The sequence below is a fragment of the Sciurus vulgaris genome (assembly GCF_902686455.1).
Source record: "Sciurus vulgaris genome assembly, chromosome: 9".
NCBI lineage: Eukaryota > Metazoa > Chordata > Mammalia > Rodentia > Sciuridae > Sciurus > Sciurus vulgaris.
This window is the reverse complement of record NC_136469.1, coordinates 105,090,199-105,217,122: the sequence shown is the minus strand read 5'-3', so window position 1 is coordinate 105,217,122 and position 126,924 is coordinate 105,090,199. Positions and strand designations below refer to the sequence as shown.

The window sequence follows — 126,924 nt, the reverse complement described above, 5'->3', positions numbered from 1 at the left end:
AATTTTGTTGAGAATTTTTGCGTCGATGTTCAGTAAGGATATTGGTCGGAAATTTTCTTTCCTTGATGAGTCTCTGTCTGGTTTAGGTATCAGTGTGATATTGGCTTCATAGAATGAGTTTGGGAGGGTTCCCTCCTCTTCTATTTTATGGAATACTTTGAGAAGTATTGGAATGAGCTCTTCTTTAAAGGTTTTGTAAAACTCGGCTGAGAACCCATCTGGTCCCGGACTTTTCTTTGTTGGTAGGCTTTTGATGACTTCTTCTATTTCAGTACTTGAAATTGGTCTATTTAAATTGTGTATGTCCTCCTCGTTCAGTTTAGGCAATTCATATGTCTCTAGAAACCTGTTGATGTCTTCGAAATTTTCTATTTTGTTGGAGTATAGACTTTCAAAATAGCTTCTAATTATGTTTTATATTTCAGTCCTGTCTGTTGTGATATTTCCTTGTTCATTCTGAATTTTAGTGATTCGAGTTTTCTCTCGTCTTCTCTTTGTTAGTGTGGCTAAAGGTTTATCAATTCTGTTTATTTTTTCAAAGAACCAACTATTTATTTTGTCAATTTTTTGTATTGTTTCTTTTGTTTCAATTTCATTGATTTCAGCTCTGAGTTTAACTATTTCCTGTCTTCTACTACTTTTGGTGCTGGTCTGTTCTTCTTTTTCTAGGGCTTTGAGCTGTAGTGTTAGGTCGTTTATTTGTTGAGTTTTACTTCTTTTATTAAATGCGCTCCATGAAATAAATTTCCCTCTTAGTACTGCTTTCATAGTGTCCCAGAGATTTTGATATGATGTTTCTTTGTTCTCATTGACCTCTAAGAATTTTTTAATTTCCTTCCTAATATCTTCTGTTATCCATTCATCATTAAATAGCATATTGTTTAATCTCCAGATGTTGGAATAGTTTCTGTGTTTTACTCTTTCATTTATTTCTAATCAAACAATTATGATCTGATAGAATACATGGTAGTGTCTCTATCTTCTTGTATTTGCTAACATTAGCTTTGTGGCATAATATATGGTTTATTTTAGAGAAGGATCCATGTGCTGCTGAGAAGAAAGTGTATTCGCTCTTGGTTGGATGGTATATTCTATAAATGTCTGTTAAGTCTAAATTGTTGATTGTGTTATTGAGATCAATGGTTTCTTTGTTCAATTTTTGTCTGGAAGATCTGTCCAGCGGTGAGAGAGGCGTGTTAAAATCGCCTAGTATTACTGTGTTATGGTCTATTTGGTTTCTGAAATTGAGAAGGATTTGTTTGACGTACATGGATGAGCCACTGTTTGGGGCATAGATGTTTATGATTGTTATATCTTGCTATTTTATGCTTCCCTTAAGCAGTATGAAATGACCTTCTTTATCCCTTCTGACTAACTTTGGCTTGAAGTCCACATTATCGGAAATGAGGATGGATACTCCAGCTTTTTTGCTGAGTCCATGTGCATGGTATGTTTTTCCCCATCCTTTCACCTTTAGTCTATGGGTATCTTTTTCTATGAGGTGAGTCTCTTGCAGGCAACATATTGTTGGATCTTTCTTTTTAATCCAATCTGCCAGTCTATGTCTTTTGATTGATGAATTCAGGCCATTAACATTCAGGGTTATTATTGAGATATGATTTGGTTTCTTGGTCATTTGGTTCATTTTTTAAATTTTATTTATTTATTTGTTTGACACAACTTGTTTCCTCCTTTATTTGACAATTCCTTTAGGATAATTCCTCCCTTTGCTGATTTGCTTCTTTGTTTTTCATCTCTTCCTCATGGAATATTTTGCTGAGAATGTTCTGTAATGCTGGCTTTCTTTTTGTAAATTCTTTTAGCTTTTGTTTATCATGGAAGGATTTTATTTCATCATCAAATTTGAAGGTAAGTTTTGCTGGGTATAAGATTCTTGGTTGGCATCCATTTTCTTTCAGGGCTTGAAAAATGTTGTTCTGGGCCCTTCTAGCTTTTAGGGTCTGGATTGAAAAATCTGCTGACATCCGTATTGGTTTCCCCCTGAATGTAATTTGGTTCTTTTCTCTCACAGCCTTTAAAATTCTGTCTTTATTTTGTATGTTAGATATTTTCATTATAATGTGCCTTGGTGTGGGTCTGTTGTAATTTTGTGTATTTGGAGTCCTATAAGCCTCTTGAACTTGATTTTCCATTTCATTCTTCAGATTTGGGAAATTTTCTGATATTATTTCATTGAATAAACTGTTCATTCCTTTGGCTTGTTTCTCTAGGCCTTCCTCAATCCCAATAATTCTTAAATTTGGCCTTTTCATGATATCCCATAGTTCTTGTAGATTCTGTTCATGATTTCTTACCATCTTCTCTGTTTGTTCAACTTTGTTTTCAAGGTTAAATATTTTGTCTTCAATGTCTGAGGTTCTGTCTTCCAGGTGTTCTATCCTACTGGATATGCTTTCTATGGAGTTCTTAATTTGGTTTATTGTTTCCTTCATGTTAAGAATTTCTGTTTGGTTTTTTTTCAATATCTCTAACTCTTTATTGAAATGATTTTTTGCTTCCTGTATTTGCTCTTTTAACTGTCGATTGGTGTGATCATTCAATGCCTGCATTTGCTCTTTCATCTCATCGTTTGCTTCTCTGATCATTTTAATTATGTACATTCTGAACTCCTTTTCTGTCATTTCTTCTGCCATGCTGTCATTGGGTTTTATTGATGTAATATCTAGATTTGTTTGCAGCATTTTCTTTCCTTGTTTTCTCATATTGTTCAGGTATCAGTGGACCGCTGAGATATTGCAGATTTCCTCTATTGACTTACAATGTCCTTGGATATTTCTATATATATCCCCTCTTAGCCTTCAGTAGGCTGAAGTCTTGGAGGAAGTTGATAATGCGGTGCTCCACAAGGAAGCTGCCTCTCTAGGAGTGGTGGCGTTCAGGTGGGGTATATTCCCTGCTAGTGGGCAGAGGTGCCTCCACTTGTTGACCAATGGTCATCCAAAGGGGAACTAGGCTGAGGGCTGAGGCAAGGCCTGTTTGGGCCTGTGTCTCTGGTTTTACCGTCCTTGTGGGGAAACCTCACCCGGCAGGGAAGACTCACCTGGTGGGGAGGTCTCGCTGGTCAGTTCCCCTCCTAGAGGTTCCCCTCAATTTACAGCTACTGCCTGGGCTGGGCTGCCTTCCTCTGCAAAGTTCCCAGGAGCCTGGCCCTACCTCCTGGGTCTGGGAGCCTCACCCCTTCGCAGATGAATCTCCTTAGGCTGCCCCTCCTCAGAGAATCTGCCTGCAGCCCTGGAACCTTCGCTCTGCCCCTAAGCATGTCTCTGTGGGGCTGTTCCACCAAGAAGCCTCCTAGATCCTGGGACCCTGCTCTGCACCTAATCGCCTGGCTATGTGGCCCCTCCTCTGAGCAGCCACCTGGGGCCCCGTACAATCGCTCTGAGTCCCAGAGACCCACCACACGCCTCTTCCTCCAGACAGCCGCCCAGTATTCCGGTGCGGTCACTAGGAGTCCCAAAACTCACTGCGTGCCTCCTCCTCCCACCAACCACCCATAGCCCTGGGCAATCACTCCGAGTCGAAGTGACCCGCCCCGTTCCTCCTCCTCCTCCAGGTAACCCCCTGGGTGTTCAGGAGCGGTTGCTCTGAGTGGCTCTGAATCCACGTGACCCGCTGCACGGGTCCTCTGGGCAACCGCCCAGAGCTCTGGTGCGGCCACTTGAGACCAAGTGACCCACCGCGCTCCTCCTCCAGGCAGCCCCCCTGTGTTCAGGAGCGGTTGCTTTAAGTCCAAACAACTCATCACTCGCATCCTCCTCTGAGCAGCCGCCTGGAGCTCTAAAGTAGTCACTGCGAGTCCAAACGACCCACCGTGCTCCTCCTCTTCCTACTCCTCCTCCTCCTCCTCCTCCGGGCAGGCCCCGGTGTTCAGAAGTGGTCTGAGTCCAAATAGCTTGCCACGCGGCTTCTCCTCTGGCAACCGCCTGTAGCTCTGGTGCACTCACTCCGAATCCAAGCGGCCACGCTCCTCCTCCTCCTCCTCAGGGCAGGCCCCGGTGTCCTGAGTCCACACAGCTCTCCTCGCCTCTCCTCCCCTGGGCAGCCACCAGAGCCCCAGTGGTTGCTCCGAGTCCCAGCGCTGTGCTGAGTGGCCTCCTCTACAACGCTCCCAGTTCGCAATTTACTTTTTAAAGTGTACAATTCGATGGGTTTCTAATATAATCAAAGATTTGTCCACCATCATCATCATCATCAATTTTAGAGCCTTTTTTACCCCTTTCCTCCATAAACCCCATTCACTTCTCCTTCTTGCCTTCCCCATAGGCAACAGATAGTCTGTCTCTGTAGATTTCCTTATTCTGAACATTTCAAAAGTCAGAATTAAACAACGCACAGCCTTTTGTGGCTGATTGTCTTCACTTAGCATCATCTTTTCAAGGTTCATGTGGCAACATATATCAGTACTTCATTTCTCTAAGTAAATAATATTCCATTGTATGTACATATTATGTTTTATTTATCCATTTATCAATTAATGGATATGGATAATATTGCTACGAAAATTTATAGAAGTTTCTATGTGGACCTGTGTCTTCAGGTGTCTTGGGTACATACCAAGTAGCAGAATTTCTGGGTCATATGGCAACCCTATTCTGACCTTTGAAAAACTATCAAGCACCTTCCAAAGCTGCTGTTCTATCCTGCATTCTACTAATAATGCATGAGAGTTCTGATTTCTCCAACACTGGCTCTCCAACACCCTTACCAACACTCGTTATATCTCCCTTTCAGATGACAGCCAGCCTTGTAGGTGCACAATGGTATCTCATTATGGTTGGGAATTGCATTTCCCTAATAAGTAGGATGCGGAGTACCTCTTTGTGGACATATTGGACATTTGCCTATCTTATTTGGTGAAATGTTTATTAAGACCCTCTGCCTATTTTAAAATTTGTGTTGTCTTTATTTTTTAAATTTTTATTCATTGTACACACAAATGGAGTATAACTATCATTTCTCTGGTTGTATACAACGTAGAGTCATACCATTTGTGTCTTCATACATGTACATAGGGTAATGATGTTTGTCTCATTCTATTATCTTTCCGTCCCCCGCCCCTTGCCCACCCCTCATTTCTGTCTACACAACATCCTTCTTCCATTGTTCCCAAACCCCATTATGTATCATCAACCACTTATTAGAGAAATCATTTGGCCTTTGGTTTTTTTGGGATTGGATTATTTCACTTAGCATGATATTCTCCAATTCCATCCATTTACCTGCAAATGCCATAATTTTATTCTTCTTTTTGGCTGAATAATATTCATTGTGTATATGTGCCACAGTTTCTTTATCCATTCATTTATTGAAGGGCATCTAGGTTGGTTCCACAATCTAGCTATTGTGAATTGACCTGCTATAAACATTGATGTGGCTGTATCTGTAGTATGCTGATTTTAAGTCCTTTGGGTATAGTCAAAGAGTGGGATAACTGGGTCAAATGGTGGTTCCATTCTAAGTTTCTTAAGGAATCTCCACACTGCTTTCCAGAGTGGCTGCACTGATTAGCAACCCCACCAGCAATGTATGAGTGTACCTTTTTCCCCACATCCTCGCCAACACCTGTTGTTGCTTGTATTCTTGATAATTGCCATTCTAATTGGGGTGAGATGCAATTTTAGGGTAGTTTTGATTTGCATTTCTCTTATTACTTGAGATGTTGAACATTTTTTCATATATCTGTTGATTGCTTGTAGATCTTCTGTGAAGTGTCTGCTCATTTCCTTAGCCCATTTGTTGATTGGGTTATTTGTATTCTTGGTGTACAGTTTTTTGAGTTCTTTGTAGATTCTGGAGATTAGTGCTCTATCTGAAGTGTGTGTGGCAAAGATTTTCTCCCACTCTGTAGGCTCTCTCTTCACACCGTTGATGGTTTCCTTTGCTGAGAAAAAGCTTTTTAGTTTGAATCTCTCCCACTTATTGATTCCAGCTTTTATTTCTTGTGCTATGGGAGTCATTTTGCTCCCGAGGCATGAAATTTCTTTACGGAGTCAAGATACAAATCTCTTACTAGCTCCATGGGAGGAGAATATTTCCCCTGTTCTGAAGATGGTCTTCTTACTTTCTGGATGATTTTTGGAAGCACAGAAGTCTTTAATTCTGGTGAAGTTTTACATTTTTCTTTGGTTGCTTGTGCCTTCTGTGTCATTCTAAGAAGCCACTGCCTAGTCCACCTTCATAAAGATTCATGCCTGTTTTTAAAATGACCTTTACAGTTATAGCTCTTACATGTAGGTCTCTGATTTTTCTCTAAGGTGTGAGGCAGCAGCTCCACTTTTTCCTGGTGCTCATGTCTCAGAATCATCTATTGCAAAGCCTATCCTTCTCCATTGAGCACTCGGGTCATTTTTGTTGGAAATCACTTGTCTATTAATGCTCACAATTTTATTTCTGTGCTCTCAATTCTATTCCATTGATCTGTAATTATGCTAGTACCACATTGTCTTGTAACTTTATAGTTTAGGTTTTAAAGTCTGGAAGTATGAGTCTTCCCATTTCATTCTTATTTTTCAAGATTGATTTGGCATTTCAGAGTCCTTTCATTTTTCCTTACTTTTTTTTATTTTTAAATTTTTCTAAATTTTATTTTTTACAGACTGCATTTTGATTCATTGTACACAAATGTGTGCAACTTTTCATTTCTGTGTTACACACGATGTACACACGATGTAGATTCATGCCATTTGTGTAATCATACATGTACCATAGGAATGTAAATTTTTATGTTTTGCTAATTGCTATGCCCCTAGAATATAGCACAGTGCTTTGTGCATAGTAAGGGATGAAAGAATATTATTTGAACCAGTGAGTATATTCTCACAAAATGACAACAATAATTATGAAGCAGATATCTTTAAAAATTTTTTCTGCTTAGTTTTCTTTCTCTAGTTCCTTTCTCTTAGTTTTCTGGAAACTCTCACCTTCTCTGGGGAACTGCTCCTTCCTTAGTAACTTCATGTTGTTCTTTGGGGGCTCCCAAGCATAATATCCAATACACCTGACCCCAGAAGAAAGCATGTGATTCAGGCCTGGCCATCCCATCCCCTGCCATACTGCTAGTCTCAGGTGTAAGCTTGTGATTTAAGCCCTGCCAATCAGGGTTCTGGGATCAAAGATTATAAAGAATGAACCCAAACTGTAGGAGAATATATCCCCACTAGACTGAGAAGAATGTGAGACACACAAGACCACCACCACAAGTCAAAACAGGAGGAAGTAGAAACAAGATAAGGAGTCCTTCTGAGTTCTAGTTTCTGGATCCTTTGGACACTAAAGTTGGATTATCTTTCTGAACTTGGCGGAATTCTTTGTTGCACATGACAAACGTGACTCTAGTTAACTTATGCAGAAGAGGAATTCAGCGGAAGAACGTTGGGGTGCTCGCAGATGTGAGGAAGATTGAAACCCCTAACTCAAGCAAGAACCCAGCAGTTCAGGACAAGATCAAATCCTGCCATAGAAATGGTCTGCTTCAGATGCTGCCATTGGCACCGTGATGCCCAGACAATTCCTGCACCATGCTGGACCCTGCTCTTCCTGAGTTCCCTGCTTCACTATTGGACTTCCAACTTTGCTGCAGGCGAGTGCCCATCTCTAATCCCCCTCACACCTTCAGTCACTCTTGTAAGACACAAATTCCTGGGCAGGAGCATCATCTTTTCTAATGTGGCCTCAAGTCAACTGCCAAGACCCCTCTTCATGCCAGGGCTAGTGCTCAATAAATAACAGTTGGAAATGAATTACATCTGCTTTGATTTGTTTCAAATTATGTGAGGGAAAAACAACAACAACAACAACAACAAAAACCATCTCCTTACCTTTTAACCTAAGGTATAGAGGTTGAACTTCAGCCATTTATAACAAGAGATCCATTATGGTCAGATACTAGGTATCCCCCCAAAGCTAACGTGAGAGACAGTGCAAGAAGGTTTAGAGGTGAAATGATTGGGTTATGAGAGCTTTCACCCAATCAGCAAATTAATCCCCTATAAGGATTAACTGAGGAGTAACTGAAGACGGGTGTGGTGTGGCTGGAGGAGGTGGGCCCCTGGGGTGTATGTTCCTCTGGGGTTTATATTTTGTGCTTTTTCTTGGAGCTCTCTCTCTCTGCTTCTCAGTGTGATGTCTTGAGCTGCTTCCCTCTGACACACTTTGCCACCATGATGTTCAGTCTCATCTCAGAGCCCTGAGGAACGGGGCTGTCCATGGACTGAGACTTCTGAAACTGTAAGCCCCCAAATAAACTTTTCCTCCTCTAAAATTGTTCTTGTCAGGCCTTTAAGTCACAGCAGTGAAAAAGCTGACTAACACAAGATCTGACTAAAGGAAACAAAAATAATAGTAACAGCCTCCACAATGTATGGAAATTGGCCAGGGCTGGAACGAGTGCATCATGTGCTCCTTGTGCTTTATGTCACTGTAACAAATTGCCACAAATTTAGTGGCTTTAAATAGCATGTGTTTATTGTCTCATAGTTCTTGAATCAGAAGTCACAAGTGGTGGAATGGAACCACTATGAGATATCCCACTCCTTGGCATAGACCCAAAGGAATTAAAATCAGCATACTACAGTGACGTAGCCACATCAATGTTTATAGCAGCTCGATTCACAGTAGCTAAATATGGAGCCAACAGAGGTGTCCTTCAATAGAATCTGGATAAAGAATTTGTTGTATGTATACACAATGGAATATTACTCAGCCATAAGAAAGAATGACTTTATGACTTTCGCCAGTAAATGGATGGACCTGAAGACTATTATGCCAAGTGAAATAAGCCAATTCCCCAAAACCAAAGGTTGAATGTTCTCTGATAGGTGGATGCTAACACACAACCAGTGGGAGGGGAGGAGAGAATAGAAGTTCAGTGGATTAGACAAAGGGGAATGAAGGGAAAGGAGGGGGAATGGGAATAGGAAAGACAGCAGAATGAATCGGACATAACTTTCCTATGCTCAAGTACGAATACACCACCAGTGAAACTCTCCATCATGTAGAACCACAAGAACAGGAAGTTATACTCCATGTATATATACAGTGTGTCCAAGTATACTCTACTGTCATATATATCTAAAAAGAAGGAGGAGAAAGAGGACAAGGAGGAGGAAGAGGAGAAGAAGTTCCAAGTGGGTCTCATGGACTAAAATCAAAGTGTTGTCAGCACTACTCTTCCTGGAGCTAGGGGGAGCTTTGCCTTCCTGTGGCGCTTTCCTTGGTTTATGGTTCCTCCAGCGATCACCTCCCTCTGACCTCATCATATCTCTGACGCTGACTCTCTTGCTTCCCTCTTTCACTTTTAAGGACCTTTGTGATTACATGGGACCCAACTGGAGAATCCACGATAATCTCCCTATCTCAGGATCTTTAATTTAACCAAATGTGCAAAGTTGTCATGTAAGGAAATATGTTTACATGTTTGGGGCATTAGAATGTAGATATCCTTGGGGACCCTCGTTCTTCTCTTCCACAGTATATTGTCTGCTATGTCTTCACAAGGATCTTGGTAGGTCAATGGTGCTATTGTGCCAGCCATGGTTGAATGTAGGTGTCCCCACCAAATTCAAACAATGAAATCCTCCCCGACCCCATCTGGTAATATTAAGAGGTAAGGTCATTTTTTAAAATATATTTTAGTTGTCAATGGATATTTATTTATTTTTATGTGGTGCTGAGAATTGAACTTAGTGACTCACACATGCTAGGCAATGCTCTACCACTGAGCCACAAACCCAGCCCAAGAGGCGAGGCCTTTAAGAGGTGATTATATCATCATAAGGGTGGAGCCCTTATAAATGGGAGCAGTGCCTTATAAAAAGACTTTAGGAAACTTGCAAGGTTCTTTCTGTCTTCTACCTTTAGGGGACACAGAATTTGTTTTTTATGCTTTTTCACCCTTTCTACTGTGTGAGGATGAGGCGAGAAGGCCCTCACCAAACACTGAACACTGGTGCTTTGATTGTGGACTTCGCAGTCTCCAGAATGGCCATGAGTGCATTTCTGCTCTTTATAAATTGCCTAATCTATGGGCTTTTGTTACAGCAGCAGAAATGGACTAAGACAATGCCAATTTTAAAGATAAGGAAATCTTGATCAGAGAGGTCTAATAAGGTGTCCCAAGGTGAGTGGAAGAACCAGTGTTCAATCTTTGGTGGCTTTGTTCCAAAATCTGGGCATGAAAGCTTTTGGCAGCCTCTTCACCTGGTTTCTAGAGTATTGGTGAGTAACCTGCAGATAGAATCTGGTGGATGGGTCATCTTTGTTTCTCCTCTTATCTGATCAACTACAGAAAGAATGGCAGAATTTCTTGAGACCCTCCTAACCCAAGATTCAGCAAAGAAAAGCAACATATCTCTGATTTTTATTCCCAAATCCCGATTTATTCTGCAGACCCATAGGGTAGTCTAGGTCTGGCTTATTAAAAAGGGATACGAGTCCCCAAAGCTTCAAACACAAGTTTCTCTTACAAAACTAATGGTAGCTGCAGGAGATATAGCATGAAGCTAAGAGCTTCAGGCCTGGAGTCAGAGAGGAAGGATATGCCCAGAAGAGGCTGCCCTTAATGTGGTAGCAACACAAAGACCAGGGGAAAGCAGACTTCTCCCGGCTGACGGAATCACACAGGATTTCAAGTTGCTTGACTTCCCCATGCAGCACCCTCATAAATATTAAGCACAGAGTGAAAACCAGTTTGAACATTCAGCTTTAGACTTGCAGATCTGGAAAGTGCCTCATCTCAAAGGCGGCCCACTGGCTCTCAACATGCTGAGGCAGAATAAAAGCTGCTGACTCTTTTCCTTATAGAATCAATCCCTCTAGCTATCCATAGCCAAATTGAAGACAAATAAGAACCAACTAATCACGTAAGCATCAGCTTGAGATTGCATGTGTCCAGGGCCAGTAGAAACATATGCATGAACTCGGTGAGTGACAGAAGTACAGAAAAGAAGTACAGAAGAGACACCCTGTCCCTCAGTACTTCATTACCTTGTCCAGTCATGGTGGGCAAATGACCACTAGTAAAGAGTTGGTCAACTTTAGGTCCACAAAATGTTAATTGAGTTTCTACTATCTGCTGGAGACAGTGCTAATTCATCAAGGATAGAGCCCTTGTGTTGAAGGTGAGAGTAGAAGTTTCTAAGGAAACTTCTAAAGAGGATGGGGCCTGGCAGAGATAATGAAGGCTGGCTGGAACAGGGAGAAAGGACAGCCAGATAAGCTTTGCTCTGTGAGCTAGGACTCTCCTAATTGCAAGTGACAGAAACTAATTTGAATGAGAGAGGAGGATGTTTTGCTATGAGACCAATCCCCTGAAAGGTCAGGGCATCAGCAATTGGAACCAGGGACTAGAGAGCCATGGAGACAAGGCCATTGCATGGGCTGCTCCCTGTGTCTGGAAAGCTCTTCCTTTCCACTTGGCTTATCTACTGCTCACAGTTCATGTGATTCCAGTCACCTCCCCAGGGAAGACTCCCCCTCCCACCCACTCATCTCTCCGATTGGATCACACCCCAGAGTCTTGGCTGGTTTAGTCAGTGTTCAAGGAAAATTAGAAAAAGGGGACAGTGCCAGGGTGTCAACAGGGTGGCCCCTCCTCTGGGAAAACAGTTTCACACCAGGGTTCATGGCATGATGAGCAGAGTCAAAGTGGGATTTGGGCCCAACTGCCCCCTTAGCTTTGGCTCTTTGTGCCATGTACAAAATACATAGTGCCTGAGTCAGAATTTCTATTACATGCTCTCTGAAAAACTGTAGCTGTTCTTCTCACTGCTTGCTGGAGTGGTGACTTTACTTTGTTTGCATGATTATTTAAGGAATGTTTCCTCTGCAAGTTCCTAAGCCCCGTGAGGACAGCAACCAAGACTGTGTTGGCTCAGTGGGTTATTCCTAGAGGAGAGTGCAGTGTCTGTCACATCAAAAGCCCTTGTTCCGTGGATGAATGAATGAATGAATGAATGAATGAATGAATGAACGAACAAATGAGTGTTTCTGCTATTTATTTCTCTAGGACTGGCTTCTTCTATGAGGTGGGGGCCATGATTGCTGGCAGCTATGAGCCCACAGACTAAAAAGGCTGCTTTCATTCTAACTTTAAAAATTTCAGAGAAGGATGCTAATCAGCTCCACTGAGATCAGATGTGCACTGGGAGTGACTGGCACTCCCCATCACAGCTTTGTTGGATAAAAGTCAGCTGAGCAGTTCCCCAAAAGAAGAGGGGGGTCCTTCCCAGTGGAAAATGGGAAAGATAAACAGAAACATCTCCTGATGTCCCCCAATCACTCCTCAGCATGATGTGGGATGGTCACTTCTGCTTCTTTGTTTCCTCATCTGTGAACTGGAGGAATGTGCCAAGCTCACCTCTGAGATGGCCTAGCCCCAACATTCCATTCCCTTTTGTTCTGGTTCTGGTTCTGTTGCCAAATTCTGTTCTAGTGCTATAGGCAACAAGTGGAAAGAGACATGACTGTGGGGAGCCTCAGTCAAGGAAGGCTTAATGGAGGTGAGTTTTAGGAGTTGTACACTGAGAGGGCCAGGGTGACTTCTAGGGATGGAGAGGCTGGCTTGGGGAAGAGTGTTGGGGCCTGGTGTTGAGTCACTTGTTTGTTAAAAGTCTTTTTCTTTTCTTTCTTTCTGGTAGATATCTTTGTAAAGGGTAATATCTTAACTCATCTATGTTGTCCCCTGAATTAGCTTATGCAAGAACACCAAGTTGGTCATCCACGAGGATCTGAGGGGATGCAACGTTGGACAGGCAAGTTTCGATAAGGGCCAGTTGGTCTGAATAGATCTCGAATAGAAGCTTCTCTAGGGTGAATGACTCACAGACTGCTCACCTTGGGGTCTATACACTTCTGGGGGTGTTTTGTGCTCTAGTAGCATAAACCAAGTGTTTGTGTTAGTCAGTTTTCTGTTACTATAATGAAATGCCTGAGATAAAAATGAAAAAGGTTTCCTTTAGCTCATGGTTTTGGAGGTTTCATAGCATGCTCAGTTGGCCCCATTGCTTTGGGTCTGTGGTGAGGCAGCGCATCATGGTGGCAGCAACTGGTAGAGTTAAACCACTCACATCATAGGTCAGGTAGAAAAAGGGAGAGAGGAAGAGACTAGGGTCCCAAAATTCCCTTCAAGGCACATCCCCAGTGACCTGAGGACCTCCCACTAGGCTTTACCACCCCAAGGTTCTAGCACTTTCCAATAGCACCACCTTGGAGACCAAGCCTTTAACACATGGGCCTTGGGCCTTGGAAGACATTCAAGACCAAAACTATAGCAAGATAACTAAGGGAGGCAGGGAAGGAGAAAGTGTCTCCATTTTGTGAGACTAAAAAGACATGAGGCTTTTCTTACACACACATCTGGTCCTAAATCCTTGCCAGCATCATTAAGTCTTGGCAGCTGTCTGTCCCCCTCTAGGTCTTCAGGCTACCCTCTGTGGCTTTCCTCAAGGATGCTGCTCAACTCATATTTCAGTCTTCTTTAGCTTATTAACATGGTTAGGGAACAGATAGTGAGGTCGGCCTCACTCACTATGGAACCACGGTAAGGGGCTCTGGGCACCAGCAGTGAGGAGCTAGAAAGGGAGAAGTGACAAAGGGGATGTGGGAGAATGGGAGCCAGGGGCTGGTGCAGTTCTGGCCCATGGATGGTGCAACCCTTTAAGCCCGCAGCATCTGTAACAACACTGCTACTTTGTGCTCCACTCTTGCTCCAATGTGTGGTCCTGCTTCTGGATCCTCTACTCCACTTAACAAGGAAGTAAAAGCCCATACCCAGGAACTGGGGAACCTGATTCATGCTGCCACTAATGATGGGCAGATCATCTCACCTTGGCTCCAAGGACTATGCTAGGTGTGACCACCTACTGGGGGTAGAAAAATTGACACAGCTCCACATCAAAAGACTTGGAGTGTGTGGGGGAAGGGAGTCAGAGGTGGGCAAGCAGCACTCTGGAAAATGCTACACCAAGTAGCTTTGCACAAGTGATTAAAAATACAGATCTGAAGCCAGAAGGTTGGGTTTAATTCCCCCAGTTCCACCACTCACTGGCTGTGTGATTTTGAACAACATACTTCACCTATCTGTGCTTCAGTCTCTGCACCTGGAAAATCAGTTTTACAAAAGTATGTATCTCTGAGGATGGTTGGAAGGATTAAATCAGTCAACATGGGTACACTCAGAATGGTACCTGATTCAAAGTCAGTGCTACTCTGATGTTTGCGGATATGTCTTTCCCCAGCCTACTATCTGTGGATTTGATCATTTTAAAATGTGAATGTTAGTTTTGAACAAACTTAGGTTGTGGCGATAGAGCTTTGAAGCCAGAAAGGTGATGTTGAGATGGAAGGATGAAGAATACGCTGGACTTTCAGGGTGACTGACTAACAGTACTCTGGGTTGCAGAAGTTACAGTTGGGAGGCCAAGAGTGTGGTGGCAATGGGGGTGTTTTGGGCTCAAATAGCTCATCAGGCCTGGGCTCAGGGGGTGAGGGATGGAACCATTGAATGGGAGTGAAGGCAAAGGGAGACTAACCTGGGAACCTATAGCCTGGGGGAGTGTTTTAGGCAGCCTTTTCACTGCTGTCATCAAAAGACCTGACAAGAGCAATTTTTGAGGAGAGAGTTTCTTTGGCACTCATGGTTTCAGAGGTCTCAGTCCACAGATGGCCATCTCTGTTGCTCTGGGCGGAGGTGAGGTAGAACGTCATGGCGGAAGGGTGTGGAGGAGGAAACAGGTCAGGACGTGGCAATCAGGAAGCAGAGAGAAACTGCTTTGCTCACCATGGACAAAATATAACCCCCAAGGGCAGCCCCCAGTGACCAGTATCCTCCAGCCACATCCTACCTGCCTACAGTTACCACCCAGTTAATCCCTAACCGGGCATTAATGCACAGACTAAGACTCTCATAACCTAATCATCTTACCTTTAAACTTCCTTGCATTTCTCTTACAGGAGCTTTTTTTGGGGGGATTCTTTTTAACTAAACTAGAAAAAGAAGTTTTCACTAGGACCCAGTTTGGAACTGGAGGTGAGAAAAATTGAGGAAGAGATGTAGTTGGCATCTCCTCTTCAAAGAGCTTTTCTCCTCTCGTGCTCCATGTCCAAGACTTCACACTGCCCTGAAGATGTTGTCCCTGAGCTGTGCCTTCCTCCCCTGTCACCACTTCCCTCATACGCTGATTCCCAACAAAATTCCCATTATTCGAGTGCAGGTTTAGATGTATGCTGAACTCGGGAGAAAAGCTACCAGAGTGGAACTAATCTCCCACTAACAGAATTACTGAGAGTCACTGACTATTGCTGAAAGCTCCTGAATTGTAAAAAGGAAATACTTGTAAACTCCAAAGAATGCCTAATTTAGCAGTTCCTAGTGCAAGGGGCTCGTGGGGTGGACATGGTGGGGTTGCAGGCCTTTCGTAGAAGATCATCATTTCAATGATCTTACCAGGGTCTGTGATTCCATAATGTCAAGTGCATTCACTTTAACCCATCTTGGCTAAGGCAGGGTAACAGAGCAAAAGGTAAGCATTTAGGTTAGTTGGAAGAAAATACTTTTCAATGAGGTACGCCAGTGATTGGGTGTGTGTGCACGTGTGTGCATACATGTGCATGACTGCATACTCACAAACGTGTGTCTCCAAATTCTTTTCTTTTTCAACGTAGAAGCCATCGATTTTTCTCAACTGCTTAAATTCATTGTTCTCCTCCCACCAACATGGCTCCGGTGGTAGCTTCAACAGGGGGTTCAAGGGTGAGTGTTGGGAGGCGTGGTGGCTAAAGCAGCTATAACCAGGTTGTAGGACCTGGAATCTGCTTATTCATGACATCCCACATACTCTTCCTCTCTAGAATAGGAAGTTCTGACTTCCATAACCTGTTACCTTCACCATGGAAGTGATCTTGTATTTTCCACAGTTCCTGTCCTTCTCTTCCCTCCCCCTTTTCCTACTGCTGTCTGCCTTCTCCATCCACTCTCCCAGAATGCTTCACTTTGCCATAATGAGATGCTCAGCTGCAGAGCAGCCACTGACGTCTGGAGATGGATGGGGTTTCTTGCACTGCCCTGAGAGGGATGTTGAAAAGACATTGTATTCATGGAAGCAGGCTAGAGGAGGCGAGGAGAAATGAAGAGCCCGACAACACACTGAAGCCATTGTCCAAGTGAAATGGTTATTCTTTCTGTCCATTCCCTGCTAGCCGGAGTAATTGAAGCAATGCTATATTTATGGATGTCACCATAAAGGTCATGCATTGTTTAGATTCAATTGGAAAATTATACCTTCTGAAATGGAATTAAATGCAGTATCATTAGGATTTGATTAGCTCAACGATGAGTAAGGTGAAAACACCCAATTCAGAGAAGAACATGTGGTAACGAATGAATATATTTTAATTCAAATACTCTTTTAATTCCCAAGGCAGGTGTGATTTCCATAAAGTAAAAGGCCCTGGGTAAAAAGGAAGAGAGTTTAAGCATCCTATAGCTGTGCCAGAGGAAATGATTAACAAAAAAGCTTATTAATGCTATCCTGATAATTATGTACCAAGAAATCTTGAAAGTTAGAGATAGTTTCAAAAATAAATGAAAATTTCTCCAGAGTTAGCTAGGAGAGGTAAAAAAAAAAAAAATCATTATTAAATGAAATTAAAATCGAAACACTGATATCAAATCTAAGTATAATTAGAAAATCCTTAGCTTTTCAAAGGGATCCTTTAGATGGCCTCTTGATAAAGAAAGAAAACAGAATTATCTAGAAAATTCAAAAGTACTGGCTTATTTTTATTTGGAGTTTTCCCTAAGTGGGAAAATGAGTTAGCTGTACCTCATAGGCTTGCATTACGTTCACAAGGGAACCTGGGAAGGTGTCACGTAATTGGAGCTCACGCATTCATTCCTGCTCCCTCTTCTACTTTTATAAATGCTTTTACATATTTTATCTTATTTAGCCCTTACTCATCCCTTGAGGATATTATTCCTATTTTTATAGATGAAGGAATTGTGGCCCAGACAAGTTTAATGCCTCATTCAATGGTTATAAGTGTAGGGTCTGCATCTTAATCCTGCTCAAAGGCAATACTTAAAGACATTTGCCTTCATCTTGTGCATAGCAGATTAAAAATGCTTTATGCTCTCAGAGAAGGGTAGTATTACTTCAAAGTACAGGGAAAAGAAATTATTCCTTATGGGAACACAATGTGTCTCTATTCACTTAGTGGCCCCTGTAATTTACTACAATCTGTTTACTTTAGGATGCCATCTTTCTATACTCATAGGAATTTTCCATATCTGGAACTCCCAGTATCAATCAGTTCTTGTTAAGCTATTTTTCAGAGAGTTTGAATTGAAGCGATTATTAATATGGGTACACAGTTTTTTTCCACATGGTGTAAAGTCTCATATTTTAGCTTTGAACAAGGCAGATTTCACATTAGTGGCATGTCCTGGTGAAGGGTGCTTTTGTATCCTAACTCAGTTCATTGTAAACTCTAGAATCCAGACAAGAAGGAAGCCAAGTAATCAAACATAGTGACCATGCAATCATGGGCCAGTTTAGAGGAAAAGGAAAGTTTTGAGTGACAACCTGAATGTGATGGGGAAGGGTTTATCTGAGAATGTGATGGAACTGTAGTGTCACAATAGCATTGCTTATGGAGCATGCAATGGGCATTACTATGTGCCTTACTTATAGTCATTTATCTAATGTGCACAATGTCCTGATGAGGGAGAGCCTATCTTTTTCACCATTTTGTGATAAGGACACTGAGGCACAGAGATGTGAAGTAATTTCTTCTTATGTGGCGGAGCAAGTAGGATCTTAACCCAGGCCACCTTGTTCCAGAAGGACTATGTTTTGCTTCTTAAAAAAATGGCAAAAGTGCTCCAAGTTCAAATGCCCAGCAAAAAGTTGGCTCCAGAAGATTCTTCTCCATTCCATCTGTTAAGGATTTTATTTTGGGGATACAGTATAGTTCCCAAGGAAGGCTGATGAAAAAAAAAAAATGGAAGTCCCATTAATGGGCACTGTAAATCCACATTACAGGAAAATGTAAATTGTAGAATTTTAGTACTGATTGTAAATAGGTCACTCTTGTGCTAAATTTCAGTTTTCTGCCCATTAGGGTAAGATAAGCATAAGAAAGAAAAAGTATGGTAAAGGAAGACAGCAAATGATACCACCTTTTCTGTGCCAGTGTGAGGCAAGGATGTTCTTGTTAGCACAATGGAAAAAAGTGACAACCTCTATCTCCATTAGCCTGATAATTAGGACATGTCCATATGCAGGTATTTAAAAGCAAAACCACTGTGCATATAGTAATATGTAACAACAAATTCTATCATCATGTACAACTGCAATTCCAAAAAAAAATGTGGAAAGAAAAAAATCCAATTCATTGAGAACCCAACTTACAATAAATAAATATATAATAGCTAAAAATAAAAAGTGAAACCAACAGTTTTATTATCCTTGTAGCATCTGGTAAGTGGCTGTGTGCAAGACTGTTTTGTGATCTATGTGAAAAGCAACATGCTACAGTGGCATTCTTTGTTATTAAAAGCTTAAGAGATGAAACTCGTTCCCAAAAACACAGGCCTCATTGGTTAAAAGGTTAATTCCAGTAAGGCTGAAGAGGCTGTCCCTTCTCAGAGAAAATACCAAAGTACAGAATTTATTATGTTCTGCAGAGCCTCATTAGGTACTCTGGATAAATAATCTCATTAAGAATATGCTATAGAGTAGAGAGTTGCTGTTGAAATAATGTCAAAAGAGCAAAATGAAGAAGGATTTAGTAACCTGGAAGTAATCTTTCTAACTCACACTTTCCATAATATATAGTTAGTTATCCACAAAGGCACCCAAGAGGCTAAATGTTCAACCCTGGTTTCATTAACTTTTAAAAGCACCTTCACGTCCATGTTATTGTATTTTATAAACAAATTTCTGAGTTCTGTAGGGCATATACTAGCCTGATTAGAAAGAGGAGAAATCAAAGCCCAGCAATGGAAATATCACATGCAGGAGTGGCTACTTAGGGGCGCTTTTACTTAATAGTTGGGTAGTGAGTTACTGGAGCTCTAAGCCTCAGTTAACTTACCTGTAAATTGGGGATAACATTAGTACCCTATTGAGTTGTCATGAGGTTAGGTAGAATAGTTAACAAGTAAAGCAAATGAGGTTATTGAGTTCTACAGTTAGTGAGTTCCACACAGTGTGTCTGTCTCTGTCTCTCTTTGTACTAGGGGCATTTAACCACAGAGCTACATCCCCAGCCTTTGTTATTTTTTATTTTGAGACAGGGACTCTCTGAATTGCTCAGACTGGCCATGAACTTGGGATCCTCCTGCTTCAGCCTCCCAAGTCACTGGCATTACAGGTGTGTGCCAGTGTACTGGATTCCACACAGTCTCTTATTGTTATCATAGGCTGCTGCATTATTTCCTCCCTACTGTGTGTTTTTCTTATTCTCTACAAATCTTCCCAAGACATATTTATCTATTTGTCTGAGCAGACCCAACTTCATTTCAGCCTTGATGGCTATGCTTTCTCCATTTTGTACTTCAAACCCAAAAGCATGCTATAGTGAGATTTGTGGAATTTGGGGAAAGTTTAAAATTTGATTGATGAGCTTTACTGTTCTTTCTCTTACCACACTTTTCCATATAGAATTCTAATCTAAGCTTGGGATACTTTAAACTATATCTGATTAAAATTAATATTGTATAACTAAAATAGAAAATGTCCTATTAAATCAGATATCAAGTAACATGAGTTAACTTTCTTTAATATGGCATTATGTTAAAGCAGTAACCAAGTGAAATGAAATGACATAGCTGCATCCCGATATCTCTACCCATCATGCCCTATGATACTCAACTATTAATTCCCCCCTGAATTTGAATATAAATGCACAGAAGTATAGTATTATTATCTTAGTAAGTCTCCCCCCAGGGCTCATGTTATTTAGAAATATTAACAATGATAAAATTGAAATAATGTATTATATATAGAAAAAATTCCTTCCTTCATTTTAAAAGGTGATACTCCAAATTTGAAGCATAGAATATACTGACAAAAACTTTCAAATAGGAAGAAAGAGTAGATTGCCTATCTTTGGAATTCGAAGCTTTGATATTGGACTAGCAGTTGGGAAACTTCAGTTTTTAAGTACTGCTTTATTATTAACTAGACAAGTGACTTGGATTAGACATTCAATTCCTTTGAACCTCAAGTTTCATTTCTTTTTTTTTTTTTTTTTTTTTTTTTGCGGCGCTGGGGATCAAACCCAGGGCCTTGTGCTTGCAAGGCAAGCACTCTACCAACTGAGCTATCTCCCCAGTCCCTCAAGTCTCATTTCTTAAAATGAGAAGTTGGATCTGATAGTCTTCAAGTTTCCTTCCACATATTTGTCAACATTCAGTTCACTTTTAGGAATAATTACCAGTGCTTGCTCTTTGAAAGCACCATACTAGCTACTAGGGAAATGAAAAGACAAATACAACAATTCCTAACTCAAAAGTTTATAATCTTGTGGATTATTAAAATGACCAGGTAATATTTGCAGGGCATTTGATAGACATTTTTATTATACTGCTTCATTATTCATAAAACATGTATAGCAGTGAGACTTAGTGGACTAGGAATGAGCTTTGCCTCTCAATCTTCAGGCTATAGCTGATACATACAAAGATCTAGCCAAATTACTCTAAGTCTGTATTTTACTTGAAAATAATTATACTGACCCACCTAAAATGTTGAAAAATAGCAAAGGTTGTACATTCTGTACATTTTAATGGATACCATATGTGTACCAAGGGAGTGCTAAGAGCTAGGAAAATATCAGCTGGCAGTTTCTTCATATAGCTTAACGAGTATGCAATGATAAAGTGTGCTGCAAATAAGTCAAATACAGCAAATGTTAAAACAAATTATGGGTTTGTTTTAATTTGGAAGAGTCAAGAAGCAAGCCCTTTTCTTTGCAAAATATTGTCTCAGCCTTGAAACACCATGATAAACAGTAAAACAAAAAATCCAAACACATACAAATATTACATGTACAAAAGATTAGGATACACACACACACACACACACACACACACATATATATATTATATATAAACATGTTTTATTCCCTGTGTGTAGATTAGGCTAAAACAAACAGGAAAAATAATGCAGGAGCAGCATGCCTACTCAGATTAAGGACAGGCTTTGTTGCCCAACAAGAAACAGACTGTCTCAGAATCCAGAGACACTCACCTATCTCTGCAGGGCCTAGTTTAGGTTCTGTCATGTGATAAGGATGCTCCATTTAAGATTCTTGTCTTAAGAAGGAACATTAAGGAATAACTTCAGGTAAAATTGTGATTAGGCAAAATGAATGATACTGATAACAGACAAAATCATAAGGATACCATTTGATTAAAGAGAAATTAAGGATTAAGAGGGATGAAGCATATGATAAGGAGAGTGATGTGGGACACAGGGACTGGTTTGTCTGAGCCCTACTATCAAACATCTTTTTTTTTGGCCTGACATTTATGTCCTGACTTGAAACCTATATTTCAGAACGCTGCAACAAAAGTCTATGGAAATCTGAACTCAAAACGACTGCCCTTTTTGTACCTGTCATTCGTAGTGTCATCCATGCTATGTGGCGGGATCTGCAAGATGCTTGGACTATCTTTGAGTGGGTTTAGGAATCTGGGGAAATGGTGTGCATTACTGGGAAGGGGGTTGTCCGTGAATGCCTCGAAATATTTTTCAGTTACCAAAATGTGGTGAGTGTGGTGAACTGGTTTCAAGGATTGAAAAAAACGTCGACATTCAAAAACGGTGCAAATTTTTGACTTAGGAAACAAGGATCAGAATTCATCGCAATTAACTCCTCCCTCTGCCAAACAGCCAGTTTCGTTTTCTGGGTTGGTCTCTCCGCGTCAATGACTTAGGTTTTCTTAGATGAGTTACTTGTCTTTTGTGGGTTGGCGATCTGCCCCTAGACTTGCCCATGTGCCAACCTGACTTCGGAGCATAGAGTGGCCCTGGATTTCGTGCACGTTGTCTGTGACACGCAGACGTGTCTGACGGACAATGCCTGTAGCATTCGAAGCCTTTTATACAGTTCATTTGTGACGAAGGGGAAAAAGGTGCGTAGACTTTGGAAAACAAGTGCATTCTGCGAAAGTGGAAATAGGATAGCTGGTTGTGGGAGAAACGGGTGTTTCCAGCAAAGGATTTGCTAGAAATGAAGACGCGGCAATTCTTTTTCCAGTTTCCTGTGGTAGGAAACAGCTGGCAAGAGAAGTCCCAGTGCAAGTTGGGCGCGGACTGGGCTCCTGCAGAGCTGCTATACGGCGTGCGGGACAAGTGGTGGGAGACTAGAACGAGACGCGCTGGGCTCTAGGGACGTAGGGACCTCGCTACTCTAAGCAGCGGGACTCAAGCTCCCGCAGCTGCGCTTCGCCTTCTCAGTTCTTTGGGGAACACTTCGCGTGCTTTGTTTCAGACGCCGACCCATCTTTCTCGGTTGGTCTCCAGCTCCACCAATCCCGCCCGCCTCAGGGCGGGGCTTCAGGGTCAAGGTGGACCAATTCCCCAGCCTCGCCCCTACACGCGCTTTCGGACCCCCGGGGATGACTGACAGCGGCCAGGCCCAACCTGCTACTCCATAGCGGGGCCTCCGCCAGGGGCGTTACGGAGACTAGGGGCCTGGACCAATCGTATTGGACATCGAGGGGCGGGGCCTCGTGCCTGCTCCAGACCGCCACTATCGGCACACCCTTTGTCAAATGAGAGACCAAGAGGGGCGGCCCCTCGGTCCCGGTTCAGCCAATGAAGAGGGCGAGATGGGCGGGCCCGGAGTGCCTGGCGGCGGGTCCTCAGCTCTGAGCCGAGGTGCGGTGAGCCGGTGGGGGGACCGCGAGGCGAGCGCGGGAGCCTGGGCGGCGAGCGGGGTGTGAGCTGCCCGAAAATGCACTCGGATGCTGCAGCTGTCAGTGAGTAGTGGAGAGCCACCCGGCCGGTCCGAGCTATTGCCAGCACTCTCCACTAGGCTCCCACTGTTCCCGCCCCACGCCTCCTGTCCCGAAAAGCGCCGGGAGTCCCTGACGGGGAGCCACCCCTTCCCCTCCCGGGCCCGGGCAGGCGGTGACGCCGCGGGCGGCGTGGGGCGGGGGCGGGCGTGGGGGGGAAGGGGACGGCCTGCCCGGGGCGGGAGGAGGTGAGGGGGGTGGGGACTGGCTCCATTTCAATGTTGGGGGGAGGGGGGTGGGACGTGCGATGAAGGGCCCGGACCCGAGTGTCCGGGGTGAATGGAGGTGGAGGCGGCGGCGGCGGGCGCTATCGGCAGGGCCGGGGGTGGCACCGGCGGGGGAGAGGGAGCGAGCGAGCGAGCGGGGCGCAGGGGTGAGGATTTCCAAGGGGCTGAGCGGTGCGGGCGGCTCCGTGAGAAAGGCGGGTGAGTGCGAGGGGAGCGCGGGGGCGGGGACAATGGGAAGAAGGGCTGGATGGCGAGGGTGGGGGGAACAATGGGGTGGGGGAACGGGGGCCGAGCGGGGCAGGAGGGCGGGCAAGGGACGAGGGCTGATGTAACGGGAGAGCGAGAGAGTGGGAAGCATTGGGGTGTGATGGAATAGTTGGGGAGTCCGGCGGGCGGGAGGGGCACTGGAAGGGTGGTAGGGTGACCGAGAGTGGTGAGGGTTGGGGGGGTGGTGTTGGGACGGTAGGGTTATCGGGAGGAAGAGGAGCGTGGGGAGGATGTGGGATGGGAGGATGGGGGCAGGGGTGGGGGAGGCGAGGTGGGGGTGAAGAGCTAGTTAGGAAGGGGAGGTGGCAGGAGTACTGTCATGTCCAGATCGGTTCGCGCCGGGCCGGGGGGCGTCGGACTGTGTGTTTGGGAGGGGAGCTTCTTCCCCGGTCGAGGCCCGGTCCCTTTGAGGGGGGAGCCCAGAGCCTCAGGGCGAGCGGAGAGGAGGGGGCGGGGCTGGGGTGGAGGGGACGGGGGAGGTGTCCCGAGGTTGGCTCTGGCCACGGTTCTCCCGGAGCGGCGGGAAGCGAGGTCAGCGCTGGCGCGGGCTCGGGCTGCAGGACTGGGAGGCGGGGCAGGGGCGCGGGCTGCGGGTTTTCCGCGGCGGGAGCCGGAGGGGTCGGGCCCTGGAGGCCCGGCGGGGGTTTTGCGCAGGGGAGGTGTCGGGGTCCCTGGCGGTCCGTGGGTTTGGCAGTCTGTGACGCAGTTGTCTAATTTCTGGTCATCAGGTGTGGAAGCTGATGCCTTGGGACCCACTTCCCTGGCGAGAGGGCCAAGCTGGAGGCCCGGCGCAGCTTCTAGGGAGCGCGACCTCACCCCTGGCGCGGGGCGGGCGCTTTAGGGGTTTCCTTTAGGGTCTGGCTCCAGTCGCCGGGTGTGAAGGGGAAAGGCAGTCTTGCGGAATTCTGGGACTTGTAGTCCGGGCCGCGCCGGGCCGCGGTTGGGTTGGGTGCACGTGGGTAACTGTGGAAACGAGTCCCAGAATGCAGTGCGCCCCTCAGAGGCTCCCTGCCCTGCTAACTCGTGCTTTATTCCCCCGGCGACCTGGGCGCGCTCTCGGGAGGCTTTCCAGTCCCCTGGGACTGTATCAGCTTGGGAGGGAGAGCCCAAGCCAAGCCCAGTCCTTTTATACTTGGACTCTTGATCTCCGAGTTTTTTTTCCCCTGCATTTCCCCTTGTAGAATAAATGCTTAGTCTAGAACCATCTAGCACATAGGTTCAAGAAGCAAAACTAAAGCAGCGTTTAGGAAGGTGTGCATCGTACATGTAAGCTTGCCTAGGTTGAAAGGTGAAGTCATATGAATATGGGAACGCAGTAGAGACAGATGTGTCCCTTATGAAGATGATATAAACTATTTGTTGTTATTTCTTGGGCTATTTGGATTGCCAAAGGATAAGGGGAATTTTTGAAGTGAATTGAGTGATGGAGGTGGCTTAATGGAATTTGGGGTGGAATTGCCCTATTCATAAAGCTAGCATGAAAATATGAAGGTGAGTACAGGGAATATGTGATGTCTTCAGCTTTCAGTAAGTGTGGGAAGCAAATGAGACTATTGTTTGTTTGCTTTTTAACTATGGGCTGAATTCCTTCTGTCTTTAATATTAAAGACCTTCCTCTCAGCTTGTAGATACCCAACCATTACATTTTCCCCAGTTCCCTTTACAGTGATCACTCCCAAATCTAATGTAAAGGTTCGTAAGATTAGATAGAAATTATGATTATTTTTGTGATATATCAGCTAATAGGAAAGTATTGGTTACATGGTCATTAGAAGGTATTTTAATGACCATAATGATAAAAGTCTTACCAAAAAGTCCTCTAAGATTAGCAGTTGGGTATAGTTATAAATATATTGAAATTGCATGTTTATTGCATAATGATTTTTTTTTTTTTTTTTTTTGCAGTACTGGGGATTGAACTCAGGGCCTTGTGCTTGCAAGGCAAGCACTCTACCAGCTGAGCTATCTCCCCAGCCCCATAATGATTCTTTTTCTAATGTCTGAAAAAAATTGGTGTATGAAATAATGTATATCTTTCATATTTGCCTTAAGCCTGTGGTTAAAATGTCCAAGAAAAACCTTTGTAATATGTAAATGTGTAATACAGACATATTTCAAAAACAGGCATTTAATTCTGGGATTTGCTTTTGCAAAGAGTAAAGCAAAGAGATTGAAAATATATAAGAGCTGTCTATAATTGTCTTCAAGAGTTAAAGAAAATATTACACTAGTCATATCTACCTTTTTCTGTGGTTCTAGTACATTCCAAAGGACAAGTGCCCATTGCACAAGCTTAACTCCTGTCCCCTTCCAGTTCCCAAAGGCCTGAGCTCCTGCACTATATCAGCTTATTCTTTTTGCTCTGTTTTTTAGGATCCTCTTTGATGTTGCTTGCTTGGGAAGGTCTTTTATTTTCTTGTGAATTTGCCTTGCATCTAAACAGGTGTTCCTTATACTTAGTGGTTTCGACTGTTTTATATTGGAAAGAACTTTTAGGTATACTTATTCTTTATTCTCTGTTGCTGGCTCCAAGATGTGCTCCTGCTGGCACTTGATCACATTTTTTTTTTCAAACTTTTATCATTGTCTCCTTTTGTTTTTATCTTTATCTACTTATAGTAGCTCTTACTAATCTATTTCCTTCTTCCTGTTTATGATGTATGTTTGCATTTTTCTCATCTTAATAATAATCACCTGATAATTTTAGCTAAAAATTAATATTTAATAATCCTGTTAACTCAGCAGTATAAAAATAAAGTTTGTCAGAAACTGACCTGATGATTTATATTGTCAGGGTGCTTTTGGCAAGCAGCAATACTTAACTAAAAATGACCTAAATAATAGGCTTATTGTTGTCTAGTAGCAGGAAGTATAGAAATAGGTGTTTTAGAGACCTATGCAGTGACTTAATGATGTCATTAAGAACAAGGCTGTTTGTGTTACAAGTCTTCCCAGCTCTTAGTATCACTAACTCAGCCCTGGGTTCTTTTCCTCAACTCCAGATAGAGATCATGAAGAGGCAAGCAAGCAAAACCATCTGAATGAGCTTTATTGTGGCTTATTCTCGAACATAAGGGAGATGGCAAACAGCGTTGGGTCTGTGGCCTGCTCTGCAAGGACTTAAGGGGTAAAGCCTATATAGACAAAGAGTGGGCTCGTGCAGGCACACAGCTCTTGCACATGATCCCAGTATTTCTGCATTCGTCTTGTCAGGATTTTACACTTAGCATGGGTTTGCATTTGACATGGTGATCTGCTCATGTGTATTTGGCCTGTCTGCATTAAGCTCACAAAAGACCACTCACTGCCCTATAAAGGTTGTATATATTGACAGACTTTCTATGCCAGGGTGTTGCAGAAAGCTTGGGGGAAGAGTGAGCAGCTCCCAGTCCTGGTCATTTGTGGAAACATCTTTTGAAGACAGCTTACTGATGGGGAGGGAGAATCGTAGAGGTATCTGTTGAGGGCCTTTTCTATTCTATCTCATTTGCATCTTTTCTTCCTTTTAAGTAATTTGACTTTTGATCCAAGCTCTTTGCCTCACATTTGCAATGTGGTTGCTGCAGCACCAGACATCATGCTTATGTAAGAAATCAGGGAAGGAAGGCATGTATTTCCTTAAAATTCCCTCTTAGGGCCTTTTTTCTAGAAGCTCACCTTGAAGACTTTTGTTTCAGTGTCATTGGTAGAACTGATTTCATGCTACTGCTAGTTGTGAGGGAGGCTAAGCAAGTAAAAGACTGACATTTTTTGGCTTCTGTTGTAGGATATGGTCTTTGTTAGGGTGGAGTAAGGGTGCTGAAAAGGCTCTGGATTGGCAGCTTACAGGTTATATGCCTGAACCAGCTACTTTACAAGGTTCTCTCTGGTTTGGTCTCATTTTTTTTTTTTTTTTTTTATCTTGCTAATTTATTTTCTGCTTTATCCTAAAAGAATTAAGGATGACTTACTAAATATAAAATCCTATCAAATGAAGGAAAATAAATTGCATATGGACTTAGAAGGTTGCACTGAAATTCTTGCTGTCTGTTGAAAATAGACTGACTCTGAGCCTCTGAGTAGTCAAAGAAGAAACCAAAACCAATTAATTTTGTTCATTTGGTTAATGAAACTGCAGTAACTTTTAATAACCCACACTGGAACCTTAGGCATTTCTTACCCTCTTTTTCCCTGGTCAGTAGTGAGAGGGAGAGAATGCATCTCTTCCTCACACATCCCCTCTTCCTGCATCTGTGGCTATCATCTTGGGTCTGACCCATCTTTCTCTCGGGATAACCAGTAGTGCTTTTGCCAGGCTCAACCTCTGTTTTGTCTTCTCAGTCACCATTTGAATGATCTTTGCGCTTAGGATTCCCCTGCCTACTGCTGGCCGAATAGCTCCTCACGTAGAGTGCCTGACTCTCATGCTGGAGACCCAGGTTCGAGTCCCCCGCCCTCTCTGATTGTGCAAATACCAAACAAACAAATGCACCGCATCTCCAGGATTCCCCTGCCTACTTGAAAAACTTGAAGTCTCCCAGCTGCTCAGTTAAATGTGGACTCTTCAGAATGAGAACTCAGGTGTGGATGAACAGCCTATGTGAACTGCCCTCAGCTGCTGCTGTGGAGCTGCTTTACTCTGCCCCCCACTCTCATGAACTTTCTCCCGCCATTGGATCTCCAAAGTTCTGCCAACTTGTGTTGCTCAGCTTCATGTTATTTGACAATTACTGCTTGCTTACTAATTTATTTCCAATTAGATTATTACCTCCTGAGATTGGGGACTATATCTGTCTACTTAGTGATAGCACGATGCTTTGCTTAGTGCTTATATATTGCATTGAACTTAAAGAGTCAGCTATTGAGTAGTTTGTAAATTAGCTAGAAAATTTTGTTCTTCCTATTGCTATCCAGCATGCTTCTGAGTCCTTTTTCATTATCTTACATTTTTTCCTCCCAGGGATGCAGACTCACTTTTTTATTCTTTGCCTTTAAATTTTTTTCCTTTTACAAAGTCAGACATATGCAAATTAATTTAAGGAGTATTTTTAAAAAAAAATACAGTTATCAATCTTGAAGGTGTGGAGAGATTGAAATGCTGGTGATGTGGGAGGCAACAGAAGGCGTCTAAATGTGTCTGTCCATTTCTAATCTCATGTCACAGAAGGTTAGGGTGGGGATGGCAGGTCTTTTGTTTAGGAAGCCTAGAGTATTTCAACTTTTCTTATTTTTTGTCTTATCACCATATCCTATTCCTAAGGATTTCTTAAGTTAACACTGAGAGACTTTCTTCATTTAGAAAGTAAAATGTGTGAGTTGGAGGTAAAATTTTTAAAGTAAAATTATCTGTAGTGAGTTCTACATCAGTACTGCCAACACTACAGTTGGTCAGCATGAATTGGTGTTAATAGCTTTTCATACCTTGTTCTTTTTCTTATTTTGAAATTCAGGTTAGGAGAGGAACCTCTTGAGAATTATTCTTTTAAGCAGAACATGCATTTAAAATTGTGTTTTAAGAAGAAAGACACTGAAATACATTTTAGATAGAATTATGTGTTTTAGTAATCATTGTATGACAGCTTCAGATCTAAGGTTTTTTTTTTTTTTCCTAAAGTACCTTCTAGTTCACTTTTGAATTTTCTTTAGAAAACATTGTTCATGGGTTATTTTCAGCATAGGAAGGTAGGCTTGTGGGTTTTGGAATTAATATACTGAATAAAACACTTGGTATTATGAAAAGACCCTGCTTGCCATTACCTCTAGTTATGACTTTTTTCTTAGTTCCATCTTTGAGGATTCCTCCCGCTCTTTGCTTTGAAACAAGGGTCTCACTAAGTTGCTGAGTCTTGCTAAGTTTCGAGACTGGCCTTGAACTTGAGATCCTCCTGCCTCAGCCTTCTGAGTTGCTGGAATTACCAGGAGTGTGCCACCATGCCTGGCTTAAGTACCCCCCCCCCCCCCCCCAATGAATGTGTTTGAAAGCCTTTCCTTACTTGCTTGTCTGTATCAGTAAGATTTGCAGAGCAGGGATTTGTGTGTATAATGGTCATTGTCAGTCTTCTGGGGCCCTGGCTCTTCCTCTGGGAATTCCTGCCGTTAGCAGGTGAAGTTAGATACACACTTCCCCAAATGTGAACCTGAAGGTGAAGGCAGATAATGGGAAGAAGGTAGGAGCTGATGGTGGCCACTCTGGAGGGTGTTCAGTGGTGGCACCTTTACTATTTTTAGAAGCCCAGTCTCGTTGTTGTCCTGTCTGTGGGGTACTTTGCTGTGTGCCCACAGTGTTCTTTTGGTTGTTTAACTGATAGGCTTAGTTCTCAGTGTTTCTTAGAGATTCTGTGAGCTCTTCAATATATAAAAATCACTTTTCTGTTTTAACTAGCCAGGGTTAGTTTCTGATACTGGCAACTAAGAATTCAGACACTTCCATGTTCAGACCTGTCAGTGGTAAATACATAGTAGAAGCCCTTGTGGAGAAGTGTATTGGTTTCCCTTTTCACCTTGGCTGCCTGTGGGTTCTGTTCAGAGGTGACCCAAAGGACTGAAGGGGAACACAGGTAATGTCACTTGTAGGTGGGTCCTTTGCCTTTGTTCAGGCAGGATTGAGCCACATATTCACCAGTTCACTGGATCTCATTAGATGGATCTGTTTTTTCTGATTATTGATCGATGCTCAAGAGCTGGTGCATCGTTTGGGATCTGGCTTGGGAATATGAGCTGTGGAGATATTTGTGGGTTTGTGTGTGTGTGCATGTAAGTGTAATATTAATTTCATGTAACCCAAAATCATATTTGATAGTTGTTAGATTTTCTAGTCAACCATATTGATGTATAATGTACTTGTTATAAAATTGTACCAATTTTGGTTGAGTGGATTTTGACAAATATATACTGGTGTGACTATTAAGATACAGAACATGTTCATTACTACAGAAAGGTCACTCACGTCCTCTTGAGACCCAAACCACCACCAGATTTTTGGCTTCCCATGGCTTCCTCTATGTTAGTTGATGATTTGTCATTTTGCTGTTCTTAGTTATAGTACTAAAAGGAACAATAAGTCTCTTTCTTTTCACACACTGAACTGTTAAATCTAAAGGAAAACTACCAGTGCTGTGTAAATGATAAATCTGATAATTAGTATTTTACTGTGCGAGATTGTCTTGAGTTAGATCACTTGCTCTATTGGAAGATTTTCCAGTGAAAGGTTTTTCTTGCTTTTCTGTGACCCAAAGACATGCACTGTTAGTACCTGCTCCTTTGTAATGATGTAATTGCCGTGTGGGTCAGATTGTAGGCAGGAAAGCCTAGTTGTTAGGTGTGGGCACTAGAGTCAAAATATCAATTCACATCCCTGCTCTGCATCTATTAGCTATGTGACTGTAGGTGAGTTATTCAAGTACTCTGTGCGCTGAGTCCTCATGTATAAAACTACCTATTGTTTGTGGTGGGACATGGAATTCTGTAGGCACCAAGTGTTAATATTGAGCATCTGCTGTGTACCAGGTCCTGTTCTTCATCTTTCAAGACTTTTTCATTCTTGTGGCAGGCAGGAGGCAGGTAGTAAATACATCATGGTACATTTTGTATAGAGAGGTAAGGGGGGAAGTGGTAAGCACAGGCACCTGGCTGAGTGTGATAGAGAGAGGCTAGTAGTTTTAAATAGTGTGGTTAGGGAAGGCCTCACTAACAATGTGATAAGATTTGATGGGGGCAGGGGCCATTCAGGCAAAGAGAGCATCACTGTGGATGCTCTGACAGGAGACGCCTGGATGTGAGGAACAAGGAGTTGGTGTTCTGGGAGTAGAGTTGGGGTGAGTGCAGGAGAAGGCAAGGTCAGAAGTGGTCCTGAGGAGCAAACGAGCCAAAACACATGCAGTGTTTCTGTTGCTAATGATTACTGTGTGAAGGCCTTAGAAGGAACCCGGTGAGAGGAAAAGAGGTTGCAGGAGAGAAAAGACTCAAGTGAGATATTCCCCTACTCAAGCCGTTTAGCAAACATCTGAGGGTTCTTGTTGCCAGACAATGCTGTAACAAACAAGGCGGAGTAGGGGTGTGGGGGTGCAGTGTTTAAGGAGCCTTCTTTTCAGGCAGTTCAGTTTAGGGGAGAGAAGTAACGGGCAGTGATGGATGACAGCTGCTGAGTCAGGCGGGGCCAGGTGGATAGGAGGGTGGGCTCCCAAGCTGAGGGAGCAGCAAGGGTGGGAAGGAGAACCGTGGCAGCAGGAAGAGTATGTGGTGAGCTAGCGCGCAGGGGTGCAGGGCAGGGGTTAGGCCTGACTAGAGAGGAGGCACAGAGGAAGGGAAGCTGAGGAGGAAGGGCAGTCAGAGGTGAGGCAGAGGGAGAAAGGAGGTGCAAGGCCTGGGGGACAAACACAGGCACAGAATCCTCCCAACAGCCCCCTGCAGACAGAGTGGGGCCTGTTAGCCCCAGTTCACAGATGAGGACGCCCAGGTATAGAAAGGTGGACTGTTCTCGATCACACAGCTTGGAAGTGTTGAACTGAGTTTCTGAGGCGTTGTGGCTCCAGGATCTGGGTGTCTCTCCACCGCCAATGATGTTATTCTTAAGATTTGTGCTTTTCATTTGATCCTTTGTGTAACTCCATGAGCATTTCGAAATTCCATTTTTTTTTTTTCCTTTTCCTGGATTTGTGAATGATAGCAGAGCAGGTTGGTACGGTTAGCTCCATTTTGCCTTTGGTTCTTTTCTTGGAGTGGTCCCAGCAGAATCAGGATTTAGGATTTCAAAATGGCCTTTCCTACTCCTCTTCATCCCTTCTGTTGGTTTGCAGGCAGTTAAAAACCAGATCTCACTGGGCAACTGAATCATGGCAAGGAAAAGTATTTCTATATTTTATTGATTTGCTAGTGAAGTAGTCATTTTTGTCTTAGATTTTATTTTAAATGTATTGAAATACTCTTGAAAGTTTTAAACTCAGGAGATATTCTACTTGCAGAAAAGCTAGAAAATATAAGACTTCTTGGTAGAGCTATTGATAGCTTTTGTGTTACATTTTGAAATTATTTCCTTCCATTTATTTCTTGTAGTTTAGGGTAAGTTTAATATTTTTCCCTCTTAATATCTCCTGTCTACAGATACCATTCCCAAAATTTGATTACGGGTTACTCATTCTTAGTTAAACAGGAAATTGAGGATAATTGTCAAGTCCAGTGGTTATTGAATTAATAGTTTTAAAGATGCATCACCTTGTTGTTCCTCTGGCCTGTCTTTACTTTTTGCTGTTTTAGGTTTTGTTCGTCTTAGTCTCTTCTGCCTTGTGGGAACTCAGCCTCAATTGGTGTGTGGTAGGGGCCTGCGCAGTGCTAAGTGTTTGTCATGCATCATCTCATTTCATCCTCTCAGTAGCCTCGTGGAGAGGATCCCGTAAGTTACTCCAGCTGTGTATCGGGAACACTGAGGCAGGCTGAATTCGGTTGGGTAATGTGCAGGGAACTCGGCCAGGACACAGTACAACTGGGGCTGTAACCCAGGCTCTCTGATGACCTTCTCTCCCCTAAGTGTGGGACCTGGTAACATTAGCAGGATTTAAGGGGTTTTTCCTTTGAATGACTCCTGGATCTGTGTTTCAGTAGGTAGGTGGGGTGGAAGGAATCTAGAGCCCCTTTCCCTTGTTACATTGGGAATGTAGCCAAATTGTGCCACCTGAAGTGACTGCCTCCTTGGAGATCGCATAGCAGGGCAGTGTGCTGGGTGGCACCCCCCTCTCCTGGGTGGTTGGTTTCCTCTTCTGTCCTCTTCTGTGGGCTCTGAGAGAGACTTGGGAGGAAAAGGCCAGGTGCGGTTTGCTTGGATGGCTTTCACTTTGGATCTTGTGCTGCTTGATGAAAATGCTGAGTCACCTGCAATGACCTGGTTTCCTTATCAATTTTCCATTTCCCTGGCACACCTTTTCAACTTTTGTGCCTTGTAAGTAGCAAATATTTATAGATGAGGTGAACAAAGCTAACACCTCCCACCCCTGCTACCTTTGTTTCCTTTTGCTGTCACCTGGAGGTTTCAGCCCTGAGCCTTTTCCCTGGATCTTGACCTTTATTCCATATAGATGGGATGCCCTTGAGTGAGTTAGAGTCCTATGGGGCCTCCCCTGAGGTTGTTCCAGTACGGCTTGACTGCTGTCAGGGTAGAATTGAGTTGAGGGCGCTGCCCCTTAGAATCATCTGGGGCTGCTTGAGAAAAGATTGACCACTCACTTCCATTTTTATTTAATTGTTCTGGGTTGGGGCCTTGGCATCAGTGTTTTGTGAGTCTCCTGTGTGGCCAATTGATTCCTGTAAGAAGATGACTGAGATGGGTTTGGTTTGGCCCCGAGGGAGAGGGCTCAAAAGGTGTAGCAGCTCTTCCAGTGTCCCCACCCTGGGAAGTAGACAGACCATTCCTGCTCACCTTCTGACATAATAGCCAACACCAGGGCAGTACCTGTTCTGTGTTAGGCTCTGTTCTAAGCACATGGCAGCAGTAACTCATTTAATCCTTGCAGTATCCGTATGGGACAGGCACTGTCATGCATTTTATAGAAAAAGAAATTGCTAAATCTAGCAATGAAGGCCATGTAGTATGAAACTGATCCATAAACCTAGCTTCTGGATTTTCCTGGTCTTGCAGTGTGGAAAAGTCATTTCAAGTCTTTGTTTTAATCACTTAGCCTCAAATGCGAATGTTTATTTTACAAATGAAGCTAAGACCTGTGCCATCTCATACAGCTAATGACTATCAGTTGGTATGCAAAGTTGTAAATTGGTATTGTAGATCATTTAAAACACTCCTTTTTATAATTTCAGCTAACAGTATGCTTCACTTTATGATAGTAGATTTTATATTCCAAGTCATTTTGAGGTAGAATGCATTTTAATGTAATTTTTTTTCTTAAACTTTCATTTCATACTTTTAAAATACATATGTTTTGTATCGTTGAGCTCAGATACAGGTCTGCACTGACTCGTGGTCTGACCTGCCCCTTTCTGTGCTCTGGCCATGGTAACCTTCCAGAATATTAAGCAAATCTAAGATTAGCATTTTAAACATGCTCAAGTTCCGCCATATAAAACCTGTACTCCACACATTCTCAAGTCCATGTGCATATCTACTCTCCCCTTCAAAGCTAAGCTTCTTGAACAGGTTGTCCATTCTTGGCATGTTCTGTTTCCTCATCTCCTCTTCTCTCCTCAGCCCTTTCACTTTATTATGTCCTCAGTTCTGTCGTTGCAATTTTTGCTGGGGTTATAGGGGTAACTACCATTTTGCTAAATCTAGTGACTTTTTAAAGCATTAATTCCCCTATTTAGTCATACTTGCCATGTACAAGGCCCTTGCTAGTCTAAGTAGTGGAAATAGGATGGAGAATTAAGGAAAAATGTCCTTGTCCTCCTAAACTTCAGCTCTGGGAGAGTGACAAAGATGTAAATGTACATAACACAGTGTTGGGATCATGAAAGACCTCATATTGTATGAGTCCACAACAGGCAAATCTATAGATTTGGAAAAGTAGATTAATGGTTGCCTAGTGCTGAAAGAGTGAGGGGGGAATTGAGGAGTAACTGCTAATGCAGTGATAAGTATTTTGTAATTAGATTTTGGTGATGAACGTGTAACTTCTTGAATATACTAAAACCCTTTGGATTGTACACTTTAAACGGGTGAGCTATATGGTATGTGAATTAAATCTCTAGAAAGCTCTTAAAAATACATCAGGAAGTGATAAATGCCATGAAGTCTGAATCCAGTGGTGGTGAAGGTACTGCTTTGGATAGAGAAGTTAAAGGAGACCTCAGATGAGGTGACATTTGAGTAGATATTTCAGTGAAGACAAAGACAACTGTTATGCCTTGTCAATGTCAGGTGTCATTGAGGGAAAGGACATAGTAAATGCCATTCCTGAGTATATGAGGAAGAGTGTGACTGGAGTAACAGTGAACAGGGACAATGGAGTGAGGTTCTATAAGACGTCATGTGGGGTCTCATAAGGACTTGATTTCTTTTATAAGAATAAAATATTTTTATAATAAGACATACAAAATCTCAGTGATTGAAATCAGAGGTTATGACATATTCTTTGTGAGTTGGTGGGGGTCCCTACTCCACACCGGTGACATCCTTATCCTTAGTCTATCTGAAATGCAAGGAAAGAGGGCTGTGTTTCTAGAGGTTTTAAAGAAGCAAGGCAAGCCTAAACAGTGGCTCTCAACAATAGTACACATTTGGTTTTAACAAGAAATTTTTTTCTTTTTCCACATTACACAGTAAAATTGACTTTTCAGGAGGGTGGCTATGTACCCGTGGCTTGGAGCACCCTTTAAGGCTTCCATGTTGATTCCCAGTTAGAGAGGCAGAGCCCTGTACTGCTAGATTGTTTTGTTCTGTTCCAGAGACATTTAGAATGAATGCTGATTTTGATAACCTTTAATTTTGTTCAATTTTGTTTCACTTTTTTGGCAACAACATGGTCATTATTCTGCCTTCACCTTGTCCCCCAAAACTTTACAGGTTTGTTTCATCATTTTCATTGTCATCAAAAAAGCATTTATTAAGTGCATAGTGCTGTATTTAAAATGTTTATATCTGAGAACATTGCTCACTGATTGGCAGGGTGGAGTTTAGCTAATAATAAAATACTTTTATGAAAGTTTGGTGACCATAAAGTGTCCATAACACTGGTATTATATATCTTTTCTGCACTGTTTTTTCTTTTTAAAAAATGATCAGTAGCTTTTATTAGACAGTTTTACTAGTTTGGTAGAGAAATAAATGGACAACATTTTTAATCAGAAAAACAACATACATTATTTTTGAATATCAGATACAAGCTTTTTTAAAGAATATATTTTTTTAATTGATACATAGTAATGGAACATTTATGGGATATAGCATGACATTTCAGTACATGTATACCATGTGTAATAATCAGATCAGGGTCATTGATGTATTTGTTACCTTACACATGTATTATTTATTTGCACTGGGAACATTTGCAATCTTCTGTACTAGTTATTGTTGTCAACCGTATTTATCCTACTGTGATATAGAACAGTAAAATTATTTCTTCTATACCTCAGCTGCACCCCTGTACCTTTTAACTATCCTCTCTCCATCCATTCCTCCCTTTCCATATCCTTCGCAAGCTCTGATAACCACTGTTCTATTCTACACTTTCTTGAGATCAACTTTTTAGCTTCCACATGTAAGTAAGAACTTGAAGTATTTGTCTTTTCTTTGCTTGACTTATTTACTGAACATAAAAGTCCTCCAGTTACACTCATGTTGGTTGGAGGTGACAGAATTACATTCGTTTTTATGACTGAATAATATTCCATTATGTATGTATATGTGTATGTGTATCTACACATATACCACATTTTTAATTCATCTTTTGATGATGACTGATTGCATATCTTGGCTATTGTGAATAGATATTCACAATATCTGTATCATGCTGATACAGATGTCTTTGACATTTTGATTTAACTTACTTTGGATATATCTACCTGGTAGTGAGATAGCTGGATCAGATGTTAGCTCCATTTAAATTTTTTTATTATCACATCATAATTATACATAGTAATTGGCTTCATTTTGACAAAGTCATACATGTAAGGAATTTGATTTCAATCCCCAATTCCCCTCCGCTCCTCCCTCTTCCTGTTATCCCTCTTCTACTAACCTTCCTTTCTTCTACATATCATTTCTAGATTTTTGAGGAACTGTGTTCTATATGACTCTACCAATTTACATTCCCACCAGTAGTTATCAAAGTTCCCCCTTTTTCATATTCTCAGAATTAATTTTTTTTGTCTTTTTCATAATAGCCATTCTACCTGGAGTGAGATATCTCATTGTGATTTTGATTCTCATTTCCCTGAATGATCAATGATGTTGAGTATTTTTTCACATGCTTTTTAATGATTTGTGTAATTGTTTGAGATGAGTCTGTTCAGGTTATTTGCCCAATTTTTTATTAAATTTTTTTCTTTTTCTTGTACCCATTTTAAAGTTGTATTATTTGGGTTTTTCTTTCTTTTTGCTTCTGACTGAAGTTTCTTATATATTTTGAAAATTAATCCCTTGTCAAATGAACAGTTTGCATTTGAGTATTCTGTGAGTTGTCTTTTCACTCTGTTGATTGTTCTCCATTGCTCTACAAAAGCTTTTTAAATTTGATGTAATCCCATTTGCCAGTTTGTGCTTTGGTGATCATCCAAAGAATCTTCAGACTAGTATTCTGAAGCATTTCCCCTATATTTTCCTTTAACAATTTCATAGTTTTGGAATCTTAAATTTAAGCCTTTGACCCATTTTGAGTTAATTTTTGTATATGGTGAGAGGGGTCTACTTTTTTCCTTCTGAGTATGGCTCAGCATCATATATTGAAGGAACTTGCTCCAGTGTTCTGGTTGTCTTTGTTGAAGATATGTTGCTGTTCATGTGTAGGTTTCTTTTTGTATTTTCTGTTCTCTTCTGTTGGTCTCTGTTTGTTTTTTATGCCAGTATTGTGCTGTTTTGGTTATTATTGCTTTGTAGTATGTTTTAAAGTCAAGTATTGTAATCTCTAGCTTTGTTCTTTTTGTTCAAGATTGCTTTGGTTATTCAGCATCTTCTGTAGTTCCACACAAATTGTATGATTGTTTTCTCTATTTCTGTAAAGAATGTTATTAATATTTTGATAGCAATTGTATCGAATCTCTAGACCACTTTGGGTATGGACATTTTAACAATATTCTTTCAGTTCATGAACAAGGACATCTTTCCATGTTTTTGTGTCTGCTTTAATTTCTTTTATCAGGATTTTGTAATTTTCATTGTAAAGATCATTCTTTTTGTTAAATTTATTTCTAGGTTTTTGCTATTTTTTGTAGTGCTATAAGTGGGATTGCTTTCTTAGTAATTTTGTTATTGTAGTATAAAAAAAGCTATTGCTTTTATGTTTTTCTATCCTCCAATCTTACTGAATTCATGCCAGTTCTAATTATTATTATTATTTTTTTAAATTTTTTTATTTTTTTGGTGGAATCCTTAGGTTTTTCTATATATATTACTTGCAAACAGGGATAATTTAATCTCCTCCTTTCCTATTTGGATGCTCTTTCTTTCTTTTATCTTATTACTCTGGCCCATGTTTTTTTTTTCTCTTAAATAAAAGTTGGTAGATTGTTTTAGCATTTTTCTTTTATATTTAATTACTTTAAGTTTGTGAACTTGATGATTAACAACCTTGGGTAGGAAATGCTGCTGCCTTTTTCCCTTTATAGAGTGTGAAGACAGCTGAACTTTTTTGTTCTGATTAGAAATAAACTAGAATGCTTACAAATAAACTAGAGTGAAAGAAGCAGTTTTGGAGTAGCAGTTGGAAGATGTTGATTTATTCCCAGTCTGGCCACAGCCAGCTAGCTGTCTGATCCTGCTTGAGCTAGTAGAATGAAGAGAATCAGACACAAGGGCATGGTGTCTCTCATCACCTGTATGCAATCCACTTGGTCTCATTCTTGCAGTACAATCACATTTTATATGGAAATTGTTTCTGATGTTCCCATTTAAGGTGCACATCACTTGTATTAAAAATACCACTGGAAATAATTGCAGACGGCACCCCATTGGACAACATCTCAGATGAATCCAGCACAGCCAGTTCCTTCCTCCAGCATTGTTAACAGATCACTGGCTCCTAAGTTGAGCACCAGTTGGAGCAGCTGGCAGGCATTTAGGGACCATGTTTTATGAAAAATGCATTTCTTTAAATACTAGACTTATCCAGTGTTGTGATGCACTATGATTGGCATGTAAAAACTGAAACTGAGTGACTAGTCATGTGTCATATCTTGTGTTAAGTAGGAGAGAGGACAGTTAATGGGACGACTGAAATATCCTTTTTTTTTTTTCCCCACTTGTCAAGTGAATAAAATTGAATTTTCTGAGTTATGTGGCTGTTTTCTGCAAATCCAGTGTATGGAAGATCTCTCCTCTCCACTTTTACTGCCATTGTCTAACTTGAGGCCCTACTTATTTATTTCCCACCTCAGTCACTTCCAGTTCTCTCCATCAGTGGCCACTCTAAATCCAGGTCTCCTGTCATCCATGTTACACTCTTGTCCTAGAGTGGTCTTTCTAGCAGATTCCTGATTAGAACACTCCCACAGCACCCAGACTTCCGCAAGAGTGCTTCTCAGACTTCTCCAGCAACGTTCTGCAGTGCACAGGTTAGTGAGATAGGCACTCCCAGGGTTCTGGAATCACGTATGCACCCAGCATGTTGAAATTTCTTTAGTCTCGTGCCATAATCATGTAAAGCTGTTGTAGATAGTAGAGGTCGTGCTGCTTGAATGTGCCATGTTTATCTCTTAAATTTGCATACCCTCTGGTAGAATTATATATTCTGATATTCAATTTAAACTCAAAAGCAGGTTCTTTACTGATCTTTGCTTTTCTTTTGAATTTCCTTGTTTTACCATGACACTTCTTACATCTGAAAATCATATGAAATCCTCTGAACATATCGTCTAAGTCTTGGTACCTTTATACCTGCATTCATTCATTTACTGAATATTTATTGAGCGCCTAATATGTTCCAGGTACTATGCTAGGCATTAGGGGCAAAGCAGTGGGCAAGATCAAGTTTTTGGCCTTAGTGGAATTAACATTGTGATACATAGTTTACAAATATGTGGTAGAATATCAGGTGGTACAGATGTCATAAAGAGAAGTAAAACATCATCAGGGGGTAGAGTGCAGAAACGATCTTGTTTGTTGACCTAACAAGGTTTTGTGTGGAGGTGATATTTAAATGGCAACCTGATAATGCATGAGAGCAAGTTGTGTTTGCACTAGAGAGAAGATTATTCAAGGCAGAGAGAATAGCATGTACAAAGGCCCTGAGGTGTGAGTGTGCTCAGGGATATTACCTTAACAGCAGGAAGCCCACTGTGGCTAAGCACAATGAGCAAGGGGAAGATGATTAGAAGCAGTGTGTGCAGTGTCCTGAGCCCATAATAAGGCGTTTTCTTTTGCCATGAATAGCTTTCCCTTTCATGTGTACCTTTTGGATGGAATTGGGATTAATTTTAGTTTGTTCCTGTTACTGAATAATTTGTTTCTGTGGATTTTACATGATATGTAATTGCATTAATTATATATTTTTTATTTATACATACATGAATACATACAAACATGTTTATCAACTCCTTTCATTGATTTATCCTCCTGCACACATACCATACTGTTATAGTTACTGTATTTTTATACCAGGTATTGGCATACTAAGGCCCACAGACCAAATGTAGTCTACCACCAAGTTTATTTATAAAGTTTTATTGGAAAGCAACTATGCTCATTTATGTATTATTTATGAGTGCTCTTGAGCTACAATGGCTGAGTAGTGGTAGCAGAAAAAAGACTCAGGTAGCCTAAAATATTTACAATCTGGCCCTTTACAGAGGGTTTATCAGCCTCTGCTTTATAATATCTATTGATATCAGATGGAGTAAGTTATTCCTCACTCTTTATCAAGTTTCTTGGCTAGTCTAATATGTTGTTCTTCAATAAACTTTAGAATCAGTCTGCCAAGCTTGCCTGACTCCTTTCTGTATGTCTTTTTTGGGCTGAAGAGCTGCAGGGCAGGTGGGATAGGTATTTGCATTCAGTTTGTAGTTTATTGAAAGGAGAAGCGATTGCTTTACAGTTAGGGTCTTTCCATTCCAGAAATGTAATGACTCTACATTTATGTCTTTCAGCAAACTTTTTTTGTTTCCTCATTAGTATTTTACAAATGTATTGTTGCTTTTTTTTTTTAATTGCTTTTTGTTGTTGTTATAAGTGAGCTCGTCTCCCAGTTATATTTTGTAAGAGACTATTAGGGTATAAAGGAAAGCTTTTGCTTTTTATATATTTAAATTGTTTTTGGCCCTCAGGCGCCATTAACAAAATTAATTTTCAAATTTGATTCTTTTGATTGACAGTCATTGTCTGAACTTACCCATAATTGATTCTGTAGAGAGGGTAGTTTAGGAAAATGGACTTTGACCTCCTTAGTGGTGTTCATTTTTTCTTTTATATTGTGCATAGTGAATAGTAATACAGAAAATCCTAGACAATTTTGTGCTCAGTCTGCATTTGTTGATAGCTTGAAGAATACCTAGAAAATAATTTGGGCAAGCTATTTGTCAAACAGAGGCCGTGCCTCTTTGCAGAGCCAATTGTTGCTTTTAAAATAAAGACTACAGAGGACTGTGCCTGTCACTCGGGAGAATGAAGCCCAGCACCACTTTATTGTGGAAAGCCATTGGATCATGGAATGTAGTTGACTTAACCTAGCATTTATCCTTTGGAATTGAAATATGAGCAGAAGGAGATTTTTATGAATCAGTTAGTGCTTTCCTTAAATATGTTCTCTGTAAAGCATTTGATCTTTACCCCTAACGTCTATGCCTTAAGGATGTGAAATCTGTTTTAGATTTCAAGGTCTATTACTTGCCCTGAGCACTGAACAGATGAACCATAAATCCAATTTGTGTTAACCTTTGTGAATTTATCTTTAAATGCTATTTTTGTCCTTTTCCCCCCTGAATTCATGTCTTCTTAACTCCTTATGTTGGTGAAACTAAAGAAAGATTATTCATTTTGGTTTCTTTTTTTTTTTTCCTTTTTGTATATATTTTTTTAGGTGACAAAATTGTGGGTGGTATTAGTAGGGACTGGATAGGAAAAGGATAATTGCTGACTTATAACGTGATTTTTGAAATCTATCATTCTACTTTTTTTGCCTTTTGTGAAGTGAAACTTCACATGTACAGTCTGGTTGTAAAACACTACTGTATTTTTTCCAGTGTGTTGAGATTACTTGCAGTCATTATTATAAACATCAGTTGGTGGTATGTAAATATAGCAATGCTCTCATAGGCTGTAGAGATGTTATCAGGCCATATGCCTCAGTCATAAGGAAATTGCTGACTTTGGACCTGAATTGGACCTAGGGAAAGTAGATACTATTTTAAATGGCCATTTGGTGTGTAGAATGCTGTAAGCAAATATAGTGGTAATAACTTTTATTTATTGTGTTCCAGGCATTGTGGTAGGTGCTGACACATGTAGGCATTGTGATAGGTGTCTTATTACATATTTTCATCCTTTCAGAAACACTGTGAAGGATTATTTCATAGTCTTATTTTACAGATAAGGAAAGTTAAATAAGTGTTAGACCTGAGATTTGAGCCAGGTGTTAAAACTCCACGGTGAGGTTGTAAAGCCAAGTGGTATTTTTGGCAGGAACAGAGTGAGTCTGTGTATGCACCCTTGGACTCTGTTGGGAATAGAGGGCATTGGATAGAATGTGGAGTTAGAAAAGAAGGGTTTTGTGGGATGGTATGGTGAAATAAGTTGGGTAGGGCCCAGCTCATGAAGTCCTGAAATTCCAGATTGAGGACAATTTGTGTTTCTTTTCTATTTCTTTCATAGTCACATTAAGGAAGGAGAAAGACTTAACTTGAATTCTTCCCTTAGATTCTCTTATGTGAATTTTAATTGAATAAACAGCAAATGGTGAAATGACAAAATGTAGCGAGGGGGTCAGAAGGACTTAACTGCATGTATGACCTTTGGCACGCCCCATTCTCTCTTCCCAGCTGTTGTGGCCTCAGTGAAAAGATAATCTACAGCCTCAAACTTTGTGTTAGTTTTTTGTTTGAGGGGACCCGGAGTGTTCAACATTCCAAGGTGGTAATGGAATGTATCATTTGTCTTCTTCCTGTTTTTAAATTCAGAGAGAACAAAAAAGGGTTTATGGTAATGTGGTAGATGAGGAAGCTGCAAAAATTGGACATTCTGGCTCCTTGTAACTGTTTAGAGGTCAGGAGAAGGCTGTCACTTTTGGTTTTGGAGACCACCATCAATGTTCATTAAATGTAATCATAAGTAAATAAGTGTGCACACACACACTTGCACATCCCAAATGTTTTTCTGAGCCTTTTTTGTGCATTTATAACCAATTAAGATGAAAGTTCTAGATTCTGTGCCACTTAATGCCATAATTTTAAGCATGTCTAGATTATCGAGATGCCAAACAAAATGTGTTCATATTTGAGACCTGTTTAGAGCCTGAGGCCCTCCTCTGGCTGTCTCTCTGCCCATAATTGGTTCTTTGGACCATTCTAGCTGGCTGTGACTGGGCCTGAGCAGTACACATTGTGTGCACAAGCATAGCTTGCTGCTCCTGCTGCTCCCTTGTAGATGTCAGGGGCTTGCTGTTCCCGATCCCCTTGCCCTGCACCCTGCTAGAACCAGATTCCTAGCAAGTCTTAGAAATTAACTAGTGGCCGGGAGGCCAACTTGCTTTTTAGATTTGAAGGATTTGAAGTAGCAGCCCAGAAGGTCCAGTCCCAGCAGACAACTTAAAATGTGGTATAATCTGATCTTTGGGTTTGTTCTTTGCATCCAATGCATATTTAAAAAAAAAAAAATTCCAATGAAGGGTGGCTTCCTTTTTCTTTTTTTTGTTAGATTGACATTGGTTGGATATTTATAGTATCTTTTCAAAGTCACTCTGATTTTTACCTTTGTTGTTGGAAAAGGAACTAATGTAAATCTTAATGTTTTATGAAAATACTTCCATTGATACTTTTTCAAGTAGGAAATTATTCATAAACTTTCATCTTGTATTTTTATTCCTAGTATTCATGCAAGCATAGTTCACAAAAATATTTGAAATGAGAAATTAATAAGACTAACAATATATAGTTTTATGTTGTGCAGGATTCTAGGATGGAACAACTTCATCAGTCTTATGCATGCCTTAGTGTGTAATTCTGAAATGAATGGGGATGAAGCATAGTTGTATTCTTTGATCTAGGCCTGTTTCCTTAGTAGTATGATTTCTACTTCTGTGGTACATTTTAACATTGCAGTGCCTGCAACTGTTCCCATAGACCCATCATTGGGCTCTGGTCTGCAGGACAATTCCTTGATTTATCTGTTTGTCTGATGTGAGGGGTTTTGCTCCTCTGCTGTATAATCAACCACAAAATAAATATATTGTAAGAAATACTGGACATTGGAGTGCTTTTCTATCATTTTCTGGGAAGGAGAAAGTGAACACATTTTGAGATCTGTCTTCTATTTGTGTGACTTGTTTAATTTGCTAACATTATTTATATCTTTCTATTAAGTTCAAGTTCACTGCTGACAGGATTTTACAGTTACTGCAGTATTTTCATTTTACCTTAGAATTCACATGAAAATTTCATGAACTTGAACATTCAGTTGGGAATTTAATATTATTGTCAGACTTTATTTCTAGAAGACAGGTCAGTAGTTGCATGTCATTTTGTATATGGAAGTATAAATTAATTGAGATATCAACATTTGTTTATTTTCACTTTTTTAAACCGTCTCTGCAGTTTGAGAAATAAATGACACTGAATTTTTTCCTTTTTCTTTCAAAGACTTTCAGCTGAACTCTCATCTCTCAACACTGGCAAACATTCATAAGATCTACCACACCCTTAATAAGCTAGTAAGTCAGTCTTTTAAAGATAAAACTATTGTTTGGTCATTTTATACAAGTGTATTTGATAAAAATATTTAAATTGTGGATAAGATACCAATTGCTTATAATACTTGCTGTATGCAGTGTGATTTCTTGATAATAATAAACATATTTCTTGCAGAATCTAACAGAAGACGTTGGCCAAGACGATCACCAAACAGGTATCTGTAAATGCTACCGCTACTTCAATTTTTTTCTTTTTCTTTTGTACCAGAAATTGAACCCAGGGGCGCTCTACTACTGAGCTACATCCCCATTCCTTTTTATTTTTTCATTTGAGACAAGGTCTCTCTTAAGTTGCCCAGGCTGTTCTCACACCTGGATCCTCCTGCCTTAGCTTTTCAAGTAACTGACTACTTAATTTTAAATATCCTTACTAATAAAAATTATGAAAGAGAAATACTAACCATTAATGCTCTGTGTTGTCCTAACACTGCATTAACAAGTTACTTGGTTGAGGAGGTCTTTCAGGGTGTAGTTAAGGCAGCCATATTACAGCTCCTTCCAGGAGAAGGTCTATTCTGGGACATGCTGGTTTATGGCAAAGCATTTTAATTTCCTTAAAGGGGCTGAAAATTCTCTAGGTTTTAAGATATCATTTGGTTTTCAGATACCATTTTTTTTTCTCGACCAAAGTATTTTAGTTTATACTAAAAAGGTGCTACAATAATTGTTTGAGAGGTATTCCATAAATGTAAAATTGAACCAAAAATCATTTGATTTGAAAGGTAGGGGTGTGTGTGTTTTGTATAGGTAATGATTTATGAGTGAGAAAACTGAAGCTAGATTATTGCAATTACTCTGTAGCCCTGTGTTCCTCAAAGTATAGCTAGCATAATCCCCTGAGGAGGGCTTATTCAGAACAGGTTGTCAGGCTCCACCCCCAGAGTTTCTGATTCTGTATATTTGGGATGGGCGGAACCCCAGAGTGTGCTTTTCTAACAAGCTTTCAGGTGATATTGATGCTCCTGGTCTGGAGACCATACTTTGAGACCATTTCTCTCAACTGTTAGGAGAAACTGGCATTTGATTTATAGTTACTAAACTTCCAGTGAAAATTACTAAAATCTATTTTAAAATTAGAAAGTTACTACATAATATATGAATCCCTGCTTGTCCTAGTCTGTTTGGACTACTGTAACAAAAGTACTTTGGGTGGGGTAATTTATGAACCACAGAAATTGATGACTCATGGTTCTGTATGTTGGGGAGTCCAAGATGAAGGCACCAGCAAATTCTGTGTCCGATGAGGTCCCGTTCCTCAGCGACAGCATCTTCTTGCTGCATCCTCACACAGTGGGAGGGGGAGGCAACCGCTTGGGCTTCTTTAATAAGGGGACTAATCCCAGTCAAGAGGACCGAGTCCTCCCAAAGGCCCCAATTCTTCATACCAACACATTGGAGATTAGATTCCAAGTCAGAATTTTGGAGGGGCACATACATTCAGGTTATAGCAATGCTTGTTGGTGAATTTTGAATAGCACAAGAGTAAATGGGGGTGAAGAATGATGGTCCTCCTTCCTATCTCCCAATCCCACCATTTTCTTCCAGTGCAGTATTTAATGTTGGTTCTTTCAAATGTTTTTATGCATTCATATGTGTTTGTATATGCTTGTTTTTTTCATTTAGCATCCATGATTTACTATATATATTATATTGTATCTTTATTCATTTAATGGTGTATCTTGGAGATTTAGGACTCCCACCTCTTAAATTGGTTCAGAATCAATTGAAAATTAAGCAGAGGGAAGAGCTTAAAGTAACAGTTTTGTTGGAAAACTTGCTGAGGTGTGCAGCAAGACTAATGAGTCTTTTTCAGTATTTCTCCTGAGGCAAAGCCACAACTAGGTTAAGTATAGGCTGGTCTATGGGCTGCCCTCTCACACCACCCACTGTGATGGTGGAAGGCTTCATATGTCTGCCAGCAAGTAGATCAAAAAGTTGCTCAGAGGGGTGGGGCTTTCTGCTCAGTTTCCTCTCTCTGGATCACTAATTAGACCAAATACTCCTGCTTTCAGGGAGGAATGAAACAAGGGGGCAGAAACTGCAGGAATATTCTAGGGCACTGAGTGTCTTTATGGCAGCACATTTACAAAATCTTATTTCATTTTAAATGGCTACATAATTTTCTAGTTCATGGATATATCATGTTTTTTCTAGTCTTCATAATACACACTTGTATATTTAACTTTTAGCTATTTTTTAGTAATGTTGGAATAAAATTTTCAGGGCCAGTTTTAATAGCTAAGGGAAAAAAAAACACTTTGTTTCTCGTTCTGAAATAATGTTTGTGGAATGAGGATTTTTTTCATCTTAAGAGTAAGTGTAGTTTTTATTTTTTAAAACAATTTTTTGCATTTGTAAAACTCTAATGTTATTTTTCTTTAAGATGGTAATAAATCCTCTTAAATTCTGAATTCTATACATTATATAGTTAATTTTGAAGGTTTGATTAAAGTGAGTAATTATAGTAATTTCACATTCAAATATTTAACCTGAAATGTGACAATTTAATAACTGTAAATTATATTTAAGGAAGAGGAAAGAGGAAAATGCATTTGGCCTCATGCCCCTCTTTTGCTCTTGGGAACAGCAGCTGTGTCTGATGGTTGGTGTGTGACTTCTAGTACAGTATCTGATAACTTGTAAATGCCTGGCATTTTCCTCTCTGGTTATATGTAGAATCACTTTTGATTCTCATACCCAACAAAGTGGACTCAAAACATTATAGTATAAAACTATAATGTTTGAAATCTGAGGAGGTTTAGTCACTCAGATGCTTCTTTGACTGTCTTGGCCCGTCAGGAGTCTGAGCTGCATGTATAAAGATTGCATGTGGGAAAGCCAAACCCAAGTCATAAATGGCTGTCTTCTCTAATACTTTTCTTTGGTGTTCTTAATCTGCCTCCCAAGGGGGAGAGAGAATTAGCAGTTAATCTTAGAGAAGCAACCCAAAATAGAGGGAATGAATAAAAAAATAAAAGCAAAACAGGAAGTTGATGCTAGGTGTCAGAAGTCAGTAGTATTTAGAAAGAAAGGGAAAGGAAATTTTTTAACATAGTAGGATAAAAATTGTGCATTTAGAAACTAATAGTTTCTCTCAAGCAAGCAAGTAGTGCAGTGATCTGTTCAAAAATAAGATATTAGCTACTGGAAAGATGTCTTAAAATGCAATCTATTTATCAACTGAAATTATTAAATGTTTATGACATTGTTCAGTGAGGAGTGAGGTGAAGTAGCTATGTAAAAATAACTGAAGCAGAATGAGCCATGTAAAATGTCATTAAGTGAACCAAGACTGTGATACAACGAGCTCACTAAAATGAAGTTAGGCAGTGAGATTTTTATTTGTTGTTTTTAGATATACATGACAGTAGAATGTATTTTGACATATTATACATACACGGAGTGCAACCCATTCTAATTAGGATCCCATTCTTGTGGGTGTACATGATGTGGAGTTTCACTGATCAGGTATTCATTTATGAGCAAAGGAAAGTTATGTCTAATTTATTCTACTGTTTTTCCTATTCCCACCCCCCTGCCTTCCTTCATTCCCATTTGGCAGTGAGATTTTTGTATTGGAACATGCATTTGTTCTACGTTTGAAAAAGTCAGACATACGCTTTAATTTGCTAGACCACTTGTTTGGGAATGATTGAAAATTGGACACTTGAGCTGCAATGTCATATGAGAAATGAATTCTGACAGGGACTCACTTTACTGAGGCCCATAAGGCAAGACCGATAAATATATAAAATCAGTGAAGCACCTACCAAGGCATCATTTTTTAAGAATAACATGCTTAATTAAACTATAATCAAAAGAGTAAGCCAGCTAGACATTAAAGGGCCTTTGGTCTGATCCAGGTGAATACTAGATTAGACTTGTTGAAAAGTTTGACACTTTGTTGTTTAATTTGTGAAGAAGACTATATATATATTCATTGACTGATTTATCTGAAAATATGGTCACTTACAAGATATTTAATTTGTTCTTTTGAAATAGTGAACCAAAAAGAATGAACCTGAATCCAGTCATAACCTGGGGTTAAAAACAATACATTGTCGCATCCCTAAGGATCATACAAACACCACAGCATTAAGGAAGAGCTTCTAGCAGTGAGAGGATTGATTTCAAATTCACTGCTCATCCAGTGTAGAAATGTTAGAAACACCTCTCAGACTCACAAGGGTAAATACTCTTAAAAGTTGTGCTGGGGATATAGCTCAGTGGTAGAGTGCTTGCGTGAGGCCCTGAGTTAGAGTTCTAGCATGGGGTTGTTGGGGGAGGGTGTTATAATTATCATTGATGTGTTAAAACATCAGTCTTGATATTTGGCCTCTACCTGTAATGTTAGGCGGTTTGTAGCTCATTCTCTGAAGCAAATAAATACTCCATGACATTCTTCTGTACGTTTTTTACTTTCTAAATTTTTTTGTAGTTTAAAGATAAAGTTTAATTGAAGTAGACGAAGTGATACAAATTGTCAATGAGCTCTAAATTTAATATTACAAATAAATACAAATTTTTAGAACATAACCATTTAGAGTTAAGGTTTCTATTATAAAAAGACTTGCGACTGAGTTATTTCAAGGAGCAAATACTCCTTTAATATTTGTGTTTTTAAAAAATTCTACCTGCCAGAAAACTTAAAATTGTTTTGCTGACAAATGGTTAAAAAAATCAGAAATGATGGCATATTATCTACTCATGGGTATTTTAAGTCTTTGTAAATATACTGATTTTTAAGCTGAATTTGATTTATGTATGTCATCGGAACATTTATTTAACAGATATGTATTGAGAGTATACTGAATGACTCAATAATGTTTTCATTGTAACAAGATACTGCGTTAGCTGCTCTGTATGCACAAGCAAACCAGCCAGCACCCGCAAACCAAGATGTACTTTAGTATATGCACTTTAAAATTTCTAGTTTTTACCCTTGCTTTGTTAGGATCTGCCAATGAGGGGGAGGAGTGAGGACAGGGAGCAGGTCTGAAGGAAACAGCCTTATTTGTGCTTTCTGTGTATTTTATTGGTTTAGTTCATGTTGGCAAATTATTATTTTAAATAAACTTGTTTTCCATGACATTAAAACATTGCTTTTTCTGTAGCCTGAAACTTCACTGTCATCCTGGGTTCTAGGTGGTTATGCCCAGAAGAGCTGAGCTGTGTGTGGTCCTTGGGAACTTTCCTCCCAAGTGAGCTGATTGTGTCCCTCCTGTGAGGTGGCTATGAGCAGGGCTGCAAGTCAGAGAGTGCCTGGACTGTGGTGACATCAGGGAGGCAAGGGGGGGCATGGTTTCTTTGTGAAAAATGGCTCTGTAACAATCAACTCACTCATGCTGATGCTTAAGAGTGGAAAGATGGAAAAGGAAGTCATGCTTCTTAACTAGGAGATAAATGTTTTGAATAAATGAAAGAGTAAATTGCCAAATTTGGAATGGCTTGAGTCTCAAATATTAGTAAGTTTTACACAGACACAAGAAAGGATGGTTGTGAATCTTTTAATGGAAATCATTCATCAATAAGAAAAAGCTGAAAAGATGAATTAACTTATAATGTTTGTTTACCAAAAACATGTTACTCTTAAAAGGTAGGAGTAAGTGAAAGCCAGATAATACCCATTTTCATGAAGAAGCAGATGGTAGGAAAGCTGGTATGAAGTCTTCCTGAAGAGTGCATCATTTTGGAATGGTGATTTCCAGGACCAACGAGCCCAGTGCCTTTTCTTCAGTGTTCTGGTCGTCCCCGGGCCAGATGCTCAGAAGCAGACCATGACTACTCTTGGTGGAAGATGGCTTTCCTTCACACATCCACATCCAGCAAGGCTTCCAGTGTTGGGCCTGCTCCTTCATTTCTGGGCAGTGCCACCAGCTTCACAACGAGGCAGGGCAGACTTTTTCTTTCTGTAAACCTATCTTGAGGCATTAATAGACAAGGGTAAATCTTTTTCTTATATATGAAAACTGTTGATCTGTGAAAACTTGGGTCACTGCAGTTCATTGGACCTTTTGGTATTCTTTGGTGGTGTTTGTAAACAGTACACTGTTTACAGGGAAGATGGAGTATGTAGGGGGCAGCACTCTGTCTGGCTCTTTTCTTTTTTTCTGGTTTTCTCCCCTGTTGTGGTGAGAGACAATTGGGTACTTTTTGTCTGAAGAACCCTCTACTTCCATTCTTGGAAGGATAAGTCTTGTTGGGTCCCCAGGAAAGGTGGCTGGAAGTCATTTTGTTTTGACCTGCATGAAATCTGGACTGAATGAGCAAGCTTCTTGAGCTCAGGTGCTGGTAATAACAGGCTCTGGGCTGTAGCCCATTTAGTCATCTCCTCAAAACAGAAAGCATGTTTTTGCCTGATATGTCCCTGAGGCATATCATCAGAGGAACTTAGCACAGTGGTAGAAGCCTAAATGTGACCTGGGATTCAGGTTTAGCCCTGATCATTGCTTTTAGTACCTTGTAACTTCAGCTACTGACAACCCTCTCCTTGTTCAGAGTAGGTGTCCTTAGGAACTCTGCACACTTACCTGTCCACTTCCTTACCTCATGTCCCTGCCCGGCCGCCTTCTATCTGGCTTGCACTCTCCCGGTTCGTCTGTGCTGTTAAATGCAGTGTGTGCCTTCACTCCTTACCTGATGGACCTCTGTGCAGCATTTGAACACTCCCACCTTGAAACTTTCTCTTGAGGCTTACAGGACAGCACAGAGGAGTGGAGAACCTGGGTTTTCTCCCTGCCCAGGTTGTCCCTTCTTTTCTTAGCCCTTTTAGTATCCACTTTGTTCTTAGGTCTCTGCTTCTCAGTCTTCACTTTCCTATCTGTTAGCCATCTTTTCATTGCTGTGACCAGAATAACTAACAAGTTTATTTGGGGACTCATAGTCTCATAAATTCAGTCCATGTTCAGTCACCTGCATTACTTTGGGCCTGAGATGAGACAGAATACCATGACAGAAGGGTGTGGCAGAGGAGAGCTGCTCAGCTCATGGCAGCCAGGAAGCAGAAGGAATGAGAAGAGCCAGGGACAAGATAGAGTCCAGTGTCACATCCCAGTGGCCTACTTCCTTCAACCACACCCCACAATGCTCATAATTACCACCCAATAGTTCATTCACATTATTAATCCATCAAATTTATTAATCCACTGATGAGGTTACAGCTCTCATAATTTAATTGTATCACCTCTGAACATTCCTGCATTGCCTAACACATGAGTTTTTCAGGGAATATTAAAGATCCAAACCATAACTGTCCTTGAAGGAGTGGTAGCAGATAGTGGCTGAGAGCTGACTTTGTTGCCGGGCTTCTTGGGTTCCCTTACACCTCTGCTGCAGGTACCTAAACACGGTGCTTGCTTGGTACCTATGTACTTAACTAGATGGATGTTTCTCTTCATGAATATCCTGAGAGATCACTGTCCTCTTCTTCAGATTGCAAACAAGGGACCCAGAGAGGTTAGCAGTCGCCACACAGTTAGCAAACAGCTGGCAACAGTTCGTTGAGTGCAGGTTGCCAAACCCTCAGCTTTCACATGCTCTTTTGCTTTCACAGCTTCCTGAAAGTCCAGGTCCTTCAATAAGAGCTAAAGAAAGGAGGAGGAATATGGGTCCCAGAATTCAGCACTTTTCACTTCACAGATCTTGAAAAGTCACTTGAGTGTTTCAACCTTGGTTTTTCCCATCTGTTCCATAGATAATTATCTTTGCCCTGCCTGTCATTCAGGGTTATTGTGGGAACCAAATGACATATCAGATGGCACTTATGCCAAAATGGGATATTTAATTGTAATTGTCTTGTAATTTATAATGGTTTAGGACAGTCTGAAGCAAGACTGCCTGAGTTTAAATCCCAGTTTTGCCACTTTGGCTCTCTGCATTTTCTTCCAAGTGAGGCAACTGTGGTCCTTTCTTCAGCGACTTGTTAAGAACTTACCTGAGTTAGTATCTGCAAAGGTTAAGAAGAGGGCAGACTCCCAGTAAGTGCTCACTAAGTATTCTTTGCACTTCTTACTGTCTATTATTAAATTTTAATGCCTTTTACTAAATGAAAGCCTTGCTTCCTGACTGTAAGCCCTGATTCAGAGTGGCAGAGTTTTCTTCAAGTGGCAGAAACAAGAAAAGTTATTGTGATAATTTTGTTCAGGGTCACATCAGATTCTTTGCTTGTGCCCCTTCATCCAAATCTTGTGTTCCCCTCTCCCAACCCCCAATCATACAGCCCTTGAAGCTTCTGGGTGTTAGAATTGATGTGCTGGTGTGTATTTCAGAGTCAAGGTTACTGGCTGAGCTGGCCTTGCCTCATGAAATACATAAATGCAATAGCTGTACAATTTCTCTTGAAGGAACATTGGCATGTAAGAGAAGCCAAACATTTAGGTAATTTCCATTAGTATTTCCATTAATTCTAGTAAAATTGAGCTCATTTCTATTTCTGGTATGATTCGGGTGGTGGGAAGTATTCACTTGTTTGTGTCATTGCTAGGTTTTTTCCTTGACTGACATTTTCTCAAAGAGGAACTACAAACCATTTTCTCTATATAGTATTTACTGATAACATCTGAACACTTCACAATATAAGCCATGGCTGTTTTTAAATTTAGAGGAGTTACCTTGTAACATGCCTTAATTTTATATTCTGAATTTCTTTATAGGAAGCCTGCGGTCTTGCAGTTCTTCAGACTGCTTTAGTAAAGTGATGCCCCCAAGGAAAAAGAGAAGACCTGCCTCTGGAGATGACTTATCTGCCAAGAAAAGTAGACATGATAGGTATGGTACAGAGAGCATACGTTCAAATTAATGACATGCATGTTGAAAATACTGATTGGGTCTTCTTAGTGTGTAGATACCTACCACCTGGAACATTGTTTTGGTTCTGCCAGGTGATCATTCAAAGTGAAATTATTAAATGATTATTTTATGTCTGGTTTTATAAAACAAAACCAAAATAATTTGAATTTTTAGAGATTAAAGTTTTCTCACTTTGTGGATTCACTTAAACTGGAGGAGCAATAGTTTCTTTCCTTTGAAAGCCTTACCATTGGTGTCTGGTGAGGACCACAGAAGTGTCGTCTGTTCTTTCAGAGGGCCTCACTCTCTGACTACAGCCACAGGGCTGGAGCAGCGCGCCTGTACTGCGTGTTCTACACCTACTCAGAACATTAGCCACACAGAGGTTCCTTCTCAGATGGGTGAGGATTTGACAACTGAAAAACAAGACTGTTCAAACCACTTCCCTTTTAGACAAGCAAACTGTTAATTTTGGTGACTCCAAAGGCCTGTTAAATGTTTATCTTTATTGTTTCACCTTGATTTTAATAAGCAGTTTTTTTTCTTTTTCTTTTTGAGATGGGGGTGTCTGACTATGTTGTCCAGAGTAGTCTTCAGTGCCTGAGCTTAGTGATCCTCTTGCCTTAGTCTGCTGAGTAGCTAGAGCTACCAGCACATGCCACCAAACCCTTCTCTCTCTCTCTCTTTTTTAAACAGTGAAAAGCATCATCTTTTCTGTCTTTTCTCATCTTTCCCCAATCTGGCTCCATGGGTCACTTCATTCAGTCTAGAATTTTCACATCTATAAATTGAGGGGATTTAGATGAGATTTTTCTGTTTGTTTCTTACTGTGATACATTTGCTGCAACTCATTTGGAGGAATACAGAGATGGACTGTGAAAATAATGTCACTGTTCATATTTCAGATGAATAGAAAATATTATCTAAAAGAAGATAATAATTTGAAGATAATCACTAGCAATCTCTTTTTTTTTTTTTTTTTTTTTTTTTTTTTTTGGCGGTACTGGGATTGAAACCGGGTATACTCTATACTCTACCACTGAGCAATAGCCCCAGCCCTTTTAAAAATTTTTTAAAATTTGAGGAATGGTCTCACTAAGTTGCCCAGGCTGGCCCCCAGCATGGGATTCTTCTATCTCAGCATCTCAAGTTGCTGGGATTACTCACAATCTTTTGACCAGTATTTTTCAGTTTTATTAAGCCCGGTTACTTGATGTCTTGTTGGCAATATGAACGTTATTATCAGGGAATTGTTTGAGTCTAATTATCACTTAGCATTTTGTGTCTCTAGAACACTTACTATTTTTTCACCACAATCTAATATAATTTAATATGGTAAAATCATATTAAAAACTGGCAGGTGAGTTGTAGTTTGTGAATTTTATTTTTAGTCTTTTTCTTAAGCCAGTTTACTTACATACTCTTAAGTTCAAACATTTGAAGTATACAAAAGTGATTTCTTCTTAGTCAAGTAAGTTGTGAACATCATTACTGTAGTCCAGCTTTAGAACATTCCCGTCATCCCAGAAACATCCCTGATGCCTAGTCACAGCCACTTTTGGTTCCACTTACTGCCCCAAGTAATGCTTGATCTACCTTCTATCCCTGAAGATATATGTGCCTTTTATGAACATTTTATGTAAACGGTATTTCGTGTCTCACTTCTTTTCATTTATTGTGTTTTTTGGGCTCATCTGTGTAATAATAGCAGTTATCTGTATTCATTCATTTGTCAAATAATACTCTACTCACTGTATGATCTTGGTCCATTTTTATATAGAACAGTTTTAAGTAGTTAAAAATAAAATATTATAATGTCCTACAAAGGGTTCCAGGTTTGACTGCTTACAGGCTTTGAATTGTGACAGAAATGTCTGGGCCCAGGATTAAAGCAGTTCTGTTTTAACCCTTAACCAGTATCTACCTTTATTTCCAGGTAGTGTGCCTATGTTTTGCAAAAAAATTATGGTTTGCAGTTTTTTGTTTGTTTGTTTGTTTGTTTGTTTTTTGGTACTGGGAATTGAACTTAGTGGCACTATACCACTGAGTTACATATCTAGCCATTTTTATTTTTTATTTTGAGACATGGTCTCACTAATTTGCTAAGATTGGCTTTGAACCTGCCATCCTCCTGCCTCAGCCTTCCAGATCCTGGGATTACAGGTCTATACCACTGCACATGGCTGTGGTTTAGTTTTAAGTACTTAATATCCTTATAGCTGTCTTTTTTTAAATTATGAAACCAGGAATCTCTCTTAGCGGTCTATACAGATATCTGATTGTCTATGTCAGGAGTAAATGTTCACTAAAAAAGAATTTTATCTTACTTGTATATTCTTACATAAACAAAAACTATTTATAAACCTTTCTAACCATAACTATTTAGGTAATTTATATACAAATAGTAGATGAGAATGTATATACTCATACTTTTTATATGCAAGTCATGATTTTAAAGCCACTGCCTACTCTCCCCTCTCCATGTGGGGAAGCCCTGGGTCCTCCATCCCTGGTTAGGAGATAAGGAATTGCTGCCACATTGCAGGAGGCATTGACTGTGCTTCTAGGTTCAGTTCTCTAGCTTAGACCTCATGGCCAGCGTGTGGACTGTGAGAGTGTAGGAGCCAGGGTTCCCTATGCTTCTCTTCTCTGAGGGTTTAAGACATACCAATCAAGGACTCATTCAAGACATTTCTCTTGTCAGTCTTATGCCTGAATTTTTTTTTTTCCTGGAAGCTTGAACATGAATTGATGTTTCTTTTTACTTGTTCAGTGTTCTCTTGAGTTGTCTACTATTGACAGATCTTCCTTGTACTGTGCTCTGAGCTCAGCCTGCCATATGTCTTGTAAGACACAGAAATCAAGAGAACTTAATGCAGAGACATGAGTGATTTTTAGGAGAGATCATTAATTGAAAAAAACACTTTAGACATTTCTAGCCATGCCTAATTATCATTCTGTAGTAAGTTCTAGCTTATGAGAAGAGAGTGTATCAAATAACTGTTGTACTTAGTTCTTACTGATTACTTGATATTTGGCCAAAAAAAAAAAATCTCATGTTAAGGTGTGTGACTATATTTCAGTACAGTAGGTATAAAAGCTGTTTGCAAATCCAGGGAATAGCCTGTTTAAAATACTTAAAAACTGATGAGTGAATGTCTTATTTAGGTAAAAGAGTAAAAATTATCTGCTACTTAAAAGAACTCAGTATCTTCAAAAAACTTACAACTGCCTTTTTAATTTCTAGCATGTATAGAAAATATGATTCAACTAGAATAAAGACTGAAGAAGAAGCCTTCTCAAATAAGAGGTGCTTAGAGTGGTTCTATGAATACGCAGGTGGGTAATTATTTACATCATGGAAGACTGCCCTTAGGAAAATAAGAAGTACTTTAGAGGCGGTTAAAGAATTTTAAAGTGTACACTTTTCAAATCTATGCTTGTGTGTATTTTGTGTATTGTGTTTGTGTCCCTGTTGAACAGAGAGAGAGCGGAAGGGAGGGATGTAGTTGAAGCAAATCACTAAATGTCCTACTTATAGCCAGCAGCTAAGCCAAAGAATTCAGGACATTAGAAGGGAACTGAAAAGATGAAATGCACTTGGGAGAAATACTTGGGATTGCTAGGAGACCCATGTAGAATGCTGATAATGTTTAATTACTTGATTTAAGTGCTGAAGTTAAAATAAGCTTTGCCGTGTTGATCCCTTCTGTAGTACAATGGAATTTCTTTATATTAAAATGTCTATTTTGAAATATCATTTGGCATAAATGTTTTTTTCCATTAAAAATGACTTAAATTTAGTTTTGCCACTTACTATAATTGGTTGGATATTTTAATATTGCAATCTGCAACTTGTTACTGAGATTGTGAATGGTATAAAAAGGAGGAAAGGAGACATTTTTGGATAAAGTTGAATCGTAGGCTCTTCAACTTTTTTTCTTCTTACCTTTTTCAGTCCATTTCATTACCTGTCAACTTGACAATTCCAACAACCTTCAAACCTGTTATCAGTTTCTGTTCTAGAGCAGGTCTCTTGTCTTACTTAAAAAAAAAAAAAAAAAAAAAAAAAAAAAGGAACAGATCATTTACACCATTCTTTAACAATATCTGCCCACCAACCCACCTGCCTTTTGTTTAAAAACTTCTGCTACCTACAGGATAAACGACAAATAACTGTGTCCCTTCATTTTCTCCACTTTTTTATCCAACAGTAATTGTTCTGTTTAGTTCTTGCTGAACATTTGTTGGTGAGTGAAAAACCTGTATTAAGTTCTTATCATTTAATTCTATATTAAGGTATAACTGTATTCTTAGGATTGTATATCTTTTAAGCCCCTCAATTATATTCATAATCCTCTTTGTCCATAAATTAGGACTTTGTTCATAACTTGTTTTGATCCTTTTTTACTGAGTATAAAGATGAAGATTTCCCCCTATGGACTGATCTGGCCATTTTTACCCTACCCTCACTATCCTTTTTCTGATGAGTCTTGTCCCCTTAGCTACAGAAGTTGGTCCAGAAGGGCCATATCTTCTGGGAGTTCTTAGATTTAAGCTGGGAAAAGAATGTCTCCCCCCCCCCCCCTTTCCTGTTAATGGACTTGAAAGGCTACATCCCTGATTCCTTTAATTCTTCTTTGAATTTTGGGAAGTTGTCCCAGTATCTTTCTAGTGGATTCTCCTCATTAATTAATTTGAACTGGATTTTGTTTGTAGGACATGGACACTAATATAGTCACATGATATTAGAATTTATCTTTATCTTTTCATGTTTACTTCCTTAGGTCTTGAGTCTCTTGAAGACATTTGTAATCCTAGTAAAAGTGGTTGACACTTTGCCAAGGGTTCTGGAAATGGGTGCTGAAGAAGTGAAGCATTTTTCTACTGAAGAAAAATTATGGGGCTGGGGCTCAGTGGTAGAACATTTGCCTAGCACGTGTAAGGCACTGGGTTCGATCCCCAGCACCACATACAAATAAAACCAAATAAAGGTATTGTGGAAAAAAAAAAAAAGAAAAGAAATATAAAGAAAACTTATGAAGATCTTTTGCTTTCCAATATTGATCCACATTTATTTTTCTGAGAATATAGTGTAAAAAGGAAATTTTCAACAGAAGTCCACCATAGTAGCACAGCTATTTTGACTTTTTGTGTCTTCTTTTATAGGCAAGTGTAAACTCTTTTCTTTAAAAAGGGAGCAGAGTGGATTTTCTTTTTGCTTTTCTCTGACTGAAGAAAGGTGACATTTTGGAAGTAAAAATTCAGCCACATTATTTAGTTTCCTTGGGATACCTGCTGGGTGATTCCTTGTAATTCATCTCAGCAGAAAGTTTGTATGGATATGGCTATTCCTATTTTTACACCTACCCCCCTTTTTCTTTCTTTCTCTTCGTATCTTTTTTAATGTATATTTTTTAGTTGTTGATGGACCTTTATTTTACTTACTTATTTATATTCAGTGCTGAGAACTGAACCCAGTGCCTCACACATGCTAGGCAAGCACTCTGCCACTGAGCCACAACCTCAGCCCTTTTCCTTGTATCCTTTCAGTAGGGAAATTGGGAATTAGTGAAAGCTCCAGTTACTTGCTTTTACTTTGAATATGTCAAACACATGAGTTGAAAGTGTGGGTCAGTATTATTCAAGAGTAACAAACCGTGAGAGGAACCAGGATAACTGCAGGGTGCGCTGCAGTTTTGGCTGCTGGCTGTTCGGCCACCTAAGGAAGGCCTGAATGCCCTGGCTGTATTCCTTTCTCTGAGAGAGAGCAGGCTGTTTGGGTTGTGGTAAAGGCTGGCTTCCTTATGTTTTAATCAGGAATGGCGGGGGACACCATTGGGGCCTGGGATCCATCACCCAGAAGGACCTTTAAAGTTCTTTCCAAAGTTCTCAGTTTTGTTTCTCACCCTGCTTTCTGATTTTCTTGGCTCCTCCAGCCTGAGCCCAGCCTGTCTCAGCTTCACACTGACTGGTTAACCCCAGCACTGCTTTGCAAATTCCAGAATGTAGCTTCTCACCTTTTCAAAATCCCTATCAATTCAATTGTGGATTCTCAGAAGATCGCTAAATCAGACCCCCCTCCCCCACTGCCCCCAGTGGGGCCTTTTCCTGCTCTCTATGATTACAGGTTTTACTCTTTTCTACCTTGGTACTTCACTTTTCTGTGATTTGCAATGGAGTTGGCTGGGGAGTCAGAGACAGTGTGTTATTTAGACCTCCATCTGAAAAAGGAGATCCGTTTATTTTGATTAGAATGAAAATAGCCAGTTTTACATAAATAATTTATCAAGTAACTTCCACTTTCTGAATTATGTTTAAGAGAAAGAAGTTAAGCCAAATACACAAGTGCCAACATTGATTTTTTTAAAGTTTCATTGACACATACATAGGTCATATTAGTTCTGTAAGTCTTGACTGTAGTCCCTCAGTACATTCAAGATTAAGTTCTGTAGCAAAAATCTCTTCTGGTTTACACAAATGAGATCAGAGACCAGGAATAATGCTAAAGTTAGGCATTGACAGTTGCAAAAAATGCCAAAATGGTCTGACAGTTGGAGGAAGAGATGTTAAAAACTACCAAAGAAACCCTATTGGATCCCTTTGCCTCAGTGATACAGCCTGGTCTAATAATGGGAACTTAAGCAGGAGGGTCTTAGGCCATCACAAGAAAGTTATGTTAATGCCTACTACTTAAGGTGGTAGGAAAGTGGGAGTGTCATTTTTTTTTTCTAGAGTTTTGTCAATATATCTGCCTTTCCAAATATACCTCTAGTATCTTGTCAAGGCATTCCACAGTTGATTGTTTTAAATATAATTTTTTTTTAATCTCTCAAACTCCATTTTTTGACCACTTTATGTTAGCCAGTGGCATATTGATTAGCTTGATAAAGAATGTTACCTTAACTGTACAGGTGATAAATTTGCTATAAATAGAATTAAGACCCCAGTGAACAATATCATTACAAGTCGATTTAAATGTATGGAAAAGATTGAAGGGAATAAAAAGTAATGATAGATGCAGGATTATGGGTAGATTTTAGATAATGTTCATTGAGATTTAAAATAATGTTTGTTTTAATATATTTAGGATAAAATACACTTTTAGCAGTATAAACTCAGGTTCTTCATAATCTGGTCAAAGCAGCTATTTTCTTGATGCCATTATTTTCCTTTTTATCACAAATTTGTTATTTAAATGCAAAAAAAAATTGTTCTACATATTCAATTCTGTTACCTTCTTGTGGGATTTTCTTCTTTTCCTCTTTATTTTTTAAAATGTTTTTTAGTTATAGGTGGACATAATACCTTTATTTTTTTTTTATGTGGTGTGGTGCTAAGGATCAAACCCAAGGCCTCACAAGTGCTAGGGGAGTGTGCTGCCACTGAGCCACAACCCCAGTCCCCTCTTTATTTTTTATGTATTTTTTTTCTATATATCGTTAGTTTTCTAACCTCAACCATTAGGGAAAAAATCAATTAAAAGTTTGTTTAATTTAGAAATTTTTGGTACATTAATACATGAACATGATACACAATTTCATTTGAAAGTCAACATAAAAATTTCTGAAAAGCAGGTGACTCAAGACTTTCCAGCAAGTGTTCAAGGTGATTTTCATGTTTATCGTCTGTTGAGAACAACTGCCCTAACACTTTATGGCAGTCCACTAACCACGTTGTATTGAAAATATTTCTGTGCTTTATCTCCGTTCATGGAGGGCAGGGATCATCTTATTCCCTCTGTGTCTTCCAGGTAGTTACCACAGTGCATACTCCAGGATGTACCTAGTTAATGTTACCTGAATAAAAAGGATAGTAAGATAGAAGGTTTTGCTGGACTTGGCAACTTGCTAGATCTAGAGGCTAAGGAGGGATCGTAGAGTGATCTTGATTTTGGTTTCATCATTCAGTAAACCTGTATTGAGCAATGCCAGATGCTGAGGTTGTAGAAAGAATAAAAACACCTCTCAAGAACTCTCAAGGACTTCTGAGGGAAATAGAGATGAACTGGTGCTTTTTGAATGCAGCAACTAAACCCAAGAGGACCATTCACAGCATTGGGTGGGATCACAGAGGACTGTCTGTCTGAGTCCAGTCCTAAAGGTTGAGTGAGTTAACCGGGGAAGAAGAGCAGAGTTGGGGAAGGAGGTAAGAGAGAGGCAGGCTGAGGTACAGAGTATAGTATGGTGTTGGGTATGTGTGCTGCAGAGCACAACTGCAGGTCAGTAGGTGTTTCTGGATCTTAATTTTTATTCATTTAGCAATAGCTGTTTGGGTAGGAAACTTGCTTTTCAGGTAGAAAGAAAAGTCTGAAGAGGAAGTTCTCCAGATTATAGAGAACCTTATTCGACATGCCAAAGACTTGGACTTTATGTTTAGGCAGTGGGGAGCCACTGATGCATGGGATTTTGTTTGGGATGGACAGCCTCTTAGTGCCTATTTGCAGAATGGATCAGGAGTTCTAAGTGAAAGATAAAGCCCCAACCAGGTAGGTGCAGGAGAGGTACCATTAAGAATATTGAGCAGGTAAATTGGAAGTTCGACTGGTAATCAGTTGGCTGTTGGGAAGAGGAATACAGGATGACTCCCAGGTTTTCACTTCAGGTGATACCACCATGTGGGATGGAATGCATCAGGATAAGCAGGCTTGGCTACATTTTATATGGAGGTGATGGACTCCACTGTGCGAGATGATGTTTGAAAGTGAAATGCCGTAGGAGTGGGTTTGGGGCAGGAGATAAGTCTAGTTACAGCAGTTAAACAGGAGGTGGGGTAATCAGTGGGTGATGTAGCAGACAGTCCAAAAGTAAGGGGGGGCAGTGTGGGCTAGAAAGAGATCTAGCTAGTACCTAAAAATCTCAGGAGTGGTTGAAATTTCCTAGAGTGTGTGTGTAGAATGGACTAGAAGAATTTTGAAGATGGAACTCTGTACATCAAATTAATAAGTTAGGAGAAGCAGAAGAAGCCATAAAGAATTCAGGAGAGGAAGGAAGAACCCCAGATGAGAAGGTGTTCCAAAAACCATGGGAGGAGACACTTTTGTGATTGAAGAACCACTTCTAATTTTCAGAGATTGTAAAGAGGTTAAATAAAGATTGAATGTATCTATTAGATTCGACAATTGGGGGGTTATTGGTGATCTTAGAAGAATGTCAATGAAAAGACAGAAGTAGAGAAAGCAAATTGCAATAGTTGAATTATGAATGGGGGAAAAAGTAGAGATGGAATATGTGAGCAGTTCTTTTAGATGGAAACAGAGCTAAAGCTGTAGTAACTTGTTGCCTATATCAAGATCAAAATAACTATAGACGTCCCTTACTTGCTGGTGATTGGTTCCCGGATCCCTGGAGGTACCAAAATCCACAGTGCCGAAGTCCCTTATATAAAATGGTACAGTATTTGTGTATAACCCATGTACTTCTTCATATATACTCTAAGTCATCTGTAGATTATTTATAATACCTAATATAGTGTAAATGCTATATTAGCAGTAGTTAGGCTGTGTTGTTTAGGGAATAATGATAAGAAAAAACTCTACGTATTTAGTTAGATACAAGTTTGTTTTTTAAATATTTTTGATCCCTAGTTAGTTGAATCCACAGATATGGAACACAAAAATAGAGAAGAACAGCTGCACTTGATCATTTCTGTGTTAAAGAGACATTTGTTTTCCAGTTAATTTTGTAGAGACTAGTATGTGATTATTTGCTGTGTTCCTAATAATTATTGTATGTATTGAAATTATTACCAAAGTAAGAGTGGAACTTTTTAAGCTTTTAAAGAGCAGAAATTGAACTGAGATAGCCTTATCTTTAGCTATGAATGATATCTACTATATTCTATAAAGGACTTGGTGGTAAACCATGGTTGTACCAAGGACTGAGGGTGTTGCTCAGTGGTAGAGCACTTGCCTAGCATGCACGAAGCCCTGGGTTCCATCCCCAGCACTGTAGAAACATAACAGATCAGTATTCTGCTGGGTATAGTGGTATGTGCCTATAATCCCAGGTACTTGCAAGTCTGAGATGTGAGGAACACAAGTTTAAGTCCAACCTGGGCAAATGGTGAGACTTAAAAAAAAAAAAACAACTACAATACTGTAGAATTCCAAAGATATGAAGGATTCCAGAATATTTTTCAGTTTATACTTGATTTCATTCTTCCAAAAGGAGTTATGGCCTGTAAGTCTTATTCAATGACAGTATACTAACTACTACAGTAGTAATCATGTGCACAGTCAGATTTAATTTATGTAAGATTATATTCATTGCAGGTACTGATGATGTTGTGGGTCCTGAAGGCATGGAGAAATTTTGTGAAGACATTGGGGTTGAACCAGAAAATGTAAGACTAACTTACTAAGTTGTGTGAATCAGTCATTTTTTTTTTACTTAAAATTTTTTGTTCTTCTAGAAATAAAACAATAATAAAGAAGTAATGGTAGGTTAGTTTTTATGAGGCCACCTAAGAAAATGTCATTTGATTTGTAAGTGGTTTGGTGTAATTATGGTGATTTTTTTTTTCCCCCCACCTCCGGTTTAACTTCTTATATCTAAAAGGTGTAGTGATTAAGCAATTAGACTAGATATTTTAAAAATGTGTGGGCATGTGTATCTGTAATGACAGAGCAACTGGGGAACCAAGTCACTGCATGCTGTGTACCTCTGTCCCCCTCAATAGTTTTTTTTCAGTCTAATGTAGAGTTAGTCCTAGACTTTGAATAATTATTCATAAAGGTTTTGAGTAGGTTGTAATTACCAGGAATTTTTCACAGATCTTTTACTTCCAATTGAATTTAGCTTAGAAGTGACTCTTTTTAGTATGAATGCATGAATATTTCTTTTACAGAAATCAGTTATTTTATATGTTTATTTTTTGCCTAATTCTTAGCATCTTGTTATTGTTGATTTTTACCCCCCCACATACTGTCTTTTAACACTGAAATGAAAAATTCTGCTCACACATGTGCTCTGGTTCATAAAGAGTGCAGTTCAGGTTTACACCAGCCTGTAGTTTAATGAATGTGTCCTCAGTGAGTGTGTGATCTGGAAGAACCCTTAAGAGGTCATCCCTTCATTCAGACTTTACATGTGGTGCCATGCGTATTTGTTTTGCTCTTAGAGAAAATTGGGAATTGAGACTTGATACTTTTTTAAAAAATTCTATTTAGTTATATGTGACAGCAGAATGCATTTTGATTCATTGTACACAAATGGAGTACAGCTTTTCATTTCTCTGGTTGTGCAAGATGTAGAGTCACACCATTTGTGTAATCATTCATGGACACAGGGTAATGATGCTTGTCCCATTCCACCATCTTTCCTCCCACCTCCCCTCTTTTCCCTCTACACAATCCAACGTTCCTCCATTCTTCCCTTATCTCCACCACCCCACCCCATTATGTATCAGCATCCACTTATCAGAAAACATTTGGCCTTTGTTTTTTTGGAATTGGCTTATTTCATTTAGCATGGTGTTCTCCAACTCCATTCATTTACCTACAAATGCCAGGATTTCATTCTTCTTTAAAGCTTAGTAATATTCCATCATCTATAAACCATATTTTCTTTATCCATTCATCTGTTGAAGGGCACCTAGATTGGTTCCATAGTTTAGCTATTGTGAATTGAGCTGCTGTAAACATTGATGTGACTGTGTCACTGTATAGGCTGATTTTAAACCCTTTGGGTGTAAGCCAAGGAGCAGGATAACTGGGTCAATGGTGGGTTCATTCCAAGTTTTCTGAGGAACCTCCACACTGCTTTCCAGAGTGGCTGCACTAATTTGCAATCCCACCAGCAATGTATGAATGTGCCTTTTTCCCCACATCCTCTCTAATACCTGTTGTTGCCTGTATTTTTGATAATCGCCATTCTGATTGAAGTGAGATGAAATCTTAGGGCAGTTTTGATTTGCATTTCTCTAATTACTAGAGATGTTAAACGTTTTTTCATGTATTTGTTGATTGATTGTATATCTTCTGTGAAGTGTTTGCTCAGTTCCTTAGACCATTTATTGATTGGGTTATTTGTATTTTTGGTGTTAAGTTTTTTGATTTCTTCATAAATTCTGTAGATTAGCACTCAATCTGAAGTGCCCGATACTTTCTTTAGACTTTTTTTTTTTTTACCTTTACCATTTTTGTGCCTCCCTTGTCATCCCTCTCCCTGCATCTTGTAAACACTTAAATTTTCCAAAGTGCCTTTGGAATGTCTTTTACTTGTTCATGTGGATTTTTGTCTTGTATTTTAGTGGGTTCCATTTCAGGGATTTTGATAAATTTTTCACCATGGCATAAAGGTTTGGGAATGACTGGGTCATTAGTAGTTCTCGTCCATAGACATAGGAAAAGAGCATTTCACTACCTTTCAGAAGGAAATTTTCTGCTGGGGGCTAGGCTAAGCTCGATTATTTTCTAACAGTGTTATCAGGGAGTGAGTTGGGCCTGGCAGGGAACTTAGGGGTTCTACCCAAAAAACAGTAATGGGCCTGTGATCAGAAGAGCCCACAGGAGGTCCAGGCCTGAAGTAAGATGAGGTGGAGACCAGAGTCAGTCTGCAGGTATGGGAAGGATTATCTTAGCATTTAACCTCGGAGGCAAGAAAGCCTGCTTCAAGGAAGCACTGAGGTTGATTCTGACTGAAAAAGAAAGGGAGGCAGAGCTCTTCAAAGTTCTAGTAGCAGAGCTCTAAGTTACTATTGCCATTGTTTTTTGGCAGGAACCCTTTAGAATTCTGTGTCTGTAGGAAGAAAAAGTCTTGAAATGTAAAATCATGTTGAAGACTAAAAGACTAAATTCAGAATATTGTTCCAAGTACGTATTATTGTACTTTAGTTCCAACATGACACCAGTAAAAGTTGGATTATTTTATATCATCTCTAAGAAAGAAAATGTGTGGCTAAATAAATTCTGATATGCTGTTAATTGTGGATGCGTCCCAATTTCAGAGACATTAACATTTGAAAAATGAGGTGACAGATGATGCCTTGACTTCACTGAAGAGCAGGCACTTTAAAAATATTTAAAACCCTCACCTTGCCTAGTATTCATAGCTTGTGAAGTTTAAGCAGGCCTATAAAATTCTTGTCTATGATGTGTGAAGATAAGGGCAAAATCCTTTATTTAAGGACTTGGCTTTCTTGGTGAGCTTGAGGGCCTTGCTTGTGAGCGGCGGTTGCCTGTGTGAAGGCGCCTTGGCTGGTTGGCCCTGTGTCTGCAGACTTGCATGTGTTTGCTTCTTCACCCTCACTTTTTTTTTTTTAACTTAAGTTTTTAAATGAAATTTTTGATATTTCAGTGAAGAGCTGAGTAGTGACAAAGCTTATGAACTTACATGGTTTGTGTTAGAAAATGTGAGTTAGTTCGTATGAGTAAATTGATATGTAGGAATCAGGATTCCAAGAATTGTGAGGACTGATGAGAAAATCCACTACTGTGTGAATAATTTAAAGAACTCACAACCTCTTCTTTAGGGGAAACTTCTTAATGCTGATTGGTCTCTAAGTGACTTTTTAAAAGTCATTAAAACTATTATCTGCCTAATAATCTGGATTTTTTTAATTAAAAAAAAACAAAAAACAAAAACAAAAAACCCTTAGTGGCTTAAAAACATAATTGGTGGGCTGGGGAGATAGCTCAACTGGTAGAGTGCTTGCCTTTCAAGCACAAGGCCCTGAGTTCAATCCCCAGTACCGCAAAACAAAAAACAAAACAAAACAAAAAACATAATTGGTATGTAGAGATTTACTTGATGTGAGGTCCCAGAAATGTAGTAGGCTCTTACTGATAAAATTTCCAAAGTGGAGAACCCCGGAATCAATACTATCAAAGACTTTTCCTTAATCTCTCAGGCATTAGTTAGATACAGCTGGAGACTTGCAGCTTGAAGACTAGCTTGTGGCCAACAGATAAAAGGACAGATCTTCTGAATCTGAATATTCCTGATCTGGAGTTTTTAATGTACATGTGGGCTCTCAGAGGCTCATTAAATCATCCAAAATTGATTCTCTAAATGACTTCTTGCCTCATTATTTCATGTTTATATATCATTCCAATTCCTTTCACCACAACTGGTCATCTGATCCAATTGGACACATGGATGATGGTGTGATGGTTGTGGGTTCTTCTTCTAATCCCGGCAATAACCCCTTAGGGTCTGTGTGTAAAGAAATCACATTAAGGAAATGCAAGTATCCTGGTCCCTGGCCAAATCCATCTTAGAAACACATATTTCTTCTAAGTGCCTTTTTCTGTATCAACAAACAGAGAGTGCCCATCAACTGTGTATACCTGGCCCCAGTCTAGGATTGGGGTGTTTGAATGACTGTACAGAGATGGCCAGCCCTATAGAGTGGCAGGATGGTCCTAAGAGGCCCTGTCCCTCTGATATGCTTGCTTGCTTAGTTATTCCTCACCTTTCCTTGAGGTGGACGAGAAGGAAGATTTTCTCCTGCCCCAGTCATGGTTGACTTCAACTCTGTCCCTGTGCAGGGCTCTGGACAGCTTGAAGCTGGATGCTCTTTTGAAATGTAGGTTTGCCTTGACACCTGCAGGTGTTTAGTATAATGTACCTTTGTTCCCTGTGCCATCCTTTCTCTTGTGAGATACTGACAAGCAGCGAATGGCATAAGCTGAGTTGTCACAGTTCTTGATATCTGCCCAATTTTTGAAAAATTTAGTGAAAGCAAGAATGGCACTGAGGAGTTGGTTCCCACTGGGAGCGATTGGGCCATTCAGCTCATCCTGGGCTTCTTCCAGCCATAGCACTCTTTCAGTGGAGTGTCTAGCTACTTGAAGACGCTTTTCCCCAGTGTATATGGCTCAGTCACAGACATTAATGTATGTGTGTTGCCAGTGCACAGTTCTCACCGTCCATCCACCTTTTTATTTTTTTAACAGTATTTGGACCTTGCTAGTTCACTTAAATCTTGGAAATTATTCCATGTTTGAACAGATAGCTCTACCTCATTCATTTTATTGGTGTTACATTATTCCTTTGATTGGAATGTATTTAGTGAAGAACTGTTTAACCAGTCCCTTGTCAGTGGACACTTGGTTGTTTTCAACCTTTTGCCACTATAACAGCACTACAGTAAGTATCGTTAAATATGTATCTGTGTACCTGTGTAGGTATATCTGTGAAATAACTGGGTGGGATTGGTGAGGAGTAGCTGGGTTTAATTTGGATAGATACTGTAGACTTGTCCTCTGGAGGGGTTGAGCTCTTTCTTCTACTGTTAGGCATCATGAGAGGGCATGTTTCTCCAGGCCTTTGTCAGACTGTCTTATCAAGCTTTTTAGATGTTTGCCAAACTAGAACTCAGTTTTGAAGTTACCCTGTTCAATTTTAGTAACCAAACCATTGGGAACAGAAGCATTTGGCAGGATGCCGATATACTTAACTGCTGAAATTTAATTTGTCTTTGTTTTATTTTGTTTTAACAGGTAGTAATGCTTGTCCTAGCTTGGAAATTGGATGCACAAAACATGGGTTATTTTACTCTACAGGAATGGTCAAAAGGAATGACTTCTCTACAGTAAGTTCTGAGGGTGCCCTAGTGGGGTCCCTGCCATCCCCAGGTGGTTTCCTCTTTCCTGGGACTTCAGGAGATAGTTGAGTGTATACATAATTTAAAATTTTCTAATGGCTGCATTAAAAATGTAGAAAGAAACAGATAAAAACAGTCTTAATATATTGTACTTAACCCAGAATATCAAAAATATTATCATTCCAACATATAAATCAAGGAGATATTTTACATTCTTTTTTTGTAGTATATCTTCAAAATACAGTGATATGATTATGTTTAGGGTCCATCTGGTCATTTTGTATTAGCTACATTCCAAACCCTCAATAGTCACATGTGCCTGCTGGCTACTGTATTGGATGGTGCATGTTTAAAAAGAAAAGACTTATTATAATCATATCTCTGGTATATAGCTTAAGTTGAGTGAAGTCTTCTGGGTGAAAATACTTGATGTCTTATTTTATAAATTCTTATTTTAGCTTTGGGCAAAACAATAACTTCATTACTCTAATGATTAAAAAATAATACAGATTTTTTTTGGTGTTACTTGGTCCAAGATAAGAAGAAAAAAAAAAATCAGTGTTTTTATGTATTCACTTTGTGTTTATAACTATGTATGTACTTGTATGTGTGCGTTAAGAGTTTCATTCAAGAAACTAACTGTTCTGCTGTAATGTGTCTTGAAGGATGCAGTTGGAGTGAGGGCTGAACATTTCAGATGGTGTTGAAGATAAGTGCTAATTCTTAACATAGTAACTTTGACCTAAAGTACTTGGAATGACTTTTTCTTTTCACTTTAACTAGGAATAAGACCTTGATTTTTACTTGAGTAAAACTGGAGTTGAAATGGTTTTATTATTTTATTTAAATAACTTTTGCATTTGTCAGATCCTAAAATTGACATTCTTTTATTAATGTTGGTAATACTTTGCTTGTATTGTGCTTTAGTAATTTATGAAACCTTTTTACTGTTTTGCATTTGAGTCTCAGGGCTACTTTGTGAAAAAGACAGGTCAGGCTTTATCCAGAACTTTTTACAAATGAGGAAACAAGCATAGAGAGGCCTTGACTTATAAAGGTAACAGAGATAGGAGGAAACCCCAAGACTTGATTCTTAAGTCACATTCTTCCTCTTACAATATTGTCTGATGGCAGATGATGTAAGGTAAAAGCCCAATCATCCTTTTATAGATACCAGTTTCTGTCAGCATGCTCTAGGATTTCAGGGTTAAATTCTCTGATATCTCTTTATAATTATGTTTGTCACATTGGAAAACGTGACCTTATGATTTGAAGCCTTATATGTTTTCCTCACTGTCTTCTGACTAGAACATGTGATGGCTGCTCTTCATTGTGTGTCCTTGTGATTGGCCATAGCAGGATTTTATTTTAAGGCTTTGGAGGCAGCACCATCATCATCTTTCAGGTCCATTGTTATTTGTTTTAGGAGGGTATGATATTCATTTTTTAATAGTTTTAGGTTCTTTTTTACCTTTGTCTTTCCAAAAGAATATTACTGGCTGCCAGGACTTGCCCGTGTGTCTTGAGGGCCACATTTCTTTGAAAGTCAAAGAGGCAGTTTCCTGGGAGAGGTCTGCGGCTCTGTTCTGAAGGCACAAGGTTCTCCCACAGGCTTTTCAGGAACTCTTGTCATGGTGTGTGGTGCAGGTGGTGGCAGGTGGATTCTCACAAGTGACTGCCACCTGGTCTTTGTAATTCAGACTGATCCACTGTATAGGCACAGAGGAATCTGCTTTCTGTTTTTGCTGTGAAACTCAGAGGCTGGTTTCCTTATCAATGAGGTGGGAGATAATTATTTAGAATAACCTTTAAGGTTCTTTGTAGTTTAAACATAGTTTAAACAACTTCAAGAACCCCCTCCAGCCTCCCTAGATTATTCACTTGCTCAGCAAATATTTGAAAGACAGTGGTATGCCAAGCATAGTATTCCAGATCTGGGGAAATAAAACGTATGAACAAGACAAAGTCCATTAAGGCCAGGGTCTTGGAAACAATGTTCAGGTAAAAGATTCATAAGGAATAGGATTATTTTTCTTAATACTATTAACTGTTTAATTATGCTAATTAAATCAGCCTGTATATTTAAGGCATGCATATCTAGTACATAAGAAAACACAGGGTAGTTATTTAAATGCACTGAAATGAAAAGTAGTCCATCTTTTGAACTGTTTTGTCTTCAAAGCTAGAATTAATGTGTATGTGGTAAAACCTATATTTATATACACTAGTATGCATCTTAGACCATTTGGATTACCATAACAGTGTCTCAAGGGGATGAGGATGTAACTCAGTGGTAGAGCATTTGCCAAGCACCAGAAAACAAAACAACTAACAACAGCAACAGAAACCCAGAACAAAAGTACCTTAGACTTGGTGACTTACAAACAACAGAGTTTCATTTCTCCCAGATCTGGAGGCTAGAAGACCTAGATAAGGCACCAGCATTTTGGTTTGTGGTGAAAGTGCATGTTTGGATTCCTGAGTTGATGTTTTCTAGCTGCATCCTCACATGATGGAAAGGAACTCTTTTAATAAAAACACTAATTCCACTTTCAAGGGCTCTTCCCTCATGATGCAGTCTTCTCTCAAAGGCTCCACCTCTTAGTACCATATTCTCGGGGATAAAGATTTCCACATATTAGTGGTGGAGGAAGGGGCAAAGATTCAGACCACACTAGTACATTTGGTTAAAATGCTAAGTTTAAAAAGAGATTGCTGCTGTACAGTGGGAGCATGCTAGAAATAGAAAGTCCATGGGTTTTAGAATTGGAATTTGAATGAATTTTGTCACTTCTTGGTATTTCTGCTAATATCTCCAAACTGGGATGGGAAAGTGACAACATGTGGCTTACGCCTGGGTACTCAAAGCGGAGTCTTCTTGATGCTGGAAGAATTGCCGGCTACTCCCGACCACTCCCCTCCTCGGCCCCAGGCCTGTGGTGTGGAGCAGGAGGTGCCATGAGAAGTGGAGTGGTAGCACCTGGCTGGTGGCCATTCCTGCTGGGCTGATCCATTCTGCTCAGCCCAAGAAAGCATAGCTCTGGCAGACTGACCGTTTACCAACTGCCTTGTTCCAGTGTGTGGGTTTAAGATTACCACTGATGAATTAAGCTAGTGTGGAGGGTGGGGTATAAACTAAAAAGAGTAAGAGAACTGTAGCCAATTTTGTGTAGAACTGATGGTGGACTGGCTAAGTACCTTTGGGCTAAGTCAAGGGATGAAGGCCCTTTCCTGGGTAATGGAGGAGGCCACTTCTGATTTTATAACCTTTGAGGATCATTGTGCTGATGTGTCATTTCTGAACCTGTTGCAGCAGCAACATTCAAATAAGAAATGACCCAACATTTGTGCATTTTTTGTTTTGTGAAATGATGCACCTTCAAAGTGTGACGATCTCTCGACTTCTGTGACTATTGTTCTGTAGGGTGCATAGAAGTACATAGGGAACAAAATGGGTTGAGGAGATGGCTACTTTCCAAAAGGTCTAGGGCTGTCACTTGAACTTCACGGGTCATTTCTTCACATTCCAGCCCGTAGCTGGAATCAAGCCCATCTGAAGGTGTCCTTGCTGCATGGCCACTAGATGGCAACCTCTGGTCTGGACAGTTGACTCAACAGCTTTTTCTCCCAGATGGGGGGTGAGTCCAGAGGCTCTTCAGAACAAGGCCCATTGAAAGCAGATTAAACTCTTTATTGGCAATTTACACTCTAACCCCATGTAACTACCCTTACTGGGTACATGAAGTGGAGCTTCGTGCATTTTATGTTTAAAACATTAAATCTGTTCATTTTCTGCGCTCCAGAGTGTCTTTTAAGCACAGGGACATCTCTCCCCAGGGTTGGGGTTTGAGACTTGCTGCAGAACTAACTTCATGGTTCACCTTGTAGCACTGCCCCAAACCTGCAGCTGTTTTATTTTATTCTTGCCATGTAGTAGTTATCTCCATAAGAAGTCCCTGCTCCTCAACCTGTGAAAACAAGCAGCTGCTCTTCTTGCTCTCAGTGCAGAGGACTGAACTAAACTACAAGTCCAGATCTGGCCAGTGGCCCATGGCTTTGGTCCGTGATCCTTTCTAGTAAAGAGCAGGGACCTGAGCCTTACAGGGTTTGGGGTTGCCTAGCTTCCTTCCTCATGGACCTTCCTCCATTATTAATAATAAATATTATTAATTATATACTCACAATGAGTATCCACTGCCAAGTAACCCCTGCTGCTGCTCTGCCTCCCAGACTTACTCTACTCACTGCTTTCTTGGGTATTTTTCTAGTCTCTCTGGCCCTCATTTGGGTTCTGGCACCAGGTCTTTTACTAGCTTCCAGTGTCTCTTCTTCTTCTTTCCCAAATCCTCCTCCACAAGGGTCTAGAGTGAGCTGCTCAGGATTGCAAGCCTGATCTTTCCCATGATGGGAGGTAGCCTTCATGGTTTCTAGGATTCAGCAAAAAACAAAACAAAACCTTCACTTTGGATCACAGAAGCTCTGTATAGTCTTCCCCTACCTCCCTCGTAGTTTCTTGTCATACTACTTTCCCTCCTGTTCTGTCTACTCCAGCCACAGTGGTTTTCTTCTAGTCCTGCACTGCCACTGGGCCTTTGCAAATGCTCTTCCCAGTATCTGGAGAGCCCTTCCCACCTGCCTGCAAACACCTAGAACCTGTGTGTGTTTCACCTTTCAGCTTATATGTCAATCCCTTGAAGAAATCTTTCCTGGCTTCTAAAATACTCTAATTTTAATCTATTTGTTTTCCAACATCAAAGGAAATAAAGGACATTCTAAATTATTCTGTTTCATTGAAATTAAATATTTAATTTTGGGCTTTTAGACAGTTTATCATCTTAATAGAGCAATCATAAGGACTTGGTTGTTAGCTATCAAAAAGAACTCCCACAAATTTATTGCTAAAAACAAATGTGCTCTATCATAAACCATATTTTAGTATCTAAGGTAGGCAAAATATTTATTTTGATAATACTTCCTAAATGTATTATCTACTTTTACAAGTAGGTAAAAGTTCTACAGAGAAACACAAGGAACCACATGCAGCACTGAAAAGCTTTAATGTTGGTAATGAAAACGGTGACTCTTGGCTCTCATTTTTAAGGGCTGTATATTGCAAATTGTTAATTTGTAAAAATAACCAATTAGTCTACTTATTTATGAAAAGTAGACACTGTTACATGCTGGTAAAAATAGGTTATGGTCACCAGGGCTCCCTGGAGAAATGACTGATTTTAAGTCTGGGGCAGACAAAGAACAAGGTAAGTTGGAAGATCTTGTGGCAGAAAGCAAGGAAGTGCTCAGATACTGGTGGTGGCATGTTAGGAGAGCACTGGAGCCAGCTTTAAGGGAGCACTGACCAAATTGGGATAGTTTACATCAAAAAAGAATAAAGACAGTAACAGATTATAACTTAGTGAATTAAAAGCAAAACATTTAAATCTAGAAAATAGGAAAGGTGGGGCATAGCGCTCATTATAGTAGAATCGTAGTCGATAAAGGTAGAAGGATGGTAGATTAGAATGTCAGTGTCTTGTATCTTCAGATGTACTGATTGATCCAGGCAGGTAACAACAATGGATGCTAAAACCATGTATGTTGTAAATAGGGAAGTAAGTCCCACTCTTGGGGTCTTTAAGGATCATTCCAACACTGCTTCAGAAACTATACTTGGAGAGCCATATGAAATTAAAAGACTTATTATACCCCCATGTCTGGAGAGGAGGGAGGCAGGCACACCACAAAGGGGTGATATGGGAGGTACTCTCAGAGTGTGGGCTTGGACCCATGGGCAAAGGCAGACACAAGCCGAAAGGAAGAGGGAACTTTACTGGTGTATTTGAATATCCCTAGGTCAGGAAGGGGAGAGCAGCAAGGGGAATTGGTGGCAGAGACCATCTGTGTCACATTGTGTACCTGGTCTGGGTAGAGTACTTGTAGCCTTTTTGTGATCATGTCAGGGCATCAAGAAAATAGTTTAAAAAATTTACACATTGAGCAAAATGTTGAGGAACAAGACACTCAGTCTCAGTGTGCCATCCTACAGAGTCCTTAACTACTCCAAAGGCAGAAAACCACCTTGAAATGGAGAACCTGCTAGACATCACCTTTACCGTCTACTTAGTATCAGTAGTGAAACAGGCTGACATGATGAGCTCCTCCTCGGATATCCTGGACAGACACAATATCACATGGAGCGTTCCTGTCAAGTGTTGAGCCTACACCGAATTGTGGGGAAATTACCTGACAAATTGATGTGCCACAAAAATGACTGTGGTCCCTTAAAAAATGACAGAGCTGTAAAGGAAATTTGGGAAACAGTTGGGAAATGTGCATGTGAATTGTATGTTAGCTGAGAAAGTTAACAGTGGTAGACTGTGAAGAGTGATGGCAGTATTAAAGTGTTTAGTAGTGCAGTGGTATTATATTTGCAGCTTCAAATATATAGAAAAAAGTGCACGTATATGAGGGGAATGCATAGATGTGACAGAAGTGAGGGTGTGGGTAAGTGGGTGCTTATTTACTGTTCTATCAACTTACCTGTAAATCCGAAATTTATTTTTAAAAATATAGAAAAAATAGGTCATTACGGACATGTTCCAACTTCAGGGTTTTTATTCCTTCCTTTGGTGTTGTGTTTTATGTTAATTGTCCCAATTTTAAAACAAAGATCATAATTTGCTTTTTTCTTTTTTTCCTAGATGTGATACAACAGAAAAACTCAGAAATACTTTGGATTACTTAAGATCATTATTAAATGATTCCACAAACTTTAAACTTATTTACAGATACGCATTTGACTTTGCACGGGTGAGTTCTCTGGAACCTATCCAGATGTTTCCCTCTCCTCCCTGCCCCTTTTTATTGCCTTTTGGGTTTGTTTTTACATACCACAGCAAAGATCATGAAAAGGTTACTCCCAGGATGCTAGTTAGTATTTCTTTATACATGTACAATTTTAAAAAATAACTGATCTGGTTAAAGATTTTGGTATGTAAGCAAAAAGCTATAGTGGCAGACCTTGACCTTTACAAGTTCTTGTGATCACGGTAACATATATGGGCATATAATGAACTGTTTTAAATGTTTCTTAGGTAAACTTGAAAAAGCTCTCCTTACAGAATGATAAACCTTTGTCTCTCAAGGTACTAGATAAAATAACCATATCTAACCTAGTTTCACTTTGAGTGCTATTATATGATTTAGGAATTGTGTGAATTTCAAACATAAGCTAATTTCCTGTTTATAGTGAGCAAGTCCACGTATGTGAGAGTAGTGGTTCTTTGGTGGGAAGCAAGGCTTAATGTTTTGGCCTGATCGGCATAGGTAGTGAATCCTGAGGCACCAGTTGGCACTGTATTCATTCAGACACAAGCCACAGCCCTTACAAATTGTATTTTTTTCTATAGTGATGTTTTCTATTGTGTCTGTGTGTTTAGTGGATTTGAGTGACTAGGCTTTCTTGATTGCCCTCCCCCCCTCTTTTTTTTTAATGCAGAGAACTTGGTGATGAATTATTCTTTCTTTGGCATCATCATGCTGATCTTTTTCACTTTTTACTCTCTCTGACTCTGCCAGTTTAGTACCAAAGGTTTATTCCACAGCGAATGCTGATGCTTCTGCAGTAACATATTATTAGCAGTTTTCTGTGGTGCCCACAATTAGTGCATTTTTCTTTTATTACAGCCTTCTAATAAAATCATGACATGCATGGAAATACATTGATGTTAGAAATAAGGTGAAATTCAGATGTAGTATTCGACTAAATGATACTTGCATGATTTGTATATGGAAGTTAGTTGCCATATGTTTCCAGAATAGGTACTAGTTTCTAGGATTAAATAGTTTTAAATAGTTTCTTACAAGAGGTTTTTTTTTGTTTTTTGTTTTTTTTTTTAAACCCCCCTTCCATAGTAAGCTGCTGTTTGTGGTTAAGGTAGAAGTCCATTTAGAAGCATCATATTTTATTTCCTACACCTAAATCAGCAGTTTTCTGAATTCCTTGTGGTGGTGGGTGTCTCCCAGATAGCTGCCGTGCTTTAAGATTCACGTTGCTTTACTCTTTTCTGACTTCAACCCATGGTGGCTCATCTTACACGAGCTCCTGGCCTTCTCTTTCTTGATGCCTGCACTGCAGGCTCCCCAGTTGAGGCCCTTGTTTATTCTAACCTGCACTCTTCTTTTTTTTTTTTTTTTTTTTTTTTTTATTGTAAACAAATGGGATACATGTTGTTTCTCTGTTTGTACATGGCATAAAGGCATACCATTTGTGTAATCATAAATTTACATAGAGTAATGTTGTTTGATTCATTCTGTTATTTTTTCCCTTCCCCCCACCCCTCCCACCCCTCTTTACCCTCTATACAGTCCTTCCTTCCTCCATACTTGCCCCCCTCCCTAACCCTAACTCTAACCCTGACACTAACCCTTCCCTCCCCCCCATTATGTGTCATCCTCCACTTATTAGCGATATCATTCGTCCTTTGGCTTTTTGAGATTGGCTTATCTCACTTAGCATGATATTCTCCAATTTCATCCATTTGCCTGCAAATGCCATAATTTTATCATTCTTTATGGATGAGTAATAGTCCATTGTATATATATACCACAGTTTCTTTATCCACTCATCAATTGAAGGGCATCTAGGTTGGTTCCACAGTCTGGCTATTGTGAATTGAGCAGCTATGAACATTGATGTGGCTGTATCTCTGTAGTATGCTGATTTTAAGTCCTTTGGGTATAGGCCAAGGAGTGGGATAGCTGGGTCAAATGGAGGGTCCATTCCGAGTTTTCTAAGGAATCTCCACACTGCTTTCCAGAGTGGCTGCACTAATTTGCAGCCCCACCAGCAATGTATGAGTGTACCTTTCTCCCCACATCCTCGCCAACACCTGTTGTTGCTCGTATTCTTGATAATCGCCATTCTAATTGGGGTGAGATGGAATCTTAGGGTGGTTTTGATTTGCATTTCTCTTATTACTAGAGATGTTGAACATTTTTCCATATGTTTGTTCATTGCTTGTAGAACTTCTTCTGTGAAGTGTCTATTTATTTCCTTAGCCCATTTGTCGACTGGATTATTTGAATTCTTGGAGTAAAGTTTTTTGAGTTCTTTATAGATTCTGGAGATTACTGCTCTATCTGAAGTATGATTGGCAAAGATATTCTCCCATTCTGTAGGCTCTTTCTTCGCACTGCTGATAGTTTCCTTTGCTGAGAGAAAGCTTTTTAGTTTGAATCTATCCCAGTGGTTGATTCTAGCTTTTATTTCTTGTGCTATGGGAGTCCTGTTAAGGAAGTCTGGTCCTAGACCAACAAGGTGAAGATTTGGACCTACTTTTTCTTGTATAATCTGCAGAGTCTCTGGTCTGATTCCGAGGTCCTTAATCCATTTTGAGTTTAGTTTCGTGCATGGTGAGAGATATGGGTTTAGTTTCATTCTGTTGCATATGGATTTCCAATTCTCCCAGCACCATTTGTTGAAGAGGCTATCTTTTCTCCATTGCATATTTTTGGCCCCTTTGTCTAGTATGAGAAAATTGTATTTATTTGGGTTTGTGTCCGTGTCCTCTATTCTGTACCATTGATCTACCTTTCTATTTTGGTACCAATACCACGCCGTTTTTGTTACTATTGCTTTGTAGTAGAGTTGAAGATCTGGTATTGCAATACCCCCTGTTTCACTCTTCCTGCTAAGGATTGCTTTAGCTATTCTGGGTTTCTTATTCTTCCAGATGAATTTCATAATTGCTTGCTCTATTTCTGTAAGGTACGTCATTGGGATTTTAATTGGAATTGCATTGAATTTGTTCAGCACTTTAGGTAGTATGGCCATTTTGACAATATTAATTCTTCCTATCCAAGAACATGGAAGATCTTTCCATCTTCTAAGGTGTTCTTTAATTTCTTTCTTTAGTGTTGTATAGTTCTCATTGTAGAGGTCTTTCACCTCTTTTGTGAGATTGATTCCCAAGTATTTTATTTTTTTCGAGGCTATAGTGAATGGGGTAGTTTTCCTAATTTCTCTTTCTGAAGATTCATCACTTATGTATAAAAATGCGTTGGATTTATGGGCATTGATCTTGTAACCTGCTACTTTACTGAATTCACTTATGACTTCTAAGAGTTTTCTGGTGGAATTTCCAGGTTCCTCTAAATATATAATCATGTCATCAGCGAACAGGGATAGTTTGAGTTCTTCTTTTCCAATTCGTATCCCTTTAATTTCTTTGGTTTGTCTAATTGCTCTGGCCAGAGTCTCAAGAACGATGTTGAATAGAAGTGGTGAAAGAGGGCATCCCTGCCTTGTTCCAGTTTTTAGGGGGAATGCTTTCAGTTTTTCACCATTTAGAATGATATTAGCCATGGGCTTAGCATAAATGGCCTTTACAATGTTAAGGAATGTTCCCACTATCCCTATTTTTTCTAGTGTTTTGAGCATGAAGGGGTGCTATATTTTATCAAATGCTTTTTCTGCATCTATTGAAATAATCATGTGATTCTTGACTTTAAGTCTATTGATATGGTGAATTACGTTTATTGATTTCCTGATGTTGAACCAACCTGCATACCTGGGATGAAGCCCACTTGATCATGGTGCACTATCTTTTTAATATGTTTTTGTATGCGATTTGCTAAAATTTTGTTGAGAATTTTTGCGTCGATGTTCATTAAGGATATTGGTCTGAAATTTTCTTTCCTTGATGAGTCTCTGTCTGGTTTAGGTATCAGTGTGATATTGGCTTCATAGAATGAGTTTGGGAGGGTTCCCTCCTCTTCTATTTTATGGAATACTTTGAGAAGTATTGGAATGAGCTCTTCTTTAAAGGTTTTGTAGAACTCGACTGAGACCCCATCTGGTCCCGGACTTTTCTTTGTTGGTAGGCTTTTGATGACTTCTTCTATTTCAGTACTTGAAATTGGTCTGTTTAAATTGTTTATGTCCTCCTCGTTCAGTTTAGGCAATTCATATGTCTCTAGAAACCTGTTGATGTCTTCGAAATTTTTTATTTTGTTGGAGTATAGATTTTCAAAATAGCTTCTAATTATGTTTTGTATTTCAATCCTGTCTGTTGTAATATTTCCTTGTTCATTCCGAATTTTAGTGATTTGGGTTTTCTCTCGTCTTCTCTTTGTTAGTGTGGCTAAAGGTTTATCAATTTTGTTTATTTTTTCAAAGAACCAACTATTTATTTTGTCAATTTTTTGTATTGTTTCTTTTGTTTCAATTTCATTGATTTCAGCTCTGAGTTTAACTATTTCCTGTCTTCTACTACTTTTGGTGCTGTTCTGCTCTTCTTTTTCTAGGGCTTTGAGCTGTAGTGTTAGGTCGTTTATTTGTTGAGTTTTACTTCTTTTATTGAATGCGCTCCATGAAATAAATTTCCCTCTAAGTACTGCTTTCATAGTGTCCCAGAGATTTTGATATGATGTTTCTTTGTTCTCATTTACCTCTAAGAATTTTTTAATTTCCTTCCTAATATCTTCTGTTATCCATTCATCATATAATAGCATATTGTTTAATCTCCAGATGTTGGAATAGTTTCTGTGTTTTACTCTTTCATTTATTTCTAACTTCAATCCATTATGATCTGATAGAATACATGGTAGTGTCTCTATCTTCTTGTATTTGCTAACATTAGCTTTGTGGCATAATATATGGTCTATTTTAGAGAAGGATCCATGTGCTGCTGAGAAAAAAGTGTATTTGCTCTTGGTTGGATGGTATATTCTATAAATGTCCGTTAAGTCTAAATTGTTGATTGTGTTATTGAGATCTATGGTTTCTTTGTTCAATTTTTGTCTGGAAGATCTGTCCAGTGGTGAGAGAGGTGTGTTAAAATCACCTAGTATTATTGTGTTATGGTCTATTTGGTTTCTGAAATTGAGAAGGATTTGTTTGACATACATGGATGAGCCACTGTTTGGGGCATAGATGTTTATGATTGTTATATCTTGCTGATTTATGCTTCCCTTAAGAAGTATGAAATGTCCTTCTTTATCCCTTCTGACTAACTTTGGCTTGAAGTCCACATTATCTGAAATGAGGATGGATACTCCAGCTTTTTTGCTGAGTCCATGTGCATGGTATGTTTTTCCCCATCCTTTCACCGTTAGTCTATGGATATCTTTTTCTATGAGGTGAGTCTCTTGCAGGCAACATATTGTTGGATTTTTCTTTTTAATCCAGTCTGCCAGTCTATGTCTTTTGATTGATGAATTCAGGCCATTAACATTCAGGGTTATTATAGAGAAATGATTTGGTTTCCCGGTCATTTGGTTCATTTTTTAAATTTTGTTTATTTATTTGTTTGACACAACTTGTTTCCTCCTTTATTTGACAATTCCTTTAGGATAATTCCTCCCTTTGCTGATTTGCTTCTTTGTTTTTCATCTCTTCCTCATGGAATATTTTGCTGAGAATGTTCTGTAATGCTGGCTTTCTTTTTGTAAATTCTTTTAGCTTTTGTTTATCATGGAAGGATTTTATTTCATCGTCAAATTTGAAGGTAAGTTTTGCTGGGTATAAGATTCTTGGTTGGCATCCATTTTCTTTCAGGGCTTGAAAAATGTTGTTCTGGGCCCTTCTAGCTTTTAGGGTCTGGATTGAAAAGTCTGCTGATATCCGTATTGGTTTCCCCCTGAATGTAAGTTGGTTCTTTTCTCTCACAGCCTTTAAAATTCTGTCTTTATTTTGTATGTTAGGTATTTTCATTATAATGTGCCTTGGTGTGGGTCTGTTGTAATTTTGTGTATTTGGAGTCCTATAAGCCTCTTGAACTTGATTTTCCATTTCATTCTTCAGATTTGGGAAATTTTCTGATATTATTTCATTGAATAAATTGTTCATTCCTTTGGCTTGTTTCTCTAGGCCTTCCTCAATCCCAATAATTCTTAAATTTGGCCTTTTCATGATATCCCATAGTTCTTGTAGATTCTGTTCATGATTTCTTACCATCTTCTCTGTTTGTTCAACTTTGTTTTCAAGGTTATTTTGTCTTCAATGTCTGAGGTTCTATCTTCCAGGTGTTCTATTCTACTGGATATGCTTTCTATGGAGTTCTTAATTTGGTTTATTGTTTCCTTCATGTCAAGGATTTCTGTTTGGTTTTTTTTCAATATCTCTAACTCTTTATTGAAATGATCTTTTGCTTCCTGTATTTGCTCTTTTAACTGTCGATTGGTGCGATCATTCAATGCCTGCATTTGCTCTTTCATCTCATCATTTGCTTCCCTGATCATTTTAATTATGTACATTCTGAACTCCTTTTCTGTCATTTCTTCTGCCATGCTGTCATTGGGTTTTATTGATGTAACATCTAGATTTGTTTGCAGCATTTTCTTTCCTTGTTTTCTCTTATTGTTCAGGTATCAGTGGACCGCTGAGATACTGCAGATTTCCTCTATTGACTTACAATATCCCTGAAGATTTCTATATATATCCCCCCTTAGCCTTCAGTAGCCTGAAGTCTTGGAGGAAGTTGATAATGCGGTGCTCCACAAGGAAGCTGCCTCTCTAGGAGTGGTGGCCTTCAGGTGGGGTATAATCCCTGCTAGTGGGCAAGGTGCCTCCACTTGTTGACCAATGGTCATCCAAAGGGGACCTAGGCTACGGGCTGAGGCAAGGCCTGTTTGGGCCTGAGTCTCTAGTTTTACCGTCCTTGTGGGGAAACCTCACCCGGCAGGGAAGACTCACCCGGTGGGGAGGTCTCGCTGGTCAGTTCCCTCCTAGAGGTTCCCCTCAATTACAGCTACCGCCTGGGGTGGGCTGCCTTCCTCTGCAAAGTTCCCAGGGGCCCGGCCCTACCTTCTGGGCCTGGGAGCCTCACCCTCGCAGATGAATCTCCTTAGGCTGCCCCTCCTCAGAGAATCTGCCCACAGGCCTGGAACCTTCGCTCCGCCCTAAGCCTGTCTCTGTGCGGCTCTTCCACCCAGAAGCCTCCTAGATCCTCGGACCCTGCTCTGCACCTAATCGCCTGGCTATGCGGCCCCTCCTCTGAGCAGCCACCTGGGGCCCCGCACAATCGCTCTGAGACCCAGAGACCCACCACACGCCTCTTCCTCCAGACAGCCGCCCAGTATTCCGGTGCAGTCACTAGGAATCCAAGAAACTCACTGTGTGCCTCCACCTCCCACCAACCACCCGTAGCCCTGGGCAATCAATCACTCCGAGTCGAAGTGACCCTCCCCGTTCCTCCTCCTTCTCCAGATAACCCCCCGGGTGTTCATCCTAACCTGCACTCTTAACATTACTCCAGTTTCCATGTCTTTCACTTCTCGTCCAGCATTCACTCCAGTAGGGTGTCTTCCTCTTCCTTCACCCATCCTGTTTCCCAGAGCCTTCAATAACTTCCTATTGCCTTTATGGTAACAAAGTGCTTCCTGGTATTTATAGTCCAGCTGGCCTTATGGCAGCTCTCAGGGACAACCAGGGATGGTTTCATTCACTTCACAGAGGAAGAAAATAGAAAAATTTGAGGCTGGTCACGTTGTTAGTAGACAGTAGATTTAGGACTCAGAGATCTTTTGACTTCAAGTCCAGTCTGTGGCTTACTCCTGGCCCTCGTAGTCAGGTCCCAAGCTGCTTCCCCTCACATTGCCTGTGTCGTGGGGAAGTTGTATTAGCGGTTGCTCACTGAGCCTGCCACCTGGCCGCTCAGCCTTTTTGCTTTCTGCCATTGCTCATTCAGGGTCCTTGCCTAGAGCCCTGTTTGCACTGACACAACTTGCTCCAATTCCAGTCTTCTGAGCTCCAGCCACATGCTTTTGCTTCTACACAGCTTCCTGGATCTTCCTGTCTTGGGGGGCTCTGCTCTCTTCCCTTCTGTTGCCCTGATAATCTCTGTGTGGTGGAGTTTGGGTGCAGGCCTTCATTTTTCCTGATTGGTTGAGAGACTGTGTGTTTTCTACCTTCATTCACCAACAACAGCCATCCCAGTTCTTTGCTTTCGAGGAGCATTTCAAAAAATATTTGTGAATTAAGCCCTTTTATGTAATGATGAATAACAACCACCCATATTGAATCATTAATTGATTACTGGAGCAGTTCAGCTTCAATATGTTCTAAGATTAATTTTTTAATGAATCTTTTTTTTTCCACTTTGTTTTGTTTAGCTGTATCCCAGTTTTTGAGATATTGTATTTTCATTTGATTTGGTTAGAATGGTTACCACTTTCCTTTGTGATTTATTTTCTGACCCATTGGTTATTCAAAAGTGTGTTGCTTATTTTCCAAGTATGTGGGATTTTTTAGTTAATCTTTCCATTGTGGATATCTAATTTAATTCTGTTGTGGTCCAGATAATGTACCCTGTGAGATTTCAGCCTATTTGATTTATGATGCAGAATATGGTCTGCCATGATGGCATGCTTAATATGTATTTGAAAAGAATATTTTGCTGTTATTAAGTAGAGTGCTTTATAAATGACCATTAGGTCAAGTTGGTTGATGTGTTGTTCAGGTCTTCTATCCTTGTTGATTTCTGACTACTGGTTCTATCCATTATTGAGAAAGAGATGTTGAATTCCCTAATTCGAATTTCTAATGATTTCTTCTGCATTTCTTTTGTTTGTTTCTTCATGTATTTTGAAGCTTAGATGTTAGGCTTTGACATACTTTAGTATCGTTATGTCCTCTGGGTAAACTGACCATTTAGCATTGTGAAGGATCTCACTTTATCTCCTGTAGTATTCCTTGTCCAGAAGTCCACTTTGTCAAATACCAATAACAGCCACTCCAACTTTCTTTTCATTGAAGTTTGCATGATTCATCTTTTTACTTCCTTCTGCTTTTAACTTACTGATTTCTATGTATTTAAGGCGGATTTTTTATAGATAGAATGTAGTTGGATTTGACAAATACCTATCTTAATTGATATGCTCAAATCATGTATGTTTAATGTAATGATTAGTATGGTTACATTTGTGGTTTTTTTTTGTCTTGCTATTTTTCCCCCTATCAGTCTCATCTGGTTTTTGTTTTTTCATTCCTGTTTATGCCTTTTGGGGAATTAAGGGTATGTAGTTTCATTGATTCCACTTTATTTCTCCTATTGCCTTATTAGCTGTATCTCCATTTTATATTTCTAGTGGTTACTCTAGGCCTTTCAGTATACCTCTTCAAAGTTTTTCAGTCTGTCTTCAAATAATAATATACCTCTTTAGTAAGAACCACATATGGGTACCACAGCACACATTCGTTTGCCCTCCCGTACTTAATGCTGCTGTCATACATTTTACTGCTATAAATCTCACAAGATGTTAGCATTTTTGTATTAAATAGGCAAACATGTCTTTTGCAAGTACTCAAATTGATGCCATTTCTGTGCTTTTTATTCCTCTTGCATAGATCTGAATTTCTATCTGGTATCATTTTCCTTCTGCCTAAAAAACTTTCTTTAATGTTTCTCAGTACAGATCTACTGGTGATGAATTCTCTAAGCCTTTATTTTTGCCTTCAATTTAGTCTGATACTTCTCAAATAAGTATTCTAGGTTGATATTTTATTATTTCAGTAGAATCTCCTCATTGTCTTCTGCATTGTATACTAGTTCCTCATGATAAGCCTGTTGTTCTTTATTCCTTTGAAAATAATGTCTTGGGGCTGGGGTTGTGGCTCAGTGGTAGAGCACTTGCCTAGCACATGTGAGGTCCTGGGTTCAACTCTCAGCACCACATAAAAATAAATAAAATAAAGGTATTGTGTCCATCTGCAACTAAAAAATAAAAATTAAAAAAAAAATCTTTTGTTTTCTAACTGCATTAATTCCATGCTTTTCAGCAAGTGATTGTGATGTTCCTGGCATTGTTATTTTCCTTACACTTATTTAAGTTGGGATTTGTTGAATTTTTTGGATCTGTGAGTTTTTGAGTTTATGTTAAGTTGGGAAATCTTTCGGCTATTATTTCTTCTGATTTCTTCTTCTATTCTTCTTGGACTACAAAATGTTTGTGTTAGATTGCTTAATACTGTTCCACACGGCACTGCTGCTCTGTTCGCTTTTTTCTGTTTTCTCCCCTTCCATTTTGGATAATTTTTACTACTTTGTCTTCTAGAATTAATTTTTTATTTTGCTGTATCTATTTTCCTGTTCATCCCAGACAGTATATTTTTCATTCTAGATAATACACTTTTCATCTCCAGAGGTTCTTTTGGGTCTTTTTATATCTTCCATTTCTCTCCGCATCATGATGTTTCCTTGCCTCTCCTTGAACATCTAGGATATGTTCATTAGAAAATGTTTAACAACCTTGCCTTTTGGTTTTATCATATGTCATTTCTAGGTCTGTGTCTATTGGTTGATTTTTCTTTTGACTGAGTCCTACTGTTCAGTGTCTTTGCTTTTCTAGTATTTTTTTTGTTGGTGGTAGTTATTATGAATTTTATGTTTCTGGTTATTACTAGATTTTGATAGTCCTTTAAACAGTGGTGGGTTTCTTTTTTTCCTGCATAGTTAACTTACTTGAATTTGAATGGATCTTTTGTTAGGGCTAGCCAGAACAGCCTTTCTTCTAGTGATGCTCTAGCCTTACTAAACCCTTCAAGGACTCTCTTCAGTGTGCCCTGAGTATCCTGAGATCTTTCCATGCTGACCAATGGAACTACAAACTATCTCCAACACCTGGCCCTGGGAGTGCCCGCCTAGTTGTTTGCAGTAGATTCCTCTCCAGTGTCAGGTTCCTTCCCTTTATGTGTGTGCAGATTAGTCCTCAGCCAAAGACTGAAGAAGACTGCTCTGCTCGGGAGACCTCCGGATCTCTCTGCATGCCTCCCACCTGACTGGCATTTTTCCTCACAAAGTATAGTTCCCTTTGCCTCCCTGACCTCCAAGCTCTGTTTTCTCCAACTCGGTAAGACTGCTGGGCTCAGTTTAGGTTTCCCTTTCCTTTATTACAGCTTGGAAACTGCCTCCACAGGGTCAGCTGGTGTCCTGTAGGACTTACCTTGTTAGATTTTTCTCAGGGGTCATGGTCCTCCTGCAGAGTGTGAAAGCCAATGTAAATTCATATCTTTTGTCCAAATTTCTGCTTGTTTTTAAATGAAAAGGGAAATCTGGCCTTGGTTGGAAGCAGAGCTCAACCCCTGCCCCCAATATTTTTTTTTCATAATAGAAAATGACTACTGAAGATAATACATTGTAATCAACACAGCAGATCTTTTAAAAATCAGACTTTTAATGAAAATTGAACTTCCTGACCATTTTAATATCCTAAATATTATATTGCAAACAATAAAATAGCATGTTAAGTATTCTAAATTACATTCAAATACTCCAGAAAAGAAACTAATGTAATACCATAAAATGATAAATGGCCCTTCTAACATCTCCACCAAAATTACAGTTCCGAGTGGATATTTCTTTCCTCACATTTCAACCCTGTAACCAATTAAAATTAATAATTAGCTATAAACTTATATTATTTTTCACCAGTTTTTTCTCTGAACTGTACTTATTTATAGTTTTATAATTGTCACAGAATCACGAAATTTCCAAGCTGAAAGAAACCTTAGAGGTCATCTGGTCCAGTCTTGTCAATATACAGAGATGAAACAGAGCCAGGGAGAAGGGAACAGCTAATGGCCTGAGATCTGCCCTTGATATGTGGGCCAGTCCCCTCCCAGAACCATGCTGTCTTTCCTGACTCAAACTGTCACCACCCCGTTGTGTCTTGTTAGAGAAAGATGGTGAGATAAAAATGTCAAGAGCCAAATGGTTAGTTCTCTGATACAATTGGAATTTTGTCTTAGTGTTTTTATGCATAGGGTTTTTTTTTCTCCTAGATGTAAATTATATTCATTATACAAACTATTGCATGGAGTTCTTTAAATAACAGCCTCCTCCACTCCTTGGTTCTTTTTCTTTTTTGAGATGGGGGTCTTACTATGTTGTCCCGGTTGGTCTGGAACTCTGGTGTCAAGTAATCATCCCTCCTCAGCCTTCTGAGTAACTGGTACTACAGATATGCCACTATGCCAGCCTTGGTTCATTTTGAAAAAGATCTAGTGAGAACAAGAAGACTGGATAAAGAGAAGGAGATGAAAGACTAAATACAGTTATTTTTCATTTTGATTGAGAATAGTTGGTCTGTGCCAGCACAATTGATTTTTTTTTTTTTTTTTTTACATTCTCAGTAGTGGAGGCAAGCTCTGGGAGTCTGGGGGAGGTTGGCACTTGGCATTTTGAGAAGGGTGAATGTTGAGTTGAGTGAGGTGCTGATTAGCAGCATCGAAGACCAGATAAAAGCAGAGACCATGAGTTCACATAACAGCAGGGCTTTTTTTTTCCCCCCCTTTCCTAGCATTGTAATCCTTCCCCGATACCAAGAGGAACAGATTTAGAATGAGAAGTTTGTGGCCTTGGAGTACAAAAGTTGAGAGGAGCCCTGGTGGAGTGGTTCAGGTGAACCAAGATAGGATCAGGAAGGAAGTGGGGACAGGTGAGGCTGCTGGATGCCAAGAAGGAGAAGCTTTTAGGACCAAGTCGAGTGAGCATAAGAATGAGAGTGTTTGCAGGGTCTAGGGTGAGGGTAGCACCTTTTGTCTTTTTACTCCTTGAAATAGACCTTAAAGCAGTCCAATGGAAGGGTCTTGTGGAGGCAGGAGACACCTGGGGGAACTCATTTTAGGAATGCTCTTGTGACCAGTGAGTTTGTTACCAGATCAAACTAGTTTCTTGATGTGCTCACTGTTCCAACAGAAGGTGCCATTGGCTTCTATTTATTGTCTCTGAGGAGGTGATTCAGGAAGATTTAAGAGGACACACAAAGCCAACGTACTTGTTCTTCCAAGAAAAATAACAGCTAAACTAGAAATGATTATGGTTGTTACTGACAGAATTTGCTAAGGAAACTTACAAGGTCTTGTGTTCAACAGTTCCTGTTATCAAGAGAATTCTTCCTGCCGTTCACCTTTCTCTGTGAACGTTTGGAACTACTTTCTCTTCTAACATGAAGCATTTTCTCACTTACTAACTGATATATTTGTCTAGTTTTCCTTTCTCTACAAACTTCCAGCACAGGCACTCATGCATGTGTGTGCACACACGCACATTCTCTCTCTCTTCTCTCGCACGTGTGCTCACTCTCTTTCTCTCTCACCTTTCCCCTCACATTTCTTTGCAATTATAAGGAAAACAAAAAAAAAGGTAAGCCCGGATGAGGTCAAGAATAGGAGTAATATGAAGTAGTCATCTAATTGCAGGTACATGGGCCCTAAAAATCCTTTGTTAGTTTTAAGGTTCCTCCTTGGCTATTGCCAAATGAAAACTCAGGTTTGCCCAGCAAAATTGGCCTGTTTATCTCTTAATGTTTCAATTGCTCTTCCCTCATTACCACCCCAGGAAGGAATATGGTATTATATAAAAGACCTCAGGCTCAGAATCAGATTTCCTGGTTTAAGTTCCAGCTCTACCATTTATTGATTGTTATTTAAGTTCCTCTGCCTCAGTTTCTTTATCTATAAATTGGGAATGATAATAGTACCTGTCCTAATGGTATTGAAAGAGTTTGGGACATTTTTTGTATTAAAGTAAGAACCCCTTTGGCCCAAGTTAACCATAGAATTAGAAGAAAGGAAACTGCAAACCTCAGGTTTCAATAATGACTTATTTTATCAGAGTAGTGCTTTCCTATAGTAGAATATGATTGTACCAAACAAAATAATAAGCAAAGTTTGTGCCTGTCGACAGACTTCTTTCTCTTGTTTTAGAGGAGGTGTCAAAAGTTGAGCTTAGCCAGGCGTGGTAGTGCACGTCTGTAATCCCAACAACTCGGAGGCTGAGGCAGGAGGATGGATAGTTCAGAGCCAACCTCAGCAACTTAGCGAGGCACTAAGAAACTCAGCAAGACCCTGTCTCTAGTTAAAATATTTTTAAAAGGGGGTGTGGTGCTGGGGATTGGCTCAGTGGTTAAGCGCCCCTGGGTTCAATCCCCAGTACTAAAAAAGAAAGAAAGAAAAAAAAAAGTTGAGTTTAGTTAATTGCTTTGCAAATATTGTTACTCATAAAATATTATTGGTTTAGTTATTTAAGAGCATAATTAGTTTAGATTTTTTTTTCCCCAGCAAGCGGATGGTTACTCTTGGATTTTATGACTTTTTGTTTTTTTAATGCTTTTTTTTTTAACCATTCAAAAAATGCTTTCTGTATTTTCACTTTCACAAACTGAACCAGCATTTGCGATTTGAATTCTTGAGAGCCTCTGTTTCACCCGACGTTCGTTGGTGTAGGCAGCTGTGTTAAGGAGGATCGCATTTTCCCTGGGTCTCAGCATGAGAATGCCATGGTGTGTGCCATGGGTCTCATTGAGGCCTTTTGATTTCACATACAGTTTCAAAGTCGGTCTTCATTTATGTTTAGAATCACAATCGCTAATATACCTTTTCCTGATTCCAGCTAGTTTCTCTTAAAAAGCTTCATGGTTTTTTTTTTTTTTTTTTTTTTTTTCCTGCTGGGTTTTTTTTTCATTACAATTTTAGTAAAAGTTTCTTTTTGCATGTAATTTTCAAACTATTAAAACCGAAAATTGGAAGTAGATCATCTGGAACAGTTTGAGGCCTCTCTAGCAGATATGGATGCTTAAATATGTAAACATTTGTTTTTGTGATATACTTAATTTACATATTTATAATTAACTTTTTAAATTCTGTTTTTGTTTTGCTTTTTTAAGTCACTTGTGCCACTTTAGGGAAGAAAAGCTTAGTTGTTGGCATCTTATAGGAGGACCTACACTTGAACAGTCTTACATAAACAAAGGCACTTTTAAAAAATTGGAACTCTAAATCAGACCTTAATAAAACTTCTTTATTCTACATAAACTGTTATTAGTCTTCAGCTTCAGGAGTGTATTTATTCCACATATAAAATATAACTTCTTAGACTATTCCTAATGGGATCCTTTGGTTTTGCAACTGCACTGTTAAAGGCCTTTTCCCTTCTATAACTGCTGTGCTTTTAATCCATGTTTAAGGAAAACAATAAAATAAAGTCTAGTTGTGTATTATGCAGGGTTGGTATGACCAAAGCTGTTCATTTTCTATGATTATTTGAGAAATGACACAAAATTATTTTTCTATTCATCTTAGAAAATTAAAGTTTAGTAAATATTATACATTTTTGGATTAAGAGGTAGAAAGAAAAGTTTTCATTTCCCTCTCCTTTAATCTGAATCGGCCTTCTGGGATTGCTGGTTAGCTCTTGGCAGGCTGTCTCAGGTATTTTCTGCTTAGATACTCACCTTGGGATACAGAAATGTGTTGGTCTGTCCCTTACTTCTTGGTGCTTCATGAGCAGAAGGTTACAGGATTGATTTTCACAGTGTACTATTTTAATTTCTTGCAAAGACTTTTTGGATTTCTTTGCTGTACTCCTTGAAATGGTTAAGGTGATTTTTTTTTTTTTCTTTTCGATGCCCATAATGTTGATGGCTGCCTGATAGCATCCTGGGAAATTCATTTCATTTTTAATTTGGAACCTCTTTGCAGAGAATACCCTTAGGGATCATTGTAGTCAGAGAACCCTGGGGAGTGTCTCCATTTTGATGTTTAGTAGGCATTTTCTGTGGGCTCTCTCAACTGTGTTGTTCCTAGGAATTTTGAGTGTTTCCAGTTATGGTCATTTGCACTTAGGCACAAGTCCACATACAGGCACTGTTGGTTGTCAGTGAGATGCCACTGTTCAGACTGTGAGTGCATCCATAATATCTCTCTCTTATTTGCTAGGCAGAAGATGGTGTTAGTGAGGAGCTGCTGGCTGGCACCCTGCAGAGCAGGAGTGAGTGAGTGCTGTTCAGCTCTCCGGTCCTGTGAGTCTGATGCCTCTCCTCCATGTTCTGGCATCACTGCCAAACACACGTTGAAATCCTTCGTGATCATCAGTTTGTCGGATGATTATATTGTTGCAAAGAGTCTGTCCAGGTCCTTTTGTATCTTTTTTCTTTTTTGTCACCTTAGTGTATGTCTATTGTGGTGGGGACATAGGCACTGATGATGATGGAAGAAAGCACAGTATATTTCACAGCCAGACTAGAGATTTGGGGATTTGGTGAATGATGACAAACTTTGAAAAGGAAGGCTCTTTAGAGCACCCTGTCATCAACCCAGTTCTACGTGAGCTTTTGTTTGACAAATGGACTTCGGCCTGGTCTGTGGTACCGCGTGTGTTTCTCAACAATTTACTCATTTTTCTTGTGGATCGCTTTATGGTATGGTGTGCCGTTGCTGTCTGCCACACCTACTACAGGCTAAGGGGTTGTTTTCCATATGCTTTCACAGTGTTTCCCGGAAGCATGAACACTTGAAATGCAACAAGCCAATGAAGCTTGGTTGACAATCTCTAGGTCACCTCTTCTACTGTCCTTCTCTCCTTTGTGAGTACTGACCAAGGGACAGGCAGAGAAGGCTGTGGGAAGGAGGCCCCCTGTTCACATACAACTGTGGAATTGGGATGCCCCTGCCATCATCAGATTTGAGTTGGGCAGTGGAGAAGTGTGGCACGGTGCCATTTGACCTAACCATTATACTATATGACTGAGAACAAAACTGACCTATTAGACATCTTCCTTAAGCAGCACGTTTCTGTATCTTCATCTCCCTCATTTGCTATTGAGTGAGGCCCTTATATTTGCTGTATTAAGTTCTTCTCTTAAAATCAGTGTCATGGGTAGAAATTCACTGTGTACCAAAGAGCACTTCACTGTTGGAGTGGAAGGTATGTGTGGCTGCACACTGGACTGATGCGGGTGGTCACAGCATCCTCCCTTAATGAAGTGAGCATTTAGATTGCACACTAGTGGGATAGCCATGCACATTCTCCTTTTGTAAAGCTTCTGTAAATTTCTACAACAGTTCAGGTACCACGTGGAGGCTAGCTTTGGATGTGTAAGATACTCTTGTGAACCCAGGCCCTTTCTCCCTTTCGTGGGAACTGCCTACTTGTAGTTCTAGAATGGAAACTAGAAAGATGAATTGAGAAATTAGGATCTTTAATTGCAAATATAAGATGAGTGAGCTTAATCTACATTTATCTCTTTTCTGGTTTCCTTATGAGATGTCTTTCACTTGGTTACTAGTTAGGGACAATTTGCTCGCAGAATCATGTCTAAGAAATCTAAGGTAAGAAGGATTGTAAAGACATCCTGCTTTCCCCCAGCACAGGTGGCTGAATACATCCTCTGATTAGGAATCTCCAGAGCGCAGCATTTAGTGGAATTTAATTCCAGCACATTTAGGTACAAGAAAAATATTTACCCCATGAACTAAAACTGTTGGAAAAATAATATTTGTTAAGGAAACCTGATTCCTAAGCATGGAAATCAAATCTTTACATTCCATTTAACTAAGTATGGGCTTTAGGATCAACAATTATGATTTCTATAATTATCAGAAGTGTCAAGCAAGTTAGTAAGTTATAGATTTTTATTTATTCTATGAAATGATTATAGGTACTGCTACATAATTAATTTTGCATTCAATTGACTTGAATCTTTATTACAATAAATTTATATAATACCAAAATGATCAAGATTTCCATTGTGTGTGACTTACCTTCCTTCCCTCTGCCTTAGTCTCCATTTGATTTTTTTTTTTGATGGTGTATGGTAAATGAGTTGTTTACAAATTTTTCGTTGAAGTGAAATACAAATTTGGATTATTGGAACTTATTATTTGGAGGCATCTGGCTCATCCTTGTTTTTGTTTGTTAAACAGGAAAAGGACCAGCGCAGCCTAGACATAAACACTGCCAAGTGCATGTTGGGACTGTTATTAGGAAAAATCTGGCCCCTTTTTCCAGTTTTTCACCAATTCTTAGAGGTACCAAATTGTTATTTTATGAAATGTATGTTTGCTTGCTTAGAACTACCAAGTATATTTTCTTTAACCATTTTGTGTCATTTTCGTTTGTCGTATTTTATCACTCATAGTAAACATGGTGCTATAATTGCTGTCAGTCAGCACCACCTGTCTTCTTGTCATTGCACAGTGCATCGTTCTACGTTACGGTGCATCGGATACAGCTACGGCTCTGTCCTTGTCTCTCCTCTCTTAGCCCAGTTTTAAAAGCTTCACTGCTGTTTATATTTCCTGCTCCTTATAACAATAGGAAAACAAGGTTTTCTTTTTTTAATGGCTTTAGATGAATTTCTAGCTTTATTATAAGCAAAGGTTAAAAAATAGCCATCTGCCTTCTTACTAAAATTAGTTTGTAACCTATTCTTATTTACTCTTATCTCCTAGTAACTTGGGGAATTGAGATCAACTTGAGAAAACTGACAATATCTCCTTCAGATCTATGTTAGAAGCAACCAGCATTACTCCATCATTCTTTGTTTACTTTAAGTATTGATGATCAGAATTTTTGAGCTGCTGGTTTTAGGAGCTGGTTGAAATGTCCTACTGTAGCACTGGAAGTGTCTGAGGTATCTGAGTTACTTGGGCTGTCTCTGACATTCTCCTCATCCTCATGCCCCAGTCCTTTTAAAAATGCCCTTTGCTTGCAAGAATACCCTAGACATAGTTGAGTTTGGAGAAAATCCTAGAGTCTTCCCAGACTCCAGCTTCCCTCCTGAATTAATAATCTTTCTTACAACTGATTTTAGTAACTGTTCAGAAGAACCTAACAATTGATACAATTCTTTGAGGACTGTTAATTAAACACTACTTTTAACATTATTATCTGGGACTCAGTGTAAGTATTTGTTTACCTGATGCTCCCCTCTAGGTCTGGTCTCTTGTCATTTCTCTGACAACCCTGTGAGATAAGCTTGCTATTTTGGAACAAAGATGGTGAGCTGAGCAGGACTCAGCTGAGTGGGGAGGGTCCTTAACTGAAAGACCTGGCTGTGAGGAAACTTGACTTTGCAGTTCCAGGAGCATTACCAGCTGTTTCAAACTAGTTTTTGATCCCACTTGCATAGAAAGTTAAACTTATAGTCTGTGCTTTGCTCTTTTATGAATTTACATTTTCTTTTAAAAAAACAGTGATCCTTTGATTCTAGCTTTTCTTACGTTTGCATCCTCAAAACCATTGACTTAATTAATTCTCTTTGTTTTTTATGCATTCATATTGTTTTCCTGTGTTTTAGTGGCAAGGATTTAAAAATTGTTGGTTGCGAATTTTATTTTAAAATCTGTATTTAGGGATACTGTATTTAAAAATACACCTATAGCATATTTCTTGTCTAAAAGGACTATGAGGAGCTACTTCATAGCTATTCCAGTTTCTTTTATGATCAGATTCAAGTTCTTAATTATTTGAACAGTAATTTCCTTCAGAGGCAAGAACCCTAGTTCTGAGGCCACTTGTAGCACTGACACAGGTTCTATCAAGTGGCCCACTGCTGTATGTGCTTCAGGCCAGCAGCTTGGCAGTGAGCAGTGCTGGTCGTGTGGAGGGCTGTTAGGGGAGCTATTCTTTATGTAACACTTTGTGCCAAGGACTGAATAGAATGCTTTACATAAATTTTTAAGTTATCTCTTAATTCTTGTGGCTTTGCCAGGAAGTAGGTACCATCCCCATTTGACATGAAAGTGCTTCCACTGTATAGAAATTTCACTTCCAGGAATATATGAAATTGTGTTTCTTTGATCTTCTTGTTATCAGACTGCCCCCCCTCCATATTTTGTTATGAAAATTGTCATCTTAAATTCTACTCTTGCTCTTCCTGGCTTCCTCCTGGATCAGTGTTTGAATGGAAGGGATTAACCCTACATGAACTTTTATTAGGTTGGTTCATACAGGAATTGAAATCATCCTACTTGTTCATTTTAAGTGTAATCATATTCCTTTTCCCTCTGTCAGCAATCAAAATATAAAGTGATTAACAAAGACCAGTGGTGCAATGTGCTGGAGTTCAGCAGAACAATTAACCTTGACCTCAGCAACTACGATGAAGATGGAGCATGTAAGTACTGGGTGCCGAGTGTCCCCCCACCCACATCCTTGTACGTAGCCTGCCTTCCTCACTGAGAAAAGCCTCAGAGCCACCTTGTTGTGTTTTTTTCTTTCTTTCTCTCTCTCTCTCCAGGGCCAGTTTTATTGGACGAGTTCGTGGAGTGGTATAAAGACAAACAGATGTCCTAGGACTTTATGCATAGCAGCGAGAGAGTCACTGTTACCACAGTTATGTCACCCATTAGCCATAAATTGCTGTTTGTATCAAAGCGCATGCTGCTTTTCTTGCACTGTCTCCCTTTCACAGGGATGTTTTGGTGTTTGCTGTTGAATGGGCCAGCTCTGCTTGCTGTGTAGCATTGTTCTCTTGGAAGGCTGCTTTGCAGTTTGTATTTACACTACAGATTGGTGAATTTGCCAACGTCCTCACTGTGATTATGTGTATATTGCTGTTTAAATTTTGTATATGTGTATAAAAAGAAAAAGCTTCACCTAGAGATTATTTCTGCAAAAATGTATTGTAAAAATAATTTTGTGGCATATTTCTAGTCCCTTTTTTCAAATGAACCAATTATACTTTATTTGGTCTCAAATGTAGCATTTCAGAAAACAAGAAAACAACTGTTACCATAAGCAAACATTAATTGCCAGAATTAACCATACTGTTTAAGAGGCCAACTTCTGGAAGGAAGTAGAAGTCATAACTTTTCAGTGGCATATGCCAAATATCATATGGTTTACTTGACAATGTTAGCATTTTAAAGTGACAAAAGTTATAATTATTTGACCGTATAGACATGTAACATGCCACAGATCATTTCCACCGTGCAAGGAAGAGTTTTTTTGTTTTTTAGTGTTAAAACTATAGTAGCTTGAATATAGGTAAAAATGAACAAATTAACATGCACCTTCTTTTGAAATTTGGGGTTTAAATTCTCATGAGCCTTCTTCAGTGGTCCCCCGACCTGCCCTTTGCATTCTTGTAACCAGTGTTGGTCTGCTGATGTTTTCTGTGCCACTCAAAGTCAGATTTATTTTGCCTCCTCCATGAAAACCTACTGGTTCGCTGGCAATTTATAACTGCAGAGCACTTTTAGTTGTGGCTTGAATTTTTAGTTGAGCTTTTGCGATGTCTACTTTCCTAGTGTTTTGGGAAAAGGTATACTATAAGTGAGTGGTGTTTTGTTTTGTTTTGTTTGTTTCTTTCATGCTAGGCTTTTCCTGGCAGCATGTCCATTGCAGGCAGTGGACAACAAACCACCAGCATTGAGCTAATCCGATCATACAGTAGGACCTTTCCTGGAGGGGCCACTTGTCATTACCTGAGTTATTTGTACTGAAGGGTGATAGCCATTATTTATGTGGATGAGGAAATGAGTGAATAGGATGGTATTTTAGGTTTGTATTTTATGTGGTTTGGTTTTTTTGTTTTTTTTTTTTTTTCCTTTTTGCCTTGCCCTTCTTGAGGAAATGTATAGATAACATGTTTTCACCCCAACTATCTGGTGCTATTGAGTGACTAACTCAGTCCCTAAAGTTTTGTGAAAACACAAAAGTCTAATGATTTAACCAAGTGAAGAGCTAATGGTGCATTTGAACAAGTAATGCTGTAGTTGTAAGAAAGATCCAGGCGTGAGCATGTAATGATTGGAAGATGTTTGGATTATTGGCCAAAAAATCTTTTAGATTAAATGTGAACTTTTCAATGGCATTAAATGAGTAAAGCACACAGACAATGCTACTCTTGACCACTGTTTTACAGTTTCTTTGCAAACGGTGTTCAGATTTTCATATTTTTTTCCCTAACTGAACCACCAAAGACAGAAATTTTGTATGTATATACAGTGTGTGTGCATATACAAAATCATGATATGGTAGAATGCAACTACTTCCTTTTTCTACCAAATAGTAAGGTTTGGTTTGCTGTGAAATAAACCAGAAGTTTAAAAAACTCAATAGTGATTAAGCATACTTAACCATTCCTTGTTTGTAGTCTCACTTTTAACCTTACCAATTAATATTACTTTGCATACATTAATATCTGGAAAGAATAGAAAACGTTTATGGCAAACAACAGCTTTGAGACTGATGGTTGAAAGGGTTCATGCGTGTGTAGTACAGTGTTGATTGGCCATAGGCAGGTTTGGATCTGTGGAGAATTGATTCATTTTCAGATGTACCCCAATGAAGCTTAAAAATCACACTTTAAAGGCAACCGTTCCTAAGTTTGATCAACTGTTGTTTTGTGCAAAACAAATCTAAATCATATTTTAGAAATTAATTTAAACATGTTAGCATCTGGAGTTAAGCACAGTTATTCCAAAATAAAAGAATTGTTATAAGGGGAAGCTTTTCCATTTCGTCCACAGTGAACATTTTGATGATAAGAAGAAATCTCAAGTAAAAACAAGTATCTTATGATATGTGATACTAAAGTAAGTATTCCAAAGGGATAATCTTGCATATTTAGAAAACTCCAAGTCATCTCTAAACTGTCTTGAGACACAAACCTCTGTGACTGCTGGTTGCAGAGTGCTTGCCCTTGTTTTCTTGATTTTATGTAGTTATATTAAAGGGGAGAAAAGAGGGTCAGATACTTCTTAAGAATTTGCCTCAGTCACACAGAATTGAACAGTCATCAAGCACTTATGCATGGGCTGATTTAAATAAATTAGGGTGCCTTCTTCTGGGTTTTCTTTAGTACCTGAGTCTACACCCTTTCTCTCTTCCCTTGAGTTTTGAATGCCATATTGCAATACTCCGTTGTTAGGGAATACAACTTTAACCTGTTTACTGCTGCAGTAGGTCAGAAATTTCATGGTTTAATTTTTCACAAATATCCACTGTAATGTTATGTGCATCTTTTTTGAAGCATGAACTCTCAAGTTTTTATAAATCTGACTAGACAAACCTAGATTCTGGTTGAACAACAGATTCCTGTTGCCTCTCAGTCTCCATTCTAGAGTACTTTTGAAGTTTATACAGAAAGCTTTAAAAGTTAGTTTTTGCCCTTGGTTTTTATTCTTACAACTGCTAAAATACCTCTGTAAGCCTTATCCTTTATTCTTTCATATGTTGTATAATAAATGTATAGACTTCATTGACCAACTAAAATGTTGGGTATCTGTAAATGAGACCAAAATGTGGGTTGCTTTTTTCATAAAATAATTTCTATTGGGGGTTACTGTTAAATGAACAGCAGCTAACCTGTAACTGTGAATGCTTCATGTCGTCAGTATTTGCATTACATTCATAAAAGTGTGCAAGTCCTGTGACTCCCAGCTTAACTAAAATACTGTTATGCCACCTAACTTGAGTACAGCAAACTGGTTTTAGGTTTTAATGGAATTGATGTAAAATGATATCCCATAAATAAAGAAGTATTTGTGTTTGGTTTCTGAACTGACTCGTGAATTATTCTCTATCTCTTCAAAGATGGGTAGTTTTAAAGTATTGGTTTTTTAATCCTTTTTTTTCCCCTCAACTTTTTCTTTTGAAAAATTTCAAAGCTACAGGGAAAAAAAAATGCAAGAATTATATACTGAACATCTCCCTATATTCCTGTCACTTCAAATTTAACATTTTACCACGTTTCCTGCCCTACTCCTGAGTGTGCGTGCATGTGCACTTCTTTCTCTGTAGATAAATATGTTTCTTTCTGAATTATTTGACATGGCATATGTGATATTTTGAAATAAAATATTCTGTTCCCGTGATAAAATGGTTACACTCAGAAAGTTTAACACTGATGATATTATCTGATGTGTAATCCAGATCAAAATCCCCCGTTTGTACCAATAATGGCCTTGATTGCTATTTTATTTTATATCCAAGGATAAAAGCATTGTATTTGGATTCAATCCCCAGTATCACCAAAAAGAAATAAAACACTTCTCAGATGAATAGTGATTTTAGAAAATTCACTACCGCGTGTTGTGTGTTTCTAAACGTCGGCTAATAACAGAGTGCTTGCTGTGGACCATGAGCGAGGCAGAAACAACCATTTTTACTATGCCCAGAGCTGCCATCCAGTTAAGCTGTTTATCAGTCTGGCTCCACGCCACAAGGCCTTACGTGGCACAGACTGTATGGCCAGACTGTGTAAGGAAGGAGGTAACAGAGTTCCCAGTCTGAGCAAAGACCTGTTAGCACCCAAGAAAATCCAGAAAGAACTGACACATATTTAAAGGGTTTTAGTGAAACCTAGAAAGAGGAGGTAGCAAACAAGATTGTTAAAAAGCAGAATTTAGTTGCATGGTGTTTAAATTGGTGACCTAGATGTCCTTCCAGTTGTCATTAGGCCAAAAGCTAAGAATCAAACCAAGAAGATCTCTGTTCTTCAAGATTCCAGAAATAGGATGGTGGAGATAAAAGAAAAAACTTAATCCCAAACTAATGGAAAGTGGGGGGAGGTGACAAGCCTTAGGATAGGGCATTCTCAACCTAGAGTGTGACAAATAGAAAAGCATGTGTTACATCATCTAGTGCTGGAAAACAACAAAAGATGAACTCTACTGGACAATATTAGTCCACATGGAAATGGACAGGAATTGAATGTTTTCCAGCAGTGCAGTTGGAACAAGGGGACTGGTGAGAGAATGACTAATGTCTACTTGAGAGAGAGACCAGCTGAGATGCATTGCAGATTTGCCTGTGAAGGAGGGAGATCCAGGAAGGTTGCTCTAATGGGCCTTTTAATACCCTTTAAAATAATGGGAGGCAGGGGAACGTGAACTGAAAGAAAAATGGAGAACATTACACATAGAAAAATAACTGAAGATCATAGCATTAACCCTGGGGCTACAGGAGGAGGAAAATTGGCTATTTCTGGATAGCACCTTTCTTGATTGGCACCTACCCAAAGGCCAGACCTGCTTTCCATGCTTGCTGTGATAGATCACATCAGACCAAGGTCACTGGAGTAGGATCCAAATCCTCCAGTGAAGAGTAACTTTTATGCAGATTAGAGAAAAGCTCTTATGATTTCGTTACAAAAGAATTATCTTTGGAACTGTTATAGCTCAAAAGAAAAACTGTCCTGTGGGGGAATAACACATCACGAGCTTTCTGGCCCTGTTTACTTATTGGAGCTCGTAGGCAGAAGATAATCCAACATTGGGCATGTTCACTGCTTTTGGCACATTTAGTAGAATAATGTGCGGCTTTTCCCCTGCCTGAATTTGTTCCCAGCATTTATCTCCAATCGCCTTAAGAAGAAATAAAAATTATCCCATGTATAGAAGTACTTGCTTAGAAATCATTGTGAATAGGCTGTGCCGGGAATTAGAAACTGAAAAACAAAAATTGACAATAGTAACTAAATGGAATTTTTAAAGAAAAAGAAAAAAACATTTAAAATGTAAATCTCTTCCTCCAAACAAGTTCAGTACTTTGAAAGAGATTCCTTTGCAATCATTTTCTGAGGAAAGTGGACTGTGAAGAATCCTGGCTGTGGGAAAGAAAGCTCAAGAGGCTCGGTTTTTCCCCTTGACACTTTCCAGCAGTGACATTTCAGAATTGCCTTCATTTGAATATCTAAAATTACAAACCAGTGTTCTCTAGCATCTTAGGATAAGTGTGTGAGGACAAAGAGAGCTGCAGCTGTACTCATTACCAGTGAACTAAGTCACTAAAAAGTTTGGGGCCAACTTTGGAAAGCATATTGAAAACCTTTGCATATTTTTTTGTCTGCTCGGTCATTCATTTTTGTTTCCTTACCTGTGATGGCTCCTATTTATTCCGTTTTGAGAACAGCGTGGACAGGGATGTAAGCCTATCACAGATACTCGTGAAATCATTGGATAAATTAATAGATGCATTTTAGCAACTTATTCTGCATGTCTCACGAAGTTCTCCTAAGTCCCTCCAGGTCCTTATTTCTCCCAAGTCAAAGTTGATTTTCAGGTTCGAATATAATTGTTACATTAAAAACTTCCATTGTGTTAGGCAGAATTCCTATGCGGAATTGATAACAGGCTTTTAGGTTTGTAAGAGTGTAGGGAGGAGACTGGGGAGATAGAAAACAGGTTGAAGCATTAGGAAGGCCCTCCTAAATGGGAGGTCATAAATCCACTGGTATCAGCCACTTATAAAGGGTAGATTAGAAAGACACTGACTAGGTTGGAGCTGAGAGTTCCTTTTGGAGCACAGGGAATTTCAGGGATGAAATCAGGAATGAGTGGAGAGCTTTCCTTAGAGGTCGTGCACATTCGTGCATCATCTTGAGAGTTGTTACTCTGGAGCTTGGATATATCAGCAAACTGTAATGCATTTAGGGATGTAGTCAAGAAGGCCATGTGGTGGTTTATTGACATTATTTAACTCCTTTTAGAAGGGAAGGTGGTCAGCCAGGCAACATGCTTTATACTAACCTCATTGAGCATCCTTCAACCTTCATGTGAAGGATATGGAAATAAAAATGAGGTTTGGAGAGTATGAAGATATGTTTTGCTTTTCCTCTGTGGTTCCTTGGCTTGTAACACCCTCCAGATAGACAACAATCTAGAATTTCTCTCACCAAGGAAAGTTATAGAAACTTACATAGAAACTTATCTTCTTTTTGTCTTGGAGCTGGCTTAAAGAAATGTTCTGAAACGTTGGTAGGATAGTCATAAAATCTCCTTCCTGGAGGGTCCCGCCCCATACCCTGGAGAGAGAGATGCTGCATAGAGGCCAGGAAGAATCTGAACAGATAGGCCTTGCTGGGTTCTCAACACAGTCTGTTAGTCTCCATAGAAATCCAAAGGACAGAGTTCAGACAGCTCCTGGGTGACTGAACATGTGGAGGTTCCTGGAGGGTGGCATGGCAGGGAGCTCCATACCCCTTCTCCATACCTCACCCTGTGCGTCTCTTCACTTCCATCCTTTATAATAAACGGGTTAAGCACAAGTTGTTCCCTGAGTTCTGAGAGCCGCTCAAGGCAATTAATGGAACCCAAGGAAGGTGGGTGTAGAAACCTTGATTTTATAGCTAAGCAGTGAGAAAAACGGATAAAACCACCGAGGCTTGTGACTGGCATCTAAAGGGATGAGGGTGGAGGGAAGGGCAGTTTTGGGGACTGAGCCCCTAACCTGTGGGATGGATAGTGTCAGAATTGAGTCCAAATAGAGGACACCCAGCTGGTGTCCACTACTGCAGAATTTGCTGGTGGGGAGATGCCCATGGAACTCATGTCAGAGCGATCTGTTATAAGACTATAGTAGGTAAAACTGGTTTGTTTTTCCAACAGAGTTTAAGTGACTTCTTTAAAGCCACTTAGCTAGAAAGTTGGGAAGCTGATATTTAAACCCAGGTTCCCTCTCCACCCAGCTATTTGGTGGGGAGGTCCAAGATATAACAGAAGTCTGCCAGGAACTAGGAAGGTTGAGGTATGTAAGCGCTGTGGGCTGCTGGACTCAATCAGGGATCTCATGGGGCCCTTTTGCAGGAAATCCCCTCCCTCCATCCTCAAGCCCTGCCAACCACTGACGTGTTTCTCTCTCTTCCACACACACTCTTTGCCGGAATGTCATACAAACAGAATCCTGCAGTATATAGCTTTCTATTTTTTACTTTCACTTTTAATGCATTTGAGATTTGGTCTCACATCCTTGGTTCATTCCTTTTTATTGCTGAGCAGTGTTTTGTCGAATGGTTGTGTCACAATGTGTTGATGGACATTTGAGTTGTTTCCATCTCTGGGCAATTACAGATTAAACTGCTATAAATATTCACATATAGATTATTTTTGGTAGACATATGTATTTCTCTTGGCTATTTTGGAATTTAGTGAAACTACTGGGCCTTATGATAAATGAATATTTAACTTTATAAGAAATTGCCAAACTGTTTTCAAAAGTCATTATGCCATTTGGCATTCCTAGCAGTGTGTGAGAGTTCTAGGGCCTCCTCGCGTCCTCATCAGCACTTAGCACTCTTGAATTTTTTTTAATTCCAATTTTTAAAATTTTAACCATTCTAATAGGTACATACTACACTCTTTGACATAAACCCTATCAAGTACATAGTGGTGCTTTAATTAACCCAGGGTTGGTGAAATCATTTATAATTGAGTAAATTCATTTTTCTCTAACAAATATTTCCTACAGATTAAGTAGAATATCCTTTCAATGAATTTTACAAGATCTGTGGTCACCATGTTTCCTGGCTCAAGGGTTAAGGCGGTCAGTTCCTATAGAGGACAACAGTTAAGTATTTGGGGCTGCTGCTTGTTCCTTTGTGACACTCTGAACAGGAACTATAATTTTATCACTAGAGATTGACTGTATAGATCCCAGTATAAATAAGATTTTATACTCACATTTGGTCATCAGAAAGTGATTATTTGCTATTCATCTCTTCTCTTCCTTGAGAGCCGTGTGTGTGTGTGTGTGTGTGTGTGTGTGTGTGTGTGTGTGTGTGTGTGTTTGGAAAAAGTACCAATGAGATGATTTTCTCTCAAGTTTTAGATAACTTTGATTTGTGGGTGGATCCAAGTTTGAGAGCATATAATTACATTCCACAGTTTATAAAGTGCTTTTTCTCCCACAATCTTTCATTTGAGTCACACCACCACCCCATGAGGTAAGTTTTTGAACTTTCACTTTACAGATGAAAACAAACAAATGGCTCACAGAGTTTCAGTGATGTGCTCAAATCCGCACTTAGTCATTGAAAGGGAAATGATTGGGACCTCCGTCTTTACCTAAACCCTGTGCTCTTTCTCTCATCCCACCCTGCCCTGTGTGCTGAAGCTGTTGTGCTCTGTGTTTAGTGCTGAGGGGCAAATGAGGATGGCTGGACCCAGCCCTGACATCCCTGCAGCTGCCATAGCTCCCCTAGGCCTAACCCGCTAGAGCCTGCACACCCTCCTTGCTGACCTGGGGAGACTTATAAGTACTGTGCGCTAACCTATTGTACCACTGGAGCTCCACCACAAAGCTCTGATCCACAAAGGATCAGAGGACATGCACAAGGTAGCCGGCAATGCAGTCCAGCCAGAGCTGTCCAGTGCCAGCACAGAAATCACATCAGCCAGGCACCCAGGGGTCAGAAAAGCTAGTGAGATGGGCAGTTAGGCACACAGTTAATCATGAATACTGTCCATGTGCCAGGCATGGTGTTGGGGTCCAGGGATAACACCTGGTTCCCCACCCTAAAGCTCAGACTCATGGAGGAACCCTGTGAATATACACTGTTAAGTGACACTTCAGAGCATTCAAAGCTATGGGGGGAGGGTGTGTGTGAGGAGTGTCCAGAAAACCACTAGTGTGCGTGTGTGTGTGTATATGTGTGTGTATGTACACATGCACTATTTATTTAGGAATTGGCTTTATGCAGTTGCAAAGGCTGAGAAGTCCCAAGCACTTCTGTCAGCAAGCTGGAGAGCCAATGTATAGTTCCAACCTGAGTCTAAAGGCTTGAGAACTGGGGAAGCCAATGGTATACTCCAGGCCAAAAGCCAACAAAGCCCCAAGAAAATCAAGGTTCTGGTACAAGTTTGAAGGCCAGAAAAGACAGATGTTCTATTCTGTGCAGTCAGGCAGCAAGAGTTCACTCTCAGTGTGTTTGTTCCGTTCAAGCCTTCAGCTGCATTGAGGAGGCCCACCCGCATTAGGCATGCAGTCTACTCTCCTTAGTCTACCAATTCAAAGGTTTATCTCAATCAGGAACACCCTCACAGACACACTATGACCCAGTCAAGTCGACACATAAAATTAGTCATCACAAGCCCGCCTCTCGTACACCCATACACATCTTAAACCACAGACTCCAAGTAAAGACAGTAAGGCCATTGTTCACTTAACACGATACGACTGTCCTGATACACACCGTCAGAAGAGAAGAAAAGGTACTTCACGTTTACTCTTGATCTCTCATATACTATGATATAACATGAACAGTACTCAAAGCCCTTTTATGTAAATCCAATGTATCTTACAAGATAAGGAAATCACAGAAAGAAAATATATTTTTAAATACATAGAATAAGTTAGGGACCAAATGCTTGTGACCTCCCCAAAAGTTATGTGTTGAAATCCTAACCCCCAGTGTGGTGGCGTTGGCGGTGGAGCCTTTAGTAAGAACTAGGCCATGGGGATGGAGTGTGCATGAATGAAATTAGTGCCTTTATAAAAAGGAACCTCAGAGCTTTCTATCCCAGAGGATACAAGGAAAAGTCAACAGTCTGCAGACTGGAAGAGGGCCTGCATCAGAATCCTACTACGCTGGCATCCTGATCCCAGCCTCCAGAGCTGCGAGAAATAAATTTCTGTTTATAAGATACCAGTCTTCTGTGGTACTTTGTTATAGCAGCATTCGTTGACTAAAACTTGTACACACACGCATTTGTGACAAAATGAGGGACTACTCATGTTAATCACAGTTCTCGTTTCTGTTACGGGCACGTGGTTGTAAACGATGGCGTGTGTGATTACTACCCTCTACAACACCGTCTTCGTTCCCTTTGCCTTCGGAAAGCACCTCAGCTGGCCATGGTTATTCACCGGGTGGGGTAATAACCAAACCTTCGTTCCTGAAGCGTCCTGGCCATTAGCAGTCTTGCTTGGACTGAAGCAGCTGTATTTTTCTATTGACCTTGGGAACAGGGCATAATAATGGAGAAGCACCTAAAGAATCTGCTGTATTCCAGACAGTCTCTTCCTTACCTCGGTTGTGGAGGAAGAGTAAGTTCCCTTTGGACCGACTATAACTTCCTTCTTTGCCCCTCAGTTCAGGGGCATGAAAAGTCCCAAGCAGCCAGGGAGTGTACTGTCTAAACTTCGGGCTCAGTGGAATCGTGGTTCTGTCTCCTGGTGGCAGCATTCTTCCCTTCAACACTAAGACCCCTAGGCCAGCAGAGTAAAGGTCAAGGGAACTAGAGGCAGATGTTTTGCTAGTGAGTCACTAGGGATAATAGTAGTGCCACTCCTCGACTCCTGGACTCATGGGTACTGGCTGTCAGAGAAACAGCACCATAGTTTAGATTCAGAACATGGACAGCCCTCTGGAGAACCTTTCCCCAGCTCTTCAAAGTATTTCCAAATGAATGGCGTTTTCAGAAGGCCATTCCACAATTCTGTTGAGCCAGCTACTTCAGGATGGCAGGGAATGTGGTACAAGCACTGAATTCCAGGAGCATGGCCCAGGGCTGCACTTCTTTTGCTGTGAGGTCAGTTTCTGATGAGAAACAATGCCGTATGGAATACCATGAAGCACGGCATTCTATAAATACCCAGACGGTAGGTTTGGTACAAGTACTGCGCACAGGAAAGACAAATCCATATTCTGAGTGTCTTTTCCAATAAGGACGGAATATTGCCCCATCCAAATGGAAGCAGTCCAGTATAATCAACCTGCAACCAGATCACTAGATGACCACCCCAAGGAATGATTCCATGTCAGGGGCTCAGTGTTGGCCTTGCTGATGGCAAAGTAGGCACTCCAGAGCCATACATAGGCCAGCCTTCATTGCTGAGCCCATGCATAAACTCTATCTTTGTTAACATGGCCACGTTATTAATGAGTCAGTTGGGTTAAACAGGGTGGCAAGGGACAGGCTGACTAGTATCCACAGAACAGGTCATCCTATCCACTTGATTATTAAAATCTGCAGAGATCACCTCTTGATGAGCATCTACATAGGACACAAATAACTTTAAAGTGTTTGCCCATTCATAGGAATTCTAACCACATCCTTCTTCCCCATGCTTCCATGTCATCAACTTTATAATCATGTTCCAAGTCTGAACACTAAGCCAAGATACTGGCCACAGCCCATGAATGCATATATAATCACATATCTGGCCATATCTCCCTCCAAGCAAAGTGAACTGTCAGCTGTACTGATGGAAGTTCTGTCTACTGGGAGGTCTTCCCTTCACACTGACCTTCAGGGGTGCTCTAGAAAGGGGCAGTAGTGCTGCAACTGCCCTCTTCCTTTTGGTACTTGCACATCATACAGAACCATCTATAAACCAGACCTGAATCTCTTCTCCCTGTTATCTAGTGGTAGAGAAGTCCCCCTGAGGCCATAGGCACAGGTCAGGAGAGAAAAGATGGAGCCGGAGTCCCATTTGTGCCAATTCATGTAACTTATGTAACGGTCTGTTCAAGCTTGATCTCATGTTTTTCACTTCCCTTCCATGATTCACCTTCCCACTGGCCCCTTACCCACTTCCTCAGTTTCCTTGTTGCCATGAGGAGAGCAGCTTCCCTCCACCACACCCTTCTCTCATAATGTTCTGCCTCACCTTGGGCCCAGAGCAATGGAGTCGGCCATCTATGGACTGTGACCTCTGATACTGTGAGCCAAAATGAACTTTTCCCCCTCTAAACTAGTCTTGTCAGGTATTTTGTTCATAATGTTGAAAAACCGACTGAAATAGTAATCTCAAAGAACACCTGAGGTAAGAACCAGAGAATCCATGGGAAACTCAGCCATCATCTCTGTTACTGTGATTATGGGAGACCAGCCTTAATGCATTGAGGGGTTGGGCACATAAGAAACAGGAGGGATGACAGTTTCTTAATAAGACCCACACATGGCAGTAGACAGGATCCGCTCAAAACTTCTCAGTTTGCCCAAAGTATCCCATTAAATTTAATGGAATTAAATTGTGTTACTCATATCTCAGGCAGAGTGGAAGAAATCAACCCTCATCAAAGAAACAAGAGGTGGTTAGGATGGAGAAGATCTATGTATTGCATTAGACAGTCCCTCATTACATTCATGAGTTGCTCAGACTGAACTTGGAGCCTCACCGTATAGCAAAAGCAGATAATGTGCCCCACTGGCCTATGATTTCAGAAAGCTCTTAAGAAAAACCACTAGGTGTGACTGTTAATATGAAAATCAGCTGTAAGATCCTCCATAATATGGAGGGACCAAAGACCTAGGAAATAAGAACAATTCTTGGTCTAAAAATGAGGACATTCTTTGGAAATATGTGGATTACATACTTTTGCTTTCCAAAATGGCTAAATTATCTTAGACAACCGCCTGCTAAGAATAACTGGAAAATTTAGACAAAATGTTTTTTTAATGTTTGAAGGAATTGAAAAGTTACTAAGGAAGTAAAAAGTTATGGGGCAAGAAGCTAAAGTTCAGAGTCTTCCAGAGAGGATAAGATTTGATCAACTCCCAGACTTATGGTTAGGACCCTGAAAAACTTTGAGGGGTCTAAGTATAAGGTTGAGCTAGAAATAGGACCAAAACTCACTTCTAAATTAGTTCACTCCAAGATGGGATTAAGGAGGTCACCCCTAGCCTAACTGTTTACCAGAACCAGAAGTAACTTGTGGAAAAGTATATCATCCATGAGTGATAGTAAGTCAAGGAGCATCTATATCTAGGATTGACTGAATCTTTCATACTCTCTCAGGAATTTGAATTAAGATAGAGTGAAACATTCAGGTGGTAGTAGGTGGGTGTAAGATCTATAATGTCAGGAAGATATAAGGTAGATTAACATTTTTCCTTGAGAAACTGATGGGGCAGTTTTAGTCTCCAAAGTTTTTAGGTCTAAAACCCATTTTTCCAGCTGTTTTTGGTCTGCTTTTTTGGTGTCAGTTTTTGGTTTTGTTTTGGATGTATATCTGTAATAATATTGAAGCTAGTTAATAATATTGAAACTAGCTTTCACTAGTTAAAAAAAAAATACTATCCAGAACTTTACAGTATGTCTACATTTTCTTATACACAATTGTGACAATTAATAATAAATTAACTAGGTCTGCAAAATGGAAAATAATTATTTTAAAAGGAGAAAAATTCATAGAAAAAAGACCCATAGGAGACTCAGATATTACAGTTGTCTAATGTGGAGTTTAAATTCCTATAACTTAATATGTAGAAAAATTGATGAGACAGAATTTCAGCAAAGAACTGGAAACTAAAAAAAAAAATCAAATGGAAATCCTAGAACTGAAAAAAATCAATATATACAATTAATAACCCTGTGAACTGGATTTAACAGAAGATTGGACACAACATAGAGTTAACGAGAAGAAAATAGGTCAGAAAAAGAATCTACAGTAGAGCAAAGAGACAGAAGAAATAAAGAAGAAAATACAGAAAAGAGCCGAGAAATTCATGGCACAGTATAAAGGTCTAAACTATGTGTGATTGAAGTCCTGGGGAAAAAGGAGAAAGTGATAGAAACTATATTTAAAGAGATAATGTCCCAAGAATTTTCCAAAACTGATTTTAAAAAGTTCCAATTTAGGATTGCTACAAAGCTCTAAGTGCGTTAAAAATAAACCAATCTTAGGCTCACGTAAGTAAAATTTTTGGAAAACAGAGACAATATCTTAAAGCAATCATACCATAGATAGCAATTGTAAACTGTAGACAAACTACAAACTACTCGCTAAAGACACTGAGCAAATCAGCCAGGGTCTAGAGGAAAGTTTGCGCTTGAATTAAGAACACAGCATAAGACAAGTCCCTAAGTTTATAGTTTCTAAACTGAAAGTTTGATAGAAACTTCAGAGTACTTCAAAGAATCAGAGAACAGATTTCAGGAAAAACACAGCCTCTAGAAAGTGAGAGAGAGTCCCAGAAAGCCTCAAATTCTGAGTGTAAATTCTGCCCTAATCTTCAGCTGATCCCAGAACTATGATATACAGGGCAGATTGCAAGTAGCCCAGCTAAAGTTAAACTGCAGAAGTTAAACTTTTGCCACTCAAAAGACAAGGTCTACCATTTGAATCCAAACAAACCCCTCAACAATCTTTGGAGAAATTTAACACAGTATATAATTTCCACACCAAAATGATCACCATATCCAGGATAAAATGTAGGTTTACATTTATGAAGAACCATAAAAATATACCCTCATCACCAAGGGAAGACTCAGGGAAGACTGATCCTCAGGTGATCCAAAAAGAATGTTAAAGGGTGTATTATCATTAGCATGGTAACATCATTTTTGTTTATTATCCTTTCAGTTATGATGCTGTTTATAATAAGTGAAAATATAAGAAATCTCAGCAACAAATAGTAACTAAATGGGAATTCTAGAGGTTAAAAAGTACAATACCTCAAATAGCAAACCCACAGGGAAAGAGTCAATGTGAAGAATACAGGAAAACAGGATTGAAAAAAAGAAACATTAGCTCAGGAATCTATAGGATAATACCAAAGATTTAACATATATGTTGTTGGAGTTTTAGAAGGCAAGAAGAAGGAAAATGACGGAAGGAAGGCCAGAAGGAATGAATGAATTAATTAGGGGCTAGAATTCCCCCAGATTTGATAAAGCACATACAGTTACAAATATAAGAAGCTCAGAAAATCCAAAGCAGGACAAATATGAATAAAACGATGTCTAAGGACATCATGGTCAATCTGCTGAAAATCAAAGAAAGCAGCCAGGGTGAAAATAATGCATGACATACAAGGAAAAACAACTGCAATACCACTTACTTCTCAGCAAACACAATAAAAGTCGGAAGACATTGGACCAATGCCCACAGAACTAACACCAAAAATAAGTTTGTCAATTCAGAGTTTATTCAGTGAAAACATCCTTCATGAATAAAGATGAAATAAAGACAACTTCAGATAACGGAAAAATCAAGAGAAAAATGTCATTGGCAGCTTTTCAGTACAAAATCTGCTAAAGAAATTCTTTAGGCTGAAGTGAAATCGTAGCTATAAATAGCAAGGTTATATGACAGGTTAATAGAAGGGATACAGTGGGGTAATAAAAACTAAAATGAGGATAGGAAAGGAAAATGAACACAGAACACATGGTACAAGTAGAATACAAACAATAAGATGGTAGACTTGAGCCCACATATGACACTAATTACATTAGTTACAAATGAATAAGTCGATCCCTTTAAAAGACAAGATCTTCAGAATTCCAGCCTAACTATATTCTGCATAAAAGAGGCAAATCTGCAATACTAGAAGAGTGAAATAAAAGGGCAGATATAAAATAGATCATTGCAAACATCATCACAGGGAAGGCTGGTAAAGAAAGCAGTTCTAATAACTGAAGTAGATTTGTTTTCTTTTTCTTTTTTTCCCAGTGGTGCTGGGAATTGAACCCAGGGCCTTTACATGCAAAGCAAGCACTCTTAACAACTGAGCTATATCCCCAGTCCCTACAAAGTAGATTTTAAGAAAATTGATAATACTAAATGTAACTAGCATTATTGACAATAATGAAAATTTTATCATAGTAAAATGTTCAATCTAATAGAAAATGTAACAATTCTAAATGTAGTCCATCTAATGACAAGTCTTCAGAATAAAAGCAGCAAAACATGATTGAAGCAAAAGGAGAAATAGACAAGTCCACCATCACAAAGGGTGATATTAATGCATCTCTCTAAACATGTGATAGAACAAATGGAAAAATGGACATTAAGGATATTCAACATTTGAACAACACAATGATGAAACTTAATCTAATTCACTTTATGTAGCACACTGCTTTCAATAACTCCAGAAGAGACACATTTCTCAAGTATATGCAAAAACAATACCAAAATGAAACAGGTGTTTAGCCAAAAAGCAAGTCTCAACAGATTTCCTGTAATGTACAGACCAGCAAAACTAAATCAGAATCTTAGAAGTCAGGATAGTGATTACCTTTTGCAAGGGAGGTAATGACTAGAAGACAAGAAGTGACCATGGAGGGTGCTGATAATATTCTTTTCTCAGGCTGGGACCTGGTTACATGTCTATATTCAGTTTGCATAAATGTATTATAGGGGCTGGGGCTATAGCTCAGTGGTAGGGCGCTTGCCTATCATGTGTAAGCACTGGGTTCTGTCTCAGCACCACATAAAATAAGTAAAATAAAGATTTTTAAAAATGTACTACATTGCATAAATTTGTGTACATTTTTTTTTCAGTATGTTCTGCTTAATAAGAAGCAAACAGCAAAACCTACAAAACAAAATTAAGCAAAACTTCAAGCCCAGATGGTCTCACCCATGAGTTCTTCCAAACACTTAAGGAAGAGACAACACTAACATTTTGGAAATTTTTAATAATGTCAATGTACAGACGTAATAAAGAACTTTACAATAAAGAACACCATTGACAAATTTCTTCCATGAACATAGAAGCAAATATCTTAAGCAATATACTATTAAATCAAATTGAGCAAAAAATGAGTTTTCATTCCTGGAATGAATTACTTTGGGAAAGGAATGCAATTTATTATATTTACAAAATAAAGGGGAAAATCATACAATAATCTCAATAAACATAGAAAAATGATTTCATATCATTAAGCATGCAATCATCTGAGAAATGCAAATGAGATCCCCAGCAAGACACATCTACTGTCATCCTAAAATGGTTACAGTTTAAAATAGGATGACTGGCAGTTCCCAGTTTTGATGAGGATATGGAGCAACCAGAACTTCTTTGCCTGACTGGCAGGAGTATACTTTGGTAGAAATGCTATAGAGAATTGGCTGGTATTATGTATTATAGTTAAATATATATATAGCCTGTGAGTCATCATTTCCTCCCAGGTCTACACTCATTAGAAATGTTTACATAAGTGCTCCAGTGACATTGAAATGCATTATACAGAGCTAACTACCACTACCTGTAGATGATTATCACAAGAAGGAAACCAGACATGATCCATTCTCTGTGATTCCATTTGTACAAGGTTTGAAAAACAGGAAAACTATTTATAGTGTTTGAAATCAGGACAGAGATACCTCTGAAGAAGAGGGAGGGCTTCCGGGTAAGAAGAGAGCGTGGGTGAGGGTGGATTTCTGAGGTGCTGGTGGTGATGTGTTAGCCCTGGGATGAGGGTTATACAGGTTTCTTTGTTGTCACTCAGGCACCTGTACTCTTAATATTATGCCTTTATTTTATGCCTTTATTTTCTGGTATATGCATTCTACTTCCATAAAAAAGGGCTTACATTGACATGATAGCATATAAAATTGTCCATTTAGCTGAAGTTCTAAAATCTTTGAATCACTCTATAAATACTGTTCATGCTTGTTCTCGGAGGCAGCAGCAATTCATCCTGTGAGTACACACCCTAATACAGCCCAGGAGTCAGCCGGACTCGTGGGCACAATGTTGAGCAGTAGATGAGGTGTGTGCAGCATCCAGATGGACCGCAGGAGATCACAGTGGAATCCCAGAGCAGCCAGGAATCTCAAAGACCAGTTTTGAAAAATCTTTTATTAGGCTGGGGCTTTGATGAAGGCTCAGTAGTTAACAAATACCCTATGGAACTCTGAGCTCTGCCCCCTTCAGGCGTTCATAGAGGGCATCTCCTGGATCACAAGCAACTGAGAGGAAATTTTTAACTCCCAAATATTATAAGTAAGATCTGATGAGTGTTTTCTATGAGCTGGGCCCTGTCCTAAGCTCTTTGCAGGCAATAATTTAACTTAGTTCTCTCTACAACACTGTGAGGTGGATATTTGAGTGTTATTAGTCTCCTTACATAGAAAGATGGACTATGTGTTCATGACACAGACGGAAAAAAATCAGAGGCAGAGACTGGTTAAGCAATTACCCCACGGTCACACAGATAATAAGCTGCAAGATTCGAAGAGAGGTAAACTAGCTCCAGGGGTCATTCTTTTAACTTCTATGCACCCAACTCCACTAGGCTAATTAACACTTTTACAAACTGCTCTTGCCTACAGCTCAGTAATGATACAGGATACAATTTTTTTATGCGCTGGAAGAATGTTCTTCCTGCCCAAAGAAAATACTCTTTTTCCTCCCCTGGTTGTGGTTAGACACTCATCTATGTGGTAAGCCTTTGCTTTGGCATCAGAAAACCCTTCCTCCAGCCTTGTCCAGGATGGGGCTGCAGGTCCTGTTGAAGATGCTGACCTCAGGGGCGCATGCATGGAAGCAGTGGGAGCCTGTGCTAGTCGGCTTTCTATTCTGTTAACAAATGCCTGAGATAGCAACTAATAAAGAGGCAGCTGTTTATCTTGACGCAGCTTCAGAGATTCAAGTCCATGGTCACTTGCCGAATTGCTTATGGTGAGGCAGCAGCACATTGTGGCAGGGAGCCTGTGTTGGGGAAGCTGCTCACATCATGGCAAGCAGGAGTGAAAGAGAGCAAAAGGGGTTGGGGTCTCCTGTCCCCTTCAAGGGCATGCCCCCAGTGACCTAAGGCCTTTTACCAGGCCCCACCTCTTAAAGGTTCTGCCACCTCCAGTAGTACCACAGGCTGGGGACCAAGAGTTTATTATACAGGCCTTTGGGGAACATTACAGACAAAATGATAAAAGAGCCTTCTCTGCAATTTTTTTTTTTTTTTTCCTCAAGATCCTGATTCCAGTTTTAAGCCCAAAGTCCCTGGTAAGAAGGGCAATTATAAACTGCACGTCATTTTGTAGTATCACAATTTCCTTAGTGGATTTTTTTTTTTTTTTTTTTTTTGGCAGAGCTTCTTGGTTTTTATTGATCTGTTTGTTTGAAGACAGGTGAAATTAAATGAGTGTAAGCTTTGTTTCTCTCATGAGCAACTGGGCCAGTGTGAGAACTAGAGATGTAGGATTTTGACCTTTTTTTGCCACTGAAAGGCATTAAGAATATACTGCATTCCCAAGGTTTCAAATTTCTGCTTGATCCGACTTCATCTTCCAGTAAGTAAAAGCTAGTGGCCTCTCCAAATTATGTCCTAAGCAACTAAATGGAAGATGTTCAAGGAATTTGCTAACAGCAAAAATATTAACACCTCATACCATTTTGACTCATTTCTTACTGTGAATCTGTGTTTCTGGAAGTGTTTGATTAAAGAAACTGCTGCAAGAGAAGACAAAGAACCTTGAACTGGCTCAGACCCTCAAGGGTGTTGTGTTGTCTGGGGACTTTCTGGTTCCAACCCAGGTAATAGCTGGGTGTGAGCAGGGGCAAAGCCACTGTTTGCTGGAATGAAGTTTGAATGAAGCCAATACAAGTCCTGTCACCTCTCCTCACGAGGTCCAGAGCCAGTCTCTGAGGACTTGGCTCAGAGAGTCTCTTCTATTGGATTGGGAAGACCCCATTCCGCCCTGGTGCCCAGGCCAAAGGCTTGCTGTTGAAGAGACGGGGATTTGGAATATTCAGAGTGAAAGATTGGGAACCTGCCCCTTGTGGCTTGAGGTTTTGTGGGAGGTGATAAGAGAGGAAGCAGGAGAGAAGTCACTGAAGTGACAGTCCAGAGATATAGAGGTGAAGGTGTGGGTTAGAGAGACCAGGGGAATGCTTGAGGCCTCAGTGAGGACCCTGAGACGGCTACCACCGCTCTCTTCTGCACACCAGTCTGGGTCCACCCAGCCCCATCCCAGCTGAGGAGGCTCATTGTGCCCATGGCCAGAGAGGTGAGGACTGGAAGCTTTCATCCATGGTGGCTCAAACCCAGAAAATCCCAGTGACCCAGCAGCTTATCAAGGAAAGTTACCAGACCTTACAAAGACAGGGCAAGTGACAGCTGATTTCAGCCACAGAATAACAATGAGATGAGTGGCCCCTGGGCAATCCAGAAGCACCTCCTGCAAAGCCCAGTCTGGTGACCCCTTCCCCTCAAAGCCTTTCTAAAACAGAGTGCGGGCCTCCTGCAGTCAGACAGAAGCTCCAAAAGTATGGAGAGAGGAGAAAGGCAGGGATGAGGTCATTCTGATAAGACTGACTAAACCAGGCCTGAGAGAGAATTCAATTTTTAGTAGATTCAGATTGTTTAATAAAAGGGGTAAAAATTAAATCAGAAGAGATATACATATTTTTTGCTGGCCAGTCTGAGTTATTCCTGTTGTCCTGGGTGGTGGGTCCCCTGGAGAACAGTAGGGATGAAAGATGGAAACTGCGTTTGCTCTGGGAGTCTGTGTGCCTTGGGAGTGACTTTGTGACTCCTGTGATGCACTGAGGTAAAGGAGAGACCCTTTCCTGGGCACCAAGATTACAGACACAGGTGCCCTGCAAATGGCACCAGATGGCAGAAAGCAGGCACATGAGAGGTAGTTAACTAGCTTGGTGACGAGAGGAAATTCTTCCTCCATCCCGGCTCCCCCGCTACTGGGGTTAAACCCAACGGCCACTGTACCACTGAGCCACAGTCCCAGGCTTTTTTAAAATTTATTTTATTTTGAGATGGAGCCTCGCTAAATTGCCAACACTGGCCTTGAACTTGTGATCCTCTTGCCTCTGCCTCCCAACTCTCTGGAATTATAGGTGTCCCGACACCACAACGACTTTCTTTGTCTCTAAATATGGCTGTTTGACCCAATCTGATTCTAAGGCAGGAGACACAAACTGCTTATCCCCTCAGGGCCCAGACAGATAATATAAATATAAATATAAATGGGTCAAGGGGACCAGATAGGACCCTTACACACTGACTCTAGAAGAAAGGAAAGTGTGATTCTTTGAGATAATGGCTTATATTTACCATGTATTAGGCAAGTAGCCAGTTTCATTTTAAGTTCCAATACCCTGTGAGGAAGGTATGATTATCATCCCTATTTTACAAATGAGGAAAACAACTGGAGTTACTTCTGGTCCTGAGGTACCCAGAGGTTAAGTAACTTGACCACAGAGGGTCAAAGGTGTAGAAAGTAGCAGAGCTGAGATTCAGACTCAGATGGTCTGGACTCACGGCATGCCTGATAAATCATGGTTTATCAGTTCTGCTGATTTTTCATCTTTAGATAGAAACTGAAATTTTTTTTAAAAAATATGAAAATCTCTTAATTAAAACAATTAAAACTTTAAAAAGAAATATTCTGCAAACAAGAAAACCAAAGTATGGACCAGATATGACCTGTGGGTTGCCAGCTTGTTTGGCATTCTGAGAGAATTATTTATGAGGTATCCATAGAAAGCAATGTTTTGTAGTTTATTTCCCCCAAATATTCACACCAGGAAAAACTTGTAGATTTTCCTTTAGAGTAGTCAAGTTGGAGCATCTACAAACTTTTTCAGATAAAGCTTTGATTGCTTAAAATATTTTCAGAATTTTTTCTCTTGGAATTGCCTTCAGAAAGGTTTACAAATCACTTATGTCCTTTTGTAGTCATCTCTCGTTTTTTGATGAAACTAGAATTTCCCTGCTCAATTCCAATCATCTTCTCCAGATGTGGCTCTGAATCACTTTTAGTTATTTTTAGAAATCACATCCATTCTGAATACATAGTGATGTACCACCCAGGGAATCATTCAAGAGCGTGTTCTAAATCATTAAGATATATTTGTAGCCTTTAAGATAACAATGTTTAAAGGGACACACCAGCTCATCTCTCCACACTCTTATTTGTTCAAAACCCAGTCACTAATGTAGTCCTCATCTTATTAATTTTACCTGGGTTTGATATTCTGAGTGGTACTGTGATATTATCCCTTGTAAATTCTGCCATCTGAAATCAGTTGTATTATTTTTTTCTGGTGCTGAAAATTATCAACAAGGTACAGAAGTATGAATGGCATTGTCTATAATAAGATAACATTGGAAATAATATCTGAAATCTTGAAAAGCTGAGCAGTGTGCATAAGATTATTTTTCTAGACTTTTTGCTATTATGTGATGTAAACGTGTAGTATAGCATATTTGGAAGGACCTGTTATATGCAGATTCCTTAGTTCCTGTGCTTTGGGAATAAATTCCAATGTAGTACTTAGCTAGATAAGGAATGCAGTTTTCTATAAATAACTTAAAGGGAAAAATCCAAGGAAGACTATGGCTAGTTGAACATGTCATTCTGTTTTTCTGATGTGTCTAAGCTCAGATCAAGAACTCACTGGAAGTGATTGGGGCTGTGTGCTACCCAGTGGTCGCAGACGTTGCTGACATCCATTCAACACACTGCTAGATTAGAGTTGGTAGGACAGTTTGAATGAGACAATCTATAATTCTGTCTCTATTTGATCTATGATGGAGTTGATTCATTTTCTCTTGTTTTGTTTTTTGAACATTCTTTTGATCCTGTGCAGTTGTTAATGTGTTTACTGCTCCTTCCTACTCACAAGATTTGAATTTCATGGACTGAACTTTTTCTTTGAATTTCAAGGACTAACATAATAAGGTCAACTTAATTTTTTCATGTAAGGATAGTTTAAAAACAATATTGCCATCGTTTGATGAAAGGATATTTTTTAGCTTTAAAAGCAAAAAGAAACAATCCCAGAATAAAAGACAATGGAATAAATTCACCTTTCGAAAACACCCTATTCCATAACACTCATTAGGATGGTTACTATGAAAAAACTGGAAAATAACAAGTGCGGACGAGGATGTGGAGGTTTTGGAACTCTTGTGCGTGGCCAGGGAGAATGTAAAATGGTGCAGTCATTATGGAGAACAGTATGAGTTTCCTCAAAAAAATTAACAGTAATCATATGATTCAGTCATCCCCATCTGGGTATTGTTAGAAATAAAAACTGATGCAAGAAATCAAACACGTGCTAAAAAGTGGGTGGGCAAGGCAAACCTTTACTCCTGGCTGAAGGGCATGTACCACAACCTGACTAGCAAGCACAGCTGGGTGGGCAGTCTGTTTATAAACCTAACACAGCACTGACCTTTGCCCTGATTGGAGAACTCAGGGGTATAATCTCTGTGATTGGTTAATTTTAGAATTAGGGTGGGCAAAAGAGAATGGCTACTACAGTTGAATCCAATTAAAGCTGAATACTATTGTTTTGAAAATGGACCACCTGACTTTCTATTTCTCACAAAATCCACCCCCCCCCTTTTTCTTAATATTTTCGATTTTATTTTCTTTAACTTTTTGAGGTGTTGCTATTTCATTTTTTTAAAAAATAATTTGTTCTAATTTGTTGTACATGACAGAATGCATTTATACATTTTGATAGATCATACATAAATGGAGTGCGATCTCTCATTTTTCTGATTATACATACAATAGGATCACATCAGACATGCAGTCATATATGTACATGAGGTAATAATGTCAGTTTCACTCAACTGTCATTCCTACCCCCATACCCCTTCCCCTCCCTTCACTCCCCTCTACCTAATATAAAATAACTCTATTCTTCCCTATCCCCCAATCCTTTTTGTGAATTAGCATCCACATAGCGGAGAAAACATTTGTCCTTTGGTTTTTTGGGTTTGGCTTATTTCACTTAGCATGATATTATCTAACTCCACACATTTACCAGCAAATACCATAATTTCATTCTTCTTTAAAGCTGAGTAATATTCCATCACACACACACACACACACACACACACACACACACACCACATTTTCTGTATCCATTCATCTGTTGAAGGGCACCTAGGTTGGTTCCATAGTTTACGGTGAATTGAACTGCTGTAAACATTGATGTGGCTGCGTTACTGTAGTATGTTGATTTTCAGTCCTTCAGGTATAAACCAAGGAGTGGGATAACTGGGTCAAATGGTGGATCCATTCCAAGTTTTCTGAGGAATTGCCATACTGCTTTCCATAATAGTTGTACCATTTTGCATTCCCACCAGTAATAGATGAGTGTACCTTTTCCCCCACATCCTCACCGACATTTATTGTTGCTTGTATTCTTGATAATTGCCATTCTGATTGTAGTGAGATGAAATCTTAGAGTAGTTTTGATTTGCATTTCTCTATTTGTAAGAGATAGTGAACATTTTCTCATGTATTTATTGAACAGTTGTATATCTTCTTCTGTGAATTGTCTGTTCAGTTCCTTAGCCCATTTATTGATTGGGTTGTTTGGTTTTTTTGGTGTTAAGATTTTTGAGTTCTTTATATATCTTGGAGATTAGTGCTCTATCTGAGGTGCGTGCAGTAAAGATTTTCTCCCAATCTGTAGGCTCTCTCTTCACATTATTGATTGTTTCTTTTGCTGAGAAGAAACTTTTTAGTTTGAGTCTATCCCATTTATTGATTCTTGATTTACCTTCTTGCATTTTACAGGTCTTGTTAAGGAAGTCAGATCCTAGGCCAACCTGGTCAAGATTTGGACCTTCTTTTTCTTCTTTTAGGCACAGGGTCTCTGTTCTAGTGCCTAAGTCTTTGATTTACTGTGAGTTGAGTTTCTTACAGGATGAGAGATAAATGTTTAATTTCATTTTGTTACATGTGGTTTTCCATTTTTCCCAGCATCATTTGTTGAAAAGGCTATCTTTTCTCCAGTGAATGTTTTTGGCACCTTTGTCTAGTATGAGATAACTGTATTTATGTGGGTTTGTCTTTGTGTCTTCTATTCTGTACCATTGATCCACATGTCTGTTTTGATGCCAATACCATGCTGTTTTTATTACTATAGCTCTGTAGTATAGTTTGAGGTCTGGTATCATGATGCCTACTGCTTCACTTTTCTTGCTAAGTATTGCTTTGGCTATTTTGGGCCTCTTATTTTTCCAAATGAATTTCATGATTGCTTTTTCTAGTTCTATTAAGAGTGTCTTTGGGATTTTAATAGGAATTGCATTAAATTTGTATAATGCTTTTGGTAGTATGACCATTTTAATAATATTAATTCTGCCTATCCAGGAGCATGGGAGGTCTTTCCATCTTCTAAGATCTTCTTCAATTTCTTTTTTTTAGTGTTTTTAGTTTTCATTGTAGAGGTCTTTCACCTCTTTCATTAGATCGATTCCCAAGTACTTTATTTTACTTTTTTTGAGGTGATTGTGAATAGAGTAGTGTTCTTTATTTCTCTTTCAGTGGATTCATTACTGATGTATAGGAATGGGTTTGATTTATGGTATTGATTATATCCTGCTACTTTGCTGAATTCATTTATTAGTTCTACAAGTTTTTTGGTGGAATTTTTTTGGATCTTCTAAATATAGAATCATGTCATCAGCAAATAGTGATAGTTTGTGTTCTTCTTTACCTATTTGTATACCTTTAATTTCTTCTAATTGCTCTGACTAGAGTTTCAAGGACAATGTTGAATAAAAGTGCTGAAAGAGGGCATCCTTGTCTTGTTCCAGTTTTTAGAGGGAATGTTTCCTCCATTTAGAATTATGTTGACCTTGGGTTTAGCACATATGACTTTTCTGATGTTGAGTTATGTTCCTACTCTCCCTACTTTTTCTAGTGTTTTGAACATGAAGAAGTGCTGTGTTTTGTCAAATGCTTTTTCTGCATCTATTGAGATGATCATATGATTCTTGTTTTTAAGTCTATTGGTATGATGAATTATTTTTATTGTTTTCTGTATGTTGAGCCAACCCTGCATTCCTGGGATGAACCCTACTTGATTGGGGTGCACTATCTTTTAAAAATGTTTTTGTATGCAATTTTCCAGAATTTTATTGAGAATTTTTGCATCTTTGTTCATCAGGGATATTGGTCTGAAGTTGTCTTTCCTTGATGTGTCTTTTTCTGGTTTTGGTATCAGGGTGATATTAGCCTCATAGAATGAGTTTGGAAGTATTCCCTCCTTTTCTATTTCATAGGATAATTTGAGGAGTATTGGTGTTAATTCTTCTTTGAAGGTCTTGTAGAACTTGGTTGAGAATCTGTCTGGTCCTGGGCTTTTCTTAATTGGTAGGCTTTTAGTGGCATATTCTATTTCATTACTTGAAATTGATCTGTTTAAATTGTGTATGTCGTCCTGCTTCAATTTAGGTAGATCATATGTCTCTAGAAATTTGTTGATGTCTTTGAGATTTTCTCTTTTATTTGAGTATAAATTTTCAAAATGTTTCTGATTATCTTCTTTATCATCAGTTGTGTCCATTGTGATATTTCCTTTTTCATCACATATTTTAGTAATTTGGGTTTTCTCTCTTTTTCTCTTCATTAGAGTGGCTAGGGGTTTATCAATTTTATTGATTTTTTTTCTAAGAACCAACTTTTTGTTTTGTCAATTTAAAAAATTTTTTTTTTGTTTCAATTTCATTGATTTCAGCTGATTTTAATTATCTCCTGTCTTCTACTCTTTTTGGTGTTCATTTGTTCTTCTTTTTCTAGGGCTTTGAGATGTAATGTTAGATTATTTATTTGTTGAATTTTTATTCTTTTAATAAATGAGCCCAATGCAATGAACTTTCCTCTTAGTACTGCCTTCATAGCATACCATAGATTTTGGTATGTTGTATTGGTATTATCATTTACCTTTAAGTATTTTTTCATTTCATCCTATTTTTAAAAATATTTTTTAGATATTAATAGGCCTTTATTTTATTCATTTATTTATATGTGGTGCTGAGAATTGAACCCAGTGCCTCACACATGCTAGGCAAGTGCTCTACCACTGAGCCACAACCCCAGCCTCTCACTTCATCCTTGATTTCCTCTGCTATCCATTTGTCATTCAGTAGTGTATTATTCAGTCTTCATGTGTTAGAATAGCTTCTATTTTTTTTATTGTATCATTGATTTCTAATTTCAGTCCATTATGATCTGATAGAATACAGAGTATTATCTCCATTTTTTTGTATTTACTAAGAGTTGTTTTGTGGCATAAGATATATCTATTTTAGAGAAGGTTCATGTGCAGCTGAGAAAAAAAGTGTATTCACTCGTTGATGGATAAAATATTCTATATATGTCTGTTAAGTCTAGATTATCGATTGTATTATTTAGTTCTATAGTTAGTTTATTTAGTTTTTGTTTAGAAGATCTGTCCAGTAGTGAGAGAGGCGTGTTAAAGTCACCCAGTGTTATTGTGTTGTGGTCTATTTGATTCTTGAAATTGAGAAGAATTTGTTTGTCGTACATAGATACCCCATTGTTTGGAGCATAAATATTTACAATCTTTATGTCTTGCTGATGTATAGTTTCCTTCAGTAGAATGAAATGACTTTCTTTGTCCCTTCTGATTAACTTTGACTCGAAGTCCACTTTATTTGATATGAGGATGGAAACCCCTGCTTGCTTACACAATCCATATGTGGTATGTTTTTTCTCATCCTTTCAACTTCAGTCTGAGGATGTCTTTGCCTATGAGGTAAGTCTCTTGGAGACAGCATATTGCTGGATCTTGTTTTTTAATCCAATCTGCATGTCCATGTCTTTTGATTGATGAGTTTAGGCCATTAATATTCAAGGTTATTACTGAGATATGATTTGTATTCCCAGGCATTTTGGTTTATTTCTGGCTTTTAATTTGATTTAGTTTCTCCTTTGACTATTCCTTTAGTGTAATGCTACCCTTTACTGGTTTTCACTTTTTTTTTCACTTCATCCTCATAGCATATTTTCTTGAGAATGTTCTATAGTTCAGGCTTTCTAATTGTGAATTCTTTTAACTTTGTTTATCATGGAAGATTTTTATTTCATCTTCAAATCTGAAACTTAATTTTTCTGGATATGAAATTCTTGGTTGGTATCTATTTTCTTTCAGAGCTTGAAATATGTTGTTCCATGACCTCCTAGCTCTGAGGGACTGGGTTAAGAAATTAGTTAAGATCCAAATTGGTTTTCCCCTATCTGTAATTTGCTTTTTTTTTTTTTTTCTCCTTCTCACGGCTTTTAAGATTTTATCCTTATTCTGTATTTTAGTCATTTTCATTAAAATGTGTCTTGGTGTGATTCTGCTATAATTTTGTTCATTTGGGGTCCTGTAAGCCTCCTGTATTTGATTTTCCATTTCATTCTTTAGGTTTGGGAAGTTTTCTGCTATTACATCATTGAAAAATTGTGCATTCTTTTGGTTTGTATCTCTGCTCCTTCATCTATCCTGATAACTCTTAAATTTGGTCTTCTCATGTTATCCCATAATTCTTGGAAGTTCTGTTCATAGATTCTTACCATCTTCTCTGCATGGTTAGCTTTATTTTCAGTATTAAATATTTTGTCTTCATCACCTGAGGTTTCATCTTCCAAATGGTCTAGTCTGTTGGGGATACTTTCCACTGAATTTATAATTTGATTTATTGATTCCTGCATTTTGAGGATTTCTATTTGTTTGTTTTTTTTTTTCACAATCTCTAACTCTTTATTGAAGTGATTTTTCATTTCCTGTATTTTCTCTTTGATTTCACTCTTTATACCATCCTTTACTTTGCAGATCAGTTTAACTACGTAATTTCTAAACTCCTTTTCACACTTTTCTGACTGTGTTGTCATTTGGTTCTCTTATTGGGGCATCTTGATTTGTTTGGGGCATTTTTTTCCCTTGTTTTTTTATGTTGCTTGTATGTTTTCCCATTTAGTTGTTTGGACCTGAGGCAGTACAGATTCTACCCCGTAGATCTATATTGTCCTTGAAGATTGACAGTATCCCACCTTCAAGAGGGAGATAAACATCAACCGCACCCATGCAAACAATACAGCCTTAAATCTAATAACTTCCACCAAGGTGTCCACTCGCTATAAACAGTAATGATGAGTTTAATCACTCTTCACAATAAAAACAGAAAATTTGCCAAATGGATTTATAATCTCATATATTGGATAGAAAAATAACAGAAACAGTGCAGGCCGTGCTATTCATGAAGAAGAAAGAGAGAAGCCAGAAGCAAAAATCCACAGGAAGACTGGAAGAGGAACCAACAGAGAGTGGCTGTTAGGTGCAAAAAAGGTAGATAGGGAATCCAGGAAGACAGACAAGCGAGAGGAAGAATATGTATAAAGAGAAAAAGAAAATAAAAATCTAAGAATATACAGAAGAACTGCAAACCACCATGCATACATTACCATCCTTGACAAACTGACACACAAAAAGCACCCTGCTCCAAATATGGTGGCGAGAGATGCCAGAGAAATAAAAAATAAAAATAAAATAAATCTCGGTGGAAAACTGAACAACTGTCTCCGCCGGTGTCCAAAAGCTTCTCAGCCCTGTCTCTGACTTCCCACAAGACTGCCTGACCCAGACAGGCCCTGGTAGACCCAGTCACTATCCATCAATCTGTGCCTCAGATGTCCTGGGTTCAGCTACTTTGCAGTCCCAACATCTCAGTGCTACTGGAATTTGGAGAGAGACCACCAGGGATGAGCAATCCTGAGAGACAGTAAGTAGATGGTGACAACCAGCACTCCCAGGAGGAAGACCCCAGGCACACCCAAAGCCACAGGCACCCCGACACTGAACTTCCCAGTCCTTGCTGGTGTCCCTAGACAGGGGCGGCTGTGTCCCAAGATGGCAGTGGGAGCAAACCTGTCAGCATCCTAAACAAACCCCAGGCTCTGGCCAGTGTCTCAGAATGGATGCAGTCATATGCATCCAAACCTGGAGTCTCCCTGGGAGTGAACCTCTAGGCAGTGGTGGAAGCAGTAGTGGTGGGGTCAGCAGCAGCTGCAATTTTCAGTGGTGTTGGCAGCAGGCAGGGAGGCAGCAGTGGCAGTGGCAGCTATGGCTGCAGTTGAACAGCACCCAGAGAGAAGACCGCCAGGTGACCGCTGGGGAATGGCAGTGATGTTGGCAGCAGCAGTATAGATGGCAGCTATGCCTGGAGAAAAGGCCTCTGGGCATCCATGGTGGTGTGGGCAGCATCCGGAGAAAACACCTCTGGGCACCCGCAGTAGCCTGGTTTTGTTTTCATTGCATGCTTTGGTGTTGCCATTTATCCTAGACATAAACTCTTTGAGGTGGAAATCAACCTTGCTAATGAGTTTTTTTACTTTTATCAATTCAGACAGCCATCCCAGTGATCAGGAGCACTTGGTAAGGTCCTTTCCGGCTTGGTTGAAAGCTGTCTTCTCTCCAGGTCTTGGTTAAAATCAAGTCACCAGGCTGGAAGTGTGTATTGCAAATTCTAAAAGGGGAGTCTGAGCAGCGGTTTATAATAATCATGAAAAA

General features: G+C 39.5%; 1 protein-coding gene across 1 annotated transcript; it reads left to right on the top strand.

The window, feature by feature from the left end:
* Positions 1 to 23,323: 23,323 nt before the first annotated feature.
* On the top strand, positions 23,324 to 96,870 carry DCUN1D4 (defective in cullin neddylation 1 domain containing 4; the record flags this gene model as incomplete). The annotated part of the gene is given in 12 exon segments (XM_079153097.1): positions 23,324 to 23,358; positions 23,360 to 23,469; positions 44,959 to 45,029; positions 45,184 to 45,223; positions 53,720 to 53,834; positions 57,103 to 57,194; positions 64,129 to 64,199; positions 69,301 to 69,392; positions 76,103 to 76,211; positions 94,105 to 94,209; positions 96,197 to 96,299; positions 96,423 to 96,870. Coding segments are annotated over 12 exon segments (999 nt in total). The 3' UTR covers positions 96,479 to 96,870.
* Between the last annotated feature and the right edge of the window lie 30,054 nt (positions 96,871 to 126,924).